The 144,179-nt window shown below is 44.0% G+C and overlaps 1 pseudogene; it reads left to right on the forward strand.

Annotated features, from left to right (window-relative positions):
- The first annotated feature begins 134,339 nt into the window (after positions 1-134,339).
- Positions 134,340-135,080, forward strand: LOC144797991 (serine/threonine-protein kinase mos-like; annotated as a pseudogene).
- Positions 135,081-144,179: the final 9,099 nt, after the last annotated feature.

Consider the following 144,179-nt stretch of genomic DNA (forward strand, 5'->3'; position numbering starts at 1 on the left):
TATACACATATATTCACAATATATACATTAGCACACTGACATCAATCTTCAAAACCTTTTATGTTCTAGCCCAACTTTTTTAAACAAAAAGGATGCTTTACTTAACTACAAACAAGCATTCCTATGAATCAAGATCTACCAAAGAAGCGGGGCCTAGGTGGCATATGTAATATATACCTATCTAGTTATAAAAAGCTCCGCATTTATCTATTTATACAACGTAAACAATTTCAATGGTGTCTTCTCAGAGGTGTCGACTCGTTTCAGCCTAATGAATATGAGCCTCATCAGGACAAGGGCTAATAATAATCCGTCGTGGTCAAATGTCCTGAAATGACTAGGGACGAAGTATTTCAAAGGACGTTTTTTATGCTTTCTAGCAGCTGCCACAAAAGAGTTCTAAGACTCTATCGTATGTCTTGTATATTCTTCCAGAAGAGCTCCCAAGTAGCTCCAAATGTACAACAATAGAAGACGGCCTATATATCTCCCGTACTAGCGATGCGCATTAAGTCACATTTCGCGGTCTGTTCTTTCATTATGGACTCTCACTAATCGGGGTCTTCAAGCTTCCATACTGAAAGGAACACGCAAAATCATCATTATGGGACATTTTCTGTTTTTCTGTACATGCTTTATTTTGCTGGCAAATGTGTGTGTTCTAATGAGTGTAAATGCTAAGCAGGTACTTCATTCTTATGTGAGTTGCGTCAAGTGCCATATAAAGTAGTTCAGTTAGCGAGCAGGTATTTTTTATTACAGGTATGGCTCCAATAATTTCTTTTAATGATAATAAATTCTAACCTAGATAAAGCTTTGCCACAGACAGGACAAGCCAGCCCCCAATAGCTCTTTAGTGCATAAATAATCCTTTGTTATGCAAATACCAAACATCTGATGTTATATCTATTCCTCCCTAGGTTTATGACTAAGGACCTGATTTACAGTTTGAAGGACCACATAGAGTTGTCAGGATGGTGGAGGAGATCACGTCTGCCATCCCAACGGTACTTCGTCCATTAAATCTAAAGATGACTGCCATCATAATGGTTCCCTTCAAGTTACAACATGTTTGGTGGAGGACTGCTGTCAGTTTTTGGCATCTTTTCACCCAAATTTTAAGTCTTTTGTTTTTCAGAAACAAACTCCTTAAGTGAGAGGTTGTTTATGAAAAACAAAAAACGAATGGCACCCACACAGTGGACTTTTAGTCCTAGGATTTGGGGGCTCAATATTTTGTTTTTTTCTGTCCCTTGATAAATTACCGCCCACCCTAAATAAAGCTGGCTCCATAATGCCTTTCCTCTGACGGTTGCCACTCCGTGTGCCACCAGAGGAATCTTTTGGTCATTGAAGCTGACCTAATCTTTCGACAGGAACCTGGCAGTTGGCCCAACTCTAAATGAGTAGGGTGGACCGACGGTTTAGCAGAGTGGGTCTCCATGCGACGGAGTACCCTGTCTGGCGCTACATTGGGCTGTAAGTTAAGAATCTAAAGAATGGAAATTGAAAGAAAGTACTTTATTACTTTGATATTACTATAATTTATAATTTATTAAATTACACTGAAAGAAAATTCATACTTCCATCTTACATTGTTTAGGAAAATTGTGTGTCACCTTTAGAGAAAGTGGTAAACTGTATTGCATACTGCTGGTCTACTTTTAAAACATGTGCACAGTGCTTCTCTGTCTAGAATGCAGTTTCTTAGTGGCAGATGATTACTTTATGCATACATCCTACTAATATGATTAAAGTGATATGCTTTGTCCTCATTTTACTGTATATATTCACACTCTGTCAATTTTGTTAATGCTATAATCTGTTTATCTACCCTATGTTTTTCCAGTTGCCCATAAATACATTTTTGGGCAACTGGAGAATTTCTTATGTGTCTTTATACATTTTAAATTCTGAGTTTGTGCTAAATACTTCAATATATTCCATTGGTGCCAGCAATCTAGATTCAGGATCAGTGAGTCTAAGGCGGACATAATCAGCAAAAAAAAAAAATGTATTCTGTGTCTCCAAACCTCATGCTCATCCTCGTAATTTCTTATGGCCAAGGTCAATACGTCACTCCCTGGGGCAAATAAAATGGGAGACGGGCACACCTTTGCCTTGTGCCCTTCCACAGATTAATTATCTCTGAGTAGACACCATTTATCCACACTAAGGGTCAGAGAAAAGGTTTTTATCCTAGGTCTAGGGCGCACTGCTATACATTAACGCTATTTCTCAAGAAGAGTAACGATTAACAGTAGAGTTTGAGGTGCAAAAAGGGTGAGGGGATGAACCCTATAACCCCCCAATGTAGTGTCAACCATAGGCTGACACTGTATCAAGACAACAAACAGATACCCATGCACACTCTAAGATAAATAAAGAAGTAAATTCAGTGTAAACTTGAAGAACGTTGTGGAGACAAAGGCATGGAAAAACTAAAATACAATAGTTATATTTATGAAACAAAATAGGCGTTGATGTGAAGTGTCTTTTAATGTTCAGACACGGAAAGGACCCGCCGACACGTGTTTCGTCGCATGCGGCACAGTCTGGCTACGACTCTTCAGGGCTGTACAAGATAGAATAGAAGTTGAAAGGTCGCTCTGTCAGTGATAATTCCAACCCGACAGGGCTCTGGACCGGATAAAATCGTCTGTTCAAAAGGAGTGTTTCCAGCATGTATTTTCCTTATTAAGGAAATGGTTAAACTGTGATGGCGGTATACTTCAGGTCTCGCGGTCTACTAGTGTTCAAAACGCATATGGTGTGTTCTTGCTCAGGGAATTCCCGCAGGTATAACGGGGATGGATGGAATGAATTTCAAGGCAAGGGTGCATTATCTTAGACGGGTGCGTCAGCGAAGAACATTCTCTCGTGTGTGAACCGCGTAAGGTTACCTTATATTGTGGATTCAATAGTTTGTTCTCAATATTCTAGTGTTGATTGGTTTTGTAACTGTGTGATTATATTTGAATTAATACGTGTATTCTTTACATATTAAAGCTCACTTATTCAACTTTTCATAATTCAACTTTAAATTATTTCAGTCTAATGGGATGTAAAATAGAAAGGTGTAAACTTCTAAAACACAGTGATTCACAACGTTGTGTATTTTATAAACTTCTCAAGCTTTGTGAATTGAAAATCTTATCAAGTTTATGTTCAACAAAATAAGCTGGATTCATCTCAGAGCCCTCTCCCACACCTCTTACCTCAGGTTGTGTATGTCCAGCATCCACACTCAAATACATTTTGCTGCAGAAGGTTCCATCTGGTACATTCTACAACAGGAAATTATCACACTGGAAGGCAGTAAAGATAAACCTTACCTTCATGTAAATTTAGGAAACTTACAGCCTGATTCATGAAGCGAAATAGCGCCCGCAATGGCTGCGAAAATGCAATTGCGGGTGCAAAATACGGAATTGGCATTCAAGAACAAAATAGCGAATTCGCAAACACAGAATAGCGATTATAATAGCGATTACGCTATAATAGTCGCAGATTCCCGGTAGTCGAGCATTAGCGATACGGAAATAGCGACCAACCACGGAATCTGCGAAATGAATAGCGAAACGCAATATATTCTCTATCGGCATTCATGAAAAATATACAATAGCGAAAAACCCCAAAATCGCACTTTTGCGCGGCGCAAATTAAGGACAACTCAAAGCAGGTGGTAACCATAAAAGCCATGATGAAGTAAAATTTGAAAAACAGTTGGCCAATCACCAACAGGTCCAGGCCTGACCAATCACACATAAGGACATTCAGCAGCAGCATTAGGCGTTCCACAATGCCAGGAATGAACATGGTGGTGAGGCGGCGAAGGCTACAGCGAGCAGCACGGAGGAGACGCATGAGGCAGGAAAGGATTTACCGGCAGCGGGTCACCTTGCTGGGCCAAACCAGAGAACAGATATATGCTAAATACAGGCTGAATGGGGAAATGATCATCTGGCTGATACATGAACTTGACCCCCTCATGCAGCACCCAACAAGGCGAAACAATTCGGTGCCTACACATGTGCAGGTATTGTGCAGCCTGCACCTCCTGGCCTCCGGCAGTTTCCAGGGCATAGTAGCGGCTGCTGGGGGGATATCCCAGCCCACCATGTCACGCTGCCTCCACACTTTCGTTGACGCCATGCTCACCCAGCTCCACCGCCACATCACATTTCCCACGAGCCAACAGGAATTGGACCTGACAAAACTTCAATTTTACAATGTAGCCCATTTTCCCCATGTCCTCGGCTGCATAGACTGTACCCACGTCGCCATCTGCCCACCAGCTGCCACGGAGTATATGTACCGCAACAGGAAGTCCTACCACTCCCTCAACATACAGATGGTCTGCAATGCCAAGACCATCATCACTGACATTGTCGCCCAGTACCCAGGGAGTACCCATGACTCCTTTATCTTCAGGCACAGCGGACTCCACACACGACTGCTCAGGGGAGAGTTTGGGGAAGGACACCTACTTGGTAAGTACACTTTGTCGACAATGTCACATTGCAATGAAGTCACTGCGCTGCACAGGCAATCAACATCTGCTCCTCTCATTCAGGTGACAGTGGCTACGCCCTACGGGAATACCTCCTGACCCCTTACCTCAACCCTGCCACACCTCAGCAACGGCGCTACAATGTTGCGCACATCCGGGCAAGGAACTGTATAGAAAGGACATTTGGCCTGCTCAAGAGCAGGTTCCGTATACTGCACAAGACAGGTGGGGCCATGTATTACAGTCCTGCTGCCTGCTGCCGCATTGTGGCTGTCTGTGCAATGCTTCATAACATTGCAACCAAGCGCCGGATACCTGTTGAGATCTCAGGCAGTGAATCAGAAGGGGACGACCGGCCACCTGCACATGCGCACCATGCACGCGGGGAGAACCCAGCTGAAGGCCACAGACGTCGCAACCACATCACACAGAACAATTTCTAGCCCACCCTCTTCCCCCACCCCACATATCACAATTGCATGCAAAATGTAATGATTACACAAAGCTAATGTGTGCTGCAAAATAAATATATTTGTTTCATTCACAAGAAAAAGGTAATCAGTACAACTATTTACAACTAACAGTATTCCTTCATACTGCATTGTGAAAGTACATGGCAGGCTTATAGTCAGCCTGTGCCAGTGTTTTTCTGACAGAGTCAAGTGCGCCTCCTGCGCGTTATGCCCAGGCGCCTCTGAGGCTCATCCTCTTCCGGGGCACCTGTACCAGGCGTTGCCCTGGTGCTGCGCCTAAGTGGCGGGACTAGTGTGGCAGATTGGCTGCTCACGCTGGAAGCCCCCTCACTGCCATCGTCACCCCCTACAGTGGCAGGTAGAGCAGGAGGGTGTAGTGCCGTTACCGCGGTGGTTAGGTGCTCCAGGACCCTGGTGATGTCCTCACAGCACTGAACTAGTTGGTGCTGCTGTGTGAGTGACCGGCGCGACAACTGTGAGGTGGCATTTGCAGCCACATAATTAGACCTGCTGTAGGAGGACAGCCGGCTCATGAGCTGGTGGTGGCGCCGGCTTGCTGCACTGCGCTGCTTGATCATCGCAGCAGTGTTTGCCTCCATGGCTGCAGTCATGCGGCCCATGGCCGCCGTCATGCGGTCCATGCGGTCTCCCACTCCCGCCACATTGCGCCCAATTTTGTGCAGCTGGAGCTGTATGGCACCTTGCTGCTGTGACTGGTGCTGATGGATCCTGAGCATGCGTCTCTCTACGCTCAAACAGGCATGGCGCTGTCCATTGCCCCTCCTGCTGATTGGAGCTGTGGTGTGACGGCGAGAACTCCCATGCCTGCTCTGCTGGCCTGTCACAGTGGCTGGCCGCTGTGTTGCCGCTGTCGCAGGCCCAGATGTCGTAGCACCAGCTGCAGGTGGTGTCACAGCAGGCGTTGCTGGTGCGGCAGGGACTGGAGGCACATTAGTGGGGTGCCTGGCTCTGGCTGCGGGTGGGACGGCAGATGCAGAGGCCACAACGGTGGGGGGCCTGGCTTTGGCTGCGGGTGGGACGGCAGATGCAGAGGCCACAACGGTGGGGGGCCTGGCTTTGGCTGCGGCTGGAACGGCAGATGCAGGGGCCACAACGGTGGGGGGCCTGGCTGCTGGTGTTGTTGCAGCGGCAGGGGCTGGTGCCTGGGTTTCCGGTTGAGAATCCTCCTCCTGGGCCTCCTCATCTATCTGCAGCCTCTCGCTGTCACTGCTTTCTGCGCCACCTGTGAGGGTAAGTGGATACTCATTAGTTGCATGTGACTGTCAGACGTGCTGATGTTACATGCATGCTGGGTGACATTCCCTGGATGGCTGTGGATTTGCGTACTTTGGAACCTGTCTGGCTGCATTGTGGTACTACTACATTGTGGACATACTACATCTCCCACAATGCTTCAGGGCATTTCCTGATGCGCAACAAAGGCATGACTAAGGGCCATTATGTGAGCCTATTTGGTCAGGGACGGTCATAGGGGACAGGGTCGCAGTCGCATGCCACTTACCTTGGGTGTCTTGGGTGGGGCGGGAGGAGTCCAGAGGTGTGACGCCAACGCAGGCCTCCCTCTCAAGGGTGTTCTCGACCTGGTCCTCCAAGGGTGTGTTGGGAGGGACTGTAGGTCCGCCACCTCCAGTGCCCGATGCCTCTCCAAGGCGCTCCGCCACCCTCTCCTTGGCACAACCTCGGAGGTCATACCATCGCTTCTTGAGCTCCTCCAATGACCTATCGGCCACACCCACGGAGTTCACACTGGGGGCTATTCCCAGCCAGATCCTCCGTTTGTCTTGCTCTGGGACCTTCCTGGAGTTGATCCCGAAGAGTCTGTCGTGGTTGGCCACCACCCCTTCTATCAGGTTCTCGAGCTCCTGCTCTGAGAACTTCAGCTTCCTCTTACGCCCTGCGCTGTTGCTGGGGCCAGGAACAGGTTCCTCAGACATGGCAGCAGTTTGGTAGTAAAGTCGCTATCACTAGTTTAGCTGCTGCTTTCCGACTTGCTCCCTCGAGGTTTGCCTCACTGTGGTGTTTGGGGGTGGGAACTGCCTGCTTCCTGGTTGTGATGTCATCACTGTGCTCGAAAAGCGACTTCCCGTTTTCCCGATCGCGCGAGATTGCGACTCGCATTCCCGATCGCACGAGATTGCGACTCGCATTCCCGATCGCACGAGATTGCGACTCGCATTCCCGACCCAGGTAGCCGGAAATAGCGATTATTCTGCGATTATAGTTAGTCGCTAACGGATTTAGCGCCTGCGTGCGAGTCGCTTTTTTTTCCCCGTAATGTACATGAATTCTGATTTGCGAGTTCTCAATAGCGATTCGCATTTTATCGCTATTTGAGACTCGCAAATGCCGTTTTTCATGAATCAGGCTGTTTATCTGCTTTGTAAGGTGCAGAGCTTCCTAATTCTGCCCAGCTTCATAAGAGAAAGTTTAATTGAACTCACCTTTAATTTAAAATAACTTTATAGAGAGCTTGGAGCATATCCATCAAGAGCATTTAGGAAATCAGTGGTGAAAAGTATGTTTTGAACATTTTAGGGCTGCAACTGTGGTGAAAACCAAATAGAATTTGAATGTTATTTTACAGAGGATATTGGGAGGTCCCACAATGGAGTTCGGTTTAAGATTGTGATAAAAGATGTATAGTTCAATTACATTTGATTAAAAGCAGCAGACAAAACTGCATGGACTTGAAACAGGCTCTGACATTGGAACACCCCCCTCATAGATATAGGCAAGTTGTGCTAAAAGTGTTGAGCAAAAAGAGAATTCATTAGACATCGACCAGCAAGAGAGGAAGGCATGGTAAAGGATAGCTGATTTTGTGAGCCCAAGTGGATCCGTTTGAGGCCTTTGGCCTAGTTTAGGACACTACTTCCATCTCCATTTAGAGGTGTTGTAGATGGGCAGGGAGCAGCATTGCCTCTAAGACTCTCCGTGGTGGTTTCACGGTTTCATTTAAGATCCTGCTTTGTGATAACATCCGTCTTTGCTGCTGCTTGCATAGTACCTCTGATTTGGATGCTACAGAGTCCTTCATTCTTTCACGTCCAATAGACTCCTTGCTTAGAATCCTTAAGCATGGACACCTGCCACTTGCAAATGTATATTTGGGCATTACTAATGGTGGAGATAAAAGTCGAGCTACAAGTTATGAAACAGTTGAGAGGCTGCAATATTTAAATGTACACTAGAGAGTCAAATCCCCTGCCTTAATAGAACTTGGACTTATCAGAAAGTAGGTTGTACTTTCCACTAACAATATCAGCAAATGTAGACATGGCTGATATGCATTCAAAGAGAAGGCGTTGGCACTTCTCACCAAGAGCATACAGTAACAAAAAACAAATAACAAAAGGGTGTCATTCTTAAGAAATTTGCAAACAGGAAGGTGGATCACGTAACAATGGTTAGACCTTATTAGGATTTTACAGACCAATATGCACGATGATTTTTGGATCTTAAACTAAGATCACTTTTAGAAAATAAAGTTCAAAATTGTGTGTTGAAATGACATTGGGCTAGGTTTATTGGCCAAAACATGAGCTATAAATTCCACTTAAAATCTCTTATCAGCGTTTCTCCATGAGTAAATAGCTCTCATTTTGCTCTTTTGACTCTCTTTAACTTTCCCTGTTTCCCCATCTCCTAATCTCTGTCCCCACTGCTTCTCCCAACTTGTTCCCCGCTATCCCTTTCTGTTTGCTGTTGCACCTATCTCATCATTCTTGTCTCTCCTACTCTATCTCTTGCTTTTATAATTTACCCTTGTTTCTTTCTTTCAGTCTTCTCTCCTTTTCAAGAAGCTCTTCTCGATATCTTATCTTCTATCTTCTTCGCACTTCTCAATATTTTATACTCCTTCTCTAGCCCTTTTCTCCATAGACCATGTATGGCAACTGAAACTTTCTCTTAGCTGCATATGACCATTATTAGTACTTTCCACTTTTCTTTGACCACTGTGCTTTTCACTATTCCCCATTCTCAATAGCCTACCGTCCTGGGGCCCTCCTGGAAATGGAAAAGTTCCCTCCGATCATTGAACAAAGAAGTTAGTGCAATGTGGCTATCCTTTACCTGCAGCTTGTTGTCATTTCTTGTTGGACAGGACATCAGGCTGCATGCATCTGGTGGGTTTTAACTGCTTTAGGGCAGACAAGGACCTACCGGGCTGAAGCCACAGGGGTTGGTGGGTATTTGAGGGCCTGGCCAGTCTATATTTATTGTAATTGTATTTAAATTGCATTTACTACCCCTGACGAGGCATTGACGTGCTTTTTGGAGAGTAGCACACTATTCCAGAACCCAAAGTGGATTAGTGATGGATTAGTATAGGAAAAATATGGTTTTAATGTGAACGTGGAAATGTTAGTTTGTTAGTTATTCAAATAGGATACAGGGGGTATAGAGGGTGGAAGAATCTATAAAGTGCTATTTGGCAGATCATAGTAGTAAAATGAGGTTTGGGATGAGTCAAAGAAGGGATGGAGGCTGGAAGTCTAGAAAATGCTTTTTGGGAGATCATAATAGCAAAATGAAGTTTGGGATGAGTCAAAGGTGAGATAGAGGAGGGAAGAGTCTATAAAGGGTTATTAGGGAGATCACAATAGTACAATGAGGTTTGGGATGTGTCAGAGTGGAGGTAGAGAATATATTGAAAGAGGTATACGATTAGAAATACAGTAGTGAATTGGAGAGAGTTTAAGTTGTTTCCCCCCCCCCCAGTGGCAGTAAATTAATAAATATAGAGATACATAACTACATAGAAAGGTATACAGGTATATGGAAAATAATAGAGAGAGATAACGTTGTATTTATATAGTTCCATATGTACAAGTATGGATACATAGTTAGAGACTCGGACTTCCACCCCCTGCCTATGTAATTGAAGCTCAGGCCAATCCATGCTACACTTTTTATTCTTCTGTTGTTTTTACTCTATTTACACTAAAATAATTTTACTTCCCCTAATTAAAGGCTTGCCACCAGGTACTATAGAGGAGCACACAGGAAGTTGCACCTACTCACTGATGATGAAAGCGGCTTTTTGTGAGGGTGTTTCTGAAAACTACAGTTCGGGCTTGCATATCAATGAACAGACTAGAAATGGCCTATTGTTGGTTTAAAGTATATGGTCATGAATTTTACCCATCCTAATGTTAGTTTTAGAGGTTTTGGGATTGTAAAAAGTATTTTTAAGGACACCCCCATAGCAGAAAAGAGTAAACAGTATGGTATTCATGATAGCGGCTCTAGGTCATTTCTATCACTAACATGGTGGACCATTAAGTAGGTTTTTATTTTTAGGTTTAATGAGCCTGCACTGCTTCTCAAAACTCCCACGCTTTGCTATTGGGATTAGGTATTGTGAACGGAGATACTGTTTTTAAAATTCTACTTTTACTGAGTACTTTTATGATTTACTTTATGTACACTGGGTAAATATAATAAATGAAATGAAATGACTGAGACTTCAAAGTGTTGCTGTACATAAAGCTAATTTATTTATGTATTTTATTACCTTTTTTATTTTGGGGGGGCATTTTATAGTTTTTAATTTTTTTATTTATAAGTATTTATTTTATATCATTTTCCCAGTATTTTAATTATGAAGTACTTATCGATTGTTATGATCATATTTACAGATTGTGATAGGTAAAATAAAATAAGACAGAGACCGATAAGCATATAATCCAATCATTTATATAACTGAGCATACATCCACTGGTACTGGTCCTACTAGACTTATCAGCAGCATTCAATACTGTTGACCACAGGATTTTAGAGGCTCGAATTGCTGCTGCAGGTCTCAGGGGATTTGCTTTAAATTGGTCGAAATCCTTTTTAAAAGATCGTACCCAGTCAGTCCGCCCCACACCTTACAGCTCAGCTAAAGTCAGCGCAAATTGCGTGGTACCACAGAGCTCCTCCCTGTCCCCCTATCTCTTTGATCTGTACATTCGCCATTTGATACATACCTTACAACAACAAAAGGTAAAAATGTATAACTATGCGTATGATATACAGCTGATTTTTACAATTGATGAGACATAGGATTCTAAGGAATTCTTCCAGAATACTACGCTATTCATCAGAGTCTGTATAGATAGCAACCAGCTAAAACTTAACTCTGACAAAACAGAGATTGTCATCACCAACAGTAAATTGAACTATTGGACTCCTGTTTACTGGCCAACAGAGTTAGGTCGCCCACCTAATCCCAAAAGCACGGTAAAACGTCTCAGTATTCAAATTGTTGTGGACCTAACCATGAAACCCCAAATAAGCATGGTAACATCCTCTTGGTGTCTCCAACTCAGGAAGTTCAGAAAAATTCGAAGATTTTTCACTAGAGAGGCCAGTATTTCAATCATAACGGCTTTGATTTTGTCCAGAATTGATTACGCCAATGCGCTCTATCTGGGTCTCCCAATTAACCAAAATCATAGATTTAGATGGTACAAAATCAAATGGTAAGAATTATTTTTCAACAGCCTAGATATTGTCACATGAAGCCTCTGATGAAGAAACTTCATTGGCTCCAAGTGGCGCAGCAACCCATGTTTAAAATAGGATGCATTATTTTCAAAACGATCCACAGCAAAGGTCCCAAGTACTTATCCGCAAGCATCCATAGATAATCCCCGAAACATAATATCAGATCTGCTCAAATTAATTCACTGATGGTCCCAAGATTTATATGCAAAAGGATGGGAGGGACACAGTTCTCCACATTAGGCCCACAACTCTGGAACTCCCTGCCCACAGCAATAAGACAAGCAGCAAATTGCCTGTGTTTCAGAAAGATGTTGGAAACATAGCTATTTACTCAAGCGTAAGGCTAGGTGTGGGTTCAGATGACGATGGTTTACTAACTCAGTGCCAAGAGACCTGTTGGTGTACATGCACTCCAGAAATTCCCCTTAACATAACATAACACATTGTGATAGATAAAAAATTAAAAAGAGACCCACAAGCAATCAATCAAATAACTTATATGTAAACTATGCATTGACATATACATTGTAAGAATTATATATATATATCTATATCTATATCTATATATATATATATATATATATATATATATATATATATATATAGATATATATATATATATCGGATTATCTGTGACCCACCATCACAAATGTGCGCCTTTGGTCTGGGTGCCTGCAAGCAGTGATGGTTGACAGAAGGGGCCACAAGGTGAAAGAACAACGACCTTGCCACGATCTTCCTGCATGCACGGAGTTTTGATTAGCTGCATTATGGGACTAGTAGTTCTTTGTATTGAAGCAGCGCCAGTTAAAACTCAGTGCAGGTGCGCCTCATTCCACTGTGAGGGAGGGGCCGTATGTTAAGACTGCTGTGGGAGGAACGTGACTGTTTGGATTACTGGCATTGAGAAAGGCGAAGAGCTGAAATCGGTCTGCCGCATTTACATCCAAATAAACAACCTGTGAAGCCTCTGCTGTGTCCTTTGTCCTTTTGCCGTTGGTGAAAAGGGTTTGATTTTATTTAGCGCTTCTGCCCGTGATGCGCACAAGGGACCCTGTCAAAGAAGAAGGTCACAGAGACATGGGAAATTTTCGAAGGTAGCCGAGGTATCGGATTATCTGTGACCCACCATCACGAATGTGCGCCTTTGGACTGGGTGCCTGCAAGCAGTGATGGTTGACAGAAGGGGCCACAAGGTGAAAGAACAACGACCTTGCCACGATCTTCCTGCATGCACGGAGTTTTGATTAGCTGCATTATGGGACTAGTAGTTCTTTGTATTGAAGCAGCGCCAGTTAAAACTCAGTGCAGGTGCGCCTCATTCCACTGTGAGGGAGGGGCCGTATGTTAAGACTGCTGTGGGAGGAACGTGACTGTTTGGATTACTGGCATTGAGAAAGGCGAAGAGCTGAAACCGGTCTGCCGCATTTACATCCAAATAAACAACCTGTGAAGCCTCTGCTGTGTCCTTTGTCCTTTTGCCGTTGGTGAAAAGGGTTTGATTTTATTTAGCGCTTCTGCCCGTGATGCGCACAAGGGACCCTGTCAAAGAAGAAGGTCACAGAGACATGGGAAATTTTCGAAGGTAGCCGAGGTATCGGATTATCTGTGACCCACCATCACGAATGTGCGCCTTTGGACTGGGTGCCTGCAAGCAGTGATGGTTGACAGAAGGGGCCACAAGGTGAAAGAACAACGACCTTGCCACGATCTTCCTGCATGCACGGAGTTTTGATTAGCTGCATTATGGGACTAGTAGTTCTTTGTATTGAAGCAGCGCCAGTTAAAACTCAGTGCAGGTGCGCCTCATTCCACTGTGAGGGAGGGGCCGTATGTTAAGACTGCTGTGGGAGGAACGTGACTGTTTGGATTACTGGCATTGAGAAAGGCGAAGAGCTGAAACCGGTCTGCCGCATTTACATCCAAATAAACAACCTGTGAAGCCTCTGCTGTGTCCTTTGTCCTTTTGCCGTTGGTGAAAAGGGTTTGATTTTATTTAGCGCTTCTGCCCGTGATGCGCACAAGGGACCCTGTCAAAGAAGAAGGTCACAGAGACATGGGAAATTTTCGAAGGTAGCCGAGGTATCGGATTATCTGTGACCCACCATCACGAATGTGCGCCTTTGGACTGGGTGCCTGCAAGCAGTGATGGTTGACAGAAGGGGCCACAAGGTGAAAGAACAACGACCTTGCCACAATCTTCCTGCATGCACGGAGTTTTGATTAGCTGCATTATGGGACTAGTAGTTCTTTGTATTGAAGCAGCGCCAGTTAAAACTCAGTGCAGGTGCGCCTCATTCCACTGTGAGGGAGGGGCCGTATGTTAAGACTGCTGTGGGAGGAACGTGACTGTTTGGATTACTGGCATTGAGAAAGGCGAAGAGCTGAAACCGGTCTGCCGCATTTACATCCAAATAAACAACCTGTGAAGCCTCTGCTGTGTCCTTTGTCCTTTTGCCGTTGGTGAAAAGGGTTTGATTTTATTTAGCGCTTCTGCCCGTGATGCGCACAAGGGACCCTGTCAAAGAAGAAGGTCACAGAGACATGGGAAATTTTCGAAGGTAGCCGAGGTATCGGATTATCTGTGACCCACCATCACGAATGTGCGCCTTTGGACTGGGTGCCTGCAAGCAGTGATGGTTGACAGAAGGGGCCACAAGGTGAAAGAACAACGACCTTGCCACGATCTTCCTGCATGCACGGAGTTTTGATTAGCTGCATTATGGGACTAGTAGTTCTTTGTATTGAAGCAGCGCCAGTTAAAACTCAGTGCAGGTGCGCCTCATTCCACTGTGAGGGAGGGGCCGTATGTTAAGACTGCTGTGGGAGGAACGTGACTGTTTGGATTACTGGCATTGAGAAAGGCGAAGAGCTGAAACCGGTCTGCCGCATTTACATCCAAATAAACAACCTGTGAAGCCTCTGCTGTGTCCTTTGTCCTTTTGCCGTTGGTGAAAAGGGTTTGATTTTATATATATATATATATATATATATTATGTTTTAACTATAATTAATATATGCATTTATTTAGCAGACCTCTAAGAATATCAATATATTTACAGTTAAATGCCATATCTTTTCGTTTTTTTTATTTTGTCAAGGGGGTAACACAGAAACCCACTCTGCTATTTGCATTTTTGGCTCATGTTTGTCAGACGTCTAATGATTCAATCTGCTTTGCCAACTGCACGCCATTCAAGAATCTAAGCTAGCAAGCATTGGAAAAGCCAATAGTTCTCAGCTTCGTTACCTGTTGGCTTTGGCATGCTGTGGAGCATCCTGAATACTGTGCACCCAGTTGCGGCCGGCATGGCTTGCAGGTGGGGGTGGAGGGGGTGCAGGGCTTCACCGGGGGAGGAGAGTTGTAGGGGAAGGGGTGTCGTGGGGGGATCATAATAACATATTTTTTTTAACTTACCTTCAGGCCTAGTCCTGTGTCTTCTCTGGTCTTGCTCTCCTGCGTCCGACAAGAACAGGAAGCAGGAAACCAGGCTTCCTCCCTAAAGCCTATCACAACACTGGAATGCAGCGTCGTGATTGGTCTGAGCTCCGTGATACGGTGCTTAGCCAGGGGCTGGAGGGGTGGGCATGTTCTCCATGCAGGAAGGGAAAGTGCGCATGACTGGTTTTGGCGGCCCAAGATGGCTGACCAAACAGTCATTGCACACTGAGGAGTGTGCAAACCACTCCTGCCCTGCTCCATAAGCGGAGCAGTGCAGCGCCGCCCACCTGCCCGCCCACCTGCCCGCCCACAAAAGAAACATAAAACAGTACTATCTAAAAGTTATTAATATTTTACGTTTCTTGCTTTTCGCACTGTTAGAAAGCTCCTCCACCATAGCAGAGGAGCCACCGCTGTGTGCACCACAGCTGTATTGTATAGCTTTTTGAAAAGATAAACAGATGTGTGCAGCTGGTGCATCATTTTGTAGGCGCTTGCCCCAAGAATGTGCACACCTAAAACATGCTGCAATCTTTTTTTTTCTGTTTGCTAATCAGAGTTAGATTGATGAAAATAAGACAATTAGAACAGTTCAGGGAAGCAACATGGGAGTAAGAAGCACTGAAGTGGGGGGTGGGGTTCAACACCAAGTGGGTTGAAGTGACTCAATGGAAGAGCAACAGTGGGGAAGACACTTGTGTTGGGGGAGAATGGATTCAGGCTCCATGGGAGGGACGTACCTAAGAAGAGGAAGTGAAACCCACACGTACTAATACATTTGAAGCAAGCAAACAAGAGTGGCAATCAAGCTCAACAATGGTAAGTAATGGGCGGGCTCTAAGCCCACTGTAAGCTAACAATATGTTTCGCAACTGAAACCTCACGCGAGGTCTTAGTCAGGACCTAAAACTACAGCACACCTTAACACACAGACTGGAATCCACTCCAACTGCTGGCGGGGTAGTGTGATCAATAAGGTTAGGACCATGGAGGCTGAGGGTGTCTCCAGAAGTAAGAATGGATGGAAGCATCCTACGCATCTAGGGCACCGGCACTTTTTTTTTTACAAAGTTTATGTTTATGTTGATCATGAGGGATTTCATTTTACAACACTTTAACTGCACATCTCAAGGTCTCCCAGAAAAATAAATGAATTTGAAAATATCTATAGAGTGCCATCATCATCTGCAGATGATTTATACACTTTGATGGATGATTTAAAATGTTTTGAAGACATATCTTTATACAGTGCAACAAAAGAATGACAGTAGTCAACACTGAGCCTTAAAGGGACATTTTGCATATTGCCTTCTTGCGCTGTAATAGATACAGTGGAAGCCTATAAGAAGAGGAAGAAACATCATGCACATCCTCTTATCTAATCTATGGGGACTTTTTCGACAGACAAGATTTGCAAGGTTCACAAAAGATAGCTCGCCCACACATCCTGTAGACTTGAACATGGAGAACTATGGCGCTTGCACTGTTATGTATACAGTAATGTTAAAGAAAACAGGAAATATTGAATGAATTCATATTTATTTTCATGATCTGGTGGTTATCTGCATACCTGCAGCCAGGATACCCTCAGACTACTGACAACGAAGTGATAAAAACAAAAAACAAGATGGCAGGACTTTGTCATTGATGCAGCCAGGATCTGGAACAACATTACATATCCATAACAGCGCCCAACGCTGCTCCAATTTAGGAAAGAGTTGAAGACTTATCTTTTTAAAGACAGGATGTATTAGCCATCCACTAGCCAGCTTTCTCTTGTCTCCCTCCTATACTTTACGCTTGTCATTGGCCATGTGCAGTGCTGCGCTACCCTTTTGGTGAGGGTTGTGTTATGCAAATAACACATGCTTACATATATACCCAGTGAACGCAGAGCATACTTTTTAAGAGAGTAAATGTCTTTTTGCGATATATATGGTTACTATTCACTCTGTTGAGTGTTTTTCCTCAACTGAAAATAATTTTAAAAGCCTCTTAGAACAGCATTGTCAGGCCAGACTTGATCCACGTTCTCTTTTGTGTACTGAAGCAGACAATGCTTTATTGGATTAATTCATACTGAATTCGGGAATCTGAAAATCTAGAAAGAAAGTATTTAATGTTGAGCTTGCATATGCATTTTGTTTCATTTAGTAAATTTTATTTTATTTTGTGGCTTGGTTGTATTTTGAATTACGTGTGGCCCCATAATCTTTTTGGTGATTAGGACCTCAAACAATCTTAATTCCACTCCGCCCCGTCAACAGAACGCACCTCACAGTGCAAACCTTGCAAAGGACGGTAGTGTTTGTCATTAATGGTACAGTTCACTGGATAATGCCCGGGTCTCATTCTGCACAGAGGAGTCAATGCTTTATGTGAGCGAATCCAAAGGCGCCCTTTTGCCACAATGAGGATTATTTCCTGTATTTACTTGAGTCATGCGCTCAGTGGCTTGTACTGACCTTCCAGCGGGCAGATTTACAAGCTACTTGCGGCACTTTTGCGTCACTTTTAACATGGGAAAAGTGATGCAAAAGTGGCGCAAGGGGCTTGTAAATCTGCCCCCAGATCTTTTCCATGTCCCACAGGAGTGAGCGGCTCACGTGCTGATGCTGTCAACCTCAACCTGCATCAGCAGGATCTAAAGAAGTGAGGGGGGGAATTGGAGAGAAGGTTGTCTGAGCATTAGTACAACACACTGGGGGGCCTATTTACGAAAAAGTCACGCAGTGCAGCATGGCAACTCACCTTGCTGCACTGTGTGACAGGTAAAGGACAGGAGTGCACCATAGTTAAGGCAATACGTGGACGCGTTTGACGGTGGCTGCATTTCCTTTGACACTATCTTGCGCTAGCTGCCTATGCCATAACCTAATCTTGGTGATTTTAAACTTTTTAAAAAAAAATTGACCTTCATGATTGTATGTGCACTTTACCTGACCTGATTAACAGTGTGATTCTGTGCCGGTTTCCCTTACCCGGTCCACCGCGGGCTCTATCCCGTTTGCGTGGAGGGAAGAGGCAACTTGCGGGCGGCAGTTAGCGGTCTAGCTTCAGACCGGGCCTCATTATAAAAGGGGCATGAAAACCGAGCACGCCGATGGCGCGCCGAAGGCGTGCCAAAGGCAAGCCCATCTGCGCCCGTCCGCGCCAGACCGCCACCAGGAGCCAGGGACCCTGGCTGTTCCTCCACAGAGTACACCCCCCAGGCACCTCTTTCCTACACCAGACAGGAACTGATGAACTTACACATCAAACTTCCTCACAGCTGTAAGACAGAACCTTGGCCATGCCCCGATGGACCTTTCTCATGCCGAGGCTGCCATTTTCAAACAAATTGTGACCAAGGCAGTTGCTCCCGCGAACTTCACACAAAGACCCCCCATAGAGTAAGGGGATATATACTGTGTAATAACAGGTCCTTACCAAAACACTCAACCGAGGTTTGGGACCTTATATCCTCTGTTCAGCCTATGATTAGCTTTTTCACGGAAACCTGGATGAAACCCCACTCGGTCCCCGTTATAACTCTGGGTATTCCGGAGGGATATAAAATGATCAGATTAGACAGGCCCTTAAAAACTGGGGGGGCCTGACTATTGTACATAAAGAAAGTATAAATGTCTCTGCTGTAGACCAATGTTGCGACACGGCGATAGAGATGCTGATTTTTGGAATTGACTTGCCCCAGCAGGATAGTTGGAAAGGGGCGCTAGTCTATCGTCCTCCAGGACCCCACTTAGACTTCTCCTTTAAACTGGTAGAATGTCTTGCTCCCAACGTGAAAGAGGGAAGCAACTTTCTACTATTAAGAGACTTTAATGTTCAGAGCGAATGCCATTCTAACCCTGATGTCCAGACTTTTCTGACGGACCTATCTCTCTTAGGTCTATGTCAGCTCAATGAGGGGCGGACCCACATAGCACGCCACACGCTAGGTATTCTTTTTTCCAACTCTTCTAAGATCAAGTGTAAACACCCCCAACAACTCACTTGGTCAGATCATTTTGTCATCGAATTTGACATTCAGTACCTTAATAAACTGAAAATTCATACCCAAACTACACCGCATCTACGGAGACAATAGCAGAAGGTATCTGCAGATAGCTTTCAAAGCAGATTTAAGAAACCACAATTTCTCACATCAGATCACATTGAGGAAGCATTATCAAAATTTAACACAGCAGTGACTACAACCATTGACTATCTTGCGCCGCTCAAACCCTCTTTGAGCCGCCCCAATCGTCCGCAAGCTGCCTGGTTCACTCCTCTTCCACGTAATCAGAAACAACTATGCAGGAAGCATGAAAAAGCTTGGCGCACATTACACAATGAGACGGATAGGGAAAATACAGTACCTTCATGATTAGCTACCATAAAAACATAAGAGTAGCACGTAAAACGCACCTCCTGTCTCAAATGACGCAGGCAGGCAACTCCTCAAAAGCACTATACCAAATTCTCCATTCGTTCACCAATCCAGAAGCTTGTGAAAGCCCGGAGACCTCATCCCAGGAACTGTGTGATAATATTTCTGCATTCCTTACCCAGAAGATCGAACACATATATAAGAAAATAATTGCAGACGACAACCCACCACAGATCCCTATGACTCTGAACCATTTGGATGTGATTAATCAGAACAAACTAGAGTGTTTTCCTCCTATCACTTTAGCAGAAATTAAAACCTTGATCCAGAGAATAAAATCTGCATCCCCTATGGATCTCATCCCAGCTAAGCTGATTCCATCTTTGGAGAATCAGTTGTCCCCCGTGGCACAGTCCATCATCAACCTCTCCCTCTTAGAGGGACACATCCCACGGGAATGGAAACTTGCCCAGGTCAGACCCATTCGCAAGAAATCCAATATCCCATGGATGGATGTCTCCAACCTCCGTCCCATCTCGCTTCTCCCTTTCTGGAGAAAAATAATGGAGAAACACGTGAACACCCAACTGTCTAACTATGTCGAACTATCTGGATGTTTAGATCATTCCCAGTCCGGGTTTAGGCCCAAAAACAGAACCGAATCTGCGTTACTTACAGTAACTGATAACATTAGAATGACCCTAGATAAGGGTAATTCGGCGATGCTGGCGCTGTTGGACCTCTCCACGGTGTTCGACACGATCTCCCATAGTGTTTTGCTCAGAAGACTTGAAGAAGCTGGATTAAGTGGCTCAGCTCTGGCATGGATGAAGAGCTTTTTGACGGATAGATTCCAAACTGTCAAACTAGGCTCATATCAGTTGAAGCCGATGGGTATGACCAAGGGAGTACCTCAGGGCTCATGTTTGAGGCCTACTCTTTTGAACATCTATGTTGCTCCCTTGGCCAACCTCATGAGGATGTATGGGTTCATCCCCATCTCCTATGCGGATGATACTCAGCTTCTTTTTCCCTTCGATACATTTTCGTCTCATGTTCAACTGGCTTTTTCTAATGGAATGAGGGCCATCTCGCACTGGATGCAGAGTAATTTTCTCCAGTGCAATGTAGATAAAACAGAGGTCATGCTTATGGGAGAAGCACCCCTCCTATGGACACCGGACTGGTGGCCAATAGATCTTCGACCTCCCCCCCTGCCCAAACTCTCAGTTAAAAATCTGGGGATTTGCCTCGATCGCGACCTCAACATGAAAGATCACGTCAACCTAACTGCTGGTTCCTGCTTCCATGTTATTGTCATGTTACGCCGAGTCTTCCCCCTCCTCCCAGATTCCGCAAGAAAAACCATAGTTCAGGCGATGGTTCTAAGTCGCCTGCACTATTACAATTGCCTGCTGTTATCAGCTAATGATGCCCTCCTTAACAGATTACAGGTGGTGCAGAGCACAGCGTCCCGGCTGGTTCTTAACGCCCCACCTCGTACCTCCTCCCTTCCTCGCCTTAGGGAACTGCACTGGCTCCCTATCCGCCAACGTATTCAGTTCAAAACATGCTGTATCACCCACAAGGCGTTGGTCAATCTAGGTCCCTCATATCTCACTGAGAAATTAGTGTCCTAAGGACCCCCCAGATCCCTACGCTCAGGTGCTAAACACCTTTTGGTGGTACCACGAATTAGAAAGGCCAGACAGGGTGGAAAAGCTCTCTCCTATGGCGGCCCTCTTCTATGGAATGAACTACCACTGCACCTGAGACAATGCGATGAGCATCTGCAGTTCAGAAAAATGCTCAAGACATTCCTATTCTGCCGTGACTGATCAGTGTCCTCCCCTCTCTGAATATATAGCCATCCTCTCACAGTTCCGCTGAAGCGCAGAGATACCCCTCCGGGGGTCGATTCTAGCAATATACAAACAATTACAAATACAAATACGGTGCATTCCTGTCCTTTCCCATGCGTTGCCACCATTTTGGCAGCCTTGCAGCAATGCAGCCACCCTTGGTGACTGTGTTGAATGTAGGATTGGTTTGTGTAAAAAGGGACATCTTCCTGCTCAACAACAATCCTGGGAGGCATATTCCACTTTTTATGTGCGCTGCAGAATACAGCACACATAGAAAGAGGCAGAAACGAGGAGAAATACAGATATTTTTCCTTGTTACGCCTCCCCTGGGAAGGCATTACTTTTTGGCGCATTCCCAGGTTTACCAGTTCTGGTAATGGGTAAAAAACCACAGAAGTTGTGTGGGAACACCCATGCAACACCCCTGGAACGCCTTCTCAGGGCACAGTAACGCTACCCAACGTATGCGCTGCCTTGCATTACTCCTGATTTATGAAGTCACTCTGGGCCATGCAAAGTGGCTTTGTGTGGCATCCTAAATCCAAATTAAGGTTTGTGTCACAGATGTACCACCTTGCATGGTGAAAACGTGATGCAAACCTTCTCACAAATAGGCCCCTGAATGAGGAGAGAACACACCACAAAACCACAGAGGGTCAACAGCCTGTCCAGAAGTGGGCAAACTGCACAGTACCAACAGCCTGGCAGAAGTGGGCAAACCGAGGAGGTTCGCAGTCTGGCAAACAGTGGGCACACGTTCCAGTGCAAAAACATACGAAAACACCACTTTGCGATATTCTCAACGACCAGCCAGATCTGCAATGCAATCCAAAAACAGGCGATAAGGCGCGTTAGCAGCAGGGATTTAACACCTGCATTTTACTGGTGTTAAGGAGGACAACAACCTGCAGTATGAAAGGGAGTCCAGCCCAGAGCCACATCTGAAGACCAACACATATCATGGAGCTACTAATCATGCAGCTCGGAGACCCATGAGGACCACAACACCCACCGCCATCACCCCCAAGCCCCCCAGGCACCCCCCCAGACTACCACCGAGGCAGCGCAGAACAAGACAGCTGACCTTCCGAAAGCGGCATGGCCCCTCAGCCACACAATTGCAGAATGAGGGGAGAGTAGGGACCAAAACAACGAGAGAGAAAGGGTCAATAGGTTACTCTTGTACCCCTTGAAAGTCATATATCAAAAACAACAAAAGAGTACCAAGAATGATTACAATACAGAACTGAGATAATGAGGAGTGAATAACTACCACCATCCAGTAAGGGAAAATATTACACCCAGACAAGTGGAGTAAAAACAACTAGGCCTTAGTAAAAGAAAAGAACCCTCAAGCACCAACTACATGTATTGATTGCCATTGTCTTCATTGGGTCCTTGTTGAGAATACGTGAGAAACTACGTAGTCAAAAGAAAAGAAAGAAGTGCTCAATTAAAATGAGTATGGACTACTCCCCAGACTAGAATTTTAATACAGGGGTAGCTCTAACTCAGTTAAAAACACTCGTGCAAAGTCGGACATGTATATGTTGAGTTAATTAGAACCCAATGTCCTATGAGGTCGACATGTTTCTTGCTAAGAGCTTAACCTCAGCTCAGCATTCATCAGGACCAAGTGAACCCTGGCCTTATGTTACATACTCACTATGGCGACATAATCATGCAACGCGGGGTATCAACCTTAATTTTAAAACAGTTTGTATTTACAAAAGTAACACGTATCTGTTAATGCCCACACACAGACTTTGGTGTAAAATCCCTGTCCTAGTGGAGGGATGATCAATTTAGTGTTGGTATGGAAATTACCCCTTAGGTCCGTGGCGGGGGAAACCTTCACGTTTAGATAATTTGCATCCAAACGACTCCCCGCGTGAACACCTATTCGAGAGTAGGGAGCCAAGAATGTATGAAGGAGGAAAGTCATCCATGAAAAAGAATGTACACAATGCCAAGTGTGGCTGTGATGTGCTGGACAGACTTCAGTATGCAGAGCACAGACATGTCCATGTGGACATATACTGCTGGTGTTTGTAGTGTTGTGGACAGTGGATGCAACCATGTCACCTCAGGCAGTGGGTAAGACTTTGTACATGTAGCTTTGTTGTCCTCCCCGTAAGCTTTAGCAGAGTGGGCTGGGCCAACGTACGCCAGTCCAGCATAGGGGTGTGAAGAATTTGCCTGGGGCTCTGGGCGTGATTCAGTTCTGGCCTGGACAAGGAAGTAACTAATGCGTGTGTCTCTGTTGTAGTGTCGGTGCCACCCAGGCCAGCAATCGACAATGTTGCAACGTAGCATGCACCAGGAGGGCAGGCACGCACAAACGGAGAAATGAAGGAGTGCAAGACCGCTCGGATCTTGGCTCATATAAATGTTTTGTGTATCTGTATTGCCGCGGCATGAGCCAAATGCCTAGCCCTAATGGCAGCGTGAGTTCAGCCAGGCATGAACTCTACATCTGTGTCCACCCTATCCTTCCAAAGGCCTACACTTGCATGGCCACCCACCTTCAACGGCAACAGTGTCATTGTCAGGCTTGTGGACATGCGCAGACAGGCATGACAATGGTGTGCCATAGGAGTGCAAGTGATGCAACCACACAGTGCACACAAGTAAATCAGCTCGGGGGAGAGAGGAGCAGCTGAGAGGCAACCTAACACACAGTGATGCCACTCATTTGCCACATGCAAGACATGTCAAACATGAAACCCTAAGTTGCACACATCCCTCCCACCCTCAACAAGCTACATCATATTTCCTGAATGCAAGCAGATGACAAACTAAAATTAGGGATGAAAGCTCCTTTGTCTGAACTATCAGGTAGAAGCACATCTGCACCTCCGACCTCGGAATTGCATGTACTATAGCAGCTGATGACAATTCCCACACTACGCACAGCCCGACGAAAGACCAACGTATACACACCCCAAACACAGAAGTCCTTGCTCAAATTTATCTTGCATGGAATGGCCTTCACACTTACCTCCACACCATCCCAGGCGTACAACCAATACACACTAAAACAACTAATTGATCAGAGCTCTGGCATTTCATCCACAGAACTGGTGCAGGTCAGAACAGTGCCGCTTCAACCAGAGCCACTCATGCAATGGCAGAACATCCCGGACACATGCACAACCCTTGTCACATGGAACTGTACCATGCACGTATGCTGCATTTATTCGGGGCACTGCCATTGGCAGTGCAGCGGATCAGTTACCGGTTAAGCTTCCGCCTTGCCAACGTCACCGGTGTTAAGCCTGTGTTGCAGTGATCGGTTGTGCATCTTCGAGTGGTCCATGGATGTCTGCCTAGCCAACAGAACGGTAGCTGAACTGGATTTTGACATGTGTGTGCGTCCTCTGTTGGCCCACGACCCGGAGTGTCACTGTGATACCTGTTTATGGGATGCCGTGATACTTGGCATACATGCAGGCAGCTGGACCTGGGAGATTGCACAACTCCTTGTGTGCAGTGACCACATTGAACCGCACCCCTATTGGGCTGTAGTGCTAATTGGTGAAAGGGGGTGGACCCAGTACATCTCTCCGGACCTGCTAATGGATCGCCTCGCCATCCTGTTTGATGAAGTCGACAATGACCTCATTTTGGAAATGATAGCCTACGAAGCTGCAATCGCTTTCATGGACTAGTAACTACGTACCTGCAGCCACAACAGATTGGAACCCATTGCACATGTCCGAACACCTTGTTGCATCATGGAGATCTGCTCACATATCCCACGACAACAGTGGACATGGCTGTATTTGCCTGATCTCCGAATACATGAGCGGATAACAATGCGAGTTAACACACCCCTGTGAAAGGTGAGGCACTGCCCCGGAGTGGACAGCTGCACTTGGCAACGCTCCTCATTTTGACATACTGCTGCATTGGTCTGCATGTTGTGGCACTTATCTTGCTCTTACTGACACGCATATGCTAATAAAGTCTACGCACCTTCACTTGTATTCAACTGTGATGAGTGTTGATTCGAATGACAATGTGTGTCTCACCGCCTATCTGGGTCACGGCCATACATGTACATTGATATCATTACCCAGGGACAACCTTTTTGTGGAATCACTGTCCCTACATTCATCCATACTTTTATACTTGATTGATCATAGCCATGACACATCTGTGCGAATTATAATGTTTTATTCACATTCAGTGCAGTGTTGAAGTTGGACCAGTACAGGGCTATGCAAACCCCACTTTACATTGTTGCCCCGTGGAGGGCCAGCCAAAGTCCTTTAGGGATTGACAAGTTCATTAGAAGTGGATGATTTCAGTCCGCAGTGTGATTGCTGTGTCATTGGTAACCAAACAAAATATGGCAGTCCATGTCGAGGTCCAAGGTGAGTGTCGCTGAGTGTATCGGGGGACAATGGAAGGTGTTGTTCCAGGGCATGATGCAGAGGCAGAACCAAGCTGAAACCGGCCATATGGCAGAGATGAATGCTACCACTTCATTCTTACCACAAAGCCAGATTCATCATCTTCGTCCTCTGATGTGTCAGGTGCTGCAAATGTGGGTGGTGGTGTTGTGTCTCCATCACTGTGTGGCAGTGACACATCAGGGGCCAGAGGTGGAATGTCTGCCTCACTGTGTGGCACTGACACTTCATGGGCTGGAGAAGTGGATGAAATAGTAGCACAGCATTCATCCACGCCAGGCCTTATGGTAGCAATGCCATGACGAGGATCTGCAGGTCATGGAAGATCACAGCTACATCTCCCTGGTGTACAGCCGGTGCAAACATTCTTTACACCTGCATCCACATCAAGCTCTTAATCATTCTCCTTATGTGTCCCTAATCCCGGCTGACATCGCTGGAGCCACTCTGACTAGACAATTGTTCTTGGCTCAGAGTCATGAACCCAGCTATGTCAGTCATGGATTGTTGGAGAGCATGGTGTGGACCATGGGTGTCCGTTAGGGAGTGTAAATCGTCCCTGATGGGACTTAGACACCACGTATGGTATCTACATTGGCTGCCATAAGGTCGAAACCCACCCACAGCTGATCAGCCATCTTCTCCTGGCACCTTAACACATGGCGTTGGAATGCCATGTTTTGGCCGTAGGAGTCCTGGGAAACAGCCATGGTGGTGGGTGCTTCCTGCTGTGTGGCCTCTGCAGGGGGCGAAGTCTCCTGGATGCAGCTGGGCTGCCCTGCTCCTGGAGGTGGAGTGCCAGAGCTTTCCATGACCTGTTCGAGGGCGTTGGTGTCGATGTTGGGGAGGTTCTCTTCATCATCAGTACTGAGTTGTTGGGTCTGCTCTGCAGGAGATGTTGATTCTCCCTCTGCAATGTGAAGGGGAGATGCAGATTGACATTGTTTTCACATGTATGTTTGCGCATTGTACAAGTTTACTAATGGACTGCATGACAATGTACATTGTGACTGTGAGGAGATGCCTATTTGATGCGGGACCCATCACGGATGTGAGATTGTACTTGAACATCATCATTTTACAGTTTCCTGCTAAGCCAAATGTAAATGGCCATTTTCTACACACAAGCGGCAGCAGTTGTGTCCTCTGCTCTATTGTGAAAGTGTTGCTGTTTGTACCACATTGTTGTCAATGTTGAAGTGCTCTGACTCTTATGTGTGTGTGCTGCATTGTGGGTGAGTTGCCCCTTCAGCTCTGATTTGGCTGGCCCTTATCCCTTTCAGGTGGTGTGCCTTTCACTTCTGTGCTTATACAGTGCGGAGATGTTGCAGACTTGGGTAAATTGGGCTCTTGGTCAGAGTTGTGACTCTTGGGTATGGTTTGTCCGCAGATGTCTTATACTTAATTGGGCATGTGTGTTATTGTGCCGATCTACCCCGTCCCCCCAGTCCCTGGTCGTTACTCACCCTTTTGCTGTTGGCTCAGGTCATGTTGGGAAGTGTCCTGTCCCCCAACTCCTGACGCCGTCTCCACAATGATGACTTGGGACACCATTTCCACCATCTCATCCAGCTCATGGTTTGTTGCTGGACTCTCACCTCCATCCTGCATTGCTGCTTTCAGGTTGGCTGCGAGTTTTAGCTTGGTTTTGCACTTCACATCAGTCCAGCACTTCTTGCAGTCATCCACTTCCCTTCTCTTCACTCCGACTGCATTCACCTTGGCCAAGATGGACTGCCATATTGTATTTTTAGTTGTCAATGACACAGTGGAGGTGATGAACAGATGGTGGTGGTGTTCTATCACCCCTATAATGTGGATCTGGTTTTCCTGCGGACTGAAACCTTCCCTGACCCCGAGGTCCCAGGCTGGTCCTCCGTAGGGCTTGTGGGGTTCTGGTTGTCCTCTGTACTTGCTCCAGCTACCTCCATGGTGCTTCACAGTTGTTTGTGTTTTGTTTGTGTTTTTTGTTGCCGCTTTTATAGTGATTTTTCCCGCCTGACTTGTGGGACTTGCAGGCCTAGCGCTGCTTATTTCAGAATTTTTTATCGCAGTTGGGCCCATCGCAACTTTTTTTACGTTCGGGTTTAGATTTTTATCGCCATCCTGGTAATTTTATGGCAGACATTTGACGTGTTATAGGGATGCTATTGCATGTTACCGTCGTATTGTGATTACGACGTTAACACAGAGTTATTTTCCTGTGATAGACGGCGATATGAAAAATTGCGTTAACCTATTTTGGCGATGATTATCGCACGTTCTTGAGGATATCCCCTAGAGTATTGTTTTAGCATGCCATTTTTTCCCCAGAGTGTTAATGTTAACCCAATAGCAGTGAGATGTTGCTATATGAATTACAAAGGCTATCGCTGCCTCTCACCCGTTGGGCTGTTAAGCTCTAAGGAAAAAAAGGACAAAAGTCAGGAAAAAAATCTTCTTTTTTATTTCACTAGCCTGTAAAGTGCACTATGACCACATCCACTGCAATTATGGAGCAACAGAGAAGCAAATTATGTGGTAGGGATAAGCAAACCATGCTGCAAGAAAAGGCAAATCACTAGACCCAGTGTGGCACATTTTGAAGTGGTTTTCCTTCACTATTTTCTCACTTCCAAACATGCCAACATTGTATGGACCAAGGTTCTGCCTCATTAATAGATCCAAATTCAGCAACCAGCAACCAGCAACTGAGAGGTGACCATCCTATGCATGGCAAAAGGCCTGCTGCTGTGCAACAATACGAGTGGCAGCGTTCCCAATATATCCTGATATTCCAGCGCCAGAACCATTTTTCCCTTCAAAATCCAACGCTGCCCTCCTCCATCTTGGAGACTGATGCATCGCGACTGGAGGAGCCAACAGTGTTCCCCATGGTGACCCTGCGGCTCATATACAGTTGGGCTAGTTTATTAGGGCTGTCTCTCCCGCCTCTGATACTATCGCCTGCCCACCCCACCTGTTCGCACTACCCAAGTTGCTCTGTATTAACGCCATCAAGGGCGCACCGCAGACTGCCCAGCTTCCACAACTCCAGCTTCTCTCCCACAGTACTGAACCAATGACTACCTTTCCTACATTTATGAACTCTAGTTAAGGAGCATTCATGCCCTACAGCACCAAACTATCCCCCTTCCCATACTTGGCACCCAGCACGAGGTCAAGAACTGCCCTCGGCTCCAGCATGCTGCCTTCGCCCACAATCACACGGCCTTCTATCTCTAAGGCCCTCACCAGCTTGGGGAACCCTCCAGGCCATAGATCACCGCCTGTGAGTGCAACAACAACCTGAAGGTCTGGCTGAACAAGCACTGCAAAAACCACAGCAATGGCAAGAAGATTATGCTCTGTAAATATGTAATATATTTGTCGAACCATAATCGCTTAAAATGTAATCTTGAGTGAATTTGCAACTTGTATATATGTAACTCTAACCACAAGTATCTGTAGTAGATATATGTACTTACTACCATTCTTATGTGAGTTTTGAGTTTATCTGATTCATATCTTTTATGTAATTCAGGTACTCTGAAGTCCTTATGTGATATAACTGGCTCTATTTTAAAGCACTCGGACACCTTCAGGTAAAGTTTGCGCTATATAAAAACGCATAAACAAATAAATCTGGAAGCTATGCAGAAGATGATAGACCACATGGCAAGTGCAAATCCACAAGCATGCAGAAAAAAAATAGCTGCCGAATCACACACCTCCTGTGTCCCTGACAGTGACATTTCAGTCATTCCTCGCTTATTAGCTAACAGCATATTGACTCTGGGGCTTCCATTTTGTTGTAATATTTTCATTATTGGTTCCCATTCTCATGATGCGAAAGGATGCTGACTAAAATGTCAGAACTGGCTGAAAGTGTTTTACATGATATGGAGTCACTTTTCAGGTATGTTTTAAAAACAAAAATTGAAGTCATCTACTTTACTTAAAAATCTGCTTGTTCACAGATAAAATAGAAGTAAACTCTGCTCAGATATTTTATGAGGGTTTACTCTCATTCATGTCATACATTTAAATAAGCATTGGCAATCCAAATCGTTATGTCTATTGTGGTGTCGAAAGTTTTATGTTGAGTTTCACAACACAACAAAGGTACAGCATGGATAGTAGCCGTGCAGCTTTGAAAATGGACAGGGCAGGTGGTTGTACCAAGAGGAACCTCACACAATTCACTTGTGCAGGACAGGTACAACACATGTAGCAAACAAACTAAAGACACAGTGAAAGGAGTTAAAAGACGTTTGTACATGCTTAGTAAACACGCATTAACATACAAGAAGCACATCACACCTGGAAGAAAGAGACACACCTCTGATCCAATTACCATACATTTGTGTACTCATACCAAATGATGAAACCAACCTGCCTAGCGTGGTATGGTTCATCAGTGGGATGCTCAGCTAGTATCATCCAAGAGTGCCGCTCTTCACTTGTACAGTCTCCTAGTTATGGGTTCTCTAGTTTTTGTGAAGTTATATCCCTTATGCCATCATTTATGTTCACCTTTTGTTAATCCTACATATTAATATTAAAATTGTGCTTTTGGTGTCTCCCTACAACAAGATTCAAAATAGAGGGTAGAGATACAGAACTTGCTTCTCTTTTCCTTCAACATGTTTTGGCACTTAAACCTTGTCACTTTCAGGATAGGAACTTCCTCAGAACTACATGTACCTCAAATCAAATATTGTGGAAAAGTCCCTGTTCATAGGGTTCGCTATGCAGGTGCATTTCATATATCCTTTGTCTTCTTTAAAAACAGGGGAGACACCTTCATTTCAACAGTGGAAACAGCCCTTCTTTCTAGAACAGATACACGTTCACTGGAAATAGTGCACGCTTATCTCCTGCAGAGGACAAATGTAGGCAAGGCAGTAGCTTCCCATCACAGAACACATACAAAACCGGGCAGCAGCAGTGGAAGCTTTGCTTCCTCACAGAACAGGTATGGCTGGCAGTAGAAAAGCAAGCTACCCGCACCCACAGAGGGCAGCAAGTGCAATCTGCCATTCCCAGCAGAACAGGTCCAGCAGTGCAGACTAGTACACGTTTTCATCGCTCACAGAAAGGAAACAAACTTTACACGCAGTCATTACATCGCACTACCTTTACATAGCAGTCATTACATTGCAACATCCTTTACATCGCATGTCATTACAACGCAGCCATTACATTGCATGTCACTACAATGCATGTCATTACAACACATGTCACTACAACGCAGGCATTACATCGCAAGTTATTGGAATGCATACCATTACAACGAATAGTACCCTTACACTATCCAACACTTACCCTACTATTGCACTCACTGGAGTTAGAATAGTAATGTTGCGATGTAAAACCTGCGTTGTAAAGGCATGTGCGGTAAATGTATGCGTTGTAACATCATACACTCCTCACAGAATGCACTGCTAAGGAACAAGAGGAAATCAGACTAAAGGCAGATCTCTGAAGTCGGTGCTTAACACACTATAGAGTGAGTCAATATGTGCACCTGACACCATTCTCACTTAGGTGATATTTCACGTCGGCATCCTGTAAGTCCCATGTTTTGCATATATTGAGAAGTAGCCATTAAATTGTAGGTCACTTTAACTGGGAGCAGCCGCACCTTAGGTAACTGTGCCCTTGGTGTCAGTCTCTTCAAAAAAGGTTTGAATGTGTGCGCACCAGGTGCTGTGCAATCCCAGCCTCGTTGCTCCTCCTGTTCTAAATGTTGAAGGTGTCCAGTGCACAGAGGAGAACCTGCTCGTCCCTGTGTCAATTCTCTCTGCAGCTACTCAGATCTGTAGGTTATTCACATAATATCTACATAATGCTGCAGAAAAGACACAGAATACTTGAGTTTTTCTTCAGCACATTTATTCTTTTCTGTGTCCCCTGTCCATGGACTTTCCTTCCACTCAAAGTATTATGACAACAAGTCCCTAAGAGGCCAAGACGAGTCTTCGATTGTTGAAAAATTCTGAGATGTTTGCTTCTGCCTGATAACGTGATGTTTGCAGTGGCACCTTCCTCGGACAGTGATATTATTCTGAGTTATCCATCATACCCCTGAAAGCACACACACATAGCTTCCGAGCTTCCTTTACAGCCCTGCCAAGCACCACGCATCAGGTGTTAGACTAACACATTTTAGTGCTGTGTTTGCGTCAACGCACCAAAATGCATTAGTCACTCTTTATAGCTCCTCTAGGACCGTTGCAGGGCTCTGAATGAGCTGTATATTAAAAGCATCCTGCTCACATTCAGACTGCTCTGGCTGTTTTGCTTTTGGGTGCTTGAGCCCCTTCCTCACTCAGCTGGGCTGGGAGGGTTAAGTGCTCAAATGTTTTGCAAGCTGTTAGATAAAAGATGCGCTAAGCCTGTTTTTTAGTGCCACCAGTCACCACCTGTGAAAGTAATTGGGCCATTGATGCAGAGGCGTAACAAAGGCCCCCACAGCCCCCGCAGTGCAGGGGAACCCCAAACTCCAGGTGACCCATTCAGCAAAGTACCCTGGCCTGAGAACTCCAGACTGATTCCAGATGGGAGGGGGGCACCATGTACTTTGCAGCCCTCCCTCCAAGTTTTGTTATGGCACTGCATTGATGCCTCCAGGTCTCATTTCCCCTTGTTTTCAGCCTGCCCAGTTTGCGTCGTACACAACTCTTACGTTGTTTTGTGCTGTGCTGTTGAAGTTGTGCTGGTTAACTCGGGTGCGGGATGTTGTCCCTTCACTGCAGCCGCCCGCTCCAGCCTATCAGGACAGAATTTCACCAGCGCGGACTGGTTTGAACCAGTGAAGCCCTCCGGTCAGGCGCGTTAGCCTCTGGCGGTGGAGGGGCCGTGACTGCATCCCTAACATGAGCCACGAAAAGAACATTTGATGGACAGAATGCAGAACAATGTCATACATTCACCCGAGTACAGAGATCTGGGCCTAAATCTATCCTTTTTCTGCTCACCATGCCAGTCCAGTTTGAACCCAGCCATATGCAAATCAGTCTTGACCCTGCGCACAATGAGAATAGTCCAGCCCGAACTAAATCAGGTCCTCCCTGGACTGAAAACAAGCATCCTAGGACCGGTTTCGGGGTTTCACCCTTCATCAGCCAGTATAGCTTGATTCCAGTGGCATGGAGAGCACGAGACTCACGTCTGGGCATACCCGTCCCACTTAAGGTGACAACTGACAAATAACACGAGCCGCGGCAGAGAGACACCATAGTGGCTTCCATTGGTACGACAACACCCGCAGCATCAAGCAGCCCTGCTTAAGGCAGCAGAGCTGGCCTGAGAGAAGTGGCGTGCGAGTCACTGCTCAGCTGCAAGGCCATCCCTGCAGTGTCCGTGTGTAGCGGACTGCAGCACATGAGAGAAATGGTACTTCGCCTTATGTTAGCCAGTGAGCACAGCAGCAGTAAAATGCAGACAGGAGGTCAGAAATGACAAGCAGCATAGAGCATGTCCATTTTTTACCTTCCTCAAATATGTAATTGTCTGCAGTAACTGTTAGTAACTGTTACTGTTAGTAACTGAAAGCAGTGCAAATGTGATATGTGATTAGTGATAAGGGAATGTGATAATAAAATTGGATAGTGAACGCAATATAACTTTATTCTGGAGTCGTGCACTTCCAACTATAAAAACAAATGGAGTGCAAAAAAGTCAGATGATTTCAACAAATAAATAGCAGCCTAGGCTGCTAGGAGTACCGACGGAGAGAGCGGTGCTCCATTGTCCTGAGCTGCTTGCCAGGTGAGGAGCAACACTTTCCCCTTACATTGAAGGAGGAAATCCAGAAGTGAACAGGTGACATTTACCAGTTTTGTTCACTAATGTTTTTTAATCTTTCACTAGAGCAGTAGCAATACATTTTTGGGTCCTGAGGAAGCGGCAGGTACCAACGTGGACCTTTAAATGTCCGCAGAAACATGTCGACCAAATAACCCAGTCAGTATTTATTTGTTGAAATCATCTGACTTTTTTGCACTCCATTTGTTTTTATAGTTGGAAGTGCACGACTCCAGAATAAAGTTATATTGCGTTCACTATCCAATTTTATTATCACATTCCCTTATCACTAATCACATATCACATTTGCACTGCTTTCAGTTACTAACAGTATCCACCTATCACCCTATACATTACTCCATCATTACCAACCATCTCCTAATAACAACTTTGGAGTTGGTCTATCTCATGGGTACTCATAGTACGGCCCGCGGGCCAGCTGCGGCCCGGCAAGCCTTCCCTGGCGGCCCGCCGACCTTCCAGACATCGTACCCGTGCATTAAAAAAAAATGTCATCGTGTCTTCAAACACTGCTGGTTGCAGCCGCGCAAGTCTAAGAGACTCTGCTGCTCTGTGGGGGCCGCCCGCCGGGTGATTCCAATGACAGTCACAGTGGAGCTGCAGGGGTCTAAGAAGAGGTTAAATACAGCAAGGCCTCATTACCATACAAATGGTCTTGTGAAGTGCTCGGGTGGGGCTGTGTGTGCCAGGAGGCTGTCTCAGCCCGGGCTGACACACAGCAGGGTGAGGTGAAGAGGGTGACGGAGGTAATGGGACGGAGACAAAGGGAGAGGGAGGGAGGGAAAGAAGACTGTAACACCGGGGCTTGTTCCATTAAATATGAGAGCAGCAGCAAGTGCAGAATCCAGGAACACCGTCTGGTGTTCAAATCCAAAAGGTTTCTGAGTTATGTAGACGCATTCCAAACTTGCCTGTAGTCAGCACATGTTGAAGCGCTGGTGTGTTTTGGTTCGAGTAATTATTAAGTTATTGCTGGCAATTCCTGCAGTGCAGGAGTATTGGGACCACTCAGTCCAATGCAGGTAAGCAATTGAAGGTGCCAAAGTATTGCGGTACTTCAGACAAGCAGCGCTAGTGCTTAGGTCAGTGTCTTTAGAACCCACATTGTTTTAAAAACAGGCAACGTTTCTCAGTCCTGGCGTCGCAATGAACAAGATGCAGGCACTCCCGTTTAAGGGAATTATGGTAATGGCAGCCCCTCACAGATAAATGTGCTGGGGCACTGGGAGGGAGGAAAAGGGGAGGGAGACAGAGGGGGAGGGAAAGGGGGGGAGAGGGAGACCGAGAGAGAGACAGACAGAGGGAGGGAGACAGACAGTGGGAGGGAGAGGGAGGGATGGAGAGGGAGACAGAGAGTGAGACAGAGGGAGGGTGACAGACAGGAGGGAGACAGCCAGAAAGAGGGAGACAGCCAGAAAGAGGGAGACAGCCAGAAAGAGGGAGACCGCCTGAAAGAGGGAGACAGCCAGAAAGAGGGAGACAGCCAGAAAGAGGGAGACAGCCAGAAAGAGGGAGACCGCCTGAAAGAGGGAGACAGCCAGAGAGAGGGAGACAGCCAGAGAGAGGGAGACAGCCAGAGAGAGGGAGACAGCCAGAGGGAGGGAGACAGCCAGAGGGAGGGAGACAGCCAGAGGGAGGGAGACAGGCAGTGGGAGGGAGAGGGAGGGAGGGAGAGGGAGACAGAGAGTGAGACAGACAGGAGGGAGACAGCCAGAAAGAGGGAGACAGCCAGAAAGAGGGAGACAGCCTGAGAGAGGGAGACAGCCTGAGAGAGGGAGACAGCCTGAGAGAGGGAGACAGCCAGAGAGAGGGAGACAGCCAGAGAGAGGGAGACCGCCAGAGAGAGGGAGACAGCCAGAGGGAGGGAGACAGCCAGAGGGAGGGAGACAGCCAGAAAGAGGGAGGGAGACAGAGGCAGGAGGGAGACAGACAGAGGAAGACAGGGAGAAGGAGGGAGACGGGGAGAGGGAGGGAGAGGGAGACAGAGAGTGAGACAGAGGGAGGGTGACAGACAGGAGGGAGACAGCCAGAAAGAGGGAGACAGCCAGAGGGAGGGAGACAGCCAGAAAGAGGGAGACAGCCAGAAAGAGGGAGACAGCCAGAAAGAGGGAGACAGCCAGAAAGAGGGAGACAGCCAGAAAGAGGGAGACAGCCAGAGGGAGGGAGACAGCCAGAAAGAGGGAGGGAGACAGAGGCAGGAGGGAGACAGACAGAGGAAGACAGGGAGAAGGAGGGAGACGGGGAGAGGGAGGGAGAGGGAGACAGAGAGTGAGACAGAGGGAGGGTGACAGACAGGAGGGAGACAGCCAGAAAGAGGGAGACAGCCAGAGGGAGGGAGACAGCCAGAAAGAGGGAGACAGCCAGAAAGAGGGAGACAGCCAGAAAGAGGGAGACAGCCAGAAAGAGGGAGACAGCCAGAGGGAGGGAGACAGCCAGAAAGAGGGAGGGAGACAGAGGCAGGAGGGAGACAGACAGAGGAAGACAGGGAGAAGGAGGGAGACGGGGAGAGGGAGGGAGAGGGAGACAGAGAGTGAGACAGAGGGAGGGTGACAGACAGGAGGGAGACAGCCAGAAAGAGGGAGACAGCCAGAGGGAGGGAGACAGCCAGAGGGAGGGAGACAGCCAGAGGGAGGGAGACAGCCAGAGGGAGGGAGACAGCCAGAAAGAGGGAGGGAGACAGAGGCAGGAGGGAGACAGACAGAGGAAGACAGGGAGAAGGAGGGAGACGGGGAGAGGGAGGGAGAGGGAGACAGAGAGTGAGACAGAGGGAGGGTGACAGACAGGAGGGAGACAGCCAGAGGGAGGGAGACAGCCAGAAAGAGGGAGACAGCCAGAGAGAGGGAGACAGCCAGAGGGAGGGAGACAGCCAGAGGGAGGGAGACAGCCAGAGGGAGGGAGACAGCCAGAGGGAGGGAGACAGCCAGAGGGAGGGAGACAGCCAGAGGGAGGGAGACATGCAGTGGGAGGGAGAGGGAGGGAGGGAGAGGGAGACAGAGAGTGAGACAGACAGGAGGGAGACAGCCAGAAAGAGGGAGACAGCCAGAAAGAGGGAGACAGCCTGAGAGAGGGAGACAGCCTGAGAGAGGGAGACAGCCTGAGAGAGGGAGACAGCCAGAGAGAGGGAGACAGCCAGAGAGAGGGAGACCGCCAGAGAGAGGGAGACAGCCAGAGAGAGGGAGACAGCCAGAGGGAGGGAGACAGCCAGAAAGAGGGAGGGAGACAGAGGCAGGAGGGAGACAGACAGAGGAAGACAGGGAGAAGGAGGGAGACGGGGAGAGGGAGGGAGACAGAGAGTGAGACAGAGGGAGGGTGACAGACAGGAGGGAGACAGCCAGAAAGAGGGAGACAGCCAGAGGGAGGGAGACAGCCAGAAAGAGGGAGACAGCCAGAAAGAGGGAGACAGCCAGAAAGAGGGAGACAGCCAGAAAGAGGGAGACAGCCAGAGGGAGGGAGACAGCCAGAAAGAGGGAGACAGCCAGAAAGAGGGAGACAGCCAGAAAGAGGGAGACAGCCAGAAAGAGGGAGACAGCCAGAAAGAGGGAGACAGCCAGAGGGAGGGAGACAGCCAGAAAGAGGGAGGGAGACAGAGGCAGGAGGGAGACAGACAGAGGAAGACAGGGAGAAGGGGGGAGACGGGGAGAGGGAGGGAGAGGGAGACAGAGAGTGAGACAGAGGGAGGGTGACAGACAGGAGGGAGACAGCCAGAAAGAGGGAGACAGCCAGAGGGAGGGAGACAGCCAGAAAGAGGGAGACAGCCAGAAAGAGGGAGACAGCCAGAAAGAGGGAGACAGCCAGAAAGAGGGAGACAGCCAGAAAGAGGGAGACAGCCAGAGGGAGGGAGACAGCCAGAAAGAGGGAGGGAGACAGAGGCAGGAGGGAGACAGACAGAGGAAGACAGGGAGAAGGAGGGAGACGGGGAGAGGGAGGGAGAGGGAGACAGAGAGTGAGACAGAGGGAGGGTGACAGACAGGAGGGAGACAGCCAGAAAGAGGGAGACAGCCAGAGGGAGGGAGACAGCCAGAGGGAGGGAGACAGCCAGAGGGAGGGAGACAGCCAGAGGGAGGGAGACAGCCAGAAAGAGGGAGGGAGACGGAGGCAGGAGGGAGACAGACAGAGGAAGACAGGGAGAAGGAGGGAGACGGGGAGAGGGAGGGAGAGGGAGACAGAGAGTGAGACAGAGGGAGGGTGACAGACAGGAGGGAGACAGCCAGAGGGAGGGAGACAGCCAGAAAGAGGGAGACAGCCAGAAAGAGATTGACAGCCAGAAAGAGGGAGACAGCCAGAAAGAGGGAGACAGCCAGAATGAGGGAGACAGCCAGAGGGAGGGAGACAGCCAGAAGGGGGGAGACAGCCAGAAGGGGGAGACAGCCAGAGGGAGGGAGACAGCCAGAGGGAGGGAGACAGCCAGAGGGAGGGAGACAGCCAGAGGGAGGGAGACAGCCAGAGGGAGGGAGACAGCCAGAAAGAGGGAGACAGCCAGAAAGAGGGAGACAGCCAGAGGGAGGGAGACAGCCAGAGGGAGGGAGACAGCCAGAGGGAGGGAGACAGCCAGAAAAAGGGAGACAGCCAGAAAGAGGGAGACAGCCTGAAAGAGGGAGACAGCCTGAAAGAGGGAGACAGCCAGAGGGAGGGAGACAGCCAGAGGGAGGGAGACAGCCAGAGGGAGGGAGACAGCCAGAGGGAGGGAGACAGCCAGAGGGAGGGAGACAGCCAGAAAGAGGGAGGGAGACAGAGGCAGGAGGGAGACAGACAGAGGAAGACAGGGAGAAGGAGGGAGACGGGGAGAGGGAGGGAGAGGGAGACAGAGAGGGAGACAGAGAGGGAGACAGAGGGAGGGCGACAGACAGTGGGGGGAGACAGAAAGAGGGAGACAGACGTGGGAGACAGACAGTGGAAGACAGATGGAAGGAGACAGACGGAGGGAGAAGGGAGACAGAGGGAGAAGGGAGACAGAGGGAGGGAGAAGGGAGACAGAGGGAGGGAGAAGGGAGACAGAGGGAGGGAGAAGGGAGACAGAGGGAGGGAGAAGGGAGACAGAGGAAGGGAGACAGAGGGAGGGAGACAGAGGGAAGGAGGCAGAGGGAGGGAGGCAGAGGAAGACAGGCAGAGAGAGACAGACAGAGGGAGACAGAGAGGGAGGGAGACAGGGAGGGAGACAGGGAGGGAAACGGAGGGAGGGAGACGGACGGAGGGAGGGAGACGGAGGGAGGGAGACGGAGGGAGGGAGAGGGAGACAGAGGGAGTCAGAGGGAGTCAGAGGAAGGGAGGTGGAGACAGAGGAAGGGAGGGGGAGACAGAGGAAGGGAGGGGGAGACAGAGGAAGGGAGGGGGAGACAGAGGAAGGGAGGGGGAGACAGATGGAGTCAGTGGGGGACAGAGGAAGGCAGGGGGAAACAGAGGAAGGGAGAGGGAGACAGAGAGGGAGAGGGATGGAGACAGGGAGTGAGACAGGGAGGGCGACAGAGGGAGGGAGAGAGAGAGAGACAGACAGAGGGAGACAGAGAGGGAGTGAGTGAGACAGAGGGAGAGAGAGGGAGAGAGAGGGAGAGAAGGAGGGAGACAGAGAGAAGGAGGGAGACAGAGAGAGAGAGAGAGAGAGAGAGAGAGAGAGACAGAGACAGAGAGAGATAGAGAGAGAGAGAGACCGAGAGAGAGAGATGTGTGTATGCCGGGTCTGGTGGCTCAGTGGACGAAGGCGTCCGCTGCAGGGACCTGTGATCAACCTCATGGTAAGAGTTTTTTTTGTTGCTCTAGCCCCGCCCCCTACCCCACTGACCCCGCCCCACCGGTGCGGCCCTCGGACACAAACCACACTATAATTTTGGCCCCCGAGAGAAAGTTTGTGAGTACCCATGGTCTATCTGGACTACCTACTGTGAAGTAGACCACATGATGAACTGGGCGGTATAGGAAGAGTAACTGATGGACACTTATTCACATATGGTGATTGTCCAGTAGTCTGCTTATACTTAGAAGCTTACATATAGCCATCCCAACACACATAGCTTTCTTATCATTCTAGAGCCACAGTTATTTTCTCTGTTTTTCATAGTTTCCCAGGGGGGCCATAACTGTGCTGAGGTCGGTAAATATTCCCCCGGACCCTCGCTCCATCCTTTTTTGTTTGTTGTTGTTCTGTATATACTATACCAAAGTGAGGTATAGTGTACACAGAGTCCAGTGGAACCCCAAGGTAGGCAGAGGTAAAGTTAGATAGCACCTTACTCTGTATTTGTGGTAGTGTGGTCGAGCAGTAAGGATTTATCCGAGGACAGTGTTAAGCATTTGTTGTACACACTCAGTCAGCATGTGATTTCACACACTGAAAGACCAAACTTCAGACCAATTGTTTTGTATGAAGATATTATTTTAGTTATTTTATTTTATAGAATCAAGCAAGCCTGGCACAGGTAAGCAATAAATACTTGCCAGTAATAATGCAGTTTCTAAATAGTATGAACTGAAATTATAAATGCACTTTGCTTTGACTTACAGTATTGTCACTGAGAAATGCAATGCTTTGTAGAATACAGAACACATACTATGAAAGGGCTTTTTAGGTAAATTACAGATAAGTTACTTTTGAGATTACTTTTCTTACACAGTGTAGTATACCTGGATACTACACTGGGACATTTCTTGAAAACAGGTAAGTAAAATCGTTTTTGTTTGTACAATTTTAAAGACTTTCTTTAGATTTCCCATCTCCACACTTTTAGAAACTTTTCATAAAATAGTGTTAACAGTTCAAAGGTAAGAACTTTGTTGTGGGAGTTGGTATTCTGGGGTTAGACTCAGTGGTCCCCCAGGGTCAAGGATGCACTCTTGTTGCACCCTCAGCAGTATCTAGGGTGGCTGGGTGCAGAGTGCTGAGGCCCTATGTTATCCAACGGGGCTAGGGGGCCTCCGGTTGGTGGCTGCTGATGAGCAGGCCACTGGGTTGTGGGTGCAGAGCTCCTGGACTTAAGCTCAGGCAAAATGAGGGTTAGGCCAGCACAAAAGATGCACCCTCAGCGGCACTGGGGCGGCCAGGTGCAGAGTGCTGTTTTGGCATCTGAAGCCATGTAGCTTTCAATGGGGAGTATCCAGGGGCTTCATTGCTTCTCACCTTTACACTGCTGCTGCACCTAAACATCAGTGTTTTGTCTGCTTTAAACCACTGCTGCATCAGGGAATCACTGTTTCTCAGCTTTAAACTGCTGCTTCATCACAGCATTACTTATTTCCAGCTTTAAACAGCTGCTGCACCAGGGCATCACTGCTTCTCACCTTTAAGCCGCTAGTGCACCGGTGCATCACTGCTTCCCAACTTTACACCGCTGCTGCACCAGGGCATCACTACTTCTCACCTATATACCGCTGCTGCAGCAGGGCATCACTGCTTCATCCCTTTAAACCACCGCTGCAGCGGGGCATCACTGCTTCTTACTTTTACACCGCTGCAGAATCAGGGCATCACTGCTTCTGACGTTTAAACTGATGCTACAGCAGGGCTTCATTGCTTCTCACCATTAAATTACTGCTGCTCCATGGCATCACTGCTTCTCATCTTTACACCGCAGCTGCACAAGGATATCTCTGCTTCTCACCTGTATACCACTGCTGCACCAGAACATTATTGCTTTCCATCTGTATACCGCTGCTGCACCAGTAAACATTGCTTCTCACCTTTACACCACTGCTGTACTAGGGAATTACTGCTTCTCACCTGCACACCACTGCTGCACTAGGGAATTACTGCTACACACCTGTACACCACTGCTGCACTAGGGAATTACTGCAACCCTGCACAAAACTGGTGCACTAGGGAATTACTGTTTCTCACCTGTACATGACTGGACTGCTGCCCAGAGCATCGCATCTTCTCAACTGTACACTGCTGCTGAACCACACTGCTGCTGCAGAAGGAAATCACTTCTTCTCACCTGTTTACCTGTGTGGCCCAGTCCAGGGCATCGCCGCTTTACCTGTGCCTTACTGCTCCACCAGGGCATCGCAGCTTCTCACTTGTATAACGTTGCTGCACCAGGGTGTCACTGTTTCCTACCATTCTCCTGCTGTTGCACCAGGGCATCACTGTTTTAACAGTGTGTCTCTGTTGCACAAACTTATCGCTGCATCACATGTTTGTCACTGCTTTTCCAGGGTGTCACTGTTTTACCAGTGAGTCTCTGTTGCACAGACTATCGCTGCATCACCTGTGAGTCACTGCTACACCAGGGGCCACTGCTTCGCATCTGTCTGTCAATGGTACACCAGGGCATTCCTGTTTCACTTGTGTGCCACTGCTACAAAAGGACATTACTACTTCGACTGAGGGTTCCTGCTGCACAAGGGCATCAAAGATTCTCCTCTATGTCCTTCATGCACCATGGCACCACTGGTTCATCGGTGCGTCACTGCTGCACCAGGACACCCGTACTGCATGTCGGTATCACATCTTCCTGTGTGTAAATCCTGCACCTTTGTAGTACTGCTTTACCTGTGGGCCACTGCTACATTAAGCTTCACTACTGTGCTTGCACCATCAATGGTGCATCAGGGTACTGCGCCTGTGTCAAAGAATTGCTGCATCTTTCATGTACTACTGGTTTACCAAAGCAAAAATGACCTGCCTCGGGATCCTGGAAGTAGTGAGGATTTTTCGCAGCACCTGTGCACCAGTGCGCCACTGAAGCATCGCTACTGCGCAAGGTGTGACGGCTGCATCACTGTGCAACTGGTGCACTGGGCACTACGGCTGCATCTTCACATTGCTGCTTCTCCGGGGAATGGCTGATGTAACTGGACATCACAGCTGCAAATGTGCACCAGGCTGTTACCGCTGCAGTTGTATGTCATATATACAACTGAACTGCACTGCTAAACTTGGACATTAGTGCTGTAGATCAGCATCATCGCTGCACCTGTGAATTCTTACTAATCTGCATATCGTTGCTGCACTTTCACATTACTGCAGAGCCCTGTATCCCTGCAGGACCTGTAGGTCCTGCCTGAAGCAATGCTAGTGTGAACAGGGACATAACTGCTGTCCCTGCGCACCAGAGCTGCACCTATGCATTACTGTTGCACCAGAGCATCGCTGTTGCATTTGTGAATGCCTACTGAATGCCTGATGCAAACATGTGCTGCTGCATCTTGTCATTGCCATCACTGGGCTTCTGGTGCTAGAACCTGGGCTTTACTGCTGTACCAGACTTCTGATGCACCGCTGGTGCACTCATGTCGGACCAGAGTTTTACTGCTGTACCAGACCTCACTATTTAATGGATTCATCGCTGGCGCGTTGCTGTTGGACCAGGGTTTTACTGAACTCATGCATCGCTGGTGCACTCATGTTGGACCAGGGTTTTACTGCTGTACCAGACCTCACTACTGAACTCATGCATCGCTGGTGCACTCATGTTGGACCAGGGTTTTACTGCTGTACTAGACCTCACTACTGAACTCATGCATCGCTGGTGCACTCATGTTGGACCAGGGTTTTACTGCTGTACCAGACCTCACTACTGAACTTGTGCATCGCTGGTGCATTGCTGTTGGACCAGGGTTTCACTGTTGTACCAGGCCTTGCTACTGAACTGATGCATTCCTCATGCACAGATGCATTTTAGTTGGACCAGAGTGCCACTCTATTGAACTGATGCATCACTGATGCAGAGATGTTTTGCTATTGGACAAGGGTTTCACTGCTGCACAAGTCCTTGCTACTGAACTGACGCATCGCTCATGCACTGATATTGGACCACGGTTTTACTGAACTGACGCATCGCTCATGCACTGATATTGGACCACGGTTTTACTGAACTGATGCATCGCTCATGCCCTGATGTTGGACCAGGGTTTAACTGAACTGATGCATTGCTGGTACACTGATGTTGGACCATGATCCTTCAAAGCATCTCTGTGAACCCTAGAAGTACTAAACTTCCACCAAGAAGGAAGCCTCCTTTCAAGGAGCTGGGTGACGGTAGTCACATGGGTAAGTGGCACCCTGCCAGCCAGACCCAGCCAAATGATACACTCGCCCCAAAACGTCAATGTCACGCCCTCTCTGAACAGGAACACAAGCAACCCCAGACCAGGTTTTAGCGCTATCGCTGGACACGGAACCCCGCTGAAGGTGATTCACTTATCAAAAATATGGTGGGTGGGGAGGAGCCAAGATGGCGACCGAGATAGCTGCATAGACGCCCGGCTCCGTGAGCCTTCTCACCCCGCGCATATATCCTGGCAACTATCCTGAGCCGTAACGACATATTTAAGTTGGCGAAGGACAACTTTCACTGACCGTTTGCTCCTGAGGCTTTTACGTGTGGCAGACCCGTGGAAATGTCCCCGACTGTTTTGCGGCCTTCACAGAGCCGGGACCGGGGTGTCGAGTGAGGAGAGTCGCCGGCCGCGAATGCGACAACAGCGGCCTCTGGTGGAGGTGAGGAGTCGGCCGGAGGAAACCGGAGATCTGTTGGGCCGATGGTGACAGTACCGACCCAGTCCATCTAGCGGAGTGCCGTGTGGGATGTGTGAAACAGTAGGATCGAGGGGAATGCACGATACTTGGCCCCCTTTCCAGTGTTGTGTCCGGGCATGATTATTGACTTCTCCCGGAATCGGCGGGCGGCTCCCAGGGAGCGGCAGAGATTTTGTTTAGCCCTTCGGTGACCCTCCGCTGGGAAGCCTGCCTTGACTTTCGGGATCCTCGTGGTTCCTCCTGTTGCCCCCTGGTGTGGGGCCCGGTCCCGAGGTGAGGTGGAGAAGGACGAGGCCGGATCAACTAAGATGGCAGATGGCGCCCTCTTATGCACACCACACCCAGGCAGAGAAGCTACTGTGTGGGAGAGTCCTGGGGTATGGCGACACGAGAAAGAACCCACGTCCAGAGATATCCTGGCTGCGCTAACAACCCTGCATTTGACCCTGATCCGGGACGCCCTGGATCTGGGAAGAAGGATGGCCGCCATTGTTGTCCCGCCGATCCACGCGGGCATGGCTCGATCTCTGGGGGGCGCCGATGTGCCCGCCTCTGCGTCAGTGATGAGTGCTCCAGCTACGCCTATGTTCGTGGAGACGCTGGAAGACCCGGTTCATGAGATCGCTTTGGACAATTCTGTTGTACATGTGAGTGACTTGTCGGCACACTTCTCTATTCGGTGGCTGGGGCAACAGCGTCGATCTATGGTTTGGACTGCCCCGGCGGTGTTTCGGCGCTTACCGGAAGGTGTGACTCCCTCTCCCTGGTTGGTGAGACTGTGTTCGGATTGGAGGATGTTTTCGGGGTCGATATTGACACAGACGGATTTCCGCCATACATCTTTGGCTGGGTTTTGGTGGCTGAAGTCCCAAGGAGTAACAACACTATCCGGTCTGCCCGGATCACTCGGACCCTCCACGCTGCTCTGTATGCCGATTGATAAGTGGATGTATGTTGGTACTACTGATAGAAAAGGCTAGGGGTGAGACCGTCTGGGACACGGTGGACCTTATTGTTGGCTGACGGTGATTTGGGGGACACTCTGCGGGGATGTTATTGATTGTGCTATTGGTGATTACTGTTTTCTGTGGCTATTCTGATCTTGCTTTTAGGATGTTTACTGTGCGCGGTGGTGGAGGGGGGCCGGGTAGCTAGATCTGCAGCCCTTCCCCACATTTTTTCCTCTTTTTCTTCTTTTTCTCTTCTTCTATATTTCGGGTCTCTTATTTAGGGTGACAGGCAGGCTGCTGGGGGGGGGGATAGGCCGTAGCCTTCTGCAGGGGTGCAGGGTGGGGGGTAGGGGGATGGGGTTTGTTAATTTGTCCTTTCTTTGTTTCTATGGCCCTTTGTCTTTCTTCCTTTTTGGTGTCGTCTTTTTTCATGTTTCCTACAGTATGTTTCGTTTTGAGGGGTGGGGTGCAGCTCGCTATGCAACGTGTTTGTTTTTACATTTATCCTGCCTTGTATGCCTTACCCCCAATACTTCAAACGTATTTGCACTTTTTGCGGATTTCCTGCTTCATGCTTGCTATTGTAGGACCATGTATGACCGTATGGCATTGATTCTTTTTCTTTATTGTAAAATGAACCTTCTCGAATCCTAAATCTTACACAGTACGCTTGAATACAAGTTATATCCTGGACACTTATTAGACCCCGATTTTCGGGCTGCTGTCTTTTTCTATAATGATTTGCTGTACTTACGACTTGACAAGCGGCCGGCCGGGGAGGTTGTAGGCCCATGCTTGTATTTACTTTAAGTGACAATAAAGGTTCTCCAAAAAAAAAATATGGTGGGTGGAAATGTTTAAATTAATACGAACCACTGATGACATGTCTTGGTACCGTTTTTCAGATGGTCCATTACAGTCAAGGACCAACCACGTGCAAATCAGTCCATGTGCAGTGACGCTGGCAGGTTCCTGGTCTGACATTTGCAGGTTTTATGCCCTCACACACTCACAGAAGAGGCATTGGAAGGCTTTTGAAGGGCCAGATGGAGAGGCAGGATGTTGAAGGATGTCCGCTGTAGGGATATGCTCCCCTTGTTATCATAAACACATGAGCACAATGAGCGTTGAAGACATGTGCTAATCCCTGGGGTTTGCAGAAGCGGGATTACGGACTATCTCAGGGTGGAGCCCCAAGGTTCGCAACCAATAAGGTTTCTATTTGACTCTGGAACCCGTGGATGCTATTATCGATTGGCCCTCATGCACCGCAGTAGCCTCTCTCAATTGAACATTCGTTTTTATATACACCACAGCCTCGTGCCCACCACACTCCTCAAACAACCCTCGAAGCTACTGATAGAAGCACTGTGAGGATTTCCTGAATGCATGGAGATTTAATTGAAACAATTTGTTGTTAATTTATGGATATTTATCTGCATAAGATCAGTTTTATTAAGCAGAGTAATGTCCGTCCTGATGTAGTGTCTGACTCCCCCTTCCCCTCCCTTGATGGGGGCTGCTCTGGGCATGGGATGGTTTCAGAGTACAGAGACATTATTCTATACAGAGGCCAGTCACCTCAGCTGGTACACAACCTTGGGGATGCAGCAAAGGCAATTCTTTTATGTAAAAAACCCCTTCTGTCAGAGATTTAAGGGCAAGTGCTAACACCACTCCCTCCAGCAAGCGACAAGTGACAAGCGCGTGTAAACCAGATCATAGGCTCGCAGGCATGCTGGGAAGGGCCTGCTTCCACGCCCATGTGACTAATGTGCTGAGAGAAAATGACGCACTCCGCGGCAACCTATTAGAGGTCCCAGGTGACCTCCTGCGACCTTCCCTGATGAACCACTATCTTGTGGCCAGCAATTTAATCTTAAAATATTACAGAAAACTGGATATTTTTCAGCTACTGGAAAGGGAGAAACACATATTTACATTGGGTTGCATCTGTGCGCTTCCTTGGTAACAGTGAGCGCTAACATACTCTGCCGCGCATGCGCGGTAACTGTACACAGCCTTTGCTCCTCCGCGCATGCGCGGAGAACACTAATCTAAGGCTCGCGCGCTGAATAGAGACCACTACCCCTCTAAGCATGCGCGGAACACAGATGACATGGCGCTTTCGCGCAAGGGCACCCCTCCCTCTATTTCTACCCTCACCCAGGTGCAGGCAATCACGAAGGCTTTATAAACAAGCTCGGCCAAGCCCTCATTTCACAACCGGGCGCCGCAGAAGGACGACAGGTCCAAGGAGGAACCAGATCGACATCTTCGTGAGTAATGAGGCTGCGCTCTACAGCTACTGTTGGGGTAAGGTGTTGAGGTCTTCCCTTACAGGTTGGATAATTTTATAAACCAATACAACCTTCTTTTAGGGTCTTTTTCTCTGCCAGGCGACCCAAGGAGGCTTTGAACAGCAAAATACTGTGTGAGGAAAACTTTCTTTCACTTACCTGAACCTCACATTGGTATTTTCCGTATTCTAGCTCACCACAACAACCGGCTTCTAGATAACTATCACTTGAGTCTTGCCACTGACAAGGCCACACTTTAGCCATGCATAGTTCGTTCACTCACCTTATAAGACGGTGGAATGACGACTGTTTCTGCAATAATATGCTAATATGACTCTACCCTGTACGTCTGTCTGTCTCCCTTTCATGTTATATGTAGCAAAGCGAGAGGGAACCCCCTTCTCACCCATATAGCACCGTAGGGAGTGCTACACATAAAAACAAAAAAACACTCACTGTAAATTATCCTTTTCAACCCCACACATACTCACTTGGTCCTGAGGAAAGCCTGTTTTAAATTAAGAAAGGCCAGGCTGAAACATGTAGACCACACAGGACACTGGAGGTCATAATCCATACTCCACCGTGTCTGTCTGCCTTTTAATATGCCAACAGAGACCCAGTTTATTAAAATAGTGTTTTTACCCTCGGGTGCTGGGATTTTTTGTATGGCTTTTTAATCTTCACCTTCACACTCACCACACTGCACACTCAGCAATTATACCAGCTCCGCAGTAATCTGGCGTCGAAGCACACCCGGGGCACGTTAGGTGCCACTGTGGTGGGCCCGATGATGAAGCATGCCACCAACTAGGTTGGTGGGTGAGGGCTTTCCAAAAAAAAAAAAACACAGGTTTTTCTTGACATACGTACTCCATTGAGTCTTCCTTGTAAAATACCTAGCTAGTCCTTCTTGATTTTGATATATAATAACGGGGATCCGGACTAGCTTACCTAGTCCTCCCTCTCTCCTTTGATTCAGTGACTAATAAAGAGAAACCTTTGCCCAGAGAGTGCTAACATGGAATAATGACTCGCTAATGAATTAATACTCTAACAAAATGGGCCGCACTTAGCCACATAATTTGTGTTTTTAGCCACATAATTTAGTCAACTTTGCTGCATCATTTAGGCCTCCCCTGCTGCACAATTCCAGTTGCCTGTATCCCAGTGAGACTGTCATTTACTTCGCTGTACAAAATCTTCTCACTTTGCAGTCATGGAAAGAAAAGGAAACAATATCTCCATGAGAGGAGAATAAGCAGCAGTTTGCTAGAAGACATAGCCAGACATGTAACCTGTCTTGCAACACGCAGCAAATGTAAAAAAATAAAAACAAAATTTAAAAGCGTATGTATTACTAATCCCCTTCCCATCAGAACTCCAGCAGGTTTATTTTGGAGATGCAGCAGCATCCTCCACACCTACTTGTAGATCATTAGTTGTTTTCATTAGAGAGATAGGGGCTTATTTACAAGCCTCTTGCGCAGCAGGTAAGTCACTTTTTCCTGTATTAATAGTGACGCACTAGCGACGCAAGGGCTTTTAAATAAGCCCCATACTGTGTGAGCCAAAGGTTAATCCAGGATATGTTGACAGCAGCTGAAGACTCCTGTACCAAGGAAGCCAGCCGTGGAAGGAGGCTGAAGGCGGGCCTAAAGACTATGGGGCTTTTAATATGGGAAAAAAGTGATGCACTAGCGAAGCAAGAGGCTTGTAAATAAGCCCCAATCAGCACAAGGGGCTTTTTACATTATTTACAAACACCTTGCACTGCCGGTGAGTCACTTTTAATATGGGATAGAGTGACGCTTGTAAATAAACCCCAATGTTTTGAACAGAGTAGGTTAACAATGAAAGGTGTAAGTTCTCTTTAAATCAAACTCAAGAAGGGTTATTATGTAAAACGTGTTTGTTTACTCTAAATATTAACAGTAGTGGCCCGTGGAGGGAGTTCCGTGGGGTGGTGAGGTGGGGGCGGGGTAGGGGCAGGGTGGTTGGGTAGGAAACACCGGAATATGGATGAAGGAGGTGAGTAAACATTTAAATAAATAAAACACATTTTGTTGTGTGCGCTGCATCGCATTTTGCGATGCAGCACGCGCAACGAAATTCATTTTTTATTTAAACGTTTACTTACCTCTCTTCATCCATATTCCGGTGTTTACTACCCCCCACCCTGCCCCTCCCCCACTTCGCCTCACCGCCCCACAGAACTCCCTCCATGGGCCGCTACTGATAACTAACTCAAAGAGGCTTCGATGTTCGCCAAGTAGACTGTACTGCTTGTGGTATAACTTGTGCTAAGTGCACACAGCATGGGCTTCGTGGCACTTGCGTGTAACAGTGAGCTCACAGGAAGGCTAGTGTTTGTAGTCTGAGCGGCTCACCTACGGTCTCCGACAGCGTCGGATTGGTAATGCGTGCACTCGGGCAATGCCCGAGGGGCCGGTGTCCAGTTCCAGCTGTGGGCTGTTGCGCAGTCTGGGGGCCGATTTGATGTTGGATATTTTCTTGTGCCATTTTGATCTTAGAGCTGACGTGTTTTCTGCAATTGGTTTGTCTGTTTCTGTTTTTATTGATGCAAAGCACGCTTTAAAGTCGTCTTTTGTCAGGGTGCATGTCACTTGCTTTACCATGTTGCTTTCTGACTCACCATTTGGGTTTAGCTCAAAATTATGCCCAGGAAGTCAATAATATTTCATTGCCTTAGCTTCAGCTGCGACCAGACATTCGTATGGAGCACCACTTAATCTCCTTCATCTCTGTATCACTGGCTGCATTTCACTATGTCATCGACTGCTGGGATCTGGTGAAAAGCGATCTCTTATATAGATGAGCTATAATGCACGACCTGTGATCTGCCCGGGAGCTATGTGGATCCACCGCTCAATGGGTCAATTTGCCTTTGGCTCTTTCAAGCTGCAATTTCAATCCCAAAGGCTGGCCAATAGTTAAGACAAGGGACTCTGGTAACAACCTAGAACTTTATTGATTCACAATGTAGCCCCACTCCTCTCCTATTGAGGCCAAGTTAATGCATGGGAAGGTGGGTGGACAGAGCCTACTCCAAGCCTACCTTATGGTCTTCCTGGCCCTCTCACGTGTTGGATTCTCGTCCTTTACCTGCTGTGGTGTTTGACTTGCACGCAGGCGGTATTCCTCCAGTGGTTTCCAAGCATTAACATCGCTAGAACCGCTATGACGGCCCAGCTCTGATGCACCGCAGCCCCGTCTGTTGCCTTTCCTTATTGGCCCGCCATCTTCCGTAAAGCTGCAGACATTGGCTCATGTCACAACCCATTCACTGCATTACTGATTGAGTATTTTAATCTTACCTACTCATGAATGAGGAAACAGTGACAAATGGGTCAGTACACTCAATCACACATTCACTCACTCATTAACTCATTGTCAGTCACCCCCACACACTAAATCGTGTCAATCATTGAAGATGAAGAATGACAAGTGATCCATCCTCCCCCCTTTTGATTTTTTCATACTTACCCTGGAAGCCGGATGGACAGTAGCTTTTCCTTCCCCCTTCTGATTGATATATAACCATTGAAGATGCGCATACAAAAGTAGGAAACCAGCTCTATTGGGTTTGCCAATGCTTGTATTTATTGTGAACAAAAACATTTGTGACATATTCATGTTTTTCAGTTCAGATTGACTCTATTTTCACAGTCATATTCATCAAATAAGAAAATAACTTGAAATAAATGGGTGAGTCACACTGCACAATCATTAATTTATCAAGTTTCTTCAGGTGGGGGTACTAGCATCTCTTGTGAATGGCACAGAAGGGCATGTGTTGAGATCATTGTTGAACTCAGCATCCTATGTTGAACTATAACCTTTGACTATCTGAGTGGAAGTCTCTACTTGCATGTACTCTTATGGCAAAAGTGTAGTCAGGAAGGTGATCCTTTGATTATGCTTGCAACATCTTGCATCAATTCTGGCATTTGACATAAGGCTTGTTACACACAATGCCCACGAGTACACCATTACACCACATCATTAATTGAGATGTTGTACAGATCAAAATCCTGTCACATGCTGGAACAACGTAAACAGAATGTGGAAGGCTGTTCACATCACATGCGATTTTGCTAAAAATAGTACACATTTCATGTAAAACCGTGTAATTTTGTGAATTTGTGGGGTGTCTTGCTAAAAAATATTCCACAAAGGAAATTACACAAATTCATCCAAGGCCTAGTCTTTTGAGTGACATCTAGGGTCTACGATGGTGTATCCTACCAGACCAGAATCTTCCGCTCCCGTCCAGATTGATTTTAGCCATGATTATTTACCAAACCCCCTTTCTTTTTACGGTGGATTATCATCTGAATTTCTGTCAGTTTTTCTAGTGCAAAGTTGTCTGTTGTATTTACCACTCACTGTGCCACCACCGTTTTGTCTTATTTCATTCCATACATTGTTTGGCCTCCACATATTTTAGGAGTTTGTTCTGCCAGGTAGGAAGGAAGGAGTCCAGTGAGACTTCCAGTTCTTGGAAACTAAACGCTTAGCCAAAAGTATGGCGAAGAAATTTATTTATTTATTTTATTTAATATATTTATAGAGCGCTGACCTGTCACCCAAAGGGCATCCTGGCGCTTTAATCCGGAACCATGCACCTTAGCCACTATAACCGCTCAAGCATTTTTTGGGAATAAGTGAGTTTTTAAAGCCTTCCTAAACGGAAAATAGTCCTTGTGACACCTCAAAGAGAGTGGGAGGGAGTTCCAAAATTTGGCTGCTGCCACGCTAAAAGAGCGGTCACCCATCCTCACTCTTTGAAACCTTGGAACCACCAAAAGGTGAGCGGATGAAGACCGCAGAAGCCGTGGAGCCGCGTACCACGCAAACATGTTTTGCAGAGGGACGGGGCCCAAAAGGTGTACAGCCTTAAACACCAAACATGCCGCTTTAAACTGTACCCGCAGACCTACCGGGAGCTAGTGCAGATCTCGTAGAGCGAGAGTGGAAGAACTGGACCTAGGACGAGAGAGGGCCAGCTTAGCGGCCATGTTCTGCACCCGCTGTAACTTCCCTATCAAATTTTTTGGAGCCTCCAGAAGAAGTCCGTTGCAATAGTCAAGACGACTTAGTATGGTCCCACGGACTACTTCTGGTCTGGCTTGGGCGGGGAGAAGAGGCAGAACTTTGCGTAGCATGCGTAACAGCATCATACACGTTGCAGTAGTTTTATTGACGTGTATATCAAGTTGTAAACTAGGGCCAAACATAACCCCCAAGTTACGGGCTGAATCCGATGCCAGCACTGGTTCGAGGAAAGTGCTGGGCCAAAAGTTCTCAGGAAGTGCCAGCGGAATCCGGTCAGTGGAACAGAGGAGCACCTCCGTCTTCGAGCTATTGAATTGCAGGGAGTTAGCTCGTAGCCAGTCCGCTGTGGCTGCCATGCAGCGATGGAAAGTATCCAGCGAGACCGCCTTATGCCCTTCCAGTGAAAAGACCAGCTGGGTGTCATCGGCATAATTAAATGCCGAGACGCCAAAAGATTAGCTGGACTGAAGGGCGGAGGTATAAGTTGAACAATATAGGGCTGATGGCCGAGCCCTGTGGAACCCCCTGTCCTATACTCCTTGGCTCAGAGCTGAATGACGGAAGTGAGACCAGCTGCTGCCTGCCACCAAGGTAGGATATCAGCCAATCTCTAGCTCCCTCAGTGACCCCGCATTCCTCCAGCCTCCTTACCAGGGTCCGATGGCAGACCGTGTCGAACGCGGCCGACATGTCAAGCAGCACTAAGAAGGCTGCCCGACCACTGTCGACACACGAACGAAGATTATCCAACACGGTCACCAGCGCGGACTCCGTCCCATGTCCAGGGCGGAAGCCAAACTGGGCCTCATCGAACCACCCGATGTTCTCCAGGAAGCCAGAGAGAGAGCGGGTCACCCACTTTTCCAGGATCTTAATCGGAAAAGGGAGCAAGGAGATCGGCCTATAATTGGAGAGACAGGTCGGATCCAAGGTTGACTTTTTAAGCAGAGGTGACACTACTGCTAACTTCCAGCACTCTGGCACCGCCGCCGATTCCAAAGATTGGAGGCAAATCGAAAACAAAGGCCGAAAAAGTTCTGCATGAAAGGCCTTCCAAAACTTGGGGGGCAGCGGATCAAGCGGAGACCCTGAGGACACCGAATGAGCAACCTTACAAAATTCCTCAAAGGAAGGGGAAGGGAAAGAACTTAGCCGGGGTCGACTGGGTGTACTTGTCGGAGATCCCGGACCAAGGGCGACGATACCCGTTTGGGGTCGGCTGGACAGATCCGCCGGAGCTCCCATACCAATCGGCTGGGGTCGACTGGGTGAGCTGCCCGGAGCTCCCAGATCAAGGACCACACTGCCCGTCTGGGGTCGACTGGAGCTCCCACGCCGGTCGGCTGGGGTGGACTAGGCGATCTGCCCGGAGCTCCCAAACCCGGGTCAGCCATACTTGTCCGAGGTCGACTGATCAAGTCAGCCGGAGCTCCCTGACTAGAAGCCACAGGTAAGGGGTGTGTTAAGCCCTCCAGGATCCTAGCGGTCTTCTCCTCGAAGGCAAGTGCCAACGAGTCGCAGAGATCCTGTGACGCACGAACCGAGTTAGCCGCGCAAGCCGGATGTGACAGGTCCTTGACGATTTTGAACAAGGCTTGGGATTCATTATGCGCCTGCATCAGGGAAGTTTCTAAAAAGGTCGCCTTGGCCCGCTTGATCTGATCCTTATAACCTCTCAATGCGAATCTAAACAAGGCTTTAGCCGAGGAGGAATACTCCCTTCTCCACACTCGCTCCGCCCGTTTACAGCTCAACTTCAGATGTCGTAGCTCCTCCGTATACCAAGGGAAAGTCCGGTTCACACTCACTCTTGCCCTACGAAGGGGCACGGTCTTGTCAAGCGAGTCGGTGATGGACTGACACAAGGAGGAGTAACTTTCTTCCACTGAGTTCCTCAAGCAGAAGTTGGCAGATATTAAGGAGGGCAAAGGAGATAAGCTGAGCAATCGGGACCAAGGTCGGCCCAGTTTCGAGAGTCCCACCCCGGCGGCCTCAGAGGAGTGGTCTCCTAAACATAAGGAGAAGACCACGAGTGCGTGGTCGGTCCAGCATTGGGCCAAGATGTCATTAATCACTGCCGAAGGAGCTCCAGCGAAAATCAAGTCCAAGACATGACCGCCCCTATGAGTCGCAGAACGGACCAGTTGCTGCAGTTGGATGTCAGCAAGGGCTTGACAGAGTGAAGTAAACGCACCGTCTAAAGGACCCACCTCCCATAGATTAAAGTCACCCAAGACTAACAAATTCGAGTGGGTGTTTGAAAGATCATATACTAAATCCAGGAACTCTGGCAGAGAGGAGGCCGAGCCCGGCGGCCGGTAGCACAGTACCCCCGAGATCAGTGTTCTCTCCAGTTTTCTGAAGGAAAAACCCATTAGTTCGAAGCCCGAGACCTCGCTGATTTTAAGCTGGAAGACGTCCAACTGTTCGCGGTAGATGATACCAATTCCACCGCCCCGATTCGTCGGCCGAGGGGTGTGGATGATTTTGAAACCCGGGGGACAGGCCAAACCTAGTTCCACTAGGCAATCCTCTCGAGTCCACGTTTCTGTTAAAAACAACACATCCAGCCCAGATGAGTCAACCAAAAAGGCAATCTCCGTGTGGTGCTTACAAAGAAATAATTTTCTGTTATTTTTTTTAGCAGACTTAAGAGGCAAGTCTCTGGCTTTAATAGATTTTCTAAAGAGGCAGTTCGATTATAATAGTAGTGTATTCTCTAATCGCCAGGCATTTCCATACCATGTGTATGAAACCTGTATTTTCAGCTCCGCATTCTGATCTTAGAATTCACTGATAGAATACCGACCCCCAAAATATCCCCATACAAATGTATTGAGTTATATATATTGATGTCAAAAATATCAACATCCTATATATATATAATGGTAAGTACAAAAATAACGGAGAAAAAAATATCGATGTGAAACATATAGTTTTACAAAATTTGATTTTAACATATATATATAAATAGAATATTAAATATATGAAATATTAAAATTGCCTTAAAAAATAAATTATAATTAATATACATTTTAACAAATGTAACAAATAAATTTAATGTAAAAATTGTAAACATGCATAAGTAAAATATAAAACATTCCCATCATCCGCACGGTGCATGCCCTGCAAACGACCTCGCAAGCACTCTCCACATAGCAAATTCTGAATGAGGAAGGCATCATGGGGTCTCATACCATCAAAAGCCTATTCAAACCTCAATCCACTTTCACTCCCACTATTCCAAGGGACTCTATTGAGACCTTCAACAATGTCATCATTGAGGAACTCAAAGACCTACACCACAGAACCAACAAGAAACAACGCATCCACAAATTTCGAGACCAGCAATATTTTCCCTCATCAAAAAATTGCAAGCCAACAACCAAGTGGTCATCAACAAATCAGACTAAGGGGGCAATATCGTGCTGTGGCCAAGAAACCTTTACCTAGAGTAAACACATAGGCACCTCAATGATGAGACGTGCTACAAAAAGTCCAACACACATTGAAGAACCGGGATTTAGAACCCAGCGGCACCAGGGACACGCCCAAAGTCTTCGGGTTCTCCTGTCTTGGCAAACAGAGACACGGAATACTTCTAGGTGGCGTCAGAGATCAAATTTATTAGCTGCAGCTAGTAACAGTAAACCAAGCAATACAACACGGTGTACAACTCAGGAAACTTCTCAATTTTCATAGAGCAAGACATCCCTTTTTATACACCATATTCTCATTATAAATGTACACCCACTGCGCAAAATTCTGACCAATAGGACACATTTTCTAACTGAGTATCACATTAACAAAAACCCAATTTATAGTAACCCAACCCAAAAGTTAATTATTAGCACTGTCCCAAATTCAACTTCCACAAGCCGGGCAAACCCATAAGTGAAAGCACTACCCATGTAATGAAAAGTCGTAAGGAAAGAAACAATTCAGATGCTGATTAGGATAAGATATGTGCAAGGAAACTAAAAGTTAACGATATCCTGAACATTGATTGGCAGTTTTAGACAAGAATCAAACTTAAGGGAAATTGGTTTTGCGAGGTCAGTTTCTCTGCAATTTACTCACACGTCAGAAAAGGGCCTGTTAATGCATACATGAACAATGAGGCCCATGCAACTTTGTTTGTTCGGTTACCTCCACGGCCTACGTGAGGGCAACACAAAAATGGCGTCTTGAACAACTCAAACAAAATGGAGTCTGGTTCGAAATCACGGAACCTCAACATGAGTGTTCAACCATCAAGAAGAATTTGAAGTCTCATTTGAACCGCTATAAACACGAGGGACTTTTGATCAAGGAGGAATTTCTCTTCCTCAATAATAAAAACCCAGTGATGACAGTATTGTACTTTCTCTCTAATGTTCACAAGGGAGTTCTTCCTTTCCCGGACACCCCATGATATTGGCAGGTAAAAGTTTATGTGAGAACATATCATGAGGCATTCAATAACAATGTACTCACCTGGCTTCGCTATATGGACAATATCTTTGTGATATGGAGGGGTACTGAGGAAAGTGTTTTGGGTTTTGTATCTGAAATTAATAAGAATGATCTCAATCTAGAACTTAGTGCTACCATTAGTGCTTCCACATAGAATTCCTGGATGTTACTGTTTACACTGCAAACAACACCTTACAAACTAAACTACACAGCAAAACTGCAGGCAATTCTTCACTCCTCGCCTCTAGCTTTCACCCGAAACATCTTGTGACAAGCATCCCTTACAGTGAAATGCTCCGTCTACAGAGAATCTACAACAATGAGGAGGATTTGACTAGATGTCAATCTGATGCCCTTAGGAGGTTCAAGGCACGAGGGTACTCTACTCAGACCATCACTATAGATATTGAGAGAGCAAACAACACACCCAGAGAACAACTACTGGGGGGTCACACTGATGATACTCAGACTCATACATCTGCAACTGCTGCCCCTATTACCAACACTGGAGGGGCAGTAGACACTTGCCGTATTATTACTTACAGTAGAGAGGAGAGAGCCATCAGATCCATCATTAATAGACCGTGGCGTATCATCCAAACGGACCCTAGCATTTGTCTGAACATTACCTACCGACGTGCATATTCCATGACAGACGCCCTGGTTAGAAGTAGCCCAGAAACCACCACGACATCTAACTGGCTCACCAATTTGAAAGGTTTCTTTAAATGCAGTACTTGCAGAGCCTGTTGTTTTGGAATCAACACCACCCAGGTTAGTGCAGCATTTGGGGCCGAATCCATTGTCATCAGCCAAATGTTTACCTGCAAGACTGAATACGCGGTATACATTCTCCAGTGTACCTGTAACCTCAGATATGTTGGGAGCACTAAACTCCAAGGGGCACGTTTACGCCGCCGTTGCGTCACACGACAGCGGCGTAAACGTGGCGTATCTAGGCAGATGCGTCACGTTGTAAAGCCCTGCGCCACATGTCGGCATTCCGGCGCAGGGTGGGCGTTCCGGGGCAGGTGCGCCTCGCAAAAGTGCCTGCGTGAAATCTACAAGATTTCACGCAGGCACTTTTAGGCCAACGCTGCGTCAAAATCCTGCGCCTGCTTGAAGCAGGCGTAAGGCTTGATGCAGCATTGGACATATAGGGCCCCCCAGAGCATTACTGGAGCTGCGACGCAACTCCAGCAATACGCCACCTTTACGGCACAGATGCATCATGCATCTGTACCGTTTTTGCCCCATGGTGCGCCGCATTGTAAATGCGGTGCACCATGGGTGGTGGAGCGGCGGCGCACAATAACTGGCGCATCTCTGGGGATGCGCCAGTTATTGTAAATCTGCCCCCATGTACGCATGCGTATTCTTCAACACCTCAGGGCCATAGTGAACAATGATCACACATATCCGGTGGCGAGACATTTTAAAGAGGTCCATGACAACATCCTACAACACCTCAAATATTTTGTCATCGAGAGCATACCCACAGCCAGAAGAGGGGACACCCTGGAAAAACTTCTCAGGCAAGTAGAGTGCTGTTACATACTTGACCTTAACACCAAGACACCATGTGGTCTTAATATCAGTGAGGATCTCTACAACTCCCTGTAATGTCATATATGTTTCCTGTTTTGTCTTACACACAACACTATGCTGCATACAGGTTGTTGAACTTTAACGCGTGTAGTTAAATGCAATTTCGTATCCTATTGTTGTCATATTTGTTGTCATATTTTTTCTCTATCTGGTCTCCCTTCCTATTCACCTCATTCACTCTTCATCTTTTCTTCCTTCTCTCATAGCTGTTACAGTGTTTTCGATTGAGATATCCACACTTGTGGTGTACTAGTCATAAGTGTGTGCTCCATGCATTAGGCTGACATATCATTGATTTCAATGTTTGATATCTAAGACACACACTAGTACAATACTCCACTCTCTGCTTTATGGGGCATCTGCGTATGTATATAAGTTTTCTTGCTCTTGTACTTTGCGGGCAAGTTTGCATTACCAGCAACATCACTATGATGTTCATTCATTCCGTATAGCGCCGCTCCGCACTCAAGCCTCATTTTAATATTTTTGAAAGTGTTTAGAAGTGTTCCCTGCACAGTGTTGTTTTCCCTTCACTTTTTAGCCCCCACACTGTACCACACTATGGGCACCACATACACATATCCTGTGTCACGCACATTGCACCTGCATAGAGTTCTCTGATCAACTCACTCTATGCACAGCGAACACCCACCTATTCCCCTGCTCTGCCTATTTTTTCAGACTACACGTATACCACAGATTTTATCCTAAGGCTAGATAGAAGTTCAGTCAATACAGCAGGCAACTTTCCTCCTATTTGGAATCTCAGGCAGCATTAGCATTGTCTGTACACTAACGCATTCAGGCGCTGTACATGTAGCTGATGCCCCTGGCTTATATCCTACGATGTTTGGGTTGCACACCGCACATTTCGTGACACATGCTCATACCTTTTTTCATGCGCTTAAAGCTAACACACACACTTGTTGCTGTAGCTCACAGTTTCACTTCCCTCGCGCCCGCACCCGTCTTTCCCATTATGACAAAGCCATTACAGATACTTTTCCATTTCATTGGTTTTATAGTTGATGGCATACAGTCTGTTTTTACTGTCTATAGTATACGTGGTCACTAACATGTTCATACCTGTTTACAGCAAGGGGGCAGAGTTGTATTGTAATGTCACCTCTGTTCGCTTTTCAATTGTCAATCACAGTTGGGTTACATGTTTGTAGAGTATATAAAGCTCGCATTTGACAGTAGCGCGTTATGTGATCAAGGCCGCAGGACTGAGTCGAAACGCATCATTTGGACTTTGCTGATTGAATAAGACCTTTTTGTTCTTCACTAATCCTGGTGTCTGTGCCCTGAGCCGTGATTTTCTGCTCACCTGTCGCCAGGAAAGGAGTTGGATATAAAATGTAATATCTATATATATTTACTTTAAAACAATGAAACAATAATTTTAATTTATTTTATAATTTTATAAATCTATACAAATTTACAAATAATATATATATATTTATATATATTGCAGCTCCTTGTTGCGCCAGAGTCCGGGTCACTCGCAGACGGGTGCCTCTTCGTGGTGACGCACCACGTTACGAATTACAGCTCCGAATCTCTCTCAATGTCAGAAAGAATTTACGGCACTCATAAGGGAAGTGTTCACGCTATTTTATTTTGAAAACACTCAGCAGACAAACGCGTTTCGGTTTTCCTTCGTCAGTGTCTACCATTGACACGCAGGAAGCGGAAATAAAAGCATTTCATTGTTTTAGCATGTCTATAGAAAGAGGACTTCCTTAAATCCCCGTGAGGAACTTATTTGTTCAGTATATTACTGTTTCTTTTCACATATTGAGAAACATGATAAATGGCTATATACATGACATCCGTTTTGTATTTACATATCATTTTTTGCATAATTCTTTAAATAAATTATTTAAATAAATTATTTCTGGAAATTGTTTATAATATATATACACAGTTTGTATTTTGCCATTATTCATGTTACAGTTGCTATCAAGCCGTGGATCGGCAATGCTCACGGGGTTTTCTAAAGCATATTCAACAAATCCATATTTCATTGCATTTTCAAGGGATTATGCATTGCCCAAGTGAGAAGCTAGTTCCTCATTCTTATTCAATCCCAGAGGAGCCTTTGTTTGGAGATCTATGATATAACGGGACTCCAACCTTCTCAGTCTCCGCAATCTATCTCCACCTCTAGGATTTACTGGTACATGGTCTAACGCAAAGTACTGTAGGAGTTCTCTGTTGCTGTTATGTTTTAGGGCAAAGTGCTTTGCTACGGGATAATTAAAATCTTTATTCATGATGGCACGTTGATGCTCTAATATGCGTAGTTTGACATTCTTCACAGTGCTCCCTATATATTTTAGTCCGCACGGACACTGTAGGCAATATACAACGTGAGTTGTGGTACAGGTAAAAAACTTTGAAATTTTTCTTGACATGTTGGTCCCAGGTATGTCAAATGATGTTTTCCTCTTGCTCTTTTCGCAGGCTTTGCATTTCCCGCATGGGAAAAACCCTGGCATGACATTGAGAGAGATTCGGAGCTGTAATATTTATATATATATATATATGTAGTTCAATTTGCTCTGCATTGAAAGAGGCACACCACAACAGCTGGTCTGCACGCAACCTTTTATTGCTTAGAAAGCAGCATTCCCTCCATTATTTAAAACCCTCCACCAACGCGTTTCAGAGCTCTCTGCTCTTTCCTCAGGGTGAGATGGCTTCATGCGATTATTTTTTCGGCTTTCCTCACAGTCTCCTGCTCACGTATATATATATATATCCGATCCAAACTCCTGCTATACCTCCCAACCGGATATAAATTCAGACAAAGAAAGACAGGTACAGACCACTCCACAGCGCTGTAAAAGTATTCAAAGGTGGTTTATTGACCCCTTCTCGCCAGCATGACGCGTTTCGGCTACGTCATGGTAGCCTTGATCACATGACTTGAGGAACCAATACTAGTGTTTTAAATACTGTGCACCATTAACAACAGGGGGCGTTGTCAATCCATAAACAGAGAGAACATACTTTGACAATTGGTGTCATTTGAAAGATGAATCCATATGTTGAAAAATTCCATCGTTATAAAAACTTTTCATAATTCATTAACAATACATCACAAACGGCACAAAAACAATGTACATATACTACCACTAATATCTCATAAACAAAATAGACTGAGTATACATTAGTTATATATAAACCGTGGTACAAAACAGTCTATGAACGCTAGGATGATATAAATAAATAAGACGACCCCCAGTAAAAAAAAGTGCTAGTGCTGCAATTTATGGAAAAAAGTGCCAAACGTGCAATGTGCAAAGTGCAGAGTCAACCGTGACTTAGAGATAGGAAAACTCCCTAACTCGTATAATCTTTAGTCAACAGTTGATTAATATATAAGGGAAGATAATAAACTGATGCATGTTGACCCTTATTATGAAGGGTTACATGTTCCGTTTAAACAATAACTACAAATGTTGTAACAGCACATCCTACTATGGAATGACAGCAATCATATTTCTCACAGCTTATTATGAGACTAGGAACTCATGGCATAGTGCCCGTTTACATCCTATATCTATAACAGTGTCAAACGAAGCTTATATTACATTAAATATTGTCATAACAAATGCATCAACCACAGTCAATATGAAGAAATAGTGCTAAAATACGACATCACCAAAAGAGGAGACTATAAGGGTAAAATCCGAGATCAAGAACAGAGAATAACTCTATAACCGACTCGAATATTCTGAGAGAGCACAAGCACCAAATGATCCTGTAGGATATAAGAACTCCAGGGGTACTGGATATTGGCTAGAAGTCAGCCACCCTTCTATTGGCCCTCAATTATAGAAAGCAATGCAAGTCCTCCCCTGTGTTAATTCCATTTGGAATCCTAGTGTCTAGAAGCAGAATGTATTTGCTTTCAAGTTGCCTCAAAACTTTCTCTCTGTTACCCCCCCTGATGTTTTTGGGCACCGCCTCAATAATGAAGTATTTCAGATCATTCAAGTTTTTCTTATGGGCCAAACCAAAGTGACGCGCAACAGGATAATTTTCATCAGAGTTAACGATCACCCTTAGATGTTGAAGGATACGGTTAAAAGCCTGTAATTTAGTGCTCCCAATGTATTTGAGCCCACACGTACATTGGAGCACGTAGACCACAAACTCAGTACGGCAAGTAAAGTGACCTTTGATCTGGATAGGCATGGGATCAAATGCAGAGTAGAATTCCTTGGTGTTCATACCGAATTTGCATGCTCTGCAAGAGATACATTTGTAAAATCCAGATTTGTCAGACAACCAATTTTTCTTTGTGACCACCTCAGGGCTCGATTTAACCAGAGCATCCCTCATTGAGGGTGCTCTTCTGAAAACAATGGATGGTTCATCTGGTAACAGGGGTGCCACACTAATATCTGTTTTCAACAAGGGCCAGTGTTTTTTCAATACCCCCCTCACCTTCCTTTCCTCGCTATTAAAGGTAGTGATTAAACTAACCTTATCAGGGGCTACCTCTGTTAACTCTTGCACATTATGCAACCGCTTAACATTGATGGAAGTGAAATATTCATCTCTGTTCATACCATTAGCCTTATTCAATGCCTCCTGTAATACAGATACACTATAGCCTCTTGCACAAAATCTCAAAAATGCTTAATTCTGGCATTTATCCAAATCTGACTTGGAACTGCAAATTCTTCGTATCAGCAGAAATTCCCCATAAGGGATGCTTCTGACCAGATGACCTGGGTGCGAACTGTTGGTGTGCAATATAGAATTGCCTGCCGTAGGCTTTCTGTGGAGTCGAGTTTGCAATTTCCCATCCAAGATGAAAATTTCAACATCTAAAAATTTAATCTTGGTGGTACTAATTTGTGAAGTAAATTTTAGATTCAACTGATTGTCATTGATTTTGCTGACAAATTCAGTAGCAAATGCTACCGAACCCCTCCAAATCATACAGATGTCGTCAATGTAGCGCCAGAAATAGGCTATATTGTTGGGGAATAATTTAGCAAGTGAACCCATGAGGACATGCTCCTCCCACCACCCTACATGTAAACATGCATAGGTAGGGGAGAAGCATGCCCCCATAGCCACTCCTCTCAACTGTTGGTAGATTTCCCTATCAAACAGAAAATAATTATTCGTAAGGCATAAATCCAACATTTTCAATAGCATTTTGCTATGTTGACTGAACGCAATACTACATTTCCCCAAATAGAACTTGATAGCATTCAATCCATCCATATGGGCTATGCTTGTATATAGTGAATCTATATCTAAGGCTATTAACACAAACTCACTATCCCAAACAATGTCATTATTGTTTAAAGAAAATGTCCAGTGTCTTTGATAAACGATGCAAGGCCTCCACATATTCATGCAAAAAATGATCAACATAACGTGAGATAGATTCCAATAAGCTACCCTGAGCTGAGATTATGGGACGGCCAGGGACCGGTGAAGCCTGCTTATGGGTTTTGAGAATCAAAGAAAAAAAGGTGTAACTGGAAAATCATTTTTTTAAAAAGCATGTTCTTGTTTGCTCAGTAATCCATCAAGCTTCCATTGATTAATTTCCTTGTGGACAATGTCCTTCAGGCGCATAATATCATTCAGGCTGCTTTTTCTGTAACATGCTGAATCGTTCAGATGCCTTTACGTTTCCTCCATATACAATGTGCGGGGCCAGATAACAGTGTTGCCCCCTTTATCGGCTTTGTTTATTATTAAATTAGAGTTGCTTCTTAGTTTTTTCATAAGTTTATTATACTGTTTTTCTGCATATCTAATTCGTTTGGTTCTCCGTGAGATAGTGCATTGAAGCTTTTTCAAATCCTCCACCACTATGTCACCAAAAGCATCTATATTGTCTTTAGGCATCATGGGATAAAACGTTGATGGAGGTTTGAACTTGGTTGCACATGGTTGATTTGTAGTAATACCCATATTGGAAAGATTTTGTTGCATAGTACCCATTGCAAATTCCTCATCAAGAGTCAACTCCTGAGCAACTCTCAAAGCCTTAGTATCGGATATTTAGAACACATTGGAAGGTTGAGAGTTTTCCACCATCTCAGATGCTTTTGTGTGAGCATTTGATAGTTTGAGATGTTTTTTGAGTTTGAGTTTGCGGATTAACTTGAACACGTCAACACGTGTTTGAACATAATTGAAAGAGTTCTTAGGGCAATAGGAAAGACCTAAAAAAAGTAACTGAAGCTCAGCTTTGTTCAAGATGGTATCAGATAGATTGATCACAGTATTTTCATCAGATTTGTTTAGTACATCTTCTGAACTAGTTGACATCAAGCCTTCGATATTACTGCAGACTAAAGGAGGCTCAGTAGGGAGTTCAATGGCAGACGCTATAGTTACCATTTCTTTCCTCTGCCTCTCTTTGACAACCCTCTGCCTCCTGAGTTTCCTCCTTGCACTGCGCTTTTTGTTAATTGCTCTTCGTTATTTTCCACTGTTGTCGAGTTTGCGGTCGCAGTGTCTTGAATCTGTCCTCGACGAGAAAACCCAGCTCTTCTGAGGGAGTATATTTAGTGGGTACTTGGCATTGATTAGAGGTCCCCACGGCTCCATCATCTGAGTCACAGCTACTTGCCACCGAGCTCAGTTCAGTTTCGGATGACTCTGCAGTTTGATTCTTTTTCGATGTATGATCATTAACCTTAGGTACCAAGGCTTGCCGCTTTGCATTATCAAATTTACGCGCAAATGTGAAAATTCTTCCTGTTTAGTAATCGTTTATATCGCGCGCAAATTTGTATTGCTTCCTAGTACTGATGGTTTCTTGATGTTTGACCAATCGCACATCTATTTCATCTCTATATTTTTTTACAAAGTTCTGGTCTTCCTCTTCGTCCAATTCTTTATTCAATTGTTCAATTTCTTTTAAGATTTCATTCCGATCGATTTCGGCATATTTAATAAGGAGGCACACCATATTAATGGAAGCATTAAGATTCCCAGAAGCCCATTCTTTAAGCATGAGGGGATTGGGGTTCTCAAAAGATGGTGCTATGAGGACCCTCAATCCCCTTGGAACACGACCCACTTCTTGATACTTCTCCAGTGAGCGTTTTTCCCACCATTTGGTGATCTCAGTTTTAAGCAATTTTTCTAATTTCTTCAATTTACTTTTCAAAGGTGTGGCTACATCACCAGGCTTCGTGGTGTCATTCCTTGTTTTAAGTGCCGGTAGATTCACAAACATGGCTTCCGCCAAAGCTTCCCGGTTCCTTAAAGCCTCTGCTGGCGTCGACATTCTCTAGGGGCAATATACCAATTCCTCCAACCACAGTGTCGGTGCTGACGCTGCTTGTTTGTATCAAATAGCGCTAAAAACCTTTCTCCCGTTCGAATGGTCAAGTTGCCTAAATGACGGCAAAACCCCATTCATCAGCTCACCACAGAGACCATATCTTTGCACGTGTATAGCGCCTAGGTCTACAACACTTGAACATGGTTAGGGATTGGTGAACACAGTTTTTACACATATGTAGTGCGGTTCCTATTGTTCGTATGTAGCACATGGACCCTTGGACGCGCATAGCACATGGGTTCATATAGCTTTTTATTTTAAATCTATACAAATTTACAAATAATATATATATATTTATATATATATATATATATTCACTGAAAAAACCATAGGTTATAGACCATATATAGTTAGGAATTAGCATTTACAAAACCTTGAAAATTCACTGCAAAAAGCATAGGTTAGAGACCATATATAGTTAGCTGGACATTTTATTGACATAAAACCAATGAAATTCCATATATAGTTAGTTGCACTAACTATATATCGCGCACCCGCAATCCACTGCTGATGATGTCACATATTACATCATTCATGACATGGTCAGTGACATCACTGATGACATCACTGATGACATCTCAAATGTCATCACTGATGACATCACTGATAACAACATCCAGTGATTTTTTGTTTCTATAAAGTTTAAATATGTCTTACATATTGAAGAATGAGTGGATGTGTAAGTGTCTGGACGAAGGATTTAGTAGGTGCATGACTGACTGTATGAGTGAGTGATTAAATGTGTCTCACTGAGTGCATGGGTTAGTGACTAAACTGTCTTAATTTGTGCATCATTATGTCTGTTGTTCTGTAAACTGCTGCATGTGTTGATCAGTAGCTATATGAGTAACTATATGGGTTATTGATTGATTGCCCAAGTATTTGTATGGGAGACTGAGTGTGTGTGTGGCTAGCTGGGAGGTGTGTGACTCTGTGCAGATCAATCTGTACTTGTATCAATGATTGTATAAGAAGGTAAGTATGTGTTAGTATATGTTTGAAAATGTAAGGTGCTCTATGTTTAACTGTATAGACAAGAAAATGGAAGTCTCATTGATTCTTTACAGGACTGACTAGGTGTGTGAGTAACTCCATGGATGAGTGGCAGACTGTGAGTGTCTGTATAGGTGTATGAGTGCATATGATAGTGTTGTAAAGATGAGTGATTGTATGTATGAATGATTGTATGGGTGAATGAGTGAAGGTGTGTGTAGACGTAGCAATCAGTGAGTGCGTATGTAGTAACTAGTATTGGTGTGTCAATGGTTTCAAAAATTATACTCTTTTTAACACTGGGTGAAACAGAGGTTATATTAAAATGTGAGGAGATGCATTGTATTGTCACATGAATGATATCATCAGTGATGTGGTCATTGATGTCAAATGAGATGTCATCAGTGATGTCATCAGTGATGTCATTTGAGATGTCATCAGTGATGTCATCAGTGATGTCACTGACCATGTCATGAATGATGTAATATGTGACATCATCAGCAGTGGATTGCGGGTGCGCGATATATAGTTAGTGCAACTAACTATATATGGAATTTCATTGGTTTTATGTCAATAAAATGTCCAGCTAACTATATATGGTCTCTAACCTATGCTTTTTGCAGTGAATTTTCAAGGTTTTGTAAATGCTAATTCCTAACTATATATGGTCTATAACCTATGGTTTTTTCAGTGAATTTTCAAGGTTTTGTAAATGCTAATTCCTAACTATATATGGTCTATAACCTATGGTTTTTTCAGTGAATTTCAATGTTTTTTTAATAGCAAATATCATAAGCTGTCGAATGTCAAGTACGTGGTAAGTAAAAACATTTTCGTGTTTATGCACACTGATCTGCTTTGAATGCTGCCCCCCACCCCTCATTTCTATTAGGAGTACTCTCTCTTTGCAGATACTGAAGGGTAGTTAACGCAGCCCTTTGCCCCCTTTGTAATACGTCGTGCCTGCTTCTCTCTCCATTTGATTGATTGTTCTCTTTGGTTCATTCTCTATTTACAAACAAGCACAGAGTCGCAATACTCTGTTTAGTCTTTGCAGATAGCGAAAAATCGTGTAAAAAACAAAAGGAATCGAACAAAATCAGTAGGCCACTAATGGGATCTCTTTTTGACCTCGCTAAAATAGAAACATTAGGAACAACCTGTTGAAAATAGCAATGCGTATGTACATAAGCGGCGTTCATTTGTGTTCACAGTACCCCTTGTTGATTGTTTCAATCGAGCATTGAATTGTTCGAAGTTGGTTCTCTTAAGGATCTTCTCTGCCTGCAAACGAGGAAGAATAGGAATATTCTCTCTCCCTTTGCAGATAGTGAAGGGTAGGTAACGCAAGCCTTTAACACGTCGTACCTATTTCATTCCTCATTGATTGATTGATTGTCCGAACATTGACTGTTTGGGAATTAGTTCTTTTTGGAGGTATTCCCTGTTTGCAAATAAACGTAGGAAAATCTTTGCAAGTAGTGAAAGGGTACGTAATGCGGACCTTTCTCCCCCGTTGTAATCTGTCATGCCTATCTACTCCCCACTGATTGATGCACCTGTTTCACCCGGACCATTTACTAGAGATACGTCATCTGGCCCGACCAGAGAGCACCCCTAGTGAAAAGGACATATGCAATAATAACGAAGTGATCACTGTATCCTGTTAACAGAAACTTTAGCATGAAACAACCTGGAAAGAAAAGAATAGGAAAACGAAAATCAGTAGGCCACTGATGAACATGAACTTTTATTAAACAACGAACAAAGAAACGATAACATAACGTAATGATAAAACCTATTAATGTCCTAGAAACAAGAAAACGTTAAAATATGCCAGTGGTGAGAGACCAGAAAAACAGTAAGAGAAACCAAATCACCCCTCGCTGTCCCACCGCCTGCCACGCCCAAAAAATCGATAGACTAGGGAAAATGCAAGTCAGTAGAACATCCGCCCCCACTCTGCAAACTTCCAAGGTGGGGCAGGGTTGCGGCTACGCCCAGCCGGGAGCAGCCCATATAAGGCAGGTCCTGCTGCCACGCCTCGGCCAGGAGATCCTAACGTAGGGTGTAGCCGGAGGAGAGGCCGAGGCCAGCGGGACCCGGCCAGGGGATTGCCTTTACAACGCTGAACAGTTGCAGGGGGGGGGGAATGTCTCCTCGACCCTCCCCTCTCTCTCCCAGTCCGGCCGCGGTGGCCCTTGAGAGTTGCAGATACTCCCGCCACATGCTCTTCCGGTCCGGCCACCAACGGTCGGGGGGCCGAGGACGACGGGATCCGGCTGCAGCCGATAAACCAAGAAACCCGTTCATGGGGCCAGAGCCAGGGGCGTCCGGCCGACATCTACCCACCCATTCTCATTTGGGTACCTTTGTTTGCAAATACATGTGTAGCGACACGCATCGGCCCTTTCCCCAGGCTTACTAATTAATCCACCCTTAATTGCATGAGTATGAAGTACTTTTTAAACAATGTCATTAGCTTATCTGCACGATTTTTTACTGATATTGGCTGTCTCTACCTGTGTGTTAATTTAGAGGTTGATTTCTACCCTCTAATCTGGAATCATTATACTCCCATTAGGTTCTTTGCCCCCACTCCCCTACTATGGTCCTGATGAAGACCCCACAGCAAGGTTAAACTATCCTGCAGCTACAAGAGGGTCGAAACGTCGACTGTTTGTTTTTATTGTGGCGACTTCACACCAACATTTGTATATATGCTGTACTTGGTGTCGTATGCCTTTATGTGAACAATTTACTATGTGATATGCAAGTTGTTGCTACCCTATTGGTGGCATGAGTAAATGCCTAAACAACTGATTTTACTGTCACGTAATCCCTTCACTTCACGATTTCCTCACTATCACGTTCCTTTTCCTCCTTGGGGCACTGTATGACGTTTAATACAGTTTATTGCATTATATTAGTTGTATATTATACTACATCCCACTGTGAATAAAACCGTGTGGATCTAAACAATTGTTCTTCTAGTAATTGTGTTTTACTTGTTAAAGTAATTCCCTTGATACACTGGGACCCCTTCCTTTCATTATCGACATCTACCGGAAGCCCGGCCCGAAGACGGACGGCACACTTCTTCTTTCTTGAATAATGGCTGCGACAACACTGGGGGGGGATGTCTTGCACATGCCTCTGACCCCCCCCCCCCCTCGTCCTCATCGCCTGGTCCGGCCATAACAAATCTCAAGCGAGACGCCGTGGGGTGCACTGGGAGGGAGAGACGGTGCGAACAGGCCTCTCCCGCCTCCCCAGGTGGAGGCTTCCCAGCTGCACCCTCAGCGCTCCAGGCGCCCGGAAAAGCGTTCTTCCACTGTGGCCATGCTGCAACGTCTCGCCCGGCAGGGTGGAGCCCGTCCGCTCATTTGACCCCGCGATCGCCAGTAGCTACCGAACTCTCAAAATGGCGGTCGACCTGGCAAGAGCGGGCCCAGCATAAAGAAATGGCCCGGTCACTGCTTGACTCCACCACCGTAGTCCTCCACGACCTTGAAGATTCTAGAGGAGCCGCGGGAGTCTCCGACCCCCGATGGGGAATGACTGCCATGATCGCCCGTGGAGTGACGAAACTGTATCCGCGGGACGTCGGCGCTCCCATGCTGGCGCCAGCCTCACTTTGAATTACTAGAATCCTGCAGACCTCAGTTCCGGTGAAAGCACAGTGTGACCCGGTAGGAAAAATTGTTGCACCCCCTCCCCTTTTTCACTGATAGTTCAAACCACCGATCCTTTCCTTTGCCCTTTTAACTGAACTTTGGACTGCCTCCCCCTCTTTTACATTTTCTAGAGAAAACAAAACATTAACCACTACATTAGCATAGCAGTTGACACCAGAACTGTTTTCAAATTTAAAACCAACAACATCTTCAACAAAATCCTTTTTGTTTCTGCTGTGACCCTGCTACAGCACAGGCATTGTCCCCAGCAGTAATTCTGCGATGCCGGTAAGAATAGCTGTGGTGCCTACTGGACTCACTCACCCCCGCGGCGCCCCACGCCGTTATTTGCTGGGCGGCAACTTACTAGACATCACTTTCGTGCCATCTAGATTTCAGCGCGTTCTGCTGCCTTGGAACTTTTCGCACAACAGACCGCTACTGACAAGAATATTTCATTATTGGTGCTGTCAATTTCAATAAATCTATTGGATAATTCAAAAGAAATTGCCACGGTCTCTTCGTTGTTTAAATGTTTTTACTGTTTTTGTTTTGTTGTATATATTTATATGTTATTAAAGTTTTATATTCCTACTACTTTGTTGGAGTGCTACATATTTTTAATGTGACACATAATTGTAAAAACTTTGATGTACCAAGAGTCATTCCTGGAATCTTCCGCTTCAGGCTCGGTCCCCTCCCCAATCACAATACAGGATGGTTTTCAGATAGTAGGAACACGTGTGGTGTGACGGATCTCATCGGGTGTGGGCCTTGATCTACTATAACTCCTTTGAAGAGGGGTGATTCTTTACAGCTGGGGCCATAAACTACATCTGCAGGGCTAGCTGATAGCCTGGACAATCGGACACAGAGGAAGAGGAGTGTCAGAGGGTGCGGTAGTGAATAGGGCGAAAGGGAGGTGTCGGGCGGGCACAGAGTGTGATTCTCAGGGAAGAGCAGCGCAGATGGGGGGAGGTTTATTGCCCATGGGTGACCAGTGCCTGGGGAAGATGCTTGCGAGGGTGAGGAGCCATGCTACGAATCGACAGCGTGCAGAGAGTGGGTCTGGTCAAGACATCTAAAATGGCTGCCGTGCACCACAAAAGTGTGGCATTTCAAAAAAGGCAAGATGGCGCAAACAATGTTTTTCAACACTTCCTCATTTCCTTCGAATCGAACGTTAACAGACGTTGGGGCATATTACCAAAGTTAAGCGATATTTATCGCTAACGATGCTTACCAACGAATTTTTTACCGCTAAGCATCCTCAGAAATTATCGAAGATAAACCTTGCTATTATCAAGGTTTATCGCAAATGCGATAATAAACGGCCGCAATGCATCAATATCGCTAAAAACTCAGCGATATTCATGCATTACCGAGCTAATGCTCTTAGCCATGTTATCCACCTCCCATTGGATAACATGGCTAAGAACTGCTCAGGGCAGGTGTTACTTTTTGGAGATATTCGCGCTTAGCGCGAATATCTCCAAAAGGAGATAGATATCTTGCATGTTGTAATGCAAGTTATTGTGGTATATGGAACTCATACCATAATCTCTCAGGAAAGCAGAAACTGATCCTTTTGGGACCGCCTAAAAAGGCCTAGGGGGTGAGGAGTACTCTACTTTGCCCCCTTTTCACGTTCCGAACTATTTTATTTTACTCTCTTCTGTAATTACACAAAATAGCAGCGATAAGATGCATCGGAGACACACAGGGGCATATTACCAACAACTAGCGAAAATTTTTGTCTCTAACTTGTTTAGAGACAAAAATTATCGCCGCACATCGGCGATTTTTATCGCAGATAAACCTTGCTATTAGCAAGGTTTATCGCAAATGCGATAAAAAACGGCCGCAATGCATGAATATCGCTGAAAAGTCAGCGATATTCATGCATTATCGAGCAAATGCTCTTAGCCATGTTATCCACCTCCCATTGGATAACATGGTGAAGAACTGCTCAGGGCAGGTGTTAGCTTTTGGAGATATTCGCGCTTAGCGCGAATATCTCCAAAAGTTGGTAATAGGAGATAGCGATGTTAGCGACTGTTTCCAGTCGCTAACATCTTGGCACGCCCACTTTGCATGTCATTAGTGATAAATATCACTGACATGCAAAGCGGGGCCCAAGATGGTCGCTATCTCCTATTAGCTGTCACTAACTGGTGTTAGCGACAGCTTGGTAATAGGGAGATAATTTTATCTCCGCTTTCTTGGCTTTTAAAGCCAAAAAAGCGGAGATAAACCCCCTTGATAATATGCCCCACAGTGAGAGAAAGGAGGCCGGAGATGAAGAAGAGATGTCAAATACACATTGGAGATAATATAGTGGCAGAAGGGAAGTAAATATGAGTAAACTTACCATGTAACATAAAAATGTTGCACTCTATACTATAAGTCTCATTTTATACTACAATCACTTCGCTACAACCTCATAAATTAAAAATAAAAATGAATAATGTCTCAAACAATTTTTGATTTCTAAATATACATTTATTCTTCAGAATTTTCTAAATTTGAAAGAACTAGTAACATGTCCTCATCAGCAATGTCCTCATGAAAAGTCTGCAATGATGATTCTTGTAACTCTATGGTCTCCAAACATTCGATAAATTCGCCATCAAGAGATTGATCAAAAAAATCATTCAAGTCATCTCCTCCTTGTGACAATATTTCATTATTGGTGCTGTCAATTTCAATCAATGTAGTGGAATCATTCAAGTCATCTCCTCGTGACAATATTTCATTATTGGTGCTCTCAATTTCAATCAATGTAGTGGAATTATTCAAGTCATCTCCTCCTTGTGACAATATTTCATTATTGGTGCTGTCCATTTCAATCAATCTAATGGAATCATACAAGTCATCTCCTCCTTGTGACAATATTTCATTATTGGTGCTCTCAATTTCAATCAATGTAGTGGAATCATTCAAGTCATCTCCTTGTGCCAATATTTCATTATTGGTGCTGTCCATTTCAATCAATCTAATGTAATCATACAAGTCATCTCCTCATTGTGACAATATTTCATTATTGGTGCTCTCAATTTCAATCAATGTAGTGGACAATTCAAAAGAAATTGCCACGGTCTCTTCATTGTGAGCCATTTTATTTTGAAATTGCTTGCTGTAAATTGCAGAAAAAAATAATCACTTTCATTTATCGTTTTTAGTAATACATAATATAAAACTAACTTTATCAAGTATTTAGTATAACAGAAGGACTGCAAATAAATAACAGAAAACATTTTTCAAATTATCTTCAAGTGTACAACATAGTTCCCCTTACAAATTAACAACTCACCTTTTTAAAAGTAGGAGAAGTGTTAGTACTGTGTAAATCAAACACCAGAAATTCACCACCAAAAATTCCTCACAAATGTACCTCAGACAGTAGTATCACAAAATGGCTGTGGTTTCCTCTCATTTGACATATATACATAACCAATTAACTTTCATCACACACAAATACAAAACCAAACTAACATTTTAATTGGTTCTAAATTTCAACACTTTCAAATGTGTTTTCCCCATGCAATTTTCCATAGGACATTTACATACGTCTACAGCCTGAATGGCTGAACGGAATTACACCAAACTTGGCAAAATGGTACATCAAACCTAAGAGGTCAGGAAGGATCTACTATGCCCCCTTATGGTCATTTCCCCCTTCGCTTTGGCCTCCTCTTGTCTCTCAATCCTACCGAGAGACAAGATGGCGGCCGCTACGGACTGTTTGGAATGTTGACAGACGCCGGAGAACCAATCAGCTTCGCAAAGCTCCGTAACGCGAAAAGTACGCGAAGCGGAGCGCTGTTACAGATATATATCTTTTTTTGAACGTTAATTTCTCAAAATCCACTGGAGCACATATATTGAGACCTAGCAAAGGCACATCGGGCTACCAGTCCCTAATATTTTGCCAAGTTTCGTGCAAATCCATTCAGCCGTTCGATTATTATTATTTTTTTTTTTTTGCCCCGCGGGGCCCTTTTAAAACCTCCACATCAAACGTAGGGGGTCAGCGAGGATCTACTATTCCCCCTTATGGTCATTTGCCCCTTCGCTTTGGCCTCCTCTTGTCTCTCGATCCTACCGAGAGACAAGATGGCGGCCGCTACGGACTGTTTGGAATGTTGACAGACGCCGGAGAACCAATCAGCTTCGCTTCACAAAGCTCCGTTGCGCGAAAAGTACGCGTCCTGGAGCGCTGCCCGGTCCGCTGTTACAGATATATATCTTTTTTTAAACGTTAATTTCTCCAAATCCACTGTAGCACATATATTGAGACCTACAAAAGGCACATCGGGCTACCAGTCCCTACAATTTTGCCAAGTTTCGTGCAAATCCATTCAGTCGTTCGGGCTAAAAGTGAGGCCAACCGCCCTATGGAAAACTCAATGTTAAAAACACGTTTTGGGACCCCCCTTTTTTCTCGGCCCCCCCTTGACGAACCCCCCCAAATTTTCAAGGGCTGCTCAGAAACAAAATGTGCAATTTTCCTGAAAATTTCAGCCAATTCCGTCCACAAACGCCAAAGTTATTAGACATAGAATTTTCAAAAAACCCATAGAGAAAAAATCCTAACTATATATACCTACTGGCGACCGCCAGTAGGTAATATAGATATATATATATATATATATATATATATATCTATATTACCTACTGGCGGTCGCCAGTAGGTATATATAGTTAGGATTTTTTCTCTATGGGATTTTTGAAAATTCTATGTCTAATAACTTTGGCGTTTGTGGACGGAATTGGCTGAAATTTTCAGGAAAATGGCACATTTTGTTTCTGAGCAGCCCTTGAAAATTTGGGGGGGTTTGTCAAGGGGGGGGCCGAGAAAAAAGGGGGGTCCCAAAACGTGTTTTTAACATTGAGTTTTCCATAGGGCGGTTGGCCTCACTTTTAGCCCGAACGGCTGAATGGATTTGCACGAAACTTGGCAAAATTGTAGGGACTGGTAGCCCGATGTGCCTTTTGTAGGTCTCAATATATGTGCTCCAGTGGATTTTGAGAAATTAACGTTTAAAAAAAGATATATATCTGTAACAGCGGACCTGGCAGCGTCCCAGGACGCGTACTTTACGCGCAACGGAGCTTTGTGAAGCGAAGCTGATTGGTTCTCCGGCGTCTGTCAACATTCCAAAAAGTCCGTAGCGGCCGCCATCTTGTCTCTCGGTAGGATCGAGAGACAAGAGGAGGTCAAAACAAAGGGGGAAATAACTATAAGGGGGCATAGTAGATCCTCGCTGACCCCCTAGGTTTGATGTGGAGGTTTTAAAAGGGCCCCGCGGGGCAAAAAAAAATAATAATAATAATAATCGAACGGCTGAATGGATTTGCACGAAACTTGGCAAAATATTAGGGACTGGTAGCCCGATGTGCCTTTGCTAGGTCTCAATATATGTGCTCCAGTGGATTTTGAGAAATTAACGTTCAAAAAAAGATATATATCTGTAACAGCGCTCCGCTTCGCGTAACGGAGGTTTGCGAAGCTGATTGGTCATTCTGTCACTGGGCTATAGTTGGGCTACATCTGGCTGATATTTGGGCTACATTTGTTTTTTTGTGTGTCTGGCGGCCATCTTTGGGCTACATTGGGCTACATTGGGCTTCATTGGGCTACATTGGGCTACATTTGGGCTCCAACATATATATAGGCCAATGTAGCCCAATATATATTTTTCAAAGTTAATTTTCGTAAAAACCACTGGAGCATATATCTTGAGACATAGCAAAGGCACATCGGGCTACCAGTCCCTACAATTTTGCCAAGTTTCGTGGAAATCCATTCAGCCGTTCGAGCTAAAAGTGAGTCCAACCGCCCTATGGAAATGAAGGAAATGAATGGGTAATTTGTAATTAGCAAATAGCTAATCGCAAACTAGGAATGGTAAAGAATCGCTATTTATTCCTTAAAGTTCGCTATTTAGGAAATGCAAAAAACTTTGATGATACATATGGCGGTTCATCTCTAACAAGATAAGAAGCATAGGGATACATTTATGATGACTGGCGCATCACCAGGGATGTGTTAGTCATTCTGTGCCGCTGTTCCGTCACCTATGGTGTGCTGCATTTACAATGCGGCGCATCATGGGGCAAAAACAGCACAGATGCGTGATGTATCTGTGCCGTAAAGGTGGCGCATTGCTGGAGTTGTATCGCAAGTGTGATGAAGCTCCAGCAAGGGTCGGGGGTGCCCCTGTCGCAGGGTTTCTGTTCTCACACAGAACTGTGGACAGAGGATTGGAACCTCGGCGAATTAGGGTGTCCCAAAACTCACGTTAGTAATCAAAAACTCCTTAGCAAGCTAGGTACAGTGTCACATTGGATATAACAAACTCTCAATGTTTAGACAATCCAGAATATGAACTTATAGTACCTCAGGATATGTGGAACTCATGAACAGTCGGTCGTTATATATTTCTTAGAAACCAGAACATGGAGTTAAGAAGAACACATGTGTATTTGAAATGTTTATTTACTAATGCCGTCTTCTCAGGCGTAGTATCTTAGATAATACAAGTACACATATTATCAGTAGCAAAATTACCAGCATAGTTACTAGTACATAAAAAGCGAATGGTGATAGTATGTTAACATGCTGTAAATGAATAAGAGTTAGCAACACTTATAAGCAGCCGCGGGCCGTGGAGGGAGTTACGGTGAGGCAGGGAGGCGGGGAGGGGGAGAAGCAGGGTGGAGAATACAAGTACACATATTATCAGTAGCAAAATTACCAGCATAGTTACTAGTACATAAAAAGCGAATGGTGACAGTATGTTAACATGCTGTAAATGAATAAGAGTTAGCAACACTTATAAGCAGCCGCGGGCCGTGGAGGGAGTTACGGTGGGGCAGGGAGGCGGGGAGGGGGAGGGGCAAGGTAGAGAGGGCTCCACCCTGCTTCTCCCCCTCCCCGCCTCCCTGCCTCACCGTAACTCCCTCCACGGCCCGCGGCTGCTTATATCTCACCCTCCCTAATACACATATTATATTATTTGCTAAGAAGGTCTCTTTGTGTTGGTTTAGGGCGTGCCCATACTTTAGTGTCTTAGATTTGAAGGAATCACATCAGCATACACCAGCTCTCTCTTCATGTGAACCGCATCAACTGTTGTGTATGTGTGTTCGGCAAAGCAATATAAAACCCGCCTCATGCCCAGAATTGGCAGAAGTTGCACTTATGTTATGAGTATGAAGTCGTGGAGATCAGACCTCATAACAATTTTGTATCGTGTTGTTCTTGAAACTTTAGCACTCGCTGTACAGATATAGTTTAACAAGCAAAGCAGATAGTAGAGCAATAACATATTATTCTCATGTAAACCACGATGAACTACTAGGTGGAAAGCTAAAACAACAACTAAGTGTCGTGTGCAGAAGTTGCAAAAAAGGAAAAATGGCGTTTAAACCGGTAATGAGCCCATGCTAACTTAACACGGTGTAAAGATATCCAGGACCTAGATGACACCTCCCCATGATCCGGAAACGAACTGAATAAGATAATAGAAGTGCCATCTCATGAGAGCAGATTGCAAGTTTATATGTGGACGGTCCGCAAGGTAAAGCATTAAAAACTAGGAAAATTTAATGCTAAAGAAAAATAAAACAGCCAAGTACTTTATCGAGTATTAAGCCAATAGGCAAGGTAAATAATAAAAACTTGACAAATAAGTCAATGAATTGTCAATGAAATGCTAGTACTCAGCATATCAAACATGAAAAAGGTCTATGACATAACTGTGTATGCAAAATAAGCTGCAACAGCCTCCAATAGGAAGTCACCGTCTTCATCCGAAAACAGTTCAGCCATCCAATTTAAAAGCGGAAAAGAACATACGTGCTCTCCCAGCACCGGATCCTCTATCACCATCAGAGGACAGCTCGGTGGGTTTTCAAGAAAGCTCTGTTCCAAGAAAGACTGTGCTGCCGCCAGTAAATTCCAGGGACCAAGTAGTCCATGCATCAATGCCACAGCCATAATCCTTTCGCCAGGACAAACCAACTCGTGAGTAATGATAGGAGTCATCAGCTGATTAAAGTCGACGTCAGGAGAAACCGGTCCGCAGAGACACAAATCAATGGCCCAATCGAAATCACAGGTCAGGCAGTGAAATACAGGCTGGACACAGGTGAAGTAGGAGAATCGAAAAGATAATCCATATGCCGTGCTTAATATCGCCAACGGCATTGTGCCATAATATTCTAGCATGCGATTGCGGAACAGTGTCAGCAGCTGCAGGGTGGGAGGTTGCATAGGAGGGACATCCATATTTAAAAATGTAAAAAAGCACAAGAGCGTCCGCTGGTAATGCAAGTAAAAATGCCAATCCACGAACCAGAGTGGAGAAAATAGAATGAAAGGAAGCAGGGATGACTCCAAAGATTTTCTCAAATGAAGTCACGAGACCACTGGTAACAACTTTAAAAAAGTGCGCCAGGGTCTTTGTGGAGGATGCGTTAAAGATAGTCGGAACCATCTTGCTGAAATTGAAAGGCAAATCTGAATTGAAAAGGGTCTGCACCTCTGTACGGGTGTTCGCTATGTGAAGCACGAAAGTTTCACGGGCCGAACTCAAGGCCACCTCTCTCTGAGACAAAAGAGCTCTTATTCTTGCCATGCCGTTGAAATCTGTCCCAAGGTTGGTATTTGTGGCCAGATTGAAAACTCCCTATGTTCATGTGTGGGAGGAAATAGAACATTTCTGCAGCAAATAACCCGTTCACTTACTGTTACGATAAAAGGAATACTTTTAATTAACTCAGAACAATCTTCATTATTGAGCATCAAATAACTACCATTTTCCAACAACTTGAACGTGGGGATGATAGCAGGAACTGGCGTGCCTTGCAACACGCAAGCCATATTTGGTCGGTGTTTGTTGCATGAACCGTGTAACTGTATGTGCCTACACATTAGTGAATGATCTGGCGTCTCAGTGCATTCCTCTCCATTCAGATAAACTTCTTGATCATCTTTGAAACATCTGTATGTGTATGGAAGCGACCAGACCTCATGAAGAAAAGCACTACCTAAAGGTTCATAACGACCTATTGGTATATATTTCATACAATTTGAAAACTTATATAAAGCAAAAGGCAGCGTTATTAAACCGTGGATAAGGCACGTTGCCAAAAAACCCGCAATCCTCTGCTGATGATGTCACTGAGCATGTCATGAATGATGTAATATGTGACATCATCAGCAGTGGATTACGGGTAATAGTATCTCTAGTTTACTCCCCTATAGCTGTCTTTCTTTTAACATAAGTGTCTGTTTCCTTCCCTTATACTTACTGTTTTTGGTTTGCTTCTGGTTCGCGTACCGGCGAGCGAACTGGGAAGCGAACTAAGAGAAATAGAGGTTGGCACAGTTCCAAATATTGTACCAATTTTTTAATAACGGGGAGGTAGTTCTGAAAAGAACTTTTTTTTTATTGTTTTTGTTGTTTTATATTTTTTTTATTATTTTTCTGAACATTTTTTTACTTTTTTTGAATTTTTCTGAACAGTTTTATATTTTTTTGGGTTTTTCTTGGAGGGGGCAATGAAAACGATTCATTGTAAAGGGCTCAACAGGAGCAACAAAACAAAAAAAGAAGTATTTATTATTTTGGGCGTTTCGTACAAACTTGCATATGATAGTCAATAGCTCTGTTGATCAGAGTGATGCTTTTTTCTCCGTAGGAAATGAATCCATCGCAAAATACGCAGATGTGTTTTACTTCACCAAATTTCATTTGTATATTTGGCACCATCTCCCTGCCCTCTGGTCCCGTTACTTCCGGTACAACAGATCTTCTGGCCATAATAGGGAGATTATCTAGGTCGTTCCGAAACTGTGCAGCACTGTAGTTGTTAGGATGCCACCTAGTCATATGGCGATGCATTGTATAGTTTCCGAAACTGTATTTTTTCTCGGTTCCTCTGGACAGTCTATCTTGACATATAAGGCAAGTTACGTATCTTGCATTTACTTTTTTCTGACCTTTGGGAATTTAAAAAAATTGCCAAATGAAGTTTTCTTTCCGGTGAGACGTCCTGGGCTGCTCAGGCAAAAACTGCCTCTCTTCGTGCTCGTCGTCCTGTTCCTCTTCTTCTTCTTCTTGTTGAATTATAACTTGAGCAGGTGGTCCACTCTTCCTTGGATGTGGTGGAGGTGGTGGGGAAGCACCAGCTGAAGCTACTAAAGAAGCCATTGCTCAGTGATCACAAAGGGTCTTTCTCTCACAATGATGAAAGTCAGAGTGAGGAAAGAAGGAGGGATTTTCATCATTTGGGAAAAACAAGAGTTCTCAACCAATCAAAAGTGTTCATTTTAGATTATATGAACTAGTCTTACATCATTAGGAAACGAAAAGTGAAATGAACCAATGAAAAGTGTTATTACCAAGTCACATGACTTGCTGTGTTTACGTTAAGCGCTTTGCAGGGCCTCCCGGTTTGCTTCCAGAAACCTGCGCTTTGCGACTCGCTTCGCGTACCAGTTCGCTAACGTAGCACGTCATATGACGTATCACGCGACAACGTGAAACGTCATGCGGACGGGAGGCCTCACGATGTTGTTTTCTAACGCGGCACTTGCGGTAAAGAAACGTTTACCGGCTCGCGGTCTATTTCGCGGCATCAAGGTCAGCTAACGGGAAGCTTCCCGATTCGTGAAGCGGGAACGAAGAAAAAAAAATATTTTAAAAAAAAATTATTCATAAACATATAAAATATATTTTTGGATTTAAAGATTAATACATTTTACAGCTACAGATATTAGCTGTTAAAAAACCAATGAAATTCACAGAAAAAAACATAGGTTATAGACCATATATAGTTAGGAATTAGCATTTACAAAACCTTGAAAATTCACTGAAAAAACCATAGGTTACAGACCATATATAGTTAGGAATTAGCATTTAGAAAACCTTATTTTACTCACACAAAACCATTGAAATTCCATATATAGTTAGTTGCACTAACTATATATCGCGCACCCGCAATCCACTGCTGATGATGTCACATATTACATCATTCATGACATGGTCAGTGACATCACTGATGACATCACTGATGACATCTCAAATGACATCACTGATGACATCACTGATGACATCTCATTTGACATCAATGACCACATCACTGATGATATCATTCATGTGACAATACAATGCATCTCCTCACATTTTAATATAACCTCTGTTTCACCCAGTGTTAAAAAGAGAGTATAATTTTTGAAACCATTGACACACCAATACTAGTTACTACATACGCACTCACTGATTGCTACGTCTACACACACCTTCACTCATTCACCCATACAATCATTCATACATACAATCACTCATCTTTACAACACTATCATATGCACTCATACACCTATACAGACACTCACAGTCTGCCACTCATCCATGGAGTTACTCACACACCTAGTCAGTCCTGTAAAGAATCAATGACACTTCCATTTTCTTGTCTATACAGTTAAACATAGAGCACCTTACATTTTCAAACATATACTAACACATACTTACCTTCTTATACAATCATTGATACAAGTACAGATTGATCTGCACAGAGTCACACACCTCCCAGCTAGCCACACACACACTCAGTCTCCCATACAAATACTTGGGCAATCAATCAATAACCCATATAGTTACTCATATAGCTACTGATCAACACATGCAGCAGTTTACAGAACAACAGACATAATGATGCACAAATTAAGACAGTTTAGTCACTAACCCATGCACTCAGTGAGACACATTTAATCACTCACTCATACAGTCAGTCATGCACCTACTAAATCCTTCGTCCAGACACTTACACATCCACTCATTCTTCAATATGTAAGACATATTTAAACTTTATAGAAACAAAAAATCACTGGATGTTGTTATCAGTGATGTCATCAGTGATGTCATTTGAGATGTCATCAGTGATGTCATCAGTGATGTCATTGACCATGTCATGAATGATGTAATATGTGACATCATCAGCAGTGGATTGCGGGTGCGCGATATATAGTTAGTGCAACTAACTATATATGGAATTTCAATGGTTTTGTGTGAGTAAAATAAGGTTTTCTAAATGCTAATTCCTAACTATATATGGTCTATAACCTATGGTTTTTTCAGTGAATATATATATATATATATATATATATATATATATATATATATATATATATATTACCTACTGGCGGTCGCCAGTAGGTATATATAGTTAGGATTTTTTCCCTATGGGATTTTTGAAAATTCTATGTCTAATAACTTTGGCGTTTGTGGACGGAATTGGCTGAAATTTTCTGGAAAATGGAACATTTTGTTTCTGAGCAGCCCCAGGAAATTTGGGGGGGGTTCGTCAAGGGGGGGCCGAAAAAAAAGGGGGGTCCCAAAACGTGTTTTTAACATTGAGTTTTCCATAGGGCGGTTGGCCTCACTTTTAGCCCGAACGGCTGAATGGATTTGCACGAAACTTGGCAAAATTGTAGGGACTGGTAGCCCGATGTGCCTTTGCTAGGTCTCAATATATGTGCTTCAGTGGATTTTGAGAAATTAATGTTCAAAAAAAGATATATATCTGTAACAGCGGACCGGGCAGCGCTCCGGTTCGCGGACTTTACGCGTACCGGAACTTCGCGTAGCGAAGCTGATTGGCTCTCCGGTGTCTGTCAACATTCTAAACAGTCCGGAGCGGCCGCCATCTTGTCTCTCGGTAGGATTGAGAGACAAGAGGAGGCCAAAACAAAGGGGGAAATGACCATAAGGGGGCATAGTATATCCTCCCTGACCCCCTAGGTTTAATGTGGACGCTTTAAAAGGGCCCCGCGGGGCAAAAATAAAAAAAGAATTTTTTTGGTTTTTTGCGTGGGTAGCGCCCGGTTCGCGAACCGGGAAGCGTTCTGGGCAGCGTACTATAATGAAAAATGAATGATAGACTTTTCAAATACTGTATGTTAATTGATTGTTGGTTTTGTTGATTATTTTTTAATTTTTTTTTTTTAAGCAATTATTTATTATTGTGATTGTGTTTCAAAATTTAATAACATTTCTAACATCTAACTAGTTTATGAATTACATATAAAAATGATTAAAGACTCAAACAATTTTTTAATATTACATACAATTTTATTTTTCAGATTGTTTTTCAAAATTTAATAGAACGTCTAGCATTTGACTGTCCGATATGTCCTCTTGTTGAGTGAACATAAGTTCCCACATTTGACCGTCATCATAATGGAGTAAATGATCGACAGATTCTACACATTGAAGTAATTCATAGTCCCGTGACTCATCCATGAATTCTAAGTCATCAATGGGTTCCATAACTTGTTCATTGTTGTGGTCCAGAACAATTTCGAAGGAAACATTCTGCTCACCTTCCATTTTATTGCTGTAATTTGCATAAAAAATAAATATATCAGTAGTGATAGGGCACTGTTGGGTTTAAGTTCAGACAGGTACTTGTGAGTTTATAACAGAGAAGTAATCTATGGGCACTGTATGGTTTCAGGCGTGAAGTAGTACTATTAAAAAGTGCCTGTGAAGAAGCCTAAGTAAATTCATAATTATACCACAGAAACCTAAATCAATCCATAATTATAATAAAGAAGCCTTTCTCAATGTCTAACTCTTACAGAGGGATAGTATATAACTATCTGAAAATGTTTTCAAATTTATAAAATAATATCTCACCTTCTAAAAACAAGTTTAAGTTGTGAGTGAAAATGATCTTGCAATGTAATTCAGGAAGTAGTAGTCAAAATGGCTGTGTTTCTCTCTCTTTCTTTATATATATTCAGGTACATAACCAATCAAATGTCAGGTAAAAAAAGTAGAAAATGAAAGTAACATTTTAATTGGTTGTCAATTCCAACACTTCAGATGTGTTTTGAGAAGTAATTTACCTCAGGGTATTTAGAGAGGTCTACAGGCTAAATGGCTAAATGGAATTCCAATCAAATTTGTGAAAATGGTAGGGATTGGTATGTAGTATGAGCTAATCTATATTTGGTGAAATTGTCTCCAGTCGCTTTTCTGTAAACTACTTTCCCACCTTTTTTGATGGTGCGCTTCCCAGGGAGCGACCCGGTACGCGAACTGGTGAGCGCCCCGGTTCGCGAACCTTAAGCGTTACGGGAGTCCACCATTTTGTGTTTCGGTCGAATTAAGATACAAGATGGAGGGCAAATAATGTTCAGAATGGGTAGAAGGGGGCACGGTAGACTTATCTTGACCCCCTAGGTTTTCTGAGGGTGGCTGAGGAGGCCCATATGTGCGGGAAAAAAAAACATTTTTTTAAAAATTTAGCGAGGTTAGCTCCCGGTTCGCGTACCGGGAAGCGCCCCAGGGAGCGTACTTTGTTGAAAATTAGTGAAAAATGTTAGAGTAAAATAATAATTGTGAGTGATCAGATGTAGGGTAGCTCTGAGAATAGCTTTTGGGTTTATGGTACATTTAGGTACTTATAAGTAGGTACCAATGCACAGTCTTAAATTCAGAATGAAAATTCTGTTGCCCTCATCTGAGAAGTGAACTCCATCTCCTCTGTAGATATCTTGCATGTAGTAACGCAAGTTATTGTTGTACAGGGAGCCCATTCCATGGTCTCTCATGTAAGCTGAAACAGATTTGTTTACATGCTTCCTCGACTTCTCAATTTGTGGACAAAATTGGTTTGACCACCTCCATTTCTGTCTTTGGCATATATTTGAATATACCAAGGCAGTCTGAGGAAAAAGTGCCATCAATTGCTCAAAGGTGTCCTTTAAAAGCATTTCCAGACCTACCCCAGTCAAAGTGCCCAAATCATTACCTCCACAGTGCACAATTAACAGGTCAGGTTTTGGCAAATGCATAAAGGTTTTCACCAATGGTATCAATTGGTGACATTTTAATCCTCTGTGGCCAAACCACTTAATTTCCACATCTTGTAAATTGAGGTTAGGTAAATTCCTGTTCTCAGCATACCTCTGAGCCCAATAGATGTAACTATGTCCAACAATCCAGACAGAAAACATGGTGAGAGAAGCTTCTCCTGCAGTCAGATGAAGTGTGGCAATGAAATGGCAGTTGAAAAAATAAGAGTTTAAAATGAAAAAAACTGTGGAGTTTCTGTGTTAATGAAGCAGTAACAGTGATTGGTGGATTTTGATTGCTGAAAACAGAAAGTTAGGGTGCATGGATGAGTTGTTTGAAAGATGTATTTTGAGTGGTCAAGAAAAAATCATTAAATGAAAGAATGCACTGGATATGAGGTGCACTGAGAGTTCAGAGTTCAATTGCAACATTGTTGTGTGAACTTGCAAACACCAGAAGTCTTCCAAGAGGTGGTTGCCATGCAGAAAAGGCATGAAATGGCAGAGGGGGGAAGGGTTTTCATTTGAAAAAAAGTGAGGGAAGAGTTTTGATTGGGTGACATGAGAGATATGTGTGAAGAATTACAGCATTTCTGTGCTTTTGATAGCTGCAGACTCTGGAGTGCATACCTTTTGCTCTGCTGAAGACAAATTGGTGTGTTTCTGAGACTGTTTTCAAACTCAAAGTATTTGCTAAGGTGAGAAAATATTTCTTTAATTTAGATAGAGAATAGTGTGCTTTAAGGAGAAAATTATGAAGAAAGTTGTGTTTTTCAAATGTTGCTTTGTCTCAAGTGTTTTACAAATAGATTTTGTTTCTTTGAGAAAATGTAATTGGAGAAAATGTGAAGTATTAGTACTGACAGGGTGTTTTTCTGCATAGGAGCTGTGGAGTCTTTTCAAATTATGACTTGAAAATCGTTTTTGAGGAAAATGAATGGTTATAATATTTCTGACAAGGACATAATGGTGTATGCTTATTTAAAATGCAATTGACTGTCTCTGATGTTATTTTTCCCATTTCAATGTAAGACCTTTCTCTGTGGCGCAAATTGCTTGTAAATATGCTCCCACCTGTGCATGGCAAATTTAGATTTTGAATGTTTGTGTTACATAGCCATGTTAAAAGTGATACAAACATGCTGCAAAGGCAATCAAAAAACGCTTTTATGTGTCTTAAGGACATTTTAAGTCATTTTCCCATGTGCAGTGTTTTGAAATTATGATTTGAAAATCGTTTTTGGGGAAAAGGAATTGTTTTTAAATTTATGACAAGGACATAATGGTGTATGCTTCTTTATAAGGCAATTGACTGTCTCTGATGTTATTTTTCCCATTTCAATGTAAGACCTTTCTCTGTGGCGCAAATTGCTTGTAAATATGCTCCCACCTGTGCATGGCAAATTTAGATTTTGAATGTTTGTGTTACATAGCCATGTTAAAAGTGATACAAACATGCTGCAAAGGCAATCAAAAAACGCTTTTATGTGTCTTAAGGACATTTGATGTCATTTTTCCCATATTACATTAAAAGACCTTTCTCCGTGGGGCACATTCCTTGTAAATATGGTCACACTTGTGCATGGTAAATTTAGATTTTGACTGTTTGAGTTACATAACCATGTTAAAAGTGACCCAAAAAAATTGCAAAGGCTTTCAAAAAACACTTTCATGTGTCTTAAGGACATTTTAAGTCATTTCCCTGTGGGCAGTGTTTTCAAATTATGACTTGAAAATCGTTTTTGAGGTAAAGGAATGTTGTTAAAATTTATGTGCGCCATATGCCCCCAAATTTCTTTTTCAGGGGTGCAGCAGGGTGTTCTTGAGACACCCCTGCACCTTTGGAAAAATTCCTAATTTGCGATGAGCTAATTGCTAATCGCAAATTGCACCTTCATTCCTATGGGCATCCTGGCCCATGGAAATGAATGGGTAATTTGCAATTAGCAATTTGCTCATCGCAAATTAGGAATGGTAAAGAATCGCTATTTATTCCTTAAAATTCGCTATTTTGGAAATGCAAAATAGTTTGATGATACATATGGCGGTTGATCTCTAACAAGATAAGAAGCTTAGGGATACATTTATGATGACTGGCGCAATGAAGTGGACATCACTTACTTCATTGGTAGAGCTTTACATGTAGTATCTCCTCTGTATTCTTCATCAAGCGTAACTTTAATCTGCAATCCTGAGTAGGCCTCACCTTAAACAAACCTCTGGATAGGCCACACCTTATCGTCATCATGAATTAATCATTTAAAATGCTAGGGACAGATTTATGATAGGTGTATGCCTCTTTTGCGCCACTTACAAAACACTGCCCATGGGGAAATGACTTAAAATGTCCTTAAGACACATGAAAGTGTTTTTTTAAAGCCTTTGCAATTTTTTTGGGTCACTTTTAACATGGCTATGTGACTCAAACAGTCAAAATCTAAATTCACCATGCACAGGTGGGAGCATATTTACAAGGAATGTGCTCCATGGGGAAAGGTCTTATAATGTAATATGGGAAAAATGACATCAGAGACAGTGAAATGCCTTATAAAGAAGCATACACCATTATGTCCTTGTCATAAATTTACAAACGATTCCTTTTCCCTAAAAACGATTTTCAAATCAAAATTTGAAAACACTGCACATGTGGAAATGACTTAAAATGTCCTTAATTAAAAATTTGCTATTCCTTATTTTGCGATTGCACTGAAGGATTTGCAAATTTTGCGATTCCTTAAATGCAATGTATCAAACAAAAAATATGTAAAAAATGACATTAAGGATTTGGAAACTACCACCAACTTCTAGTTTGTGGTAATTTGTGAATTCTTTTCAAAAAGCTTTTTTTCCAAAAAACAAAAGGTGCCATATGATGCCAATACATGCCCTTAGGGCATGTATGTGCGCCATATGCCCCCAAATTTCTTTTTCAGGGGTGCAGCAGGGTGTTCTTGAGACACCCCTGCACCCTTGAAAAAATTCCTAATTTGCGATGAGCTAATTGCTAATCACAAATTGCACCTTCATTCCTATGAGCCTCCTAGCCCATGGAAATGAATGGGTAATTTGCAATTAGCAATTTGCTCATTGCAAATTAGGAATGGTAAAGAATTGCTATTTATTCCTTAAAATTCGCTATTTAGGAAATGCAAAATAGTTTGATGATACATATGGCGGTTCATCTGTAACAAGATAAGAAGCTTAGGGATACATTTATGATGACTGGCGCAATAAAGTGGACATTACTTACTTCATTGGTAGGCCTTTACATGTATTATCTCCTCTGTATTCTTCATCAAGCGTAACTTTAATCTGCAATCCTGAGTAGGCCTCACCTTAAACAAACCTCTGGATAGGCCACACCTTATCGTCATCCTGGATTAATCATTTAAAATGCTAGGGACAGATTTATGATAGGTGTATGCCTCTTTTGCGCCACTGTGCGTCACTTTTATGATGCAGCGGCGGTGCAAAAGATTTGCTATGAGGCGACAAAATTACAAATTGATGCATTTAGGCAGATGTGTCATGGTGTAAAAAAAAGTGCCACATGAAACCGATGCAGCAGTGATGCAAAAGATGCACCATGTTGCAAGACAGGCCTCACTTGGGGCCACATGTATCAAGCTAATTAGCATTCGCAAAGATCAAAATTCTGCGAATTTCGGCCTTTGCGAATGCTAATTAGACAAATGGTATGTATCAAACAAGTTTGATGCAAAATAAGGAATAGCAAAATTTGCTATTCCTTATTTTGCGATTGCACTGAAGGATTTGCAAATTTTGCGATTCCTTAAATGCAATGTATCAAACAAAAAATATGTAAAAAATGACATTAAGGATTTGGAAACTACCACCAACTTCTAGTTGGTGGTAATTTGCGAATTCTTTTCAAAAAGCTTTTTTTCCAAAAAACAAAAGGTGCCATATGACGCCAATACATGCCCTTAGGGCATGTATGTGCGCCATATGCCCCCAAATTTCTTTTTCAGGGGTGCAGCAGGGTGTTCTTGAGACACCCCTGCACCCTTGGAAAAATTCCTAATTTGCGATGAGCTAATTGCTAATCGCAAATTGCACCTTCATTCCTATGAGCCTCCTAGCCCATGGAAATGAATGGGTAATTTGCAATTAGCAATTTGCTCATTGCAAATTAGGAATGGTAAAGAATTGCTATTTATTCCTTAAAATTCGCTATTTAGGAAATGCAAAATAGTTTGATGATACATATGGCGGTTCATCTGTAACAAGATAAGAAGCTTAGGGATAGATTTATGATGACTGGCGCATCACCAGGGATGTGCCAGTCATCCTGCGCCGCTGTTCCACCACCCATGGTGTGCTGCATTTACAATGCGGCGCAGCATCGGGCAAAAATGGCACAGATGCGTGACGTATCTGTGCTGTAAAGGTGGCGCATTGCTGGAGTTGTATCGCAAGTGCGATGCAGCTCCAGCAAGGCTCAGGGGTGCCCCATCTCCACAATGTTGCGTCAAGACCTATGCCTGCTTGAAGCAGGCGCAGGGTTTTGACGCAGCTTTCTCCTATCTGATTGTAAATGCGGCACACCATGGGTGGCAGAGCAGCGGTGCACGTTAACTGGTGCATGCCTGGGGATGTGCCATTTAACATAAATCTGCCCCTTTACATTTAAGTATGTGCAGGGGACACAGAGTCGGTGAGACTTATCCAAGGTTAAGAAGAGATGAGTCCTGTTCACTGAAAAATTAGACATAGGCTTCACCTGCTCAGCATCGCTGGACATGGCTAAATAATAGCTGCAAAATGTTACTCTTGTTAAACAATTTTACTATTATAATCTCTGAGATTTGTCTCTTACTCTGCAACATCTCATTGTTGTTATCTTTCTTTAAAGATAAAGACAACATCAACATGAGCGATAATCTGCAATCAGTTGATTTTGACCTCATCATTGAACTTGTAATTGAAACATCAGTGGATGTTGATCCCTTGGATGATTTAAATCCTGAGGATGAAGAAGAACGTGATGAGGATGCAGATTTGTCCGAATTATATGACATAGGGTGGGAAGCTGACCTGCTTGATGCTATGGAACTATAAACATTTATTTTTAAAATTTATAATAAATAAAAAGTAAAAATGTAAACCGTTTAATTTAAAAATAAAGACACCTTCAAAAACAGGTTATGTGTAGTGTCTTCAATAAAATATTAAAATATGCTCATAAAATTAGATCAGATTCACATATAAGATAGCACAGGTAACATGAATATAAATTCCATTTCTTTTCTGCTATTTCTGTATTCTAAAATTGCCATCCACTAAAAAATCTTATATGTAAAAATGTAAAGTAGTGTTTTAAGTTTTTGATTATTGTTATTGATGTACTGTTGGGTAATAGTGGTTAATAACATTTTTTAATATATTTTACCACAGATTCAATCAATCAATCAATCAGTGACACTTATAGAGCGCGCTACCTACCCGAAGGGTCTCAAGGCGCTGGGGGGGGGGGGGGGGGGGGGGGGGGTGCCGCTACTGCTCGAACAGCCAGGTCTTCAGCTTCTTCCTGAAGGAGAGGTGGTCTTGGGTCAGGCGCAGGTCGGGAGGGAGGGAGTTCCAGGTCTTGGCGGCCAGGTAGGAGAAGGACCTTCCTCCTGATGTCGCTCTTCGGATGCGGGGGACGGCGGCGAGGGCGTGGTTGGCTGATCGGAGGTGGCGTTTGGGAGCGTAGAAGTTGACTCGGCTGTTGAGGTAGCTCGGGCCTTGGTCGTGTAGGGCTTTGTGTGCGTGGGTGAGGAGGCGGAACGTGATTCTTTTGTTGACGGGGAGCCAGTGAAGGTCTCTCAGATGTCCGGAGATGTGGCTGGTTCGTGGTTCAACTGCAGATCATTTCAACATTTCACCATGCCAACGAAAGAAAGACTGAGAAAGGCTGCAAAACGTCAAAGACAGCAGGTGATTGAAAAAAAGCAGCAGTCCTCTAACAAAAAGATTTGGCAAGTCAACAAGAAAGCACCGGGTAAGAGTACAAAAACATTCATAAGAAATATTTGCAGTAAAAAAAATATTACTACAGAAAATGTTTCAGTCCAGAAAAAGAGAAGCAATTCAAATGGAAAGGAAAGGCCAATCAAAAATTTTACTGCTAGAGCAAGAGATAACTCTGTGCATGATAGTAGAAGGAAACAACAGTTTAGGGACATTCGTAAACGAATGTTCCGCAACAGGATAATTGGCAATTTGTTAAAAAATATTAAGAAAGGTCAACAGAAAGTGGTTTTTTATAAGAGAAAAAAAAAAGTTGAGAAAGTTATTGATCAGGCATTTGAAATTAAACGTAAGTTATTTATTTTGATAATCAATAGAATTAGGAAGCTAAACAAGGCAATTTATGATTTCAAAAGAAATAGTAGATGGAAGAGAATAGTTAATCGTAGTAATTTTTGTGAAGTTTTTTCTGGAGAATGGATGCATAGTTCAAGCTGTGAGGCATTTTTTAATGAGGAGAGTTATTTCCAGGATAATGATTTGGTGCATGCAGTTGACACCAGTGGTCGTGCTTATGAAGTGAAAGATGGTTGTCCAGTTGAAAAAGAAAAACTTGTGACAACAGAGGCAGAAGAGGTGTTAGGTAATGAGGTTTTAGGAAGACGTGCTAAGGGTCCTGTGTACACCTGGAAGTGTAGTAGTATTTGCAGTGTGCGACAGGATTCCATCAATTTGCTTTGTGATTTTGTACGGTCATTTAATAAGAAAAGTTTGAAGCAGAAAATAAGGTTGTTGCAAGAATTAGATCCTTGCAGAGTGAGAGAAGTGACAGGTTTGCATGGTCATTCACTGGCTTGTCTTTCCAGGAGAGTATGCCAGAGTGTTTTTCATCATTTCAGGATGCTAGCAGTGCATCATAATAAAGTGAGGAAATTAGTTAGAATGTTGTATTATGCTAAGAGTCCAGCAATTATGCTTAAAAAATTATGTGCTGCTCTTTTGCATGGTTCTGAAATAAATGTGAAGAATATATGTGAAGAAATTGAGTTTTGTTACTTTGGAAGTAAAGAGGAGAATGTTGAAATTGACCAAGAAGAAGCGGGTAATGTGGAAGATAGTGTACAGGTTTCCAGTACAGATAATTTCCAGAGGGAAATTGCCACGTTTCAGGTCAAATCAAGTGAGAGGCCAAATTTCACTTGTGTGTGTTGTCGACGCACTTATTATAAGAATCAGACTAAGTTAGTGGATTTATATGCAAAAAGTGAAAGGGAAAATAATAGTGAATGGAAGGATTTCGCAACATACTTGATGGTAGAAAATTGTTTTGATTTGGGATTGGATCAACGTGTGTGTACTTATTGTTGTTGCAAATTAAATCAAAACCAGATGCCTGCTAGAGCAGTTCATAATAATCTGGAATTGGTTGAGATTCCTTCTGAATTGAAGGATTTAAATACTTATGAATCTATTTTGATTCAAAGTATCCATCCCTTTCAGGCTATTGTAAGAATGGAGCCAAAGACAGGGAAATTGCCTCCATCAGATTTACAGAGAGGATTAAAGGGAAGAGTTGTTTATTTGCCTCTAGATTTGAAGAAAAACATTAACACAATTGGAGTAGAAAAAGTGGACGAGGAACCTCTGGTTATCTTAGTTAATGGGGTTCCGACAAAGAATAAGAAAATATGGCAAGATTTAGTAGATGTTAGGAAAGTTAAAAAGGCAACATTGTATTTGAAAAAAAATAATAAATACTATAAGAATGTATATGTTGCAGAAGAGGAAGTAAGTGAGGAAGAGGATAGCGATTTGTGTGCTGGTCAAATTGAGAAAGTAGAAACTTCTACTAGTGAAGAAATATATGAACATTATAGTGTTCATCCTTTGCATTCCAAGGAAGTCATGGGGAATGCTATTGAGTTGTTTCAAATGAAACAAGCCAAAGGGAGTCCCATTAGTGTTTGGGAGGAAAGTTTGGAAGCTCGGTGTTTCCCACAGCTTTTTCCAACAGGTCAGGGAGGAAGATATGATGAGCGACCTCATCAAATTCCTGCTTCTGAATACCGGACTTTGCGATTGTATGCAGGAGATGCTAGGTTTCGACAATGCATTCCTTATTTGTTTCATCTCCTGTTTGAAAGCGATCTGTCTGGACTGTCATATGCAGTGAACCACATCTTGAAAAGTGGTATACACATGCAAAACATCTCGGCAAGTGACTTTATGGATAAAGTCAAGGTCCAAGACAGTATTTTGGATTCTCACCTGATTAATCTCATGGCGTGTCAGCGTGGTACTAATGAGTACTGGTACCGTCGTCATGGTGATTTAAAATGTATGCTGAGGAACTTAGGTACTCCCACATGGTTCCTCACTCTGAGCTGTGCCGAGTATGGCTGGGAAGACTTACTTGAATTTCTACGAGAGGCAAATGCTAACGTAGAAAACATCGAATTCAAGACACCCGGAGAACTGTGCTCTTTGGATCCAGTCAATGTATGTAGGTACTTCAATCATAGATTGGAAGCTATGATGTCTTTCATCATGAATAAGAAGAATCCACCTCTTGGAGAGGTGTTGGATTTCTTCTGGAGAAAGGAGTACCAAGCAAGAGGTGCTCCTCATATACATATGTTGCTGTGGATCAAGGATGCACCTAAATTTGGAACGGATCCAGAAGACTCAGTGATGAGTTTTATACAACAGTATTCTACGTGTGCTGTTCCAAACGCAAAGGAGAAGAAAAGCCTAAGAGAAAAAGTTCTGCGTTTCCAAAGCCATCGATGTGGAAAGTACTGTCGTCGTAAATTCCGAAATAAGGACAAGTTCTACACCAAATGTCGTTTCGGTTTTCCACGACCGGTGATTTCTAAAGGAAGAGTAAACAGTTTGATGTCTTCGCTGCGACATAATGTGATGAAGAAATCACCTAAAAACACATACAATTTGAAGAGGAACGAAGAGTCCAAGTACATCAACGACTACAACCCGGTGATTTTGTCCATGTGGAATGCTAACATGGATATACAGTTTGTGGCTGATAACTGTATGGCTGTGGCTCGGTATGTGACGTCTTACATCACCAAAAAAGAGAAGACAGAATTGAAGGATATGTGGGAGGACATTTCCCATGAAAAGAGCCTCAGCAAGAAGTTGTACAGTTTCAGTCTGAAGATGTTGTCGCATCGAGAAATCGGAGCGTACGAATGTTCTGACCGGTTGTCTTCAGCAAGTCTCTATGCCAAGTCCAGGAGTATCATTTGGGCGAGTCTTGGTCTTGCTGCAACGCGTAATCGAGTTCTCAAACCTGTGCGGGAAATTGAGTATTTGGCGGAAAAGGAGCCAAACAGTACCGACATTTTGAAGACCAACATGTTGGATACATATTATCCAAATCGAAGCATTCACCTCGAGAATGTTTGTCTGTATGAGGTTCTTCAAAATTACATATTCAAGAGGAACATCAAAGAAGATACTGAGAAAGGAGTGTATGCTGTAATAGGAAGTGAGGGATGTCTGGTCAAGCAAAGAAAATGCCACTTGGTAAACCATCGAAAATTGAGTGGCGAATCTCCTGAAAAAAAGGAGTTTTTCTATTTAGCACTTTTGCAACTTTTCAAGCCTTGGCGTGCAGAAGAGGAACTGCTTGGAGATTTTCTCTGTTACGAAGACTCTTTCAATGCCGCCAAGGAGACCATAGAATGTCCTGCTTTTCCCAAATATGTACAAATGTTGAATGCGGAAATTGAGCAGGAAGCAATGATTGCAGCCGAGATTGCCAGAGACAGTTCTCAGGACAGTCAGAGTTCTGCTTCATTGAGTCAGGATCCACTAGGAGGACCTGTTATCGAAAATGAAGCTGCCACTGCTATGAATGAAGTGGAAAGAGCCATGGCACATGCTCAGGAGGATGCGGTTAATTGAGATGAGTTGGAAAGACAACTCAACGTTGAGCAGAGGAAAATATATGACGAAGTTACCATGCAAATTGATCATGGATTAAGTCATGACAAGAAAGAGTGCTCATGTACGTCGTTGAAGCCTGTCCGACTGTACGTGAGTGGAGAAGCGGGAACTGGAAAAAGTTTCCTCATTAAAGCAATTTCATGCTATTTGCAGGAAAGGACAGAGTCATCGCTGTCTTGTGTTGTCACCGCTCCAACTGGACTGGCAGCACATAACATTAAAGGGATTACTTTACATCGTTTACTGATGCTGCCAGTGGAGCATGACAACAAATTACAATATCACAAGCTATCTGGAGATGCTTGTTTTGAAGTTTCAAGAATCTTGAGGAAAATTAAACTTCTTATCATTGACGAAGTAAGCATGGTTTCCAATGTCATGCTTGCCTTTGTGCATTTGAGAATGCAAGAAGTTCTCAAAACAGAGTATGATGTGTTATTTGGTGGCAAACACATCATTGTTTTTGGAGATCTTCTGCAGCTGACACCAGTGAAAGGGCAACCTGTGTTCAAAATGCTCACGCATGAAGATACCAGGAAGTGCCTAGGCAGCATTGGCAACGTCAATATATGGTTAAACTTCAATTATGCTGAACTGCATGAAAATATGCGTCAGGCGAAGGATGAAGTTTACAAGACTATTCTACAAGATGTTAGAATTGGAAAAGTGACCGAGCATGGGAAAGAAGCTTTACATGCACGATTACTGTCAAATTTATATCCAGAACAAGATGTTGTGCCCGAGAATATTTTTCAGAAAATTACTGAGAAGAAATCTGGAATATGTTTGATGCCAACTCTTGCAGAATGTGCCAAATTCAACAACAAAATGTTGCATTTAGAAAAGCAAGAGATTGTGAAACTGGAAGCTATTGACAGAATAGAGCATATGGGATCAACAATTATTTTGTCTGAGAATCTGAAAACAAAATTGGATTCATTAGAGAAGAGTATATCTAAAACTGCAGGTTTTGAAAAGACTCTGAATGTGTGCTTGAACTGCCGTATAATTTTAAGAAGGAATTTACATGTTGAAAGAGGTCTGGTAAATGGATCAATGGGTAATGTTGTTGATTTTGTAAAATACAGAAATAGAGATGGAATTGAATGTTTAAAAATTAAATTTGATGGCATTGAGGAAGTACAGCTAATTGGTCGTTGCTCTGCTAGATTTTTGCTTGTAAAAGACTTATATGTTCGCCGTAAGCAGTTTCCTGTTTGCTTGGCATATGCGGTGACAATCCATAAATCGCAAGGTTTAAGTGTAGACAGTGCATTGGTGAATATTGGCAGATCTGTGTTCAAGGAGGGTATGGCATATGTGGCATTGTCACGAGTTAGAACTTTATCGGGATTGTACTTGATTGAGTGTGATGTCACAAGCATTTGTGCAGATCTAGATTGTGTTAAGGAATACAATAGGTTAAGAAGAGAGTATGCGCCACATTTGCCTCAATATCCTTTGTTTGAGAAACGTGTGGTAGGCCGGAAACGAAGAAATGTAACCAATACTGGGGAGGTTGTAGCAAAAAGACGAAAAGTCGATGAACCTGAAATTATAAGCAGAAACAAAAAGAATTCTGTTGAAGATGTTGTTGGTTTTCAATTTGAAAACAGTTCTGGTGTCAACTGCTATGCTAATGTAGTGGTTAATGTTTTGTTTTCTCTAGAAAATGTAAAAGAAGAGATTGTGGTCAATTCTGATCAAAGATTTTGCAGTTTGTTAAATTCTGTGTTAGAGAAATGTAGCACTGATAGAACAAACATAGAAAGTGTGTCTGAAATTCGAAATCTGTTAGACAGATGTTCAGGCCAAACACAATTCTCTCAAAATATTCAGCAAGATTGTCAGGAGTTTTTAATGTATATGCTTGATGTATTGCATGCTGAAGGTGTAGATGTAGATCAGCTGTTTGGGCTTTCTTATCAATGGCAGCATGACTGCGAGAACTGTATGGTATCAAGTACTACTAGTGCAGACTCAGAAAGATTTATATATTTAACTTTGCCAGACAGTAAATCAGTCTCCTTTAATAAGCTAGTAAAAGCAGCTGATCACAACATGGAGTGTAGCCAATGTAAATCTGAAATGATGTCCACATTATTTATACGAACATATGGCCAGTATGTCATTTTAATGTTCCAACGATGTAGGCCTGATGGAACAAAATTGACAACTTTAATTAAAAATTTTGTGGCTTCGCAGTTGTCAATATCAGGAAGGACTTTTGTAACTGCAGCAATTATATATCATGACGGTCCTTCAATAACATCAGGACATTACACAGCTTATTTAAAGTCTAGAAATGGCTGGTCATTTTGCAATGATTCTGTTTTAATTTTCAAAAAAAAAAAAATTTGCCGTATGACCTTAAAAACTCTTACCTGGTGTTTTTAAAACCAAAATTTTAGGGAAAGAATCTCGGGATGTGCTCTGTGGAATTTCAAGAAGTTCTAATGGCTCCTACACGATTTGGCCTTGAGGATAAGTGTAGTTCAGAGACATAACTTCTAACCATAAGACTGGACGTCATGGAGAAATAAGTGCACTTTGAATGAGTTCAGAAAAACTATTTCTTTTTATAAGCTAATTGAAGCAGCCAATCAAAACATAGAGTAGAGGGAATGTAAGTCTGCAATGCTGTCTACTGTTTTACATTGCTTTGTGATTAAAAGTGATGTAGAGAATTAAATAATTGTAGTAGTCATAGAGGTAGTGTAAGTCTGCTTCATAGTAAGCAGTATCAGTGTCATAGGAAATGTAGAACATGACTGAGCAAGAAGGGGAAGATATTACTATTCCAGGATTGTGAAAATGATCTTCAACATTTTAATTCTGAAAGTTGCAGAAATGCCAAATGACGGGATTGGCTTACAAGAAATCCAAGAGTTATAAATGGCTCTGACAAGATTTGGCCTTGTGGAAACTTGTGGTAGAGAGCAAGAAGTCATTTATTGCATGTAACATGTTTTTAAAAACGATGGAGGTTTTCTTTCAGAAAGTGGCGGGCTGAAAGTAATAACAGCACAACAGAGTGTAAGCTGTTCATAGGACATCCTTTGACGTCATGGAAAGTAAGTTAACTTTAAGGAGTTCTGAATTCTGATTTGTTATGTTGTATGGGTTTTTTAAACACAATCATTTTGATTGTGTTTTTTTTTCCCCGCTGTTATATGATGAATACCTTCAAGTCACTGTTTTTAGTGAATTTTGATACATTCTGAGAACAGCAAAAATAAACCATTTAACATGTATAATTAATTCTGTACTGTTTGCATTTATGATGTATATGTAGAACTGTGTAGGAGGCATGGAGAAGGTGAGGCTTCTGTAAGTGTCAAAGTTGTTGCATGCAGTGCTGCACTTCTGCGTACTCTTTCATATGCTGGGCTACATCTGCACAATGAGATACCTAAGCAAAGGAAACACAAGTGATGTGATTGTGAAATGAGCAAAAGAAATTGCACGTATTTCAATTACATCACCTGTGTTTCCTATCATTACGAATCACATTGTGCAGATCAAGTTTAGGTCTGTCCAGGGAAACAGAAGAGGTTTGGCCTTTGTTCAAGAGTGCAGTGGACATGACTCACTTCATTGGTAGGCCTGCAAATGTATTCTCTTCTCTGTACTCTTCAACAACTCTAAATTTCATCTGCAACCCTGAGTAGGCCTCACCTCAAACAAAACTCTGGATAGGACACATCTTATTGGCATCCTGAAGCAATCATTTAAAATTTTAGTGTCTTGCGACACTTTTCTGAGACAACAGCAATGCAAAAGATGCACCATGTTTTAAGATAGGCCTCACTTCATCTGCATCAAGATACTGTTAGTTTAAAATGTATATCTTTAGGACTATGTAGGGGGCCTGGAGAAGCAGAAGCTTCTGTAAGTGTCAAAGTTGTTGAAAAACTGTTTGTCCTTCAATCTTTTCCCTTGTCTTTTGTAATTTTTAAATACATGTTTTAATATTTTTCAAATGTTTGTTCTCTCTTTCACAGATTGAAAGTATAAAAACAAAAAGTGAGTAATTTAACGACAATTATAAGGTAAATGTTTTGTACTCTTTTCGTTACATTTCTATCACATTTAACTTCTATTAGTTCCACTGCTTCATTTCTTTAACCCTCAGTTTCCTGCCTTTGCTACTTCCCTCATTCCTTTCTCTATTACCTACTTACTCAACTCCTTCCACTCTTTTTCTCAGTCCCTCTCTTCTCATAGTTCCTCACTCTTGTTCACTAACTCCGTCTCTATTACTCTTAGTGTCTTTGACTGATCACTCTATCACTACTTGTTCATAATGCTTTCTCTGTGTAGTTGAAGCACACTAAGGGGCATATTATGAACACAGCCAATAGAATTATTGCTGTTTTTATTGGCAGAAAACTGGTGCAAAAGTGGTTTTAGCGGCAGTTTTCTGCCGCAAAAGCGGCTTTAGCGACACATTTCTGCCAATAAAAGCTGCAAAACTTTTATTGCCTATGTTGATGATATGGCTCTATGTTACTTACATTTCTTTGCTGTTTCAATTAATCTTTTTCTGTTATTTTTTGTTTTCTGTTTTCTATTTTTTCTCTCTGTTATTCCCCATGTTTTAATCTTATTTTGAACATTCACTCACATTCTCCAAGAAACTCTTCTTTGTTAATGTTATACTCTCTTTTTTTTTCTTTCACTTCCTTATCTATTTTGTTTTTCACAATTATACCCTCTTCCGTCTTTTCTTCGGTAAATAGATCTATTAAACAGTATCTCTTCTTTACTCCCTATAGCTGTCTTTCTTTTAACATCACTCTCTGTTTACTTTCCTTATACTTACTCTTTTTTTTTTTTTTTGGTTAGCTCCCGGTCCGCGTACCGGGAAGCTAACCGGGAAGCGAACCAAAAGAAATAGAGCTTGCCAGAGTGCTAAACATTCTAGCAATTTTTTTTGAAAGGGGAGGTAGTTCTGAAAAGAACTTTTTTTTTTAATATTTTTGTTGTTTTATATTTTTTTTTTATTTTTTGAACATTTTTTGTATTTTTTGAACGATTTTATATTTCTTTTGGTTTTTTTGGGGGGGGAAACAACAAAAAACAGGCATTGAAAAGGGCTCAACAGGAGCAAAAAAAAAATTACTGGGGGCGGTTAGGGCAATTATGATGTTCATAAGCCAGGTTGATAGCATTTATACTCATATTACCACATGCTATCAACGCACCACAGTGCATACAAGTATGTTTCATGTGGCCAAAATTCTCTTGTATGTTTGGCACAGTTTCCCGTGCCTCTGCTGGTGTCAATGATATTGACGATCTTGACCTGGCCACAGGAGTTGATGTTGGATTTTCTTCCAAATCCCGTATTTCCGCCCGGCTGTAATTAAGTGGATGCTTCCTGGTCATGTGCCTATGCATGGTATAGTTCCCATAACTATACTTCTTATCAGTCCCTCTTGATAATTTATCTTTGCAGATGAGGCAGGTGACATACCTCGCATTCACTTTCTTTTGCCCTGGAGGGATTGAATAAAACTGCCAGATGAAACTGGCTTTCCTATGGGAAACCCGGGGCACCTCTTCCAAGAACTGTGGTTCTTCTCTCTCCTCTTCCTCTATTTCTTCCTCTTCCTCCTCTGTGTTGGTCATGACCTGGGGAGGTGGTCCTCTCTTCCCATGAGGAGGTGGAGGTGGTGGTGGGGGTGCACCAGCTGAAGCAACTACGGAAGCCATTTCTGAAGTATTAATAAAGGTCTTCCTCTCACAATGATGAAAGTCAGAGTGAGGAAAGAAGGAGGGGTTTTCATCATTTGGGAAAAACAATAGTTCTCAACCAATGAAAAGTGTTATTTTTAGGTCACCTGACCTAGCCTTACATGATTATGAAACCAAAAGTGAAATGAACCAATGATAAGTTTTATTAACAAGTCACATGACCTCTCACGCTCATGTTACTCGCTGCGGAACGCGCCCCGGATAGCTTCCGGGTCGCTGCGCTTCGCGCCTCGGTCCGCGCCCCGGAGCACTTCCGGGTGCGCTAACGCGGTACGTCACAAGACGCATTACGCGGCAACGCGATACGTCGTGCTTTCGCGACGCGCCGTGGATCAATTCCGGGGAGCTGCGTTTCGCGCCTCGGTCCGCGCCCCGGGGCACTTCCGGGTGCGCTAACGCGGTACGTCATAAGACGCATTACGCGGCAACGCGATACGTCGCGCTTTCGCGACGAGTCACGATGTTGATTTCTAAAGCGGCAGTTGCGCAAACGGAATGTTTACCGGTTCGCGGACCGGGTCGCGGCATCAATTTGAGCTAACGGAAAGCTTTCCGGTTCGCGGACCGGGAGCGAAACTAAAAAAATATTTAAAAAAAAATTATTAATAAACATATCAAATATATTTTTGGATTTAAAGAAGAATACATTTTACAGCTATAGATATTAGCTTTTAAAAAACCAATGAAATTCACTGAAAAAACCATAGGTTATAGACCATATTTAGTTAGGAATTAGCATTTACAAAACCTTGAAAATTCACTGAAAAAACCATAGGTTATACACCATATATAGTTAGGAATTAGCATTTAAAAAACCTTATTTTACTCACACAAAACCATTGAAATTCCATATATAGTTAGTTGTACTAACTATATATCGCGCACCCGCAATCCACTGCTGATCATGTCACATATTACATCATTCATGACATGGTCAGTGACATCACTGATGACATCACTGATGACATCTCAAATGACATCACTGATGACATCACTGATGACATCTCAAATGACATCACTGATGACATCACTGATGACAACATCCAGTGACTGTATTTTTCTGTAAAGTTAAAATATGTCTTACATATTTAAGAATGAGTGGATGTATAAATGTCTGGATGAAGGATTTAGTAGGTGCATGACTGACTGTATGAGTGAGTGATTAAATGTGTCTCACTGAGTGCATGGGTTAGTGACTAAACTGTCTCAATTTGTGCATCATGATGTCTGTTGTTCTATAAACTGCTGCATGTGTCGATCATTAGCTATATGATTAACTATATGGGTTATTGATTGGTTGCCCAAGTATTTGTATGGGAGACTGAGAGTGTGTATGGGTGGCTGGGAGGTGTATGACTCTGTGCATAGATGTGTGAGCAGTTGATTCACTAGATGTATGGGTTCAAAAGTGCATGTGGAAACAGCTGTATGGGCGGTTGACTGTGTGCATGAGTGTATTGGTGAGTGCATGGATATCTCAGTGCTACATGTCAAAGTAAGTACATATGTAAAACACAGTACATGTGAGAGTTGACATATATAAATAACTGTGCAAAAGAGCCAGTGAATGTGTGAGTGGCTGTATGGATCATTGTGAACTTGTATCAGGGATTGTATAAGAGAGTAAATATGTGTTAGTATATGTTTGAATAAGTAAGGTGTGTATAACTGTATAGTTGAGGAAATGGAGGTGTGATTGATTCTTTGCATGACTGACTAGGTGTGTGAGTAACTCCATGGATGAGTGACAGTCTGTGAGTGTCTGTTTACACTGAGTGTATCTAAGGTTATATTAGAGTCTGAAGAGCTTCATCGTATTATCACATGAATGATGTCATCAGTGATGTGATCAGTAATGTCAAATGAGATGTCATCAGTGATGTCATCAGTGATGTCATTTGAGATGTCATCAGTGATGTCATCAGTGATGTCATTTGAGATGTCATCAGTGATGTCATCAGTGATGTCACTGACCATGTCATGAATGATGTAATATGTGACATGATCAGCAGTGGATTGCGGGTGCGCGATATATAGTTAGTACAACTAACTATATATGGAATTTCAATGGTTTTGTGTGAGTTAAATAAGGTTTTTTAAATGCTAATTCCTAACTATATATGGTGTATAACCTATGGTTTTTTCAGTGAATATATATATATATATATATATATATATATATATATATATATATATATATATATCGCTGCTCGAGGTACACCAAACAGTGAGGCACTCAGCAGGTGGGTGCTGCTACGTGTCGTTGTTCCGCGTAATATATCCAAGCTCCAAATCCTCCGAGTTTATAGGAAAGCAAAGCAGCACTCACGGGAATCTGTACAAGTCGGTGTTTATTTACTTCACAAACAGTCGCGTTTCGGGTAACTCCCTTCTTCGGTGTTAGAGTGCAACGCGCTGCGTGGCGCCATTTTAATCATTCATGACATGAAAACAAAAAGGGGACTATAGGCGTCCCGCAAAATTGCAAGCGCCATCTTGGAAATATATCCAATTCATTATAACCAAAAAGTCACATAACATACCAACAAGCATTGCATGAAATAAAATTCAAATGCACCAGTTAATCATGGCATCATCGTGTTGGTCATAAAACAATTTCAGCCGTGACATTGATAATCTTGCCGTGGATCGGCATTGGCAAACTATCCATGTTGCCTAATCACCCTTATTTTTCTCATATATTATTGCTGATGCAATTATAAATGTATCTAGATGAACCAGTGACATAATGGAACTGATTATGTTCATGATAAGTTCTTATCCATCCTACCCCAACAATTAAATCCAATTAATCATAAATCCAGATACCGTTACAGATACTAACTCAATTTTCCTAGGTACCTATATATAAATATATACACACCAGTAACATAAAATCTAATAAAAACACTTATTATAAATTAAAACATTAAACTATTTGAAACGCTTTAAACTTACATTTTCCACTCCAGTGACTGCAAAAGTAGGGAAAGTGTTGGATAGCGAAGGGGTAAAAATTACTATTTCCACTCCAATTAGTGCAACAGTAGGGCAAATGTTGGATAGCGGAGGAATAAACATGACTAGTCCCACACTGGTGAGTGCAACAGTAGGGAAAGTGTTGGATAGCGGAGGGGTAAAAATTACTATTCCTACTCCAGTGAGTGCAACAGTAGGGAAAGTGTTGGAAAGCGGAGGGGTAAAAATAAATTTTCCCACTCCAGTTAGTGCAACAGTAGGGATAGTGTTGGATAGCGAAGGGGTAAAAACTTACTATTCTCACTCCTGTTAGTGCAGCAGTAGGGAAAGTGTTGAATAGCAGAGTACTAAAAATGACTATTACCACTCCAGTGAGTGCAACAGTAGGGACAGAGTTGGAAAGCGGAGGGGTAAAAAATACTATTCCCACTCCTGTTAGTGCAACAATAGGGAAGTGTTGGTTAGCGGAGGGGTAAAAATTAATATTCCACTGGAGTCAGTTCAAAATTAAAAACAAACAAAATACCAACAACACAAAATATTAAAAAAGATATAAAAAAATATATAAAATTAAAAAAGATAGAAACATATTATAATGTTAAATAAATAATAACAAATACCTGGAAATATTATATTAAATACAGTTTAAAATAATTTACAAACAAATAACTATTTTTAATTAGAAATTATTTACAACCAAAAACATGACTTACTACATACATTTAATCTTTTTTATTTCCTACCCTATAACACCACACAATTCACAACACACATCTACATTTTTTATAAAATTTACCTCCATAATTAAGATAATTAATTAGCAATAAAAGAAAATATTAATAAAAAAATACATTAAAAGAGATACAAATTAATTTACTCTAAAAATAGATCACATTCATTTAAAATGCATACTAAAATACATAACACTAATTAAAAAATGTATATCTTAATCAAATCTATTTTTGCAAACAATATTAATGACATTGATAGTTTTTTTAAACAATATTTCTTACCTTAAAGTACATATTCTTGACCACGGTATTCTTGCAGTTGATATTTCTGTGTCAAGATATTTCCAACTCGATATTTGTGTAAGTCGACATTTCCAACTCGATATTCTGTCTACATACCAGTCATAGTTAAAAGGCTTTTGGTTCAATTATACCTATTTTTAGAGGAGTAACAAATGAATAATAGAAGTACTTATTTTCTTTGTTACATATTGAATAAATCAATGTGCAAGCAATGTCCAGTCCCTGTCTTTAGCCAGTGCAACTTAAGGCAATTCAAGATTGCACTTTTATTTTTAAAGCAATTGAATTCCCCTTTAATTTGCTATTTTGTTTTGAATTGTATTATAATGACATTAGCCAGTAGGAACAGATTTTGAGTTTTGCATGAACATTTACTGGAAGCTTTATATTTTAATCTTAGATTGTAGTGGTAGCTATTGATAGGGATCTGTATGTTATGAAGATACAAAAAATATGTTTATGGTTCTATTTAATGTAACATGTTTTTATGGTTTTACCCCGAATTAAGCAAATTTTGATCTTTGATTATGGGATTTTTATACCTAATGATGTTTATCATGTGTATATTCATGTATTTTAATCTGCGATTGTGTCTTTCATCGTTATGTTATTAACCAAATAAAGAATGTAAGAGAAAATAGTTATATTTTTTTACCTTAAATCTTGCATTTCGTGTGGCACTCACTTAGAGCAGTTCCTGAGTGGAAATTCACCGATGATTGGGACAGTGGAGGCTGGGGAAACCAAGCATGACCCTGCAGCATGTTCCACAAGTGGTGAGTATTCTGAGCAAAACAGTCTACGGCACATGCGGCAGTCATATTGGGAAGAGAAACGGGTCGCACAGAGGGGGCACAATGGTATAATGCATTGGTCATAGGCTGTGTGCGTTAGAATATCCTACATGGGGGACTCTGGGGAAGATTTACAAGCCCCTTGCACCACCGGTGCATCACGCTATGTGACATACCTGCGGCGCAGCCTGCTAAGTGATATTTCCAAGAACAGGTAAAGTGACTTAACCTGTGCTTGTAAATATCGCCCCTGTTCACGCAACACTTTGTGTGTTAGGGACATGACGTGGGTTTTGCTGTGGATTTTCCCACGCAACACCCATGTCTACTGATGCATTTCCAGATTTATGAGAAATCGTAAATCTGGAAATTCATCAGAATGCTACGCCTTCCTAGGTGTGGGTAGTGAGGTGCAACAAGGAAAAATGTTTTCATTTCTCCTAATTGTTGTTCCTCAATGCATGCAGCATTCTACAACACACATTTGAAGAGGAAGTCACCTTAATTGATTGTTTTTGTGCAGGAAGGTGCCCAAGATCTCCACGGCCCCCCTGAAAGCTTCCCTCAACACCTCCGCCAGACTCTTAACAGGCTAAAAAAAATTAGACCACATTTCAACTCCTCTGAAGGCGCTGAACTGGCTTACTCTTGAAGCCAGAATTCAACTCAAACTGGCATGTATCACCCACAAAGCACTACACACGAAATAACCAGCATATTTCGCCCAGAAAATCATGGTTCCTGGAGGAGCCAGAGACTCCAGGTCGATAGAGTGCTGCAGCCACCCTGCTTCCGAAAGTAAAAAACCTACAATCGTGCTTTCTCTGGAGCCGCACCAAGAATCTGGAACTCACTGTCATCAGAAAAATTGCCTCTCTGTCAATATTTACTAAGGAAGCAAAAACCTTCCTAATGGGCATGTTTCTCAAAAAAATCATGCATTGCACACACCACTCAGTGGCTATGCTTATTTTTGTTGCTGCTAGAGTTTGGATTGACTGGCTGCTATCAATCTTGTACTGACCTTGCACTCACACAAATGTATTTGCTGGATTTCTCTTCATTATAATCTGAACATTGCATACACCCTGTTATTCACAAATGTTTCACCTCCTTCTACTCCTACTTATGTTTTTTTTTCTTTGACTATTTCATACGTCTATACAACGTGTTATCCATGTAAAGCATTCTAATACCCTAACGGGTCATGTTCACGCTCTATAAAACACTAAATAAAATAAAATAAAATAAAAGAGAACACCTGTATTGCACTTGTCTCTGTAGTGTTAAATGAATATAAATCCATCTATTTCATGCATTTAAGTTACCTAATAACATCCTGACTTTAAGCACTGTCGACACATGTTTTTCAAGTATTTGCTTTTTCAAAACAGGAATGTTATGACATGATTGTTAATGTTCTTTAGGGCCGCAAATGTATTCAGGGAGTGGATGATCACAGGACAGCCAGAGGAATCTTGAGACATACTTCCGTTTATGTGCGCTGCTGGCCACACCACCACCAGCCTTGGACTTTATATTTATACTGGCTGGGTAGACTCTATGTCCCGTATTTACTAACATTTCATGCAACTCAGCACAGCAAGGCAACTCAATGAGCTATGTTGCGAGAAAGGAGACATCAGAAATGTGCGATATTTACAAAGATATGACGCATTTCTGCTGCCTCCTAGTGCTGGCACACTGTGTACTGCCTAGCACCAAAGCAGGCACATTTGTGCCATGCCGCAAGGATGCCTGCATTACAGGCAGGATTTTTCGTGTGCAGGAAGGCATATATTCTTCCACAAAAACAATCCGTAAAGGCATTTTTCCATTTCTGAGTGGGATACATTCTGCATCAGTCATAGAAAGTGGATGTAACAAGGAGAAATCAAGAAAAATATATCTCCTTGTTATGCTTGGGTCATGGAGGTGTAGCATTTTGACACAATCCCAGGTTTACTGACCTTAGCAAATGTTGAATTGCATACAAATCTATGGGTGGATGCTCAGGAACACTCCTGCCCCACCCATGGAACACCTGCGCCAAGGACATTTAAAGCAACGCAGCGCTAGCTGCTGTGCTGCGTTACATTTCATGAAAACACACCACACAAGGCCACACAAATCTGCCCTTTCGTGTCTTTGCACGTATGGAGTAGCATTTTTCGTTGTTTAAAAAAAAAAAGTGGCACAACCACAATGCAAAATGTAAGTAATTCTGGCCCTAAGTGTGCGTCCTAAGTGTTTGAAGAGTGTGTTTGGGAGAGTCATACCAGGCGATCTCACAGCACAGGTACTTGGTGGCTGCTTGAGGTGGGCGTAGAGATCTTGGTTCATTTGTGCCTGGCTGGCAAAAATAAGAAAATCTCCTAGGAGCAGATTTATGAAGGCCTTGCGCCGCCGGTGCGTCACTTTTTCCCATGTTAAAAATGACGCACCGGCGGCGCAAGGACTTCATAAATCTGCCCCCTAGTGTTTGTATGTTGGTGAGAGGTGTTAAACAGGTAAGCCTATAAATAACTTAGAAGCCACATCGTAAGCAGGACCACATCAGGAAGGAAGCATGACTTTGGGGCTTGGGTTCTGTTGTACTCCATCTTGGATCAGAAGTGTGTACCAGCCAGCCCTGGCATGGAGAGTTGGACCTCATAGCTGGGGGTGAAGGGGAGGTGTGGGACAGAGGGCAGAAGGAGGGCCCACAACATTTCCTACCTTCAAACTCCAGCTAGATGCAGGCTGTTGTGACCCAAGTGTAAGGTGACCCTGATAGGGGCTGTCTTCCAGAACACTGAAGTAAACAGTAATATTCATTAAAATCATACACATATTTCCTGAAATATAAAACATGTTCCCAACTATACTTCTAAGAGTCCATTGTTTTAAATAATGTGTGCACCGCTGATGTTATCTGTTACAGAATCTGAAATGCTTAGACCTGGCCACCAAAAGGTAAACGAGAACATCTGCAAAAACAATTGATGGACAGAATGCAGAACATGTCATACATTCACCCTAGTACAGATATCTGGGCCTTAATCCATTGTTGTTTTGCTCCCCATGCCATTCCAGTTTGGAAGGCAAACCAGAACATCTACCCATGACCCCACCTTAACCTCACCAGTGGCCACAGACCAAACTTACCATATATAGCTACTCCTCCTATCTACCAGGGGCTCTGATGTTATTACAAGACCAGAGGCTCTCCCACTCTTCTTTTTTCATTGCTTTTAGAAGCCATCCACTGAAAACAAAATAATTGCATATTTTTTATTGTTCTCCCGGAAAAGAAATAGAAACAAAGAAAGGCCACCTTAGATTATAAATAGAGGCTCCGACAAATTAACTGCCTTTCTTCTTGCTCCTGCACATCATATAAGTACAGTTCATTTGTTCTTGCGTTGCCTAGCTGCTCGCGCGCTGGCCTGTACAGTCCATTTCAGGCACAGCGTGTCCGTTTACCGCCTCTGGCTGCCTTTCACTGATGCGTCCGTTTCAGCGCGCCCCTTTCTCCTTTTAGTGAAAGAGCTGTTGCTATGTATATGTTTTGTTTGAGGCTATTATTGTGGTTGTTCTTTTTTTGCCCATCATTAAAGAGCGTGAGGTGTTTTTGCTTATTTTTCCCCCTTTGGATGCTGGAGGACCGGTCTGCTGGGGACCTAGCTTGGAAACTTTGGGGCACATTTACAAGCCCTGTGCGACATTTCAGCATCGTAAACAATGCGCCATTATGCAACATATTTACAACGTGACGCATCTAGTGAGATGCGTCACGTTGCAAAGCCCTGCGATACATTATACCTGCGTCAGGTATAATGTATGCAGGGTTGTGTCACAAAAGGGTTCTGCCATAAAAGTGACGCAGTGAATCACTGAGTCACTTTAACGTCCCCGCTGCTACAAATCCTTACGCCTGCGCAGGCATAAGGGGTGACGCAGCATTTTAGGTATAGGGTACCCTTGAGCATTTCTGGAGTTGCGTCGCACTTGTGACACGACTCCAGCAATGCGCTGCCCTTACGACATAAGATGCGATACGCATCTGACTATCCTTGCACCATGATGGGTCGCATTGTAAATGCGGCGCATCCTTGGTGGCGCAAGGGTATTCCTACGAGTCGCATCTTTACTGACGCATCCCTGCTAATATGCAGGGATGCGCCGGTCCTTGTAAATCTGCCCCTACATATTTTTCATTTCTAAAAGGGTGACTGCAAAAATTTGTCAAAATGGAGGGGTATTTGTGCCGAGGTACCGATTTAGATGAAGGGTAATTGATTAAGAAAACATTGTTATTTTTTAGATGTTTTTCTGCCAAATTCAATTCGAAATGAACAGTCTTCTTCTTTGAAGAACCTAGCCTCTGTCATTGGCCCTCCTGTTGCCGTTCTATTTCATTTAGATTTCTAGAGTGCATGGCTACCCCAACTGGGTTTCCCAGCGCTCACGACAAGAAGAGGGAGCCGAATCGTAAACACTAGAAGAGCAAGGCCTTAGGCATCTTCCTGAACCTCCCAAAGGACTAACAGAGGTGGAGAGAGAGAGGTGGGGGATGCAACTTAGGTCTTAACAAAAAGGACCGACCGCTTTGTCCTGCCAGTCTAACTTTTGGAACAGGCTAGATTGGATTCGCTTGACCAACACTCGCATTAGGTAATATAAGGATAAACCAGGGAACAAATACACACAGGCCCAGCTTGGTGCAAAGCTTCATAGACATAGCATAATTATTTCAACGTAATGCATTTTACTATAGGAAGCCAATGCAAATGATCTGCGAGTAATGTGCTGCAGCATTAATTTCTGATCAATTTGCAGCCGTTTTCCCTGGGCGTTAACAGCACCAAGATATAACACATTGCCATAATCCAATCTGGAAATTACAAGGGTCTGTACAATAGTTTTTGGGATTTCAGGATAAAGAAGAAGCCATGAAATCTTTCTTGAGCATCTTAGTCAGCCAAAACAGCGTGCATCGACCTTAATAATTTGCTGCTCCATGGTCAATTTGTCATCCAACCAGAAGCCCTGATCCTTGACTGCCTGGTTTAGGGGTCCAGCAATCGCCTAACTCCTTGTGCCCATAAAGAAGACCTCACAGCACTTGCTGGTTGCCCCAAACCAACACTTCCATTTTACTATCATTTAGTTTCAGATAGTTATGCCTCATCCAATCAGCCACATTCTTAAGGTAGAGGGCCGAGAAGAAGAAAAGGATGGGACAATTTGCCAAGTTGATTGCAGACTTTTTATTTCAGAATACTAATGTTTTATGTCAAACCCTCATAGATGGCATACAAAGTGCACTCGCCCCATCAACATTTTCTCCCCTCCACTCAAGGATACACCTGAGTCCTGTTTGATTTTTCGCAGTGTGTCCATTTTATTAAAAATATAGTTCCTGGCCAATTACTCCATTGGCTTCATTTATTTATTGTAAAAACACTTTAAACTTGTTTGTCCAAATCACAGTATTCAAATTACTCACACGTATATACATAGACATAGTCATTCTATTTACATCCCGTTCTCCAACGGGGCTTTGCTTAACCTTCGGGCTGTGCCAGCAGGCCACAAGCAAGTTATCCTGCTCCCTTTAAGTTAACCGCCCTCCGGTCAACAGGGCCGCAGGTAAATAATCTGCCACCACTTGTGGCAACCAACGGCCTCAAGGGTAGGGCTAGAGAATCCAGGGCCACCAGCAGGTCAGCCCCAAATCTCCCGCCGGCCCAGAGCCCATGATGATTTTAAGACCTGTTCTAGGATAAGAAATGGCACTGACCAAAGGAGTCCCTGTGATACCTCTTGTCCAGGACCCCGCCTACTTGAGGCCTTAATTCAGGGATGGGTGGGCGACTTCTTCTGCGACGTCCGACTCCCGGGAGGTGATGTGAACAAAAGAGGGGGCGTGTACTGAGGCGCTGGCTTTTCAAGCCTCGCGCTCTTGAAATGCTTCCGGGTTCCTACGACCCCTCTCCTTACGTGCTTCCTGTTTACCTGCCCTTATCCCTTCCGAGTCGGGCGACCCGGAAAGGGACCCCCTGCCCTATCTGGTTGGCCCTTTGATTGCCACTAACGGAGCCACGCCCCTTATGTGGGGTGGCCCCTTGCATAGATGGCATACAAAGTGCACTCGCCCCATCAACATTTTCTCCCCTCCACTCAAGGATACACCTGAGTCCTGTTTGATTTTTCGCAGTGTGTCCATTTTATAAAAAATATAGTTCCTGGCCAATTACTCCATTGGCTTCATTTATATATTGTAAAAACACTTTAAACTTGTTTGTCCAAATCACAGTATTCAAATTACTCACACGTATATACATAGACATAGTCATTCTATTTACATTCCGTTCTCCAACGGGGCTTTGCTTAACCTTCGGGCTGTGCCAGCAGGCCACAACCAAGTTATCCTGCTCCCTTTAAGTTAACCGCCCTCCGGTCAACAGGGCCGCAGGTAAATAATCTGCCACCACTTGTGGCAACCAACGGCCTCCAGGGTAGGGCTAGAGAATCCAGGGCCACCAGCAGGTCAGCCCCAAAACTCCCGCCGGCCCAGAGCCCATGATGATTTTAAGACCTGTTCTAGGGTAAGAAATGGCACTGACCAAAGGAGTCCCTGTGATACCTCTTGTCCAGGACCCCGCCTCGGGGCGAGGCGCTTACTGGCGGACTCGCCCCCCCCTGCACTCAAGAGCTTCAGAGATGGCCCCTAATATCGTTTGTATGAAGAGTTCATTGCCCATTTCCGACAGGTGTACACCATCTGCAGCATAGAGCTCTGGCCTTGATGTGTGTATTAATTTGTGCCTAATGGTATGAATGCTCGATTTCTGAAGAATTTCCGCAACTGACTGGTTTAATCTTTTCACTGACTTATTCACCGCTTTCTGAGGGGCGCCCCTTCCCCACTTCTGCCTTGGGATAACCTCGGACCATAGCAAAATCGTGGTAGGAATCATATTCCTAACTGCTGCCAAGGCAGTGAACAAAGCCTCCTTTACGCCCCTCCTGCCCGCCGGAATCATGTCGTTACCTCCTGAGTGTAGTACTAGTAAGTCGGGGGTGAGCATACCTCTGTTCATGGCCGCCCTCAGGTCGCTAGGAACATCAGCTAAATGTTGTCCTCCAACCCCCACCCAATGATGGTCGAGTCCTTGCGCCTCCCCCGGTCTCAAATTGGGCGAATTCGTGAAGACTGAGCCAGCCCTGCGGACAAAGGAGTGGTGGCACCAGCATATCTGGGGTCTGTGTGTTGTGGTACCTAGGGCAAAAATCGAGATAAAAACCGGTCAGGGCTACCTGTGTGCTTATCAGTGGGGGGGGCGCAATACGAGATTCAAACTAACTGCGGGCGAACATAACGCTCATAACAGGCTGACTTCCAACGACCTAGGGCTAGATGTAGGTAAATGTTATTTACCGATTCATAAATACCGAATTTTACCAATTCGGTATTTATGAATCGGTAAATATGAAGGGGGGAGATGTAGGTATTTCCAGATGTTGAAATACCGAATCGTTAATATTCGGTATTTACCGATTCGGTAAATACTGAATCGGTATTTCCTATTGATTCCTATGGGCTGTGAAGCCCATAGGAATCAATGGGAAATACCGATTCGGTAATTACCGAATCGGTAAATACCGAATTCTGCAAGGGTGCAGGGGGTGTCACTTTGACACCCTCTAGCACCCCAAATACAGGCATGTGTGCCATGTGGCACACAGACATGCCCTAAGGGCATGTCTGTCTGTCACATGGCATAGGTGTGCATGCACACATGTGCATGCACACCTGGATTCGGTATTTTGCCACCCAATTGAATTGGGTGGTAAAATACCGAATCTGAAAGGCCTTTGGGACTCAGAAGAGTCCCACCTACATTTGGAATTACCGAATCGGTAAAAATACCGATTCGGTATTTTACAGAATCGGTAAATTTACCGAATCGGTAAATTTACCGATTCTGTAAAATGAAGGCCCCTACATGCCATTTCTTAAATACCGGTCGGTAACGGCCGAAATCGGCCGTTGCCGACCGGTATTTAGGCTCCTACATCTGGCCCTAAATCTCTTAATGGTTTCCTCTGGGAGACCCAAGCCTGCTGCTGTAGTTGCCGCCCCAATACGGAATGAATGGGAAGTGAAGTCAGCTGAGTCAACGCCTAGCCTAGCCAGTGCCAGTTTAACCACCCTTGTGAACTGAAATCTGGTGAGAGGTAAACCATTGTTATGTAACAGGACTCTGTCGTCGCCCCCATGCGGCCGCATTTGCAAGAATTCCCCTGTTAGTCTTACCGGGCAGTATGTCACTCCCGCTACTCTGCCTAATGGTAACCAGATTCCTTTACCCAATGGGTCTGTCTTAGATCTCCGGACCCTGATTTTTAGGACGTCCTCTGTCAAGATCAGGTCTCCACACCTCAAGCCCCCCTCCCCGTCCGCCTTAGAGTAAGGTAACAATTCAGATATCCTGAGAGCCCCACAAAAAGCTAGTGCGTAGGCTACCCTGAACAACTGAGTTTCGTATAGGGAGAAGCAAACCTTGGGCAGAACATCCAGGATATTTACCAACCTGTTCAAGTCTATAGGTCTTCTCGCATCTTTCGCTCCCGGTGTTAGACGTTCCCACCCCTTCACAGCTTTCCTCACTCTCTGGTCCTTTGTTGGGTCTGCCACCCCCTTTAAGGCAGCATAAAATGCCAATGCCGACAATTGTCTCTTCATCATCGCTACTGATTTCCCGCTAGCTCTCTGGTGCACTATGAAACCCAAGACATTCAGGGGAGAGAACATCTCTACTGCTCCTGCCCCTATTAAGTAATCTTGATAAAACTGCCACGACCTCTCATACATACTCTTGGTCTTGGGGGCCAGGGATGCTGTTATCAGTTCAGGGGCTGCGGGGCACTAAGCTTCCATAGCCCCACTGGGAAGTTCGTCATCTCTCTGTCTGCTTGCGGCCAGTGTTTGCGGAATTCAGCCAACTTAAAACGGGACAAAGTGTCAGCAGCTTGATTGTCTACTCCAGGGACATGCTTTGCAGTAAAACGTACATTGCGACGCAGACATTGCAACACTAACTCCTTCAGTAGGCGCAACACCCATGTGCATGTTGCCCTCTGGTTGTTAATCCCCATCACCACCGACATGCTGTCTGACCAGAACACAATGTGCCTGTCAGCAAGCATATCCCCCCACAAGTACAGTGCCACCACTATGGGAAACAGTTCTAAGAAGCTAACATTGCGTGTCAAGCCCTGTCGTGACCATTCTTCCGGCCAATGCTGCATGCAGCACTTGTGACCCAGGATTGCCCCGAAGCCTATGCTACCTGCTGCATCTGTGAACAATTCAAGCTCTGCGTTCGAAGTACTGGTCTACGCTATATCACGGAGCCATTGAAGTTTTCCAAGAAGTCCTTCCAAATGTTCAAGTCCTTCCTCACTTCCGCAGACAGCCTAACTCTATGATGCTATGCCCTCAGCCCTGACATTGCCCTGGCTATGCTCCGGGAGAAGGCCCTACCCATCGGTATGACTCTCAAAGCAAAATTTAGTTGTCCTACTAAGACTTGTAGCTGGTGTAGAGTGACCTTCCTTGCCCCCAAACAGGCGTCAATAGCATCCTTGAAGGCAGTCACCTTCGACCTGGGCAGCCTGCACACCCCTTCTCTCGTGTCAATTTCAATGCCCAAGAATGTTAGACATGTAGTTGGTCCCTCAGTTTTTTCTGCTGCCAGCGGAACTCCAAGGGCTTTTGCCAGGTGCTGGAAGCCCAGCAGGGCCTTCCTGCATGACTGCGAACCCTGTGGACCCATGAATAAAAAGTCATCCAGATAATGTACCACTGCGTGGGATTTGTCTGTAGAGAGAAATAGTTCCACTGCCCATTCTAGAAATCTGGCAAAAGACTCAAACACTGCACGAGCAATCGAACAACCCATGGGCATGCAAAGATCTATGAAATAATCTCCTCTGAAGGTGAAGCCTAAGAACTTAGTGTCATCTGGGTGCACTGGTAGGAGCCTAAATGCAGCTTCAATGTCGGATTTGGCCATTAAGGCCCCATCCCCCATGGCTTGCAACTTTTGGATTGCGGTGTCAAAGGTAGTGTAACGCACTGTACATAAATCTGGGTCAAGTTTGTCATTCACAGACTGGCCAGGAGGGCTAGACAAGTTGTGTATCAGGCGAAATTTCCTTATCTCTTTTTTAGGTACTAGCCCCAGGGGAGAGCAAACAAGATCAGGTTTTGGCAAGTGTTTGAAAGGACCCGCTACCCTACCCAGGACGACTTCCTTCATTATTTTCAATTCAGCAGTTTCCATGTTCTGCAACACCGAGCTCTGGTTGCGCGGGGGGACCTTGCCTGAGGTAGCCAAAGACGGGATACGGAAACCAAACGTGAAACCATTGTGTAGAAATTGGGCATCTTGTGGCTTGTCATACTTGCTAAGGAGGTGTGTCAGCACATGAATCTTAATGGGAGTTGGCAGTTTTTTCGGATGTCTGAGCGTGCCGCCCTTTAGCTGGGGCCTGGGCCAGATGTTCTTTGGGCTTTTCTGCCTTCTTAAAACATCTGACCTCAGGGTGTGAAGGACCCCCACAGAAAGAGCAGCAGTGCTTAAATCTACACGTATTCCCTCTAGTGCATTCATTCTTGTTATATAGCCAGCAGGCCTGTTTTTTGTCTCCTGCCCCCCTGTCGCTCTGAAAGGACTGGTTGTGTGAAGGGTAACTAGTCTTAGCCACTGGAGAGGAATGAAATACCGCATACCACAAATTAATCTTGCGTTGGTCCCATGCTATGTTGGGGTGTACTGCCTTCATTTGCCTGAACTTAGTGTCATACTGTAACCACCCTGTGCCTGGGAACTCTGATGCTGCACCGTGTATCAAAGATATATAACTGATTATCTGAGGAGCCAGCGCAGGATACCTCTCTACCTGTAATCCAATTCTTTATAGACCACTCAACCCATGCTTTCTTCTGTTTGTACTCGCCTTCTTTACCAACCCTCGTCTTACCTGGAACAACCTCTGCGTTGATAAGGTCGAATACGTCAATAAATTCGCCCTTTATAATCTTTTCTTTGATGTCAGAGGGTACATGCCAAGTTATCCCGTCAGATGGCGATAAGGTCATGGACGAGGAACCGTATATTAAAGGGCTATAAGCTAAGGATGGCTGACTTGTCTGCACCGGTCCTCCTTGCATCTGATCACCTGCTGGCCGTGTCATATTTGCACCGTCGTTTGTTGTTTGCACCTGGGGGGACAAGGTTAGTGCATTTGGGGGTGCACCCATTACCATCGGCCCTACGAATCCAGGGTAGGCTGTGGAGAAAACCATTGCGCTGGCAGGACAATTACTAACTGCCTGCCCCTGTGAAGTTGACGCTAGCACGCCTGGGGATTGTGCTACCCCTCCCGACTGCACCCAAACTTGTGCTATTCCGCTACCCGGCTGAGCGACCACTGGGAGTAAGGGTGTTTGCCCCAAGGGCACCTCCGCATTTGCGGCAGGCGCCACCCCCGACTGCGTAATATTCGTCTGATTGTGGCTTCCCCCAATTGAGCCTGCCTGAGGGATACTGTTTTCCTTCATAGAGTTCGGTATCAAGTCTATTGTTTAGAGCACCTCCTTCTCACCTGAGGCTGCTGAATGAGTCTCGACTGCCCACGGCCGCTTCGAGGCCTCTTTGAACCTTTCCGGTGTGCGTCGCGCTCGCTTGCCTCGTCCTCTTTCTTCTTGAGAATCTGCTTTTGCCCCTTCTCTCATAGTCTTTAATGCCCAATCGACGCCTTTTTCTTTTGTAAACTCATGCAGTTCTGTCAACGCCAGGTAGTCATCCCCTTTGGCCGTTGTCCCCTTGCCCTTTGTTGGCCTTTTCGGCGGCATTCTGCACTTAATAGAATAGAAAAATGTTAGACCTTTTTTGACAAAAACACAATAATAAACACTCGAGTGATGTGGGTACAGTGTTGGGTTTAATTAGGACTCAGTCCATACGTTCTATGATAACCATTCATTTGCCATCCTACGCTATGAGATATATGGGATAACGATGTATATCAGGATGTATATTTCTTTTCAATGCTCTTACTATAGATCTCCTTGCTCGTAAAGCTGGGACTCCCAGCGCCCATACAGACATCAGCAAAGAACATGCCCTTATTGATCAAATGCAGTGCGCTTTTTGGTGTATGGATAGCAGACACAGCTATGCCATCTTTGCCTGAGGCTACTTCGGCGGGTTGAATACTTTTAATATAGGAGAAATATTCTAACGACAAATAGGGGAGGGAGCTGTGGCTAACAAGAACAACTGTTTGCGGTCCCAAAGCTAATTGAGCCAACCGTGCCCACATACCTTCTTTTAATTCGATTTAGACATTGGTAATCGATCCCTCATGCTCTTGGTAATTTATTGCCCACCGCGCTATAGATTGAGTTTTACCAACAATTTCAATGACACATGGCCTTCTGATAAATCATGATTTTATATATATTGGGTGATTTAAATTACTGAGCAAATTAGATAAGCGCGAGTCCCAAAGGCCAATAGCTTTGAACTAATAATTCTCGTAGTATCCCAGCATATAAAGGCCATACGCTCGATATTGTTTGGTCCATGGCCTGCTCATTGAGAGAAAATGCAGCGCCTCGCGATCGCGCACGCCGAAAGCTCGTAAGCCCCATTCAGCTGAGGCCGGCCTCCGACACGCATTCGAACCGCTCACATCCGCTCATGTACACGGATCCGATTCCTTCGTGCCCTCACCCGCCCGCATGCAATCGGTTCGCTCTCGTTCACGAACGCGCTCGCATGCAATCTTTTTCTACGCCAGTCGCATCGAGTACCCTCACCCGCCACAACCAGCGCCAGGCTCATCACGGAAAGCTAACGCATACAAATCGTGCACGCATCGAACGTACCCTTTCCATACCTTAGGACACTGCGAGGCCCACTCACCTGCCCCTGAAGTCGAATGGCTCGACTCTCTACGCACTCTGACTGCCGCGACACAGCTCTTCGCGGCGACTTCTTCTGCGACGTTCGACTCCTGGGAGGTGATGTGAACAAAAGAGGGGGCGTGTACTGAGGCGCTGGCTTTTCAAGCCTCGCGCTCTTGAAATGCTTCCGGGTTCCTACGACCCCTCTCCTTACGTGCTTCCTGTTTACCTGCCCTTATCCCTTCCGGGTCGGGCGACCCGGAAAGGGACCCCCTGCCCTATCTGGTTGGCCCTTTGATTGCCACTAACGGAGCCACGCCCCCTATGTGGGGTGGCCCCTTGCAACAGCTGAACCCAGTGGCTGCGGGGTTGTTCTCTGGCAGTAGTGTGCATTCTCAGTGTAGTAAAAGTTCCATCAAAAAAGCACTTGTCAAAATAAGACACATTTTCAAATGCTGATAATGCACCTGTTTGGTATTGCTCAAAACCACATGGTGATACTGAACTGATGTCTCAATCACTGATGTAGAGCAGATGCCTTGGAACACTTAAGAGGGCACTGAATGCAAAATCCTATATGACTGACAATTTGAATGATAATTATTTTGACACTAATAATGTTGATGATGGTTTTTTGATTCTGGCCCTAAGAGGACAAATCTTCAAGAAAAAAAATCACTTGTCTTTGTTGCTGCTGGAGGTTATCCCATATTGAACCCAAATCCGTTTCAGCACCCACACTCTTCTGATTGGTCTCTTCCTTCTCATGTGGAAGAATATGTGAGTTCAGGATTTACAGTCTCCCTTGAAGGGTATACCAAGTCCAATATGAGGGTGACGTGCCCTCATCTATTATTCTTTAACAAGAGAGCATCTACACCTGTGTTGGACACCAACATTTTAACTCTCTTAAATAAAGGGGATTATGACCCCAGCAATGCTAATGAGAAGGCTTGGGCTTCATACCACGTGAAGCTCCTGGACAATCCAGGACCCCTGACAAAAACAATATGTGTGGTTGAGCAGGAAAAATCATCAGGCATACCTCTACATTCTGATATAATTTCTAGATGGGCTCAAATGTGGCCTGTTTCGTGGAAAATGCCAATTCAGCATTATCTTTTGAAAGAAGGAAATACCTCCCAAAAGGACTAGACCCAAAACTGGGTGATTTAGAATGTGCAGATATTAATCAGGGTGATCAAAGTCATTTGTTTGGTGCTTCCCAGACCTTATTTGTTTCTACTAAGAAGGGGTAAAGTTACACTCTGCAGAGGTAAATAATTTCCCACTGAAGGGTGTAAAAGGACTGTGTATTCTTGACCCAAATGGGGTCTGAGAAAACTTTTTCCAGTCAAAAAGAAAAATAGGTAATAGTGCCCATTTGTAAACTTGAGAGATCGCAATCAGTTTGTTTTACACAGGCATCTCAGGATGCAAACTCTCTCTCTGGGGTATTCTTCTTCTCAGGGACTGGATGGTATTAGATCTAAAGGATGCCTATTTAACAGTACCTATGTTTCATCTTTGCGGAAAGTTTCAGCAATTTCTGTCGACATATCAAGGTTTCAGTTTCTCCTCCACCCCTTCACAAAGTTGCATGAGTCTTTAACTGCGGTCCTCATAGCTTGGTGAATAAGAAGATATACATAAACAATATGAGTTTTATGGAACAGCATAAACTAACTCTAATAAATCAGATTTATTTTGCTTTAGAGCTAATTCAAAGTTTGGGATCTATAGTGAATTGGGAGAAATCAGATCTCCTTCCCCCACATTGGATGGAGGTTCTGGGATTTGTAGATGACTCGAGCTACCAACCTCCGCAGCTCCCAGAAGCTGTTGAAAATAGTCAAGAGGGACTCACATTTACGGGCACATTAGGATAACGGGTGGTTCGCCACCGCCCGTATGGCGGTGGCGATCCGCGAGCCAAAAATTTGCGCCCGCTACCAATTTCCCCCCGCCACATTACCATGGTGGGGGGACCCCGGCGGAAGGGAAGACCATCCGCCGGTTTTCCGCCGGTATGCAATCCGCCCGATTGCCTACCGGGCGGAAAAGCAGTTTATATGGTGGCGGTGTCTGTTAGACACCGCCAGCCATAATACTATGAGGGCAAAAGCATGCCTTTAGGCATGCGGGAATTGCTTGTGGGGGCCCATTGCGGGCCCCCAGGGACTCTGGGGGGTGGGGGACGTATGGTACCCCCCTGCAGTCCCATGCACAACATGGCAGGCACTGCACAGTGCCTGCCACATTGAGCATTGAAGTGCATGACATGCCTTCCTGGCATTGTGGCGGGCGGTGCTGAGTGCACCGCCTGCCACAATGTTAGGAATGCAGGATGCGCCCGCCACTGTGGTGGGCGCATCCTAATGGCACCCAGAGGATCCCTGCCCTTATGGCGGGCGGATCCTTTTTACGACGGGATGGCGGGCGGACAAAGTCCGTCCGCCTTCCTAATGTGCCCCCAAATGTTGAAACTTCAGGAATCGCTCTCCATAAACTGGCGAGACTGGTAAGACTCCTGCTACTTTTTATTTAGGCATTTTTTAGGGTCCTCTCTATTATCGATCCCTTTAGTCTTTGATGATAAGGTATTTATAAGTAGGTCTTTCTTATTCGGACATGGATCCTTTGGATCACGATTCCCAAAAGGACATAAGATGGTGTTAAAATAACATAGATGCTAGGAATCGTCAAGTTGTCTATCCTACGTCCCCAGATCTAGTATTAAAATCCGATCCGACTGCTCTTCGAGCAGTAGCAGCACCTCAGCGCCTTGAGACCCTCATGGGTATGTAGTACGGTCTACAAGTACTATGATAGATTGATTGATTGATTGATTGATTGATGTAAGTATCTGGGGAGCGGGAACTTGATGTTCTTGACTGGATGAAGATGGTCAAAGAGGGAGTCATCGAAGCATATATGCTGTTTAGAGCTTTTCGCTGGCTCCTTTGATATTTTCAGTTTTGTGAAAGGCAAAGCAAACTGCCGAATTCTTTGTGAATGAGCAATTCGACAATGGCTTGTCGTCGTATAATCATTAATAGGTGGCACACAATGATAACTTTTGGCAGATCTGGCATGGTCTATTTGAGAGTTTTTCCTTGGTCAGGGAATCTCCCTGAAAGTGCAATACCTTCTGGGAGTGTACACCATGATTGCAGGTTGGTTTTCAAGGCTAATCTACGACCACAGAGATCAGAGATTACATCTGCATGTCTTTGCCACTCTCACAAACTTTGGGGGGGGCCTGGACAGCAGATCTCTTCGCTTCTCATGTAACAACTCAGACACATCAAGTTTAAGTTGGAGATTCGAACAGGAAGCATTAGCTACCAATGACTTTTTGCAAGAATGGACATGCAGAGAGCTCTACATTTTTTCTTATTTGTGATGATACCCAAAACCATATACCAAATGTGCAGGCAGGCAGCTCATGTTGTTCTACTAGCCCTATTGTGGAGGGCACACTGTAGTACCCCTGCCTTTAGACCTCCCTATTTTGTTTCAATCCCTTCCCCATTTTCTTAGAGGCCTAGGTGGACTCAGTTTCAAAATATAATTCTGAATAACAATCTCAGGCTATTGGAATTGATGCTTTCAGGATATCCTGGAATGCCAATTATTTATAACAACTGGTCGCTGACCTCATTAGAGCCTCCTGGGCATGTTGAACAACCGGAGCTTGCAAACAGGCCGAGGACCCTTAGCCCTGCTGGTGTTTGGAAAGGAGTGTTGATCTCATTTCATCAAATGTCATGTCTAATCTTAATTTCCTAGCATACCTGACTTGTCCACACAAGTATAATTGTTGCACAAATGGTTATTGATGGGCTGTAGCAGCAGGACATTGAAAGGTGGATAAAGAAAAGCTGCTAGAGAACACCCATTAGTATGTAGAATATTAAGAGTAATTGGGTTCTCAAATCCTCACGAGCCAGGTTATTCTATTCTTTGGGTTGTGCATTATGTGCTTCAGTTATTTCAAGTATAGTTGGATAATGAGAGTTTGCTGCTAAAGATGTCTACTAAGTTTGTTATGTTACTATGTCTTGTATCTTTTAAAAGGGTGTCTGATGTCAGCTCTTTATACATTATTTCAATTATTTCTCACCAGCTGGGGGTCTTTTCACAATGAATGTGCTTCTACTGTTGCTGAGTAGCCCTCCTTTCCTTTGCTCTCAAAAACTGTGTGTGGTTTGTTGCATTAAGCAATGCTTCCATGTTATCAGGAACCTGAGAATTACTTCTACTCAACTGTTAATCTCTTTTAATAACACCTATTATCTAGTTACCTTTACTACTGTTAGTCATTGGGTTAAAGGAGTTATATCTTTAGAAGAAGTAAATACAGATTCTTTCGGACAGGGGTTGTTTCTTCATTAGGGCTTTGGGAATGTGCCCCTCTGAAATCCCTAGACAGTTACCTAAAAAAATGCTAAAGAGATTAATTTATTTAAAGATACAATGTTATCTGTAAACAACTCGATATGTTTAAGTCTGGACTGCCTGTCTCAGGTTGCCTGCACAGCCTTGCTCTAAAGCAGGAAGCAGAACTCCACAGCAAGACTTGTCCTCGGCATCCCACAACAACACCACATAACTCAACACCTACGAGAACTCCATTGGCTTCCCATCGATAAAAGAGTGACCTTCAAGCTCGTCACTCATGCCTACAAATCCCTCCACAACATTGGACCCCAATGACTCAACGAAAGACTCTCCTTCTACACACCCAAGAGAAGCCTCCGATCCGTCGAACTTACCCTAGCTGAATTCCCACGCATCCTGCCCTAGCAGAACTCCCATGCATCCACAGAGCCAGAGCAGGTGGGAGATCAATGCCCTACATTGCAACCAAGTCCTCGAACGAACTCCCACTCAGCATTTGGGTGAGATGAAGCTGCACAAAATTCCCCCTTCACAACCTCACCCAGACTTGAGACCGCGGCAGGTGAGTAGTGGGCTTCACAAATCCCTGAATGATTGATTGACTGATTGAGACCATAAACCAACTTTCGGCAATGTGACACATGATGCAGGGCTTACCTTTCTAAAACACTTCATTGCCATTATAGACCATATTGGTATCCGATGAAGCCCAGTGACACTGTCAATGTCATGGTTTCAGGAGTTAGAGATTGCATCCCAGCTTGAGGCAAAACGTCCATCATTCACAAGTGAAGATTCCACACTTTCCCATGTGTGATTAGGCACCTTGTCATTAATAATGATAAGTGTCATAATGCAAATATTGTGTTATGTATATTGTGCTGAGACTGCTGGTCACGCTAACCTCCCCACTGTGACACTCCAGGCCCTGGCTGCAAGTCACTGGCCCCTTTAGAAGTGGAGCTGATGGCTTTGTTCCCCGCAAAATTGATCCGAAAGACAAGAATGGTTTTTGTTCCTTTGTAAAGTTGTGCTTACAGTAAAGACAGTTACATGCTGTAAGGCATTAAAACTGGCCCTATCTTCATGTTCTTAACATTAATGCCAAAACATGGATTGATTTATAAACAATACATTTAAAAAATGTTAAGGTAATCCATGTCAGGGATTTAGTTCCTTTTTTCTCATGTGTTGTACTTAATCTTGCATTACCCAAGATAGTTAGTTATTATAGGGTTATCTATTTTATCATGTCAGGTTTCTGTATTTTTTATGCATCCTATTACTCTGGTATAGTGCATACTTTGAGCCAACCCAGGTGTTTATTTGAGACTTTGATTGAGAGCTGTGACACTGAGGCTGAAGGCAAGGCAAAGTGAGTGTCATTGGTTTGGCCTTTCAGTAGAGTATACAGAACAATGAGCATGTATTCCAGTTGCAATTGAAATTATGTGTAAATGTGTCTGACAGCGGTACAAAGATGTCAAAATATTTATAAGGCAAAAGTAAAAAGTAAAGTGCTTTAATGTGAGTGAAGTGCATGTTTGGGGTGTTGAAGTGAGGGAGATGTGAAGAGGTACATACGGAGAGAGTGGAAAAAGGGTGCTGAAGAGAAAATAGATTAGGTTGAAGATTTACAGAGGGGTGAGATTTACATAGGAAAAGGGCATACACGTCTCTTATAAAGCGCAAATAACTGAAGGCCAATATTCCTTCGACTGGCCTCAATAATATTTAATTTGCACAATTTCATAAGTGAAACATTGCCAATATTAATTATTTATAACAGAGCATTGTTGTTGCTCATTTATCTTAAACAGCTAACAACCCTTGACAAAGCCAATAGTACTGGCAATTTTAGGTGTACGTCAGTTGTTGTGTTATATAAATACAAAATTCGTAGTCGTACACTATGAGAATAACAGAATGGTATTTTATATGTTCCCTTTAAGAGAACACCCACTTTTTTCATCCCACTTAAAGATGTATCTGCACATATTTCTATCTGACTGATTGTATCAAGCAGCTGTTGGTGGCTCCCCAAGTCTGATTCGAGCATTTTCTTCCAAAGTCGATGTCACATGTAATACAAGACACTAGACAGGCACACACTTTAAAGGACCTGAAGTTGTCACAATGTACCATTTGCACATTACAGTAACTGTTGAACATATGACTGCAGTAAGATATTGGGCAGTTTCTAATGTGTTTAACATTTCAAAACTATACATTCTCATTGATTTATAAACCTTGCTTTCTCACTAAATGTATTTGCTTTAAAATGAACCATTTGCCAATCTTTTGAAATGAAATTCCTGGGAGGAGAACCCCACTGGGCTCCACGTTGGTCCATTAACCTTTACTGCATCAGTCACCAGCTTCCACTGCTTCTGAAACATATTCTGGTAGGGGTGCTATGACCTTTATGGATTTTTTGAGCTAGTGCTAGGTTAGAAGACATTCCCAGTGCTTCATTTGTAATAGAATGTGTACTGGTGCCCAAAACTCTGCTCAGAAGCCTGCGATCATTGTAATTAAACATTAGTGTGCTGAATTGCATGGCTTGTAGTACTAAATCCAACCATGCCTCTTTCATACAGTATCACATGCTTTCTGCCCCTTTATCTCTCTCTTGCAGGTTACTGCTTTACCACTTTGTGAAGTTGTTCCCCTCTTTCTCTTCCTCCTTCTTTCCCCATTGTATGTTTTATCATTACTTGCTCTCTGTAAATATCGGATATGGACAAATAAGTGTCTGTCCCCAAAAATAAGTCCTGGTTGTCTCCACTGGCAACCACCTGCTCAAATTAAGCACTGTATATTCTCAGGTCTACTAATTGGACTGTTGCATAAGCTACAACTTTGGTGTGGCTCTTGAGGTGTGCTATCCACTCATGGGTGACATAGGTGAACTTGATTCAATGCACCAACAATAAATGTAAAAGACAGGTTATTGTAGCCCTGCAAAACACTACATAATGTGTAATTCAAAACAGTGGTATTGCTTTTGTGTTACAAACAATCCCTATGAAGGGATCAGGGGCACCATGGAAAAGTAACAGGCTTATTTCATTGTTCACAATATTACACATGCAAAAAGGTAAAAGTATTTATTACAACTGGAACAACCGGTTTTTCATTACATCTAAAACAAATACACAGAATAATATAAAAACAGCAAAAACCACTTTAGAAATAACAAGAATAATATGAACATTTCTAACATGTTTAAAATATCACCTAGAACCTAACACCCTAACGTCTACTTCTATACGCTAAACTAAGAGATCATAGAAGGCAGAGCAATTTGCTGTCTAGAGTTTCTAAGGGAGGAGAGACCCACTGCATACCTTGTTGACAGCAAAGGCCGTCTTTATTAGCAGAGGTGCAAAAACAGTGTTCACTGCAAAGGGCAAACACGTGCTGCAGTTTTCCTCTGGGATCCAGTTTTATCGACTTCAGATGAAAAGAAGCATTGAGAAGTGCGAAGTGTGCTGGCAGTAGGTGAGACCAACTCTGGCTGAATCTTGTGTGATAATCTGGGCGAAGGACCTCTCCTGACAAGTGATCAAGTGGTAGTCCTTATAAAATAAATCTTATCAGAAATTGGACTTTCTGACATAAGTTTAGGCATGTCTGGCATATTACGTGCATCTTAATGCGCATCCCAGACGTTTCCTTATGAACATTTAAGGTAAAAAGATGTCAATTCAGACTACACTATTTTGGTTATACGTCGATATGTGTTTTTATTTAACCTTGAAATGGGAAAAGTAGACATTTGACCTAGACGAATGTCGCATCAGGTGGTACATCCTTGTCATTAGTAAAATGACTTGTCACTAGGGGTTTGCGGAGTTCGACGAGTTGCAGTACATGGAATTCTGCAGAGTTGCATTAAAACTCTGTGTAATTCCACGGAGTTCTGCTCCACCCTATAAAGCTGTGAATAAATATATGCACTGCACACCGTAAATGAGATCCAGTCAGCCTCCCATCACAGAAATATCCCTTATCCAAACTTAGCATGCACTTCCTCCATGCCACCAAGCTTGCGCTACCCTCGCTGCACCTACAGCAGCCATCAAGTGCCCTATCCTCTAGGACAAACATATACCATAAGTCTCGGGCCTCCACCTCCAGCCGTGGATGCAACCCACTCTCTGAAGCCTCGGAGCGAATAAATGATTGCTAAATTGTACAAATCTTAGAGAACGGCACATTCTCAATATGCTAATCGCAAATTGAAGGATGAAGGAGGACACTTACCTTTTGCCGCCACCGCCAAGAGTCTTGCAGAGTGGAACCAGGGTCTTGCCGCCGCCGCCAGGAGTCACGAAGGGTCAAATTACCGCGCCGCCGCTCCGGGGACTACTAATCCCGGCAGGCCACGCGGTGGCGCTGAGCAACTGACGACGAAGGCGGGGAGAGCGCGAAGGAGGCGCACATAAAGCCCCGAGACCCCGGCAGAGCGGGGGAGGACACTTACCTTTTGCCGCCACCGCCAAGAGTCTTGCAGAGTGGAACCAGGGTCTTGCCGCCACCGCCAGGAGTCACGAAGGGTCAAATTACCGCGCCGCCGCTCCGGGGACTACTAATCCCGGCAGGCCACGCGGCGGCGCTGAGCAACTGACGACGAAGGCGGGGAGAGCGCGAAGGAGGCGCACATAAAGCCCCGAGACCCCGGCAGAGCGGGGGAGGACACTTACCTTTTGCCGCCACCGCCAAGAGTCTTGCAGAGTGGAACCAGGGTCTTGCCGCCGACGCCAGGAGTCACGAAGGGTCAAATTACCGCGCCGCCGCTCCGGGGACTACTAATCCCGGCAGGCCACGCGGCGGCGCTGAGCAACTGACGACGAAGGCGGGGAGAGCGCGAAGGAGGCGCACATAAAGCCCCGAGACCCCCGCGTCGCGGGACGCGAGCGAGACGCCCGGGGCTAAGCCCGGGCAAAGGGCGGGCCCTCTACGGCCCTCATCGGCACTAGGAGGCCAGGCTAGGCCATTCCTCTAAATTTTACACTTGTGCTCCAGGGACCATTTCCTTTCTGCAAAGCGGTTAGCAGATAATACATCTCTTCGAATCTGGAAATAAGCCCATTGGAGATTTACACAAGGTATTGACGTAAGACTTGCTTGTTTTTATTTGAACCAATACCTTGTTTTTTTTTTTTTTTTATTGGGTTGCGGGTGTAGAACTATCACACACTGTGCATAATAATGCCTAAAAAAATTCCTCGTTTGGTACCTGAAACTCCTAAAAACACTATGGAAAACTATCTTGTTCAAGTGGTTAATCAGATAAACAGCAAGCGCAGACAATCATTGGGTCTGTCCCAGTCACCTGTTCTCCATTCTCTAAGCCCACCTACATCCTCACAGTCAAACGAGTCCCTGCTATTGGACTTTAACAGTGATGTACTTGAACCTGCTCCCTCATTAAATGTTGGTATTGATATCAGTACAACGAATGCGTCGGACATTGAACAACATGTGGAAAATGAGTCAGAGGCACAGGTTGTCATTGAGGTTGTAGATAATGATGAAAAAGAGGAAGTGGCGGATGAAGTTCCTGCGAAGCAGTCTGCAAGGGCAGTTAGAGCCTGTCGCAGATTACAAAACAAACGTGGAGGACCACGCTCAGGAAAAAGTAAGGCTATACTTCAGCAACATCCACAAAGTACCCATCAGAATAATGAGGAGAACAATTCGAACAATTCGAGGGAAGTAATGGACGAGGACCTATTCTCACGAATAGCGGAGCTGTTAGAAATCAAAATTCAGACAATTATCAAACCACTTATTAGCAAGATTGATAAACTTTCTGCAGAGATAAAGAAATTGGGAGGTACTCAAAATGTATTGTCAGATGCCATAGGAAATGTTTTAAATAATGTTAATAACGGCCTTGATTGCTCAAAGGAAGATAATGAATCTGGGTCAACATCAGATACTACGCCATCAGGGCCAATTCCTTTAGAATGCCCACAAACCAGCCAAAATACTCATGATTTGCCACTAGAAGCCCCCCCTGTCCAACTTGTTGAGCCATCACATGATGTATTGCCCCTGGCGATTGAAGATAACTCCACACAATTTGTAGTTGAAGCATCACCACTAGTGTTAGTGCTAGCTAATACACCCATCTTAACACCGGGTCAAATTGAGTCAACCTCATCGCTAACAAGTAAGGCATTATATTGGCTGTCAAAAAATCTGCGGATAGCACAGGGGGGGGGACAACGGCTGGCCAACGAAATCAAAATGACAAGGAGGGTTGGATGGATAGGCAAAAAACAAAAGAAATGGAAGGGCGATTGTGTGATATTAACTTTCACAACTCCATCCGTTCTTCCTGACATTCTATCCAATATACTACCACCACAAAAAAGAAGTAGTTCTATAATTCCCCTTACCTTGGAATTCTTTTATAATGATTTGCAAAAAGTCAACAATTGTAAGCCCCTGAAACCAGCTTGGATAGCGAGAGAAAATGGATGGGATGGGGGACCTAAAATGTGCGACACAAACCATGTCTCCATAGACAGGACTGGCCTATGGCATGTTAACCAACATAATATTCCCCGTCACATTACCCCAGGACAAAATCCGAATTTAATGGGTAGACAAGGACTTGGTATACCACCAAACAATTGTGGGATTCTAGGTTCCGTTGGTTACAATGGAGGATGGCCAGGTATGCAACAGCGTCCATTGTACCCTAATACCCCAGCATGCGTAGGTAATGGTAATTATAATGGAGGATGGCCGGGTACTTATCTGAACCCACCGTTCCCTACCACACCTACACCTAGATGGAATGCACCTACAAATGGTTGGGGTTTTGGGGCTCCATCTTATAACTGGGGAGTTAGCACTTCTAATAGGTTTGACGCTCTAGCTGGTCTATCTGATTGCGATTGACTTGATGGTGGGATTTCGATAAAGCCATGTGATGTAAATCATATATACCCATGTCTGTCCCCTGCAGTTACACCAAAACAGATTGCATTTGCTGAAAACCCCCATCAGCCAATGCATTCTGCAGATTCAATGGTGCAAACATTACATTTAGATGTTAATGTACCAACAATTTCGCAGATGGTAACAATGGAACCAGGGGTTTCGGATTCAATTAACATCATCAGTTGGAATATTGCGGGCCTGAAGAAGAATCTTTCAGATCCGGCCTGGCACAACTATCTGACCAGTGGGGATATAATTATGTTTCAGGAAACCTGGGGGCTTGAGAACTTCTATAAGGTCAATTATAGATCCTTTTTTATCCCCGCAGTAAATACAAACGGGGGAAGACCTTCTGGTGGCCTAACAATTTGGGTAAAAATTACAAGTGGCCTGTCTTTCAAGCAAATTGATACAAAGAACCCTGACCTGTTATTGCTTGAGCTAAAAAATACTATGGGCTGCAGCATTTACGTGATCAATATCTATAGTAGACCACATCGATCATGTATAGAATCATCTGTTGTAACCCACTTGAGTAATATTGTGACAGGGTTTGATCAAAATGCAAGAGTAATTATAGGAGGTGACTTCAATAGAGGGTTTGAACCTATTATAGGTCTAGAAGACATCTACAAGGAGGAGGACGGTGCCAACAACATTCCTCTAGTTGATACAAATTATAAAGCACCCTGTACAGTGAGTGCTTTACAACTATTGAATTTAACCCTAGAATCGGGCCTACGTGCCTGTAATGGGCGGCTGCCTTCAGACTCACCCAGTAAACCAACTTTCACTAGAGGGGTGACCTATAGCCATTTAGATTATTTGTTGGTTTCTGTAAACATATGGCCTATGATTATCGATTTAATGGTGGATGATCGTACAGAGAGTGACCATTATCCCCTGATTTTATCTGTACAGATCCAGATCTTTATAACCCCTGATAAAAGGGTTAGTAACACAGTACCCTTGTCTCAGGATCCTCTAGTGGCAAATAATCGTAGATCCCTGAAATGGCCAGTGGTATTAGGTAACAAAAAAACTATTAGCCAAATCTACAATGTATTTGTGAGGCACATGTCTGCTCTCTTAGGGAATAGCATTGTTATTCAAAGACCGCTTTTGGTAAGATCCCATGAATGTTTAATCAACCAACTTGGCGAGATCTTGAGTAGGGCGGTAAAGAGACCACAAAACGCCCAAAAAGGTAAACAAGCCGGGATTACTTGGTATAACCAGACATGCCGGAAAGCCAAATCAGATCTAATCAAAGCAGTTAGGGGGGACTCAGCGGATATGGTGAGAACTAAGAGAGCTCAGTATAAAAGAATCCTGCAAATGGCCAAAAAAGAGTGGGATGAAAGGGTTTGGTCAGAATTGTTGGATGCATGCAAGTGCAGAGACCAGACTTCCTTCTGGAGCCTCATTGCTAGAGGTACTAGGGGGGCTACGGAATGTAAAGACAAATTTTTAGAAGAGAAAACATGGGTTGAGCATTTTTCTTCGCTTTATTCTTGTGAAGGTCAAAGCGTGATTGAAAGTTGGGATGGCCTACAGCCTCCCCTTGCAGCCCATGATACATCTCTTGTTTTCTCTTTGTCAGAAACAATTTTAGCAATCAAGGCAGTTAAGACAGGGAAAGCTCCAGGCCCTGATAAAATACCAGGTGATTTATGGAAACATGAAAATTATATTTGGGCTCCTTACATTAATTTACTATCTAATGAGATTACTTGTGGAGCCCCTGTCCCAGAAACCTGGAAGGGGGCGGAGATTGTGACACTGTTCAAAAAGGGGGATAGGTCAAACCCTTCTCATTATCGGCCTATCAGCCTAATTGACGTGCTGCAAAAAGTTTTTGCCCGACAAGTTCTGGGTCGGCTTACCTCTTGGATTGAAGAACACTCTATTTTTACTAAATATCAGGCAGGTTTTAGATCAAAGATAAGCACTATAGACCAGGTTTTTAGATTTTTATGTTTAGTCTGGAAATACACGATTATAAGAAGTTCCCATATTTACGTGGCATTTGTAGATTTGAAGGCAGCTTTTGACATGGTACCAAGGGAAGCCCTATGGAAGACATTAAGTAAGATGGGCGTCCCTGCAAATATCCTTCAAATTTTAATTAGACTTCATGAGAATAATTATGCACGAGTTAGATGGGGACCTAATGGTGAAGTTAGCGAGAAAATAAAAATAGCAAAAGGGGTAAGGCAGGGGTGTGTAATGGCACCTACCTTATTCTCTTTGTACGTTAATGACATCCCCGAAACTCTTTTGGGCTGCGAGCATGACTCTCCCAAATTGAGCGGGCAAGCCGTTCCGGCACTGTTGTTTGCAGACGACAAGATTTTAATTTCCCAGACACCCAGGGGACTCCAAAACCTTTTAAATACTTTTAGTTTGTATTGTCATGACAAGGGATTGGAAATTAATTCCTCTAAAACAAAAATCATGACAATCAACCCTCATAAAGGTTTCAATAAGGTCTTTATGATAAATAATGAACTTATTGATGAGGTCCCAAATTTTAAATACCTGGGCATCATTTTAGACCGTCATATCACATGGAAGACGCAATTGGAGAACTCAAAACTAAGGCTGACCCAAAATCAGTGTCCGATTTTAAAGAGGCATAAGAATAGCCATTTTAAAGCGGTCTCACCAGCTATTGAACTATTCAAATATAAAGCACAATCATCCTCACTTTATGGTGCGGACCTTTGGGCCTATGCCTCAAAGGATACTTTTCGAGTGAGGGAAAACTTGTTTATTAGGCAACTTTTAGGGATTCCAGGGTCAACACCACTGACACCAGTATTATGGGACCTTAATTTTAGGCGTACAGATGACAATGCTTCTCTTCGTCCGCTCCTTTATTGGATCCGTCTATGGTCCGTTGAGGAGCTGACAGATTATAGAGAAGCTTTGAAAGAGATATTGGCCATAAGGAATAGCATGTATTTGCCATGGTTAGAGTACGTCAAGAAATGGTTTGAAAAATTAGGACTAAGTGACTTCTGGTTTGACCCTGATTCCCTCACTAATAGTTCAAAAAAGATTCTGAAGCAAAGGTACTGGGATTACATTAGAGACTCAGTGTTATTAAACCCCAGAATAGGGACTCTAACTTCGAAATTCTTCGAGATTAAAATGACTATGTATTTAGAGCCCCTTATGGATGAAATTTATCCCCCACTTGCCAAAAGTGTATATCTAAAGTTCCGGTATGGTATTCTACAATTAAAAGAGAGAACAACCAGCTGGACTTGTAATAAGGGGTTGGCCGGGGTCGCTGGCTCTGATATATGTGAGCTATGCGAGATGGGGTTGAAAGAGGATGAGTCCCATGTTTTATTTATATGCCCAGCTTATCTAAGAGCCAGGAAAAAATGGCTCAAGCCAATTTGTAAAAGGCTAGGCTTCAGACAAATCAAGGTTGGACTTAGAATTTTTAAGGGTGACACTGCACAAACGATTGTGTTCAGCCTAAGTCGTTTTCTCCTGTGTGAAGCTCTGATTAGGAGGATGAAAAACCTAAAAACTTAAAAAACCTAATGAAACAGGCTACCTTATTATGTTCCATGTTATTAGTCAGCTGCTATATGTTGTTGCTTACTGTCCTGATGTGTATTCTCTTTTTAACAAAACAGTTAAATTATTTTTTATTAAATTCGAATATTAGTGTTCTGTATACTGGAGGGGCCAACCACGAGCTAGTCAATCAAATGGATGGCTTGGAAAATGAACCGAATTTTAGGTATTTATGCAAATGAAATGTGTTGATATGAAATGTTTGGATTTTCTACCCGCTGCTATTGTTTCATTATGTATTATGATGAGTTTATATTGTTACATGATGTATTATGATTGTATGTTTGTATCTTACAAGGTTTTTTAAACCGAATAAAGATTTGAATTGAATTGAATTGATGCACTTCCCTAGCCAATCCCACACGTGATTGGAACAGAGCTTCCAGGTACTTCACCTTTTGGCCAGATTACCATCATTAATTTAGTTTTGTACTCACAGACGTATTACAGGGTAGGGACAATGGCTGAAGCAGAAGAAAAGAGAGCCACGCTCAGCAGAGAAAGGTCCAGTTATAAAGACTTTTAAAGTCAGGGTGTTTGCTTTGCAAAATATGAGGTGGTTAGATTTGGTGTTGGGTTGCTAAGAGTGGGGCTGTGCATGGTGTAGGGTGAGGAAAATCGTACATGGGCTAGGTTTCATGACAGCCCAGAGATCATGTAAATCATGTAGGGCAAGGCATAGAACATGGCAATATAGTGGTGCACTAACTGGTGGTAGGGTAGGCGAGAAGTTGGTAGTGCTGCATGGGCAGGTCAGAGGATCCTGATAGCCTGGGCTCTGTTATGATGGAGTATGTGGGCAGCTGCACCATACACCATGCCATCTATACTAATCAAACCCCCGGAAAGGCCTAGGGTGAAGATGGGCAGCCCTGGGAAATCGGTACTGATGCCGCCAAATGCCTCAGTTACGCCTGCAATGTGGCCCGAGGCGTGATCTTCTTGCACTTGCACAGCCTTTTGCACCTGGCCCTGTAGCCCACCAACGTGCAGCTAGCTTGGCACAGCATCTACACCTGCTGCAAGATCAGCAGCTTTGGCTGCTCGCTGTACCTGCAGTCCCATGAGGCCTGCTTTCATCCTTCCACCACACAATGGATTAGCAGTACCTACACGCACCGTGCCCCGGGCTACTGTGCAGCCTGCCACCCACCCGCAAGTATGACATTTACTCCTTCGCTGTCACCTTGTGGCAGATAGTGAGCCACGAGATGCTCTTCACTGGAGGGTAAAGGCACTATGTGCTCTATGCCGTGGTGGCCTATCACCTGCAGCTGCCCCTTAATGGACCCGCCTTTAGCGGCCCTGGGGCCCAAGGAGCTCTATACAAAGGCATCAATGAGCACGGCTTGGGGGTGAAGTCCGAGGAGAGGCCTGGGCCAAACAGCTCCTGGAGGAGCTCAACAGCATATTATACATGACCCTGGGCTGTATGAGTCACACTTCTCTTTTGCTGACAGCGCAGACTCAGACCCTCCTTGCTGACACTACTAGAATGACATTGCTCCCTTGGGTGGAAGGGCTTGTGTCAGTGACCTATGTAACAATAGGAGTGGGCGGCGGGGACAAACTTCACTACAAGGCAGAGTTGGAGTTTTTTGCCGAACTTCCGCATTCCAGTGGAGCACGGAGTTGGCAAAACTCCTCAAACTACGCTGGCAGACCGGAATTGAATGCCCACCCCATCTAGACTCTTTCACTGCTCTTAGAAAGATAAGGTCAAATGACGTGCATCAAAGGGCTGAGATGACAATGATTCTGCATGAATTGGGAATGATGGCGACTTACATTGCCTAGGATTGAAACGATGGCAACTTCCATTATCCAAGATGGAGTTGGAGCCTTAGGGACTTTACATCATCCCCAGCTTGTATGTGTGAATGTGACACCACAGGGGCTTATCAAACCAAATAGGTTTTATCTAATGTATAGGGAAATCCATGCCCTCAAGTTACTGTGGTCTACAAATGCCTAGGGTAAAATATACACCTGATCAAACCATATCTGTGAGATAAAGCAAAAACAATCAACATACAGAGAATGTAAATGAAGCATAAAACACAGACAATCAATGGATCACAAATGGCAAAAAGGTGTACATATAATCAGTAAACCAGCATGAATACTTATAAACACTGCATCATTTCACATGATTGATGCGTTATATATATATATATCATCATATTTATATCATTAAATTCTATATATATATATATTATCTATCTAGAGGTTTTATGCATGTATGCGTGTTGGCAATTAAACGTGCATGTGACAATATCAAATAGGCCAGATTAAACATGAGTACAGAAATAATAAAGGAAATAGCTTTCTACTGTTCTTACAAGCTGTTGTAATGTATTTATTGAATGCGTGTCGTTGGTCGACTATATGTTGAATTCATCAGAGGACATGTCAACATCATCGGGTGCACAAGCAGCATGTGTGTGGTCTTTGTGAAAACAATACAGAGCATGCTCATCATAGTCTGTGTGTTAGATGGTCCAGCAATTGGTTGGTCGACTGAGGCACTTGTTGGTATTGAGGCTCCTCTCTATCGGGCTCAATGGTGAACAATGAGTGAAAATCAACATTACTTTATTTGGCGTATATATAGCCATAAAAAATACATAAAATGACAAACAGCAACAATGAGTCAAGCCACTTATTGAGCGCTGTGTAAAAAGTGCCACTGGGAATATTCCATGGTAGATTCCATGTTTATACTAGGCCAACTGAGGTTTCCAATGCAATTTCAATGCAGAGAATACAAGGTCCTTCCACAACACTGTATTGTTTCTGCAACTGTTATCAGTAATGACTGCCCTGGTTCCAACCCACAGCAAGTAACATTTGTTAGAAATAAATGGGAACCATTATTCAAGAGTTGATGATGTTTGGGAATGGATGTGTTAGGGGAAACAAATAAAATACAACTTAACCCTGGCATCAAAGCGCTACACATTCCATGCAATGATTTGGTGTCACACAGAAGGAAGTGTCCAAGGGGATTTCTGCTATTTACTGTACTGATGTACACATGGTCATCTTCCGTTTCATGTAATCAGATGCAGCAAAAAGGATATTTCCATGAATGGAACAATTGTGAATTGTGTATGGTTTCATACCAGCCAATAGATTTATATTTTTGAAAGTTTTGAAAATGAAAGTTTGGAATGGGCAGTAAAATAATACTGTGTATTAACCAGGCAATAGGAAGAGTATCACTGACTGTAAATGGTGTGTCTTTAACTTGTTCTATACTCAGTAGGGAGTAAGTTGATTCTTTCTTGGACATTGTTTTTCAGTGAAGGTCAAATTATATGGTTTAAACAGGGCTGTTTCAATTAAACATTGCCAAGGCACAAAACCTGATCTTAGTGTTTGTAGTTCCCGACTTAGTTCTATATTTGCTATTTACTAAGGCTGCCCGCATTGTAATAAACCTAGGTCTCCTTTTATGAGGTCCAAGGCTGAGGACAGACTATGGATTAATGAGTACACTCTTTCAGAAAACATGTTCATTCTATTGTTGATAACTTTAAAATCTGTTTGCTGGTTTTCTTGATCTATTTGTCTAATTCTTTCTGCAGTTTCTTTGTCTGAATATTTGTTTAACTCATTATACATGGCATATATTCCTGTGGTAAGGAATCTTGTATTTCTTTTAGAATGCATTCCCTAAAGAAAGTCAGAAAAATCCATGCTTTGATTAGTTAGAGGATGTGGCCTAATGGCTAGAGTGTAAACCTCAAAGCTGGGGAACTGGGTTCGAGACTTAGCAACAATACTCAACATCCCATGATTCTATGTAAATCACTTATTTTGCCCCCCCCCATGACTAACAAAAAAAATGAATGTGTCAATATATAACGCAACTGGTGCTTATGTAAAGCTGATACATTTGAGTGGAGTTTGCGCTATATAAAACTCCCCCCAAAAATAGGGAAACGTGTTCTTTGACCGCTAAAAGACTAGAGCAGTGTTTCCCAAACTGGGGTCCGTGGACCCCCAGGGGTCCGTGACACATTCCCAGGGGGGTCCGTAAGCAGCAGTTTTAAAAGCACAGCAACCTTTCTTGTATATTTAGCAGCTTTCAAGCAACAATAAAAGTGTCAAGATAATGCCAGTGATTAATGTACCTGCTGGAGAGAGATGAGAGTTTTGTTCAGTGGCAGCTTTGACTTAACTAATGTTGCACAGAGGGTTAATATGCCTACTGCAAAGAACGTGTAACATGCATTTTAAAACACAGTATTTTATGTGCATAGGTCCGTGGTTACTGCTTTTGTCACAGAGATTCTTTTGTTACTGTGCACTTCATAAGTGTAGCAGAGGGACCTATAAACTGTCATCAAAGAGCTGCTTGCAAACTGATTGGTAAATGTTAGTTACTTACAGTGGCGGACGGTGACATTTGCAAGTGGTGGGGGCGTAAACTGATTGACATACTTCACCGTAGCGAGCGAGCCCGAACATTGGCCGATCTAACTGCCAACTTAGCTGAATGTTAGCAAACGTATGTAGTCTTCCGATAAAAAAGACAAGAGGACATATAATTCACAAAAGGTTTGCTGAAACCGAGCAGACATCAAGCAGTTTGTCAGCAGAACCGAAGCATTTACAACAATTGGATTGGCTGGGGTTGGTAAAGTATACCAGTGAAACGTTATGCACAATAATTTGGAAACAACTGAGCAGAGTAAGAATTATTCTAAGTTTCGAGTTTTCACCGTTTCAGACCCGAGTTCCAGGACCCAAGGAACAATGTCCTTTCCTCTGTAAAATATATGTATGTATTGCGATTTATATAGCGCACGTATCACCCGTAGGCATCAAGGCGCTTGCCTTGGGAACCCGTCCTTGTATTCCCCTGTGAGATAGCCCCAGCAGGGTATCCACAAGGTGAAAGCCAGGCATCCCGCCGCGAGGGGCCGTAGTGGAGATTAAGCAAGCTATTGCCCAGAGTCGCAGAGTGTGAACCCGTGAGTCGAGTAGGCACCGGAACGAGAATTATCAAGTCCATGGAATTTTTGAGCCCAAGACCCGGCGAGACGGGGAATTGAACCCTGGTCCAGGACCAATCTCAGCTTCCGGGTCTGCCGCCTCTATCCCCTGAGCCACACTTCTCCACTATGTGTGGTGTTGCTCCTTTGGTTAATTCCAATTACATTGCTTAAACCTGAGCAAGTACAGATGGAGAGAGATAGTTTAATATTGCAAAAAAGGCACATTTCTCTATCAGATCCCGGTTCTCATCAGGATGTGGAAGGGAAAGAAATATACACAATTATGTTGCAGCAAAGAAGTATTAGAGAAGAATTGCACGTAGGGGAAGAAGAACACCTCATACACATGAAATACTTCACTTGGCTCAGCTTCCTGTGATTCTGAGCAAATCACTTACAGCCTGATTCATCAAGGTACCGTTTTGCGAGTCTCTAATAGAGATTCATAAGGAATCGCTATTAGAGACTCGCAAAACGGTATTCATGTAGGAATTGCTAAATTAATAGCGATTCCTACACATTCCTTATTTGCGAGTAGCAAATTGCTACTCGCAAATAAGGAATAACTCCCCATTCATTCCTATGGGCCAAAAGGCCCATAGGAATGAATGGGGAGTATTCCTTATTTGCGAGTAGCAATTTGCTACTCGCAAATAAAATAGCGATTTAAAGGGTGCCAGGGGTGTCCAAAGGACACCCTGTAGCACCCCTTAAATGCAAATTGGAACAGGTGTTGCGCACACACATGTCCAAAGGACATGTGTGTGTGCAACATGCAACTTAGAAAAATGCTTTTAAAAGCATTTTTCTAAGTTTTTGCTATTTACCGAGAGGTCTGACCTCTCGGTAAATAGCGGCCCGAAATTGCGAATTTGCAATTTAAAATTGGTTGATGAATTGCATTTAAGGAATCTCTAATAGAGATTCCTTAAATGCAATTCTTCGCACAATAGCGAATTCTGTAATAGCGAATATTGCATTTGGGATGATGAATCCCAAATGCAATAATTGCGCTCGCAAAGGGCCAGATTCTCAGAATCTGGCCCTTTGCGAGCCGATTTTCGTTTCATGAATCAGGCTGTTAATCTCCCCGAACCTAGCAGAAATGAATGTGCCCTTGTGTAACTTAACAGGGGCTCATGTAAAGCGCTCCAAAACCTTCGGTTCGATTTTGCGCTATATCAATCTGCAACAAAATAATATTTGAATATAGCTGTGTTACTTGACCTTGAAAGCCTTGACTTCTTGACTCGCAGGGGTGGGATGTGTGTGCTTTGTTTTGTGTATAAAGATTATCCAAAAGCCTAAACTAAACCCAGGATTTCAATGCGCACACGTTCATTGACAGCACGCAGACCGGCACAGCCATCATACACTTCGGAGGGGGGGGTTGTTTTTGACACACACTCAGCACTTTTCATAGCGGAGGGCGCAACACCTCGGGCCCCTTCTATATTTAACAAAAGCAAGGAGGGCCATTGGAAATCTGTGATTTTGCGGCAACACCGTTTTCCACATAAGTGTTGAGTTACTGCACTTACCAAATAATTAGTATACTACTGAGGCATAATCTCAAAAATATGTTTCTGGATCAAAAGTTACGAGACATGCAGCGTTTTCATGCGCTGTGGCTGGTCCTTCTCAAAGATTAACTGCCTCGTCGTCTTTCAGTTATTCATTGTTGTTTTGGGGGTCAAACTCAGGTTCTAAGGAGTCAAAACCTTTGCCCAGAAAGCCCACTGACTGTGCAATAATGACCAAATAATGAAGTAATACTGTCACAAGATGTGCAGCATTAGACTACATAATTGCCTTTCCTTGCCACATAAATTAGTCAACTCTGCCCTGCTGCATAATTCGGTCACGTGGGACACAATTTCAGTGGTCGTCCTGAATGAAGACGGCCTTCGGATCAGAAGGTTTGCTATAATATTATAATGCTAGACAGTTGGCTGCCACACGACGTTTTTACATACATTGGGTACATGTATGAGATTTAGAAGCGTTCCACTTCCTACTCAATGTCACCACTTTATTGTGATCACAATGTGTAAAATAGAAGCATTACGCTTGTAATCTGCACTGACCACTCACAACTGCTTCAAAAACAGCATCTTCTAAAACATCCCTACATGGAAAAAGCTGGGGATGCCTTATTCACCAGAATTTACAGTGGGATCCCGGCGTGAAAACAATGATGAAGCCGTGCACTGTGGAAATAAAGAAAGTAAAGGGTATTTCAATCACGTCCAGGCCCGGACTGGCCGTTGTAGGCACCGGGCAATCCCCCGGTCGGCCAGATGGGTGGGGGGCGGTTTTGGGCCCCAGGGGGCCGTTTTTGTTACAGGGCCGCAAAATCGGCCGAAAACCGGCCCTGGCAAAGAGTGTGGTCGCACCCCCAGGGTAGAGGGGGGGCCGGCTGAGCACTTTGCCAGGGCCGATTTCGGTTCCCAGTACGGCCCTGATCACGTCCTGACCTTGAGAATCATTTCATTGACAAATGCCTTATCTCATGTTTCGCTGCTTCACCAGGCTGCCTTTCAAAAGCACAAGCACAGCTTCATACGCTAATGCCCGCTCCATCTACAAGGTTTCTGTCATTACTAAGGGGGTAAATGGATGCGGAGGGGGGGAGAGGGGTGGTGAAGATTTCTTGGCGTGAAACTAACAAAAAGATTTTTTTCTGGCAAGTACTGGCTGTTGCTTGTACTTCAGTTTCAGCACGCTCGCTACCTCAAACCAGCATTGAGAAAGCTAACAGTCGGCAGATTTTCCCACCAAAATTCTAGTAAGGTTTTGATATTTAAACCTGCCCTGGCATTGGTTTGGCAAACATCGGGAATTTCATAAATGTTAAAGAAAAACCACTGGTAAAAAAAAACCATACAAAGATAGATTTTTGAACGAGGAATTCCATGCAAAAACCTAAGAGGGTAGGATTTTCCTGCCGAAATAAAGAGGTAATGTGTGTTTAATTCGATAGACGGACACTATTTGGTGTAAGTTTCACTTTGGTTTTATTTCAGTAGACGGAAGACGGGTCAGGTTCACACCACAGAACTGAGCAGCAGAGAGAAAGCACGTCCGTATTTGGGGCTAGGAATCTTTCATGCACAATCGAACTCGACTCCCGATGCCTGGCTGAGCCTGTGTAGGTAACTTACAGGCCTGGCAGCCAGCAGCAGCAGGACTGCAGGACTCAGAGGTGTTGAGGACGGTCCATTCTGGCAGCGCACTCGCATGGATTCGCCCCTAGGCCCTACCCTACTACCAGGAATATAATAATTATAAACTTAATTAAGGGCCCCAACGCCGCCCCCACCCAGCCGAGCGGCGGACTCCCACTCTGTGACGCTGTGACTACTTCCTTACTTTAACTGTCGTCGTCGAACGATGATCTCATAATCATGAACCGAACCAAGGACGTCACTGCCTCAGTCACCACACACACCACGAGCGGAACTAGCAATAGGTGCTGGGCTGCTGCTGGGCAGTAGGAGGAGGACAGAAGCACGTCACAAGCCACAATGTCTCTCTGGTGCAGTGATGTCTGCTGCGCTGCAACGTCGTCACACCAGCGAGGCACGTCACAAAAAATGGCCAATCACTGTCTGCATGGCATCACATAAGCCACAGTGATTGGCCATAACAGTTGTTACCCAATAACCACTACACACCACCCACGCGCGGACCCGCCATCCAATGCTTCTTATGCCTGCCCTCAGGCTCAAGGCTGCACGGTGTTTCAGCCAATCCAGGCACTGCATTAGCAGCGCCAGGATTGGCCAGAGCAGGTGTGCTCTCTGCCCCGCCTCCCCGCTTCTGCTCGGGTCCCTGGTTCAGTGGCTCTCCTACTAGTGGCTGACTGTGCGCATGTTCGAGCTAGGAATAAAAGGGATTAGCCCTAACTCGAGCATGCGCACCTGCTGCTGCTGCCTGCTCTTAGTGCCGCGCTGGGCTGTCAGTGACACAGTCTGGACTGTCACTCAAACCCTCCGCTGGCGCGGCCCCACCCCCTTCAGCTCCGATTGCCTCGGGCATGTCCCGATGCAATTTAGCGTGAGTTGCTGAAAGTTTTTTCAGTTGCTTGCAGGAATGTGTGTCACCGCATGAATGGGGGCATGTGGCATTAGTGGGGCAACGCCCCAGCGCCCCCAATGGACGCACCGCCACTGGTTACTTATGTTTTTTCCCAGTCATTCATTATCCTAATGCTGCTAAAAAGCCTTGTACTGCAAAATAAAACCAACAATTTAAAACTTAGTCACGGAGATGCAGCACCAACCTTCCCATTACATTTTTCCTTTTTTGCAAATTCCTTCAATATAAAATACTAAGGGCCAAATGTACGACCCGTTTTTATATGCGCAAACGGGTTTGTGAACCCGTTTGCGCAGGCAAAAACCTATTGGGCCATGTACATAGCCTATTTCGCAAGTCTCAATTTTTTTGCGACTCGCTAACTAGGTTTTGTGACTTGCTATTTGGTAGGGGCATTCCCTTCCAAATAGCGAGTCTCAAAACCATGTACAAATGTTTTGCGACAGCAATTGCGTTTGCAAAATACTCGCAATTACCACCTACTTCAAGTAGATGGTAATGCATTCGCAAATGGGAAGGGGTCCCCAGGGGACCCCTTCCCCTTTGCAAATGCATGCAAAATTGTTTTTAAAGGCAGGCAGTGGTCCCAGGACCACTGCCTGCCCTTAAAAAATTAAACGAAAACGTCTCATTTTCTTTTTTTTTTTTAAATATATGGAAAATGAGCTACATTTTCTTTTAAAAAAGGCTTTATTTAAAAGCAGACCCGTTTTTATATGCGCAAACGGGTTTGTGAACCCGTTTGCGCAGGCAAAAACCTATTGGGCCATGTACATAGCCTATTTCGCGAGTCTCAATTTTTTTGCGACTCGCTAACTAGGTTTTGTGACTTGCTATTTGGTAGGGGCATTCCCTTCCAAATAGCGAGTCTCAAAACCATGTACAAATGTTTTGCGACAGCAATTGCGTTTGCAAAATACTCGCAATTACCACCTACTTCAAGTAGATGGTAATGCATTCGCAAATGGGAAGGGGTCCCCAGGGGACCCCTTCCCCTTTGCAAATGCATGGAAAATTGTTTTTAAAGGCAGGCAGTGGTCCCAGGACCACTGCCTGCCCTTAAAAAATTAAACGAAAACGTTTCATTTTCTTTTTTTTTTTTTTAAATATATGGAAAATGAGCTACATTTTCTTTTAAAAACAGTTTTATTTAAAAGCAGTCCCAGACAGCAGGCCACCATCCATGGGAGGGCTGGCATTCCCAATGGCTTACAAATTGCGAGAGGCTCATTAATATTAATGAGCCTCGCAATTTGCGACCCCATTGGGAATCCCAAACAGTGTTAAACACACTGTTGTACATTTCATTTAGCGACTCACAATTTGCCACTCGCAATGTGTTGCCAATTGCGAGGCGCTAAATGAAATGGTCGTACATCTGGCGTCAAAATCCTTAGTAATTTGAGTATTTGTTTTGTGTGCACACGTGTGTTTTTTTTTTCGAATTACTGTCTTAATATTTGAAATTTAAATCATA

The sequence above is a fragment of the Lissotriton helveticus genome, chromosome 12 (genome assembly GCF_964261635.1).
Source record: "Lissotriton helveticus chromosome 12, aLisHel1.1, whole genome shotgun sequence".
In the NCBI taxonomy this organism is placed as follows: domain Eukaryota; kingdom Metazoa; phylum Chordata; class Amphibia; order Caudata; family Salamandridae; genus Lissotriton; species Lissotriton helveticus.